The sequence below is a fragment of the Benincasa hispida genome, chromosome 9, assembly GCF_027475165.1.
Source record: "Benincasa hispida cultivar pf3 chromosome 9, pf3_genome.v1.1, whole genome shotgun sequence".
NCBI lineage: Eukaryota > Viridiplantae > Streptophyta > Magnoliopsida > Cucurbitales > Cucurbitaceae > Benincasa > Benincasa hispida.
The window spans coordinates 15,512,966-15,657,144 of record NC_143486.1 but is presented as its reverse complement, the minus strand read 5'-3'; the positions used below and the strand labels follow the sequence as shown (position 1 = coordinate 15,657,144).

General features: G+C 36.5%; 6 protein-coding genes and 1 long non-coding RNA gene across 8 annotated transcripts; 4 read left to right on the top strand and 3 right to left on the bottom strand.

Moving 5' to 3' along the window:
* The first annotated feature begins 15,311 nt into the window (after positions 1-15,311).
* On the top strand, positions 15,312-19,781 carry LOC120087012 (F-box family protein with WD40/YVTN repeat doamin). Its single transcript, XM_039043853.2, has 9 exons — positions 15,312-15,772; positions 15,902-16,111; positions 16,568-16,622; positions 16,863-16,961; positions 17,213-17,316; positions 17,745-17,834; positions 18,204-18,343; positions 18,777-18,861; positions 19,261-19,781. Exons 1-9 carry the CDS (start codon positions 15,615-15,617, stop codon positions 19,619-19,621), a joined length of 1,302 nt encoding a protein of 433 aa, XP_038899781.1. The 5' UTR covers positions 15,312-15,614; the 3' UTR covers positions 19,622-19,781.
* Positions 19,782-31,035: 11,254 nt separating this feature from the next.
* LOC120085125 (Acyl-CoA N-acyltransferases (NAT) superfamily protein) lies at positions 31,036-32,041 on the top strand. The gene has a single exon (XM_039040988.2). The coding sequence runs from the start codon at positions 31,212-31,214 to the stop codon at positions 31,872-31,874; it is 663 nt and encodes a 220-aa protein (XP_038896916.1). The 5' UTR covers positions 31,036-31,211; the 3' UTR covers positions 31,875-32,041.
* A 1,705-nt stretch (positions 32,042-33,746) lies between these two features.
* On the bottom strand, positions 33,747-36,231 carry LOC120085359 (2,3-bisphosphoglycerate-dependent phosphoglycerate mutase). Its single transcript, XM_039041303.2, has 3 exons — positions 36,040-36,231; positions 35,881-35,933; positions 33,747-34,093 (listed from the first exon to the last, which is right to left on the bottom strand). The coding sequence occupies exons 1-3, from the start codon at positions 36,128-36,130 to the stop codon at positions 33,950-33,952; spliced, it is 288 nt and encodes a 95-aa protein (XP_038897231.1). The 5' UTR covers positions 36,131-36,231; the 3' UTR covers positions 33,747-33,949.
* A 37,144-nt stretch (positions 36,232-73,375) lies between these two features.
* Positions 73,376-77,617, top strand: LOC120085614 (large ribosomal subunit protein uL1c-like). The gene is made up of 7 exons (XM_039041686.2): positions 73,376-73,994; positions 74,988-75,167; positions 75,397-75,451; positions 76,200-76,327; positions 76,716-76,799; positions 76,917-77,042; positions 77,132-77,617. The coding sequence occupies exons 1-7, from the start codon at positions 73,635-73,637 to the stop codon at positions 77,270-77,272; spliced, it is 1,074 nt and encodes a 357-aa protein (XP_038897614.1). The 5' UTR covers positions 73,376-73,634; the 3' UTR covers positions 77,273-77,617.
* Positions 77,618-77,695: 78 nt separating this feature from the next.
* On the bottom strand, positions 77,696-109,068 carry SMC5 (structural maintenance of chromosomes 5). 2 transcript variants are annotated; one of them, XM_039041685.2, is made up of 30 exons: positions 108,654-109,068; positions 99,175-99,352; positions 98,921-99,074; positions 98,302-98,375; positions 98,022-98,171; positions 97,622-97,726; positions 97,387-97,532; positions 90,334-90,445; positions 90,103-90,258; positions 89,276-89,397; positions 89,050-89,194; positions 88,845-88,910; positions 85,336-85,464; positions 85,168-85,266; positions 84,854-85,019; positions 84,615-84,760; positions 84,393-84,456; positions 84,200-84,324; positions 83,973-84,050; positions 83,690-83,762; positions 83,185-83,288; positions 81,691-81,807; positions 81,463-81,540; positions 80,188-80,287; positions 80,039-80,093; positions 79,208-79,256; positions 79,038-79,125; positions 78,889-78,961; positions 78,106-78,209; positions 77,696-78,021 (listed from the first exon to the last, which is right to left on the bottom strand). In XM_039041685.2, exons 1-30 carry the CDS (start codon positions 108,695-108,697, stop codon positions 77,960-77,962), a joined length of 3,162 nt encoding a protein of 1,053 aa, XP_038897613.1. In that variant the 5' UTR covers positions 108,698-109,068; the 3' UTR covers positions 77,696-77,959. The 2 variants fall into 2 exon arrangements, with proteins under 2 accessions (XP_038897613.1, XP_090173560.1); XM_090317434.1 differs by lacking the exon at positions 77,696-78,021 and having other exon boundaries at positions 78,038-78,209.
* A 3,082-nt stretch (positions 109,069-112,150) lies between these two features.
* LOC120086790 (uncharacterized) lies at positions 112,151-122,002 on the top strand. Its single transcript, XR_005484327.2, has 2 exons — positions 112,151-112,433; positions 121,791-122,002. It is a non-coding gene; the product is annotated as an uncharacterized LOC120086790 (long non-coding RNA).
* Positions 122,003-126,320: 4,318 nt separating this feature from the next.
* LOC120087316 (putative disease resistance protein RGA1) lies at positions 126,321-130,406 on the bottom strand. The gene is given in 4 exon segments (XM_039044288.2): positions 126,321-126,572; positions 126,899-126,983; positions 127,566-129,485; positions 129,488-130,406. Coding segments are annotated over 4 exon segments (2,808 nt in total). The 5' UTR covers positions 130,287-130,406; the 3' UTR covers positions 126,321-126,568.
* Positions 130,407-144,179: the final 13,773 nt, after the last annotated feature.

Sequence of the window (144,179 nt, the reverse complement as noted above, 5' to 3'; positions counted from 1 at the left end):
CGATGCTTGAGTTGCTATGCGATAGCACTACACGATCGTTTACCTCTATGCAGCAGCTAAACGATGCGTCGAGTTTCTAAGCGATAGCACTACACGATCGCTTACCTTTGTGCAGCAGTTGGGCGATGCGTTGAATGCTATGCGATGGCATTAAGCAATTGTTTACCTTTTGTGTGCGCTAAACGATCGGCTTCATGCATTAGACGATGGAGCTAAACAATCGTGTAGTAAATTGTTCATGCTAAACGATGGACTTGTGCGATAGTGTAAGACACTAAGTGTTCGTGTAGCTTCCTTCGACACTAGATGATAACACTATGCGATAGAAGGAAAACACTACACGATTGTGTAGCATTTACAAAAGGATCAGGAAAAATGCAAGACGATGATCGTTATTGCTAAACGATGAGACTTAGCAAGATGTTGAACATGTGTGAGGGCTACCGGTTCGATCGGTTCTCTTGTAGTCTGGTCTGGTTTAGCTTCGAATGGTTCTTGGTTGGTTTAATTCAGACTTGGCTGGTCCAGTTCAGACGGTTCGGGTTCGGTTCAAGCTACTTGAGTTCGTTTTGGAGCAGTTCGAGCAGTCCGGGAGTGGTTCGGAAGCTGTTTTTTAATAATTAGGTTTTGTTTGCTTGTTTTTTTTGCCAAAACTAAAAACCATATCAGTCTATGTTTAATTATTTATGCATTTGATGTATGTTATAATTAAATAAATCTTGTATGTGCATATAGTATGCCAATTAGATTTAAAATCCCATCATAAGAAGCATGTTTCATGCATTGAAAGTATGTTATAATTGTTATAATATATAGTATGCATGTTAGGGTTTCTTGTATTTAATATAAATGTTATATTAAAAGTTGAATGTCTCATGTATTTTATGGATGTATAGCATGTCTAAAGTTTTATAAGTTTTTATAAAATTGGGTTAGACATTTAAAATCCATAAACAACAGCTACATACTCACGTAGGTTGACCACCTGTTTTAATTGTTAAAACTTATAAAACCTAGGTTACAAACTCAACCGATATATAATCATATTTATGGCTGGGGGTACTTAAGTTGACGATTTATGGAACACCTCCTATCTGGGGATTATGGCCGAATTATTGAGCGTTGATAACTAATTTTATGAGCATACGTAAGTGATGTGAGGTAATAAAATGGTTTATCACCTAGACATCATAGTTAAAATCCAATTATAAGAGTTATACTTAGATAAACCACATAGACTTAGGGGTTGTTTTATTAGCGGAAAAGAACCTAAGTATAAATCTACCCAAAATAGAACACTTCAGTGGGAGATTAACAATATATTTGATATATAGTTATTAGCTCTCACGTCCTCAAGAGTTCACACCGTGAGATCTATGCTCGGCTTTTTATCGATTTTACCTCGACTACTCCATATGGAAAGTGTTTGCATGGGTCAATAACAAGGTGAATGAGGGAAGTGGTTTATAGTAAGTTGGGGAAGGAAATGGTCAACATTGTCCTACGGTCTCCTCTATTGGTTTGAACCGTGAGATTCCTATGTTGCGCTTGTTGTCGTTTTTATGCGGCACTAGATAGTCGTTAACCACGGTGATCCCTACGGAGGGTTGTAACATAGGATTCGGAACAACCCAGGCTTCAATAAAACGAATAGGGTCTTATAGTTCCGTCTTGGTTGTTGTCTTCTATTTCGGAGGCAAATTCATACCATCCTATAGGATCTGAAAATGGTGGGTCACACTTACAAGAATTACTAAGTTGTTAGTAAAGATCTTAACCAAAAACGATAACTAAACAACTATAGGAATAAGAGTTATTCAGGGGATAGTGTTTGGTCAAAATTGTTTGTTTTAGTGAAGGAGTATCTAACTACCCCATGGTAGCCTATATTCTAACTCACTAAAATATCGTTGCAAATAAATAATGGTTATGGGTACATTATTATTTTTTGCTAGAACTTGATTTTGGATTTAGTTATAATTTACAACTTAGAATTTGTTTGGATTTTATCAACATGTCAAATTCTTCTGTAATACTCATTTTCGATGTACATAACAGTAAAATCAAATCAACAAACAAATTACTAGCAGTTGATTATACCAAAAGAGTTTTAACAGGGGATCGTCCTCTATCTCCCAACTCATCTGAAATTATGAATTATGTAGATGAGAATGCTGAATTCGAACAACAAGATAAATATGATTTACTTGTTATCCAAGCATGTTTAGTGGAAAACGATAAAATCTAGATAATTGATTTAGGTGCCGCTAATCATGTATGTACTATCTCACAGGAAACAAGTTACTAGAGACAGTTGACAGAAAGTGAAACAATTTTTGAGATAGGGACCGGGGAGATTGTTTCAGCCAAAGCAGTGGGAGATATGAAGTTACTTATAGGAGATAAACACATTTGTTTGAAAAATGTATATTTCCTTCTATGAAAAGGAATCTAATGTCTGTCTCCTATTTCCTAGAACAAAATTATAAAGTTTATTTCGAAAATGGTGAAGTATTCATCAATATACGAAATAAATAGATTTGCTCTACAAAATTAGAAAATAACTTGTACATGTTAAAACCAACTGAGGTCAAAGCTGTGTTGAACATAGAGATGTTTAAAACTGTTGAGACTCATAAGAAAAGGAAGATTTCTCCAAATGCCTATCTTTGGCACTTGAGACTGGGTCACATAAATCTCAACAAGATTGAGAGATTGGTTAAGAACGGTCTTCTAAATAAGTTGGAAGACAGTTCATTACTACTATGTGAGTCTTTTCTTGAGGGTAAAATAAAAAAGAAATCTTTTTCTGGAAAAGGTCTTAGAGCCAAAGAAGCCCTAGAGCTCATTCACTCAGACCTTTGTGGGCCTCTAAATGTTATAGCAAGAACAGGGATGAATATTTCATCAGTTTTATAGATGATTATTCCAGGTATGGGCATGTTTACCTAATGCACCAAAAGTCTGAAACTTTTGAAAAGTTCAAAGAGTATAAGGATGAGTTTGAAAACCAATTAGGTAAAAAGATTAAAATGCTTCGATCGGATCGAGGTGGTGAGTATATGGACATAGAATTCCAAAACTATTTGATAAAACATGGAATTCAGTCTCAACTCACAATCCCTAGCACACCTCTGCAGATGGGTGTGGCAGAGAGGAGAAACAGAACCTTGTTGGACATGGTTCGTTCCATAATGAGTTACGCAGTTGAGACTACGGTGTATATTTTGAACATGGTTCCCTCGAAAAGTGTTTCTAAAACACCTTACGAGCTCTGGAGAAGATGTAAAGGAAATCTATATTACTTTAGAAGTTGGGGTTGTCCAGCACATGTGTTGGTGCAAAATCCTAAAAAGTTGGTACACCGTTCAAAAGTGTGTCTATTTGTAGGCTACCCAAAGGAAATAAGAGGTGGGCTCTTTTATGATCCTCAGGAAGATCAAGTATTTGATCGAGTAGGTTCTTCAACAAGAGTTGTTGATAGAGGGATCCGTCAACAAGAGTTGTTGATGAAACTAATACTCCACATTCTTCTTAAGAGTTGGGAATGCCTCGTCTTAGTGGGAAGGTTGTACAACAGCCTGACCGATACATGGGTTTAGCTGAAACTCAAATCATCATACTAGATGATGGTTTAAAGGATCCATTGTCTTTTAATCAAGCAATGAATGATGTGGATAAAGACAATTGGCTTAAAGCCGTGGACCTTGAAATGGAATCTATATATTTCAATTCTATCTGAGATCTTGTAGATCAACCAGAAGGGGTAAAACCCATCGGTTGCAAATGGATCTACAAGAGAATATGAGACCAAGCTGGTAAGGTACATACCTACAAAGCTAGACATGTGGCAAAAAGGTTTACCCAAAGAGAGGGGTTAGATTTTGAAGAAACCTTCTCTCTAGTTGCCATGATAAAGTCTATTAGAATACTCTTGTCCATAGCCACATTTTATGATTATGAAATACGAAAAATGGATGTCAAGACAACTTTTCTGAACGGTTATCTTGAAGATAGTATCTATGTGTCTCAACCAGAAGGGTTTATGCAGTAGGGTCAAGAGCAAAAAGTTTGAAAGCTTAATCGATCCATTTATGGATTAAAATAAGCTTGTAGACACTGGAATATGAGTCTTGACGCTACGATCAAATCTTATGGCTTTGAATAAAATGTTGACGAACCCTGTGTATACAAGAAAATCGTCAACAAAATGGTCATTTTTCTAGTGTTGTATGTTGATGATATTCTGCTCATTGGGAATGAGGTAGAATATCTAGTTGACATTAAGAGATGGTTGGATTCACAATTCCAAATGAAATATTTAGGAGAAGCACAGTATGTCCTTGGAATCCAAATAGTTCGGAATCGCGAAAACAGAACATTAACATTATCTCAAGCATCTTATATAGACAAGATGTTGTCTAGGTATAAAATGCAAAATTCCAAGAAAGGATCTTTACCTTTCAGGTATGGAATCCACTTGTCTAAGGAACAGAGTCATAAGACGTCTCAAGAGGTTGAGGAGATGAATCGAATTCCATATGCATCTGCAGTTGAAAGTTTGATGTATGCAATATTGTGTACTCGTCCCGATATATGCTATGCTGTAGGAATTGTCAGCAGATTTCAGTCCAATCTTGGTCATGACCATTGGATTGTTGTTAAACACATTCTCAAGTATCTGCGGAGAACGAGAGATTAGGTGCTCGTGTATGGTCCTAAGGATCTGATCCTTACTGGATACACTAATTCTGACTTTCAAACCGATATTGATTCGAGGAAATCAACTTCAGGGCCAGTATTTGCTCTTAACGAAGGAGCAGTGGTGTGGAGGACCTTTAAGCAGAGTTGTATTGCAGACTCCAAAATGGAAGTTGAGTATGTTGCAGCAAGTGAAGCAACAAAAGAAGCAGTATGGCTTAGAAAGTTCCTGACAGATCTAGAAGTAGTTCCTAATATGCACCTGCCTGTCACTCTCTGTTGTGACAACAGTGGAGCAGTTGCAAATTCAAAAGAACCACGAAGCCATAAAAGGGAAAAACATATCGAACAAAAGTACCATCTCATCAGGTAGATTGGACAGTTGTATTTACAAGCATCTTTGAAGGGTCATCGTACTCATGATTGGTTATATCCGATGGACACAGAAATATATCTGTGGTAAGAAGAGTTCAAATGTTGGTCTTTAGTGGAATGTTTAGCAGTTAATGGATGGTGGATCTCGTGGCTAAAGAGTTAGTCAGCTATTCACGTACCGTTGGAGCTTTGAGCTACAGGTCCATAAGGTCCCCTAGGTAGCTTGGATAAAGTCGAGAATTAGTTTTTGGTTAGTTTGAAATGTTCAAATCGACAAGAGGGAGTTTGATTATATATGATATAATTGAACTGGTGAATTATATATGATATAATTGGCTAAATGTATGAGATACATTATTTTGGAGAAAATTAGATATAAATATGATTTATAACAATTGGAGGAGAAATTACTATAGTAGATATATGATATCAAACTATAGAGTAAGAATATAATATGATTATATTCATTTATTAATTAAATTGGTTAATTATGTGATAATTGGTCGAAATCTTCTCCTTGATCGTGGGTTAGTGGGAAATTCAGTATTAAGTTTTTGTAACCGAAGAATAAAATGAAAATTTGTTTCATTTTGCATGATTTTTTTTTAAATAGCAATCGGTTTGGAAACATTTTGATCGCCTAGTTGAGAGCCTATACGATAAAGCTTCATCGCTTAAACGATCGCACACCCGCGTCTAAACGATCGCACACTTTTCTCTAAATGATCGCTTAGCTTTCCTAAATGATTGCCTAGCATGCCGTGTTTTCTAAAGGATCGTTTACCTATTACTAGACGTTCGCTTAGTAAAACCTACATGATCGTGTAGCTTTCTCTAAACGATAAGCATCAGTTATACATAGCTTTCTCTACCACTTGCTTATCATCTACACGATCAGCCCGTTCCTCCGACCTCTACCAAATTCACAAAGACCACTCTTTGGATTCTCACTCCGAGAATATTAAGGGCTCTAAGTGGTGGTGTTGTCCCCGTTCCTTCTTGGTCGTGCTTGTTCGTGTTGCTGTCGTTCGTGTAGACGATCGTGCTGTCATTGCTGACTGTTTTGTTAGGTGATGGAGAATGTAGAGGTTCTTCCACTGTGTTGAGTTCGAAATTGAAGAGAGTCTTCAACTGGTATGTGAACTCAATCGTTTGTATTTTATTATCAGGTTCTAATATTCCAATTTCATTGATGCAACGAATTGCATATACATTCTTGGTGGGTGCATATCTGCTCTGTTTAATTGTTAAATTGTTGTGGATGTGCGGATTAATGGAGTTTTCTTGGATGTTAGCCTCAGTTTGATTTAATTCTTTTGGATTTTCGGTTGATTGTACATGCCCCTACGTTTTTTGACATTATTAGTCATTATCGAGTCTGTAATTCAAAGTTTGTTTGAGTCTTGGGTCAATCATGAAGAAGTTTGAAGCAAGGGTTATTGTTCTTCGAGGAAGAAGAAGATCAAGGGTTGATCGAGTCGTGTAGACAATGGGGTAAGCGATCATTGAGCATCGGGTCATGTAGACGATGGGATGCTCGGGTATCGTTTAACACGCGCGCGCACTAGACGATCGTTTAGCTCAGCAAGCTTCATCGCTTAGTAACTGACTAAACAATCATTTAGCAATGCACGATAAATCATTTACCTTTCGTCGCGTTAAGCGATCGCCTAGACTATCAGGCTTTGCAGCCTCGTTGTTGTCTAAACGATCATTTAGCTTTTGCGTCTATCGTCTAGTGTGTGTTGGGCGATCGTTTATCTTCAACGTTTACTAAATGATGGAGTTCTCCTGGCGGTTCAAGACCCAATTCGGCTGTGAACCAGTTTGTTCAATGGAAAATGTAATAGATAGGGTTATTTCATTCCCATTTTTTGTAAAGGCTCATCCCGATCCATTAATCCTTGATTTATTACATGCGATGTATGGTATTTATATGTCATATGGTATGCACATATAGTAAATTCCACCTTAGGTTATGTATTGGTCATGCATCATCTCTTAATTGTAATTGTTATAATGTAGAGAAGCATGATTTATGTAATAGCATGCTCATGCGTCATATAATATAAGAGTTATATTTATGCATGCATAAAAAGCATTGACATGCATCATCTTTATATTAAAATTGTTATAGTATAAGGGTGAATGGAAAGCATGTTTTCTTGGTTATTACGCATATATAAAAGTTATGTATAGTAATGATCGGACATTGCATGAAGCATGACACATAGGTTACTTTATAAGTGTTATAAACACCTAGTTGTGCTCGATGTATTTTAGTTGTTTCTTTTTAAAGTTAAAGAGAAATTGGAACTAAAAGCAATAAGAAAGACATGCATGCTCACTTAGGTTTAATTCATGGTTTTAAAATGTTTAAAACTTGGATGACATAGACCTAAGATCACGGTTCTAATATGATTAACAACCCTAAGGCTTTAATCTTTTAATTAGTTTAATAAGATTAAATTGACTAATAAAAGGTTAAAGTGTAGTAAATCTATCTATAAGGGACCTTTTGTCTAAGGTGGGTTATGTCTAGGCTGAGGTATTTAAGTTGACAGAAACATAACACCTCTACCTGGGAACTTACTTGTAAAGGTGAATTAGATAGATTTGATGCATGTATGCAAGTTAAGGACAGTCCATTAAAGTGTTTAAATATGACTACTTGAACTTGTTCATATTTCATAGACAAAAGTTGTTTAATGAACGGATTTAAAAAGACGACTTAGACTAAAATCAGTAGTCGGATTGTCTAAGTTAATGAACCCCTAGGTAGAACATTCAGAAGGAGGTAGTTGGGGCATGTGAAGATTCACTTAAACATTTCACGTTTCTCCTAAATAGTCCACACCGTGAGATTTACCCTTGACCTCGAGGTACCTTTGGCATGTCCCCTTAACAGATGGTGTTTGAGTAGGTCAATATCAAAGTGGATGGAGAGAGTGTTCATAGTAAGTGGGAGCGGGAAGTGCAATAGCATATCCCTCGGTCTCCCACGTTGGATTGAATAAAGTTACTATGCATCGCCTTGAGGCACCCTGGAAATGTCCCCCTAAAGGATGGCAGTTTTGCGCGTTTCTTTATTTGATATCCTGTAAGAGGATAAGGTAACTTAATCGCTTGTCCTAATCTGCTTTTTCCCTACGATGGGCTCATTAGGGCGGGACTCTAGCATCGAAAGCGAGGGGTCACACTTACGCAGAATTGTTAAAGGTTAACAGTTATGGAACGAATAAATGGTGGCTGTTAGGTTTAGTTCCAAGAGTTGGTTCTGCCTAATGGTTGAAAATGTCTCATCCCAGCGAAGGGGCATCTGATCACCCCACCGGTGACGTTTGTCCTGCCTCACTGGGGCATCATTGCAAAATAAAAGTCTTTCACTTAGGGTACTTGAAACTGTTTTGCAAAATTAATTGGTTAAACATGGTTTAGGAAAATCTAATAAAGTTTTGTTCGTATTTTAGCAACAATATTTTCAAAATGGCCATAACCACGTTATCTTAGCTTAGCGTCGAAAAATTAATTGGCGATAACTTCTCGACATGGAAACACATTATCACAATGATTCTTATCATCGAGGATCTCATGTTCGTCCTTATGGAGGTCTGTCCTTCTATTTCAGCTCCCAATGCTGCTCGAAATGTTTGGGAGGCATACGAGCAATAGACATGGGCGAATGAGAAGGCCCGAGCCCATGGTCTCAGCACGTGAGATCATGGAGTCCCTGCGAGGATGTTTGGACAAACGTCTGAAAGCTTATGCATGAGGCTCTTAAGTATATATTCAACTTCAAAATGGAAGAAGGCACCTCTTTTCGTGAACATGTGCTTAACATGATGGTCCATTTTAATATGGTGGAGTTGAATGGGTACCATCTATGAGGGTAGCCATGTTAGCATAATACTGCATTCTTTGCCGAAGAGCTCCTTACACTTTGTTAGTAATGTGATTCTTAACAAAGTGAAACATAACCTTACAACTCTCCTCAACAAGTTGCAGACCTACCAATCTTTAATGAAAAGTAAGGAGAGGAAGAAGAGTGAGGCAAATGTTGCTTCATCCTCGAGGACGTTCCATAGAGGTTTGACCTCAGGATCGAAGTCTACACCTTCTACTTGTAACTCTGTAAAGGGGAAGAAGAAGAAAGATGGTAAGGGAAAAGGGAAGGCGCCTACTAACCCAACGTCTGTCACCCCAAGAAGACGTTCACCACCGGTTGAAAAGGGAAAATGTTTCCACTGAAAGAGGAACTGTCCTCGTTGGATGAAAGAAAGGAAGGCCGCCAAGGCAGATAAAGGTAAATATGATTTACTTATACTTGAAACATACTTGAAACTTGTATAGTGGAGAATGATGATTCTGCCTAGATAATTGATTCGGGCGCCACTAATCACGTTTGTTCTTCTTTTCAGGGGATTACATCCTGGCGATAGTTGAAGGCTGGTGAGATGACGATGCGAGTAGGCACCGGGCATGTTGTCTCAGCTGTGGCAGTGGGAGGGCTCCAGTTAGCTTTACAAAATAGTTTTCTAGTTTTGAATGATGTATATATTGTTCCCAAACTTAAGAGAAACCTAATTTCTGTAAAGTGCTTGCTACAATGTAAATACATTGTTTCTTTTAATCTGGATAAAGCGCTTATTCATAAAGATGGTGTTACTATTTGTACAGCAAATCTGGAAAGTAATTTATATGTGCTAAAGTCGTTAGCCACTAATTCCCTCCATGACAAATAATTGTTTAAAACTGGCGTAACTCAATCAAAGCGTCGATGTATTTCTCCAAAAGAAAATTCCCATCTTTGGCATCTTCGTTTAGGGCACATCAATCTCAATAGGATTGAGAGATTGGTAAAGAATGAACTTCTAAGTGAGTTAGAATAAAATTCTTTACCAATGTGCGAATCTTGCCTTGAGGGTAAGATGACTAAACGACCTTTTACCGAAGAAGGTTATAGAGCCAAAGAGCCTCTTGAGTTAGTACATTCTGACCTTTTTGGTCCTATGAATGTGCGAGCTCGAGGTGGCTATGAGTATTTTATCAGTTTTACTGATGATTACTCTAGGTATGAGTATGTTTATCTTATGCAACGGAAGTCTGAATCCTTTGAAAAGTTTAAAGAATTCAAGGTTGAAGTTGAAAACACATTGGATAGATGGATTAAAACACTTCGATCGGATCGAGGTGGAGAGTTTTTGGACTCGGGATTCCAGGACTATTTGATAGAACATAGAATTGTTTCCCAACTCTCAGCACCGGGTATACCTCAGTAGAATGGTGTAGCAGAAATGAGAAATAGAACCTTGTTGGACATGGTTCATTCGATGATGAGTTATGCTTCCTTATCGTACTCGTTTTGGGATTTCGCAGTAGAGACTGCGATATACATACTCAAATGTGTTCCCTTCAAGAGTGTTGTGAGAACACCTTTGGGTTGTGGAACGGGCGTAAAGCTAGTTTGCGTCACTTCCGCATTTAGAGTTTCCTTGCACACGTGCTTAACACTAATCCCAAGAAATTGGAACCACGGTCTAGGTTATGCCTTTTTGTAGGCTATCCCAAAGGTACACAAGAGGGTTATTTTTATGATCTGTCGGAAAATAGGGTGTTTGTTTCCACAAACGCTACTTTCTTAGAGGAAGATCATATAAGGGAGCACAGTCCACAAAGTAAAGTTGTGTTGCGTGAGCTTTCCAATGAAACTACTGAAACTTCAACAAGAGTTGTTTAAGAGCCTGCTACATCAGCAAGAATTGTTGATGGGAGTTCATCTAGTAGGTCAGTTCCACTTCAAGAATTGAGGGAACCTCGACATAGTGGGAAAGTTGCGAACCCGTCCGTTCGCTATCTAGGTTTCATGAAAATCCTTGCTATAGTAACAGATGGCGACGTTGGGGATCCGTTGTCTTATCAGAAGGCAATGGAGGATGTTGATCGGGATGAATGGGTCAAAGCCATAGATCTCGAGATGGATTCGATGTACTTCAACTTAGTAGGGGATCTTATAGATCAACCTGATAAGGTAAGACCTATAGGTTATAAATGGATCTACAAGTGCAAACGAGGTGTTGATGGAAAGGTACAGACTTTTAAGGCTCGACTTGTGGCAAAGGGTTATACCCAGGTAAAGGGATTCGACTATGAGGAGACTTTTTTGCATGTTGTCATGTTAAAGTCGATTCGCATCCTTCTGTCTATTGTAGCTTATTATAACTATGAGATCTGACAAATGGATGTCAAGACGACCTTTCTGAATGGAAATCTTGAGGATACCATTTACATGGTGTAAGCTGAGGGATTCATAGCCCGAGGTCAAGAGCAAAATGTTTACAAGCTGAATCAGTCCATTTATAGGTTAAAACAAGCGTTTAGATCTTGAAATATATGGCTTGATTCTGCGATCAAGTCGTATGGCTTTGATCAGAACGTTGATGAACTTTGTGTCTACAAGAAGATCATCAATGCTTCAATAGTCTTCTTAGTGTTATATGTAGATGATATACTACTCATTGGAATGATGTAGTTCTACTCACTGCAGTTAAGAACTGGCTAGCGACCCAACTCCAAATGAAATATTTGGGAGAGGCTCAATTTGTTCTAGGTATATAAATCTTTTGGGATCATAAGAACAAAGTGCTAGCACTGTCTCAGGCATCGTACATTGACAAAATATTGCTCAAGTACTTGATGCAGAATCCCAAGAGGGGCCTACTGCCGTTCATGCGTGGAGTCACTTTGTCTAAGGACATGTGTCCTAAGATGCCTCGAAAGGTTGATGAAATGAGACGGGTCCCATATGCGTTTGTCGTTGGTAGTTTAATGTACGCAATACTCTGTACTCATCCAGACATCTACTACGTTGTGGGTATAGTCAGTAGGTATCAGTCTAACCCAGGCCAGGGTCACTAGACTGCAATTAAGAACATCCTCAAGTATCTTCGGAGAGTAAGGGACCTCATGCTCGTGTATGGATCTAGGGATTTGATCCTTACTGAACATACGAATTCTGACTTTTAGACTGATAAGGACTCTAACAAGTCCACATCAGGGTCAGTCTTTACTCTTGACAGAGGAGCTATAGTGTGGCGAAGCACTAAGCAGGGGTGCATCCTCGACTCCACTATGGAGGCGAAGTACGTAGCGACTTGCGAAGCTGCTAAGGAGGTCGTCTGACTCAGGAAGTTCTTGACAGAACTGGAAGTTATTCTAGATATGTCTAGACTTATTACCCTCTATTGTGATAATAGTGGGGCAGTGGAAAACTCCAAGGAGCCTAGGAGTCACAGGCGTGACAAACAAATAGAGCAGAAGTATCTTCTGATCTGCGAGATAGTGCATCGAGGGGACGTGATCATCACGAAGATTGCTTCGAAGCACAATGTTGCTGACCCATTTACGAATGCTCTCATGGCTACAGTGTTTGAGGGTCACCTTCAGAGCATGGGTCTACAAGATCGCCCACGGCTGGACTAGGGCAAGTGGAAGATTTTCTTATACTAGGCTTTTATGCCCTACTTTATTGTTTTATACTAGTTTCATGTACACCCCACTTCGCTTTAGGATAAGTGGGAGATTGTTGGGGTTGATGTCCTAAAGTCTCGTGTCCTGTAGTTTGTAAACAGTTTATACAAATGCTTGTGTTGTATAATATATGATATTTACTTCACATCTTGATTTTACTCAGTTATTTGTTTTATTTGCTTTACCACAAACCAATAAACATAAAATCCCTGGTTATCTATATATAACTTAAGCATGTATGTGGTGATATACAAGTGGATCATGTCTTGAATGATAACCGAAATGTTTTGTAGTATATAGATATAGGAGGGAAACCTTATCCTGGTAACGCTAGGGATGTGGCCCCTTTAGGGAATGGTCATAAGTGTTGTGACTTGTCACAGATGGTCTGCTCCTAATCATTCGTGTAGGGGACATGCGAGCGGAGGCGTCCTATACAAAGAGTTTATATAAAACCTGACCACGAAGTGTTAACGTCTCACTATATAACAGTGTTCATGGCAGAATCTTCACTTCACTAGAATGACCATAGGTAACATGACCTCAATCCTGAGTGAGTTGGGAACTCCTGCCATTGAGGGCGGTCTTTTGATTTGCATGGGTGCGAATGGCCAGGTCGCCGACTGAAACCTACCATTTTGGGGACTCATCTGATTTGGGAGCTAGGAACTCAGCTACACAAGATGGAATTCACTCCTTCCCCAAGGTAGGAGCAAGTAGATAGATAACTCCCTTAAGGGTTGATTCCAGGGCTTAAAAGATATGGTGCCACATACTTTCTCTTGGCCCGAGATGTGTTCACACATAGTTGAACTATGTTGTATTGTTCATTAAAGGAATCAGTGGTACTTAAGAAGTGATATGTAACTACATGAGCAAAATGGTAAATTGGCCCAACTGTACTTATGAGCATTTATGAAGGGTCATCGTACTCATGATTGGTTATATCTGATGGACACAGAAATATATCTGTGGTAAGAAAAGTTCAGTTGTTGGTCTTCAGTGGAATGTCGGGCAGTTAACGGATGGTGGATCTCGTGGCTAGAGAGTTTAGTCAGTTATTCACGTACCATTGGAGCTTCGAGCCACAGGTCCATAAGGTCTTTTAGGTAGCTTGGATAAAGTCGAAAATCAGCTTTTGGGTCAGTTTGAAATGTTCAAATTGACAATAGGGAGTTTGATTATATATGATATAATTGGCTAAATGTATGAGATACATTATTTTGGAGGGAATTAGATATAAATATTAATCAAATTGGTTAATTATGTGATAATTGGTCGAAATCTTCTCCTTGATCGTGCATTAGTGGGAAATTTAATATTCGGTTATTGTAACCGAAGAATAAAATGAAAATTTATTTAATTTTGTAAAAGTTTTTTTAAAAAATAGAAATTGGTGTGAAAACGTTTTGATCGCTTAGCTGAGAGCCTATATGATAGAGCTTCATCGCTTAAATGATCGCACACCCGCGTCTAAACAACTGCACGCTTTTCTCTAAACAATCGCTTAGCTTTCCTAAACGATCACCTAACGTTCCGTGTTTTTTAAACGATCGTTTACCTATTACTAAACGATCGCTTAGTAAAACCTATATGATGGTGTAGCTTTCTCTAAACAATAAGCATAAGCTATACGATAGCTTTCTCTCCTACTCTCTTATCGTTTACACGATCAGCCCGTTCCTCCGACCTCTACCAAATTCGACAAAGACCACTCTTTGGATTCTCACTCCGAGAATACAAGGGCTCTAAGTGGTGGTGTCGTCCCCGCTTCTGCTTGGTCGTGCTTATTCGTGTTGTTGCCATTCGTGTAGACGATCGTGCTGCCGTAGCCAACTGTTTTGCTGGGCGATAGAGAACGTAGATGTTCTTCCGTTGCGTTGCGTTCGAAATTGAAAAGAGTCTTCAACTGGTATGTGAACTCAATCCCTTGTATTTTATTTATCAAAGCATGCCGTTAATTAGTGTAAATTGCATAACTGTTTGATAGAATGTGTGTGGGGTAATTTTGGTCACAATAAAATCGGAAAGATCCGAACGCGCTCATGGATGCTCTTCATTAAGAGTTCCTTGAGAAACAACATTTTCAAATAAGAATCACATTCCTAATCTAAAAATTTTAAAATTTAATAAACTAGTAGTAAGATAAACAAGAAACAAAAGGAGTAACAAAAAAAATCTTGTCATTTCTCTAGAAATTTGAATGTGTGAGATTTCGGTAATGTAAATAAACGACTCAGACCCTCACTTTGAAACTAAAATTTCTTAATAAACAAAATAAAGCGCATAATCCACTTCAAGAACTAGCTTATGAGACTTCTATTAAGAACATCAACATCAAGTTGCCAAAGACAAAGATATGATTGAAGAAATCAAACTCTAGGTATCTCAACTGATGCAAAATTGTATAACATTTCAGTATGCTAGTCAATACAATATCACTACAATAATACAACATACTTAATCATCCAGAGAACACATACAATTCAAGAACGCAATTAAGATAATTATAATGCTAACCCACAACAAATAAACCCAACAAGTAGAATTTTACTTACTTAAAAGAAAGTCGAATTGTTCTTAGCAAAAACATCCTTAAAATTGAATCTAATCAATCTAAATAAAGTCCAAATTACAAAAATAGATTACACAAGGGTTAAAGACCATGGCTCTCAACTTCTGCATGATCAAAATATAAAAATAAGTGATAGATGTGAGATGAACAAAGTTAATGAAAGAAAGATTTGTGTATTGAGAGAGAAATTCTTGTAAATCACTCGCCTTTGTACTTGCTAAATAAAATTAATTTCATCATTGTTTTGCATTTTTTTTTAATTTTTTAAATAAATCTAAACTTTTCACGGCAAATGGGCCTTCAAGCACTCGTCCATCAGCAGATCCAAAGCCCACACAGATTCTCATCCAAGTAGCCACCGGCCTTCTTCTGCATACGTCTGCGTTTTGCTTCAATTCGTCTCCGTCCGTGAAACGGCTGACGGGATTCGCCGGCGATGACTCCTCCACCGGCTGCCGAGAGGTCCTCGACGAGAAGACGGAGTGATATTGATGCAAAACCAGTTCACTCCCTAAGCTACGACATCCTGTGCATAATTTTCTCGTTCCTTGACCTTTTCGACTTGGTTCGATGCTCAGTTGTTTGTAAATCCTGGTATTCTTTTTCATTTTCTATCTCTGAGAAAAAGAGAGAACAAAAGCGTAGTGAATTTCTTTGATGTATTTGAAGTTTCTTTTTCCTGTTAATTTGATATCTCTAACAAAATTTTGAATGTGCTTGAAGGAATTATGCTATTTATAAGTCCGAGATATTGAGAACGTTTTGCTCGAGATATCAGAAGCAGGAGATGAACACCGCTAGTACTTCCGAAGTATCATTTTCTTTGGAGAAACCATTGCTGGAATGTTTAGAGGAAATAGCGATGGAACGACACAAGTTGGCCTTGAAGGAAGGTCGCATAAGAGTTTCTCAATGGATTGGCCATTCAGTGAGGTAACTTTGGCAAGATGGACATTGGTCATTTCTAAGATGTTATTTATGAATTACAAACTGCTTGTGTTCATTAGACGTACTTGTTATGGAGCATCTGAAGTTAGGAGTTTGATTGCTGAAGTATCAGATAAGATCGTTTCCTTATTTTACTGTCCTGTGTTTTCTTATCTACAGCTGAGGATTCTTTATCCTCAGACATCTTATTGTATGTCAAATTTTCTAATCAACATAATTTCAGTGTTTCCCTTCAGTCAGAGATTAAAATACTTTGATAAGATGTTTCTCCATTGTTTTGTAGCTTTATCATTATTATTATTATTGTATGAATAGAAGCATAATTGGATTAGGATAAATGTTTTCACACTCTCACAAACATTTGCATCATTGTGTTTGTGTGTGTGTGCTCGCACGTGTGCACATTGCGTAATAACTCCTGTGACATGGATTTTTATATAGGGCTGAACAATGCCGAATGAAGATGGGCTTAATTCTTACAGGAGTGGGCGATAAAGTATAGCTTCTTGCTCTACTATTTGATAGAATTTGGTTGAATGCATTTCTTTGTCCCAGCCACCCAAAGAAAAAAAGGGATAAATGAATAAAGAAGCAAATGTGTTAGAGAGAGATTTGCTTCAAGTGTGTGGGTGATAGATATAGAGAGATGTACTTAGTTTGAACAATTCTGATATTAGCTTGTTGTGATGCCTCACCTGTCACTTGGTTCTACTAAAAGATGTTGCTACAATTCCAGGTTATGAGACTTTGGTCGCCAGAAAAATTTAGATGTCTAGAAGAATATTCAATTCCTGAGAAAGTGCCATTAGTTGACTTTGATTTTGATATGGGCAAGGTAATATCAACGTATCTCTTATAAATATGATGAAATTCTTACTTCTTGTTTAGAAAACTTTTGACAAGACATGGTACACTATAGGAAAAGGTGAGAGATCCTTCTATACATATATGCAATCCTTTCCTTTTTGTCTTTTGAATCTTAAATAATTCAGCACTTTTCTGGCTGGAATCATACACTTTATTCTTTTCCCAATAGAGAACTGATATTAGGTGAATGGAATCTAATTTTCCAATCCATTGTTCTAGATTGTTGGTTTGGTTGGCAGACAGTTGTGCATATGGAGTCGGAGTGGGAATAGGAGTATATTTCCTTCACGTGAATGTACTTTTGTGAAGGGTTTGTGTATGCGGTATGTGGCTTTAACTTTTTTATGTTAAAATCATTTAAGTTTCACTGAAGTATCATTGACATTTACAACAATTATGAACGTGTTTCGAATTTATCTTCTAGAAGATTTACTTTCTTTCCCTGAAATAAATATAAATAATTTACTGTTGAATAATGTAATTAAACAGACTTGAAGAGGATGAGATCCTCTCGCGAAAAGAAAACTCAGGCAATTACAAAAAAAAAAACTGTGCCATCTAATATATAGTAGAGGCATAAGAAACAGTAGCATCTAAAGATCTATATAATTATAATTTTATTTTTAGCCTTTTGCTTTTAGGAAATAAACTTATTCAATATTTTCTATTCCACAATCATTTATAGGCTTAAACTGCTTCTCAATTGATTTTCAATCGATTTTATTGGTGAGTCTTCCAATTCTGCTTCCAGTTACTTTGATGCAGAGGCTGTTGTGGGTTGTGAAGATGGAACAGCTCATGTATTTGACATGTACAGTAGGAGATGCTCTAGAATTATCAGGTAAAACGGGAGAAATATTTTTGATATTGCATCTTTCCTTCTGTTCTCTGGGCAGGGGCTACTAACAGACTAAGTTTAGGCAATGACTGAACCAGACAAAAGGAGCTATCATTAGAAGTTGAATTGGTGAAAATACTATGACTCGAAATTGATATTGATTACTTTTTCATTCTCCATGCACACAAACGCTGTTGCTGACATTTTCACATTAGAATGTTTAAATCTATATTTTATGTGAATCAAAGGTTAATGGAAAACTAATTTTGAGCATTTCTTATTGCGTGGGTAGTTTTATTTGAATTTCCTAAATGGTTGACATACCATGTTCTATTTTGGCTTCCATACCAATTTTGTTAATTTTCATTGCAGGATGCTTCCTGGGCCAGTGACATGCTTATGTGTGAGTGATGATCAGCTCATACTTGGTGGTTCTTTACTTGGAAACATTGGAGTATCGGGTCTTCGGTCTGATCAGCGGGTGGCAATGCTCAGATCAAGAAATACCGTAGGTTATATCTGATGCCTTCATTTCAGATTCTCCATGCATGTGGCAGTATTACTCTTGAACAATTCTCGTCTCTTTATCTCCTCGTTTTAAACTTTTGTGTGTCACAGACTTACTATATACAAAATATAACATGACAAATAGTCCTCTGAATTAGAGATAAGAATTGAAGCATTTCAGGCTTTGTAATTTAACATCTCGAGATCAGTCCCAAGTGGTTTACATTGCAGTTAGCTATTTTAGCATTCTTTTGAAGGCACTATCACATTTTGCTTTTCAATTGGATAACATCCATAGCTTTCCTTGTGGTTAATTCCCTTCATGTTAGCTGCAGGATGATTTGTGTAATAGGTTTCATCATGTGTAAAAACAATATTTCTTTTTGGATCAATTTGTGTTAAATGCAGTGTATGTTTTACTACAATCTCTCTTTGCAGGGATAAGGAGTTTGTGTTACAACGATTCTTCACATTTAGTGTTCGCGGGATCAACTGCCGGCCATGTCTATTGTTGGGACCTCAGGTAATTAAAAGGAACTTCAGATGTAACTTCAATTGCCCTGACCTATTTCAGTTTGCTGCTTGAACAATTAAAGGATAATGGATACAGAAAACAATTTTCTGCTGTGAACTTTGCAACTACGACGTTTTAATTGTTAATCCCATGGGGGTTAACTTAATGGTTGAATTTCCATTGCTGTTTGAATAGTGAAACAAAATGAAAATTCTTCTGAAATTGTGTATAAGAATTCCGGAGGTTCTTTACTTCTATCCTTCAATTATACTAAAGCGAAGAGAAGTTTTGATGCTACAATTCTTGCTGCCTAGGATATTCTTAATTTCAGATCATGTTATGTGTGGATTTACTACTTTAGTCGCTGTCATCAAATTATATACTCATTGAGTTCTGCACATTTCTCAGGATGATGAAATCCTTATGGGAATCCCGAGTGAGCCCAAACGTCGTATATTCTTTGCAACATCTCCAAAATGACAGGTCAAGTTTGGCTGTTGGTGGAATAGATGGCATTCTACGTATTTTAGATCAGAATACGGGCACAGTGCGGTCATGTTGTATTATGGATAGTAGATTGTTATCGACACATCAAAACAGTCTCGGAACTGTCGAAGAAAGGATAGGGAAAAGACTGTCAGATGAGACTCCTATTGATGCCATAAACAGAAGGAATAGACCTTCAATCACAAGCTTGGCCGTTGGAATGAACAAGATAGCCACAACGCACAATGATAAGTTCATTAGATTGTGGAAGTTTCAAAGTTAATTTTATTTCCTATGCTCTTTATTTAAACTGTACATATTTGCATATGGTTGTACTATGATTTATGATGAGTAATTTCAAATTGTGACTATATAGAACCTTTGCTTTCAGTTAAAATTTACATATTTCAACTCAATGGATGGGGATAAATTTTTGGAGTCAATGCAACTGCGAATTTCACTTTTATGAAAATTAAAAAAAAAAATGGTAGATTTGTTGAATATATGTAAATTGAAGCTATGTTTAGGGATAATTCATGGGTCATCCTATGCTTGTTTGAGTTAGTTTATGTAATTGATGGTTTAATAGTATTAATAATGTTTCATTTTAATTTTCTTTTTTCTTTCAAGTTCAAAGGGTTGAGGGTGGGAATTTTAACATCTAGCTACTAACTAGAGTTTAGGATGGCAAAACATTCATTTTAATTGATTTTCTTCCTATTAATCTCATTTCAATCGTTTCTCTAATTTTGAATGAAATTTCTTTTTATATATATACATACCTCGTCATAAATAACTATTTTACTCTTCTTTTTAAAATGTTAGTTTTTATTCTGATTAATTCTCAATTTAGTCTATATTGTATAATTTTTATAAGTCTTTCCCAATTTAACCATCGGTTTTTTTTCTTGTGACAATTTTTTAATATGAAAGTAGTGATGAAAAAGCCCAAATAAGTCTAGTTCAAGTGGCATGGTGCTTACAATATTAATCTTGAAATAAAAAATACAATTCATTCTCCTCGTTATAGAAAAAGAAAAGAAAGTAGACGTGACAAAGATTAATATCTAAAAAATTATGTCCGTGTTCAAAAAGTATCAATATTTAGTTTATTTTATTGACTTCTTAAGAAATTTAAACAGATTATTGACATTAAATTGATAGCCTTAATTATATATATATATATAATTGGTTGCTAGCAAGAGCCAATCATGATTTGGGCCTTCTGAATAAATTCATCGACATACAATTACGAAGACACATTCAAAGTCAGGGACCAGATCGGTAGGGTTGTCGTTTCGGGTTTCGCCGTTTTTAGGGTTGCGGTTCTCAAGGCTGCGTCTTCTTCCGAGGGTCGCCGTTTCGGGGCTTCGCCAAATCGGTAGGTCGTCGGCTTCGTCTTCTGACTTCGTTCCGACGATATTAAAAAGCTTCCTTTCCGCCTTCGTTTCGTTAGTAGTAAAGGAGAAGAATGGAGGCTTCGTTTCGTCAGTAGAGGCTTCGTTCGGTGTGTAGCGGAGGGTTACGGTCGTTCAGTAGCAGCAGAGGACGGTCGGTGAGGACAGTGGCTTCGTTAGCTGACGGTGTTGCTCTATGTAGTTTTGTTAATTGAGGACAGCGAGGACGGTGTGAGGTCAGTGAGGGGTACTTTAGATCTGTGGACGGTGAGATTAAACGGTGAGGTTAGATGGTGCGTAAGCGGTCACGTTTAAGATTGAAGGAGAAGAATGGAGGTCGAGTTGCTCGACATCCCCTTTGGCTGCTCTGACCAGAGATCGAATTGGGATTGGTGCTCGTTCTTTGGAGGTAAAGGGTTTTGGGATGTCTGACGATCGTTCTGAGGAGGGTGAAGGGTCAGGTACAATGAGTGTGGCCAAAGGAGGGTTGGGAGGGTTGATGGTGGATGATCCGGCGGCGGTTGAGGGGTTGATCTTGGAGTCTGAAGGTAACCGGGTTGAGAGGATAGAATAGGTTGGGAAGGGAGTTGGGCTAGTGGTTGGACAAAGGAGGTTGGGCTCGAGTGTTGGGGTCCAGGATGTGAGGGGTATGTCTGGAAGCCTTAAGGGTGTTGGGTACTCTGAAGGAAATCGGGTTGTGAGGGGTGTTGGGTCGAGTCTTGAGCGAGTTGGGGTAAGTAAACCTGTTGGGAGTGGGATGAGGTTGGGTGAAGGGAGTGGTTTGGTGTAGGAGGAACTAGGGATAGGTCTGAAAGGTGAAGGGGTTTTGGTGGGTGGGCCGCATGGTGCTGGGCCGAAGTTGGGAGCCTCGAGGGCTGTTTGGTGGACAAGCGGGGTTCTCGTGGGAGGGAGGAGTAGATCTTCAAAATCAGTTCAGCTGGGGGGTTTGGTTGAAAGTCAGACCAGTTGGAGGAGTGGTGCGGTTCAGTTGGGTCTGGTTCCGGTGTGAAAGGTGAAAGTTTGTGGGTGGCCCTTTTTGGGTCAAATTTGAGGGAAAATTTAGAGTTTATTCCTCCGTTAGTTGAAAATGACAAAGTTATTATTGAACCTTATGAGGAAATTATAGATGCGGGTGTGTGTTTGTGGGAGAAATCTTTAGTTGGTCAGTTTGTGGATGCCAAACTCCCGTATTCTGTTATTTGTCGCCTTTTTCAGAGAATTTGGGGATGCGTAGAGATGCCAACTATTACCTTATTGGAAAACGGGTTGATTATCTTTAAATTTCAGAAGGTCAAGTCATGGGATTGGATGCTGGAGAATGGTTCGTGACACTTTGGTGCTTATCTTATTACGATAGTGGTCTCCAGGTATTATTCCTGAATTGTTTTTTATTCTATTTCTATCTGGATTAAACTGGAGTAGTGTTGGCTAGTGTCGTGGGTAAACCGATCTCTTTTGATGTTGCAACAAGAGAGCGGAGGCGGTTATTGTATGCGAGGGTTTTTGTTCAGGTGGATGGGGATTCATTATTTCCCTCTTCAGTCACTGTTAGAATGCGGGGTCAGGAGTTTATTATTCTAGTAGTGTATGAGTGGAAACCCCGTAAGTGTGCTTGCTGTGGTTCCTTTGGGCATCTAGGGGCGATGTGTGAGAAACAAAGTGTGCCAAAGAGTCGAGAGTTATGTATTGTGGCAGTAAATGAGGGGTATCTAGGAGAGAATGGGGGACGTATGAGTGTGAAGAAGGGGCAGGATTTGGGTATTGATGGGAGAGAAGTTAGCCCAGTGGTTGGGAATAGAGGTGCGGGGAGTGATGACGAGTTTACTATGGTTAGTCGTCGTGGCTTGATAGAGAAGGTGTAGGGCATAGGGGAAGTAGTGGGTTACCGGGTTCTGCACCCTTGAGGAGTAGAGTAGTTTATAGATCCCCGGGAATTACGGGTTTTGTAAAGCACGTTAATGAACGTAATCAATTTGAAGTTTTGTGTGATGAAGGGGGAGACTCGCTGGTATTGGCTTTAGTGCAGGCAGATCTTGATCCGTTGTTAGTTATAGAGGGGATGTTCCGAAGTTTGGGCAAAAGCCCAGTGGGAGGTGTTAGGTATGATTTCTTGCAAGATTCATGATTTAGTGTTTCTGGAATGTCAGGAGTTTGAATGACCCTGTTAAGTGTAGGGTGGTGGCAGATTTCCTAGTTTCCTCTTCTGTTACCTTTTGCCTTTTTACTTGAGACGAAGGTTCGTCGCGAGAACTTTGATATGTTGGTGGGTAGGTTTGGTGATGCTTGGAGGTGTGTGTAGTTATAGTGGGAAGGGAGTTGGGAGGATCTGGGTGATGTGGCGAAAGAGTGTCTGATTTTTTTATAGATGTCAGTGGGAATTAGTTCATTTCTGAAATCTTGGTGGATATTGTATCTAGTGCTAAGATGTATATTGGTGTTGTGTATGCCTCTAATCACGTGAGCGAGAGGAAGAACTTTTGGTCTCAGTTGATTGATGTGTGTGCCTCGTGGTAGCTTCCTGGAGTTGTTATGGGGGATTTTAATGCTATTCGTAGTAGTTCGGAGGATTTTGGAGGTTACCCTAGCTTGAGGGAGATGGAGGAATTTAATGAAACGTTGTTAGAGGCAGATCTAGTTGAGTTGGCTGTGATAGCTAACTGGTTTACTTGGACTAGTAAAATTCAGGGTGATGGTATCTTGCGCCGGTTGGATTGCTGCTTGTGTAATGAGGCGTGGAAGCTAGCTTTTCCGTATTCGGAGGTTAGGGTTGCTCAGTGGGGGATTTCTGATCATAGTCCTTCTGGTTTCTACAGGGGGGACGAGGAGTAAGTCGTCGCCTAAGTTTCGTTATGTTTCTCATTGGGCGGAGACTGATGGTTTTATTGATACTATCAGGTCAGTGTGGAGAAGGTTTGAGGATGTGTCTCCCATAGTTAGCTTTGTGTGAAATTTGAAGGTAGTGAAAAGGGTTTTACGTGCTTCGTTTGGTAGGCATATCTCTGTGTTATTTGAGGAGGTGCGGGTGGTTAGGCAGGTTATGGAGGTTGCCCAGGCTGAGGTGGAGAGGGATCCTCACTCAGAATTAGTATGTGCAGAGGCGGCTCGTGCAACTGAGGTGTCTTGGTTAGTGGCTAGATTGGAGGAGGCGTCACTCCGACAGAAGGCCAGAGTGAGGTGGCTGGAGTTAGGTGATATGAACACAACATTCTTCCATCGCTGTGTTCGATCTCGTTGCAATTGTGGTGGTTTTTATTTACGATTATGGATGTTCGGGGGGACTCGCCAAACGATGCATGATAGAATGGCAGGGGGCGATTGAGTTCTTTCGAGGTAGTTTGGGGTCTCAGCCTGTGGGGTATAGGAATCTTACTGTCTGGATTAGGGATATTGTGCAGTTCAACTTGTCCGAGTAGGGGGTGGAGGCACTTGGTCGTCCAATGAGTCGGGATGAGATTCAGAAGGCCTTATTCTCGATGAAGTCTGGGAAGGCTCCTGGGCCCGATGGATTTTCGGTAGATTTTTACAGAGCTGCTCGGAGTGTGGTTGGGGATGATTTATGTGATGTTATGCTGAACTTTTTATTGTGCAGTTCAACTTTTTTTAGTCTTGTTACCTGCCTGGTGGAGTTAATTCTACTGTTTTTACTCTTATCCTAAAGAGACGGGGAGCTGAACGTATGAAGGAGTTTCATCCTATCTCTTGTTGCAATGTTGTGTACAAGTGTATCTCGAGGATCTTAGCTGAAAGATTGAGGTTGTGGTTGCCTTCTTTCATCAGTGGTAACCAGTCTGCGTTTGTTCCTGGTAGGTCAATTTTCGATAACATTTTATTGTGTCAGGAGCTTGTGGGGGGCTACAAGGAGGGCAGAGGGAATCCGCATTGTGTGTTGAAGGTAGACCTTCAAAAGGCGTACGATTCAGTCAATTGGGATTTTCTGTTTGGTGTATTGTTGGCTATAGGTACACCCCTTCAATTTGTTAGTTGGGTGAGAGCTTGTGTTACGTCACCTACGTTCTCTGTGATGATTAATGGTTCCCTTGAGGGATTTTTTCCTAGTAGAAAAGGGTTAAGGCAGGGGGATCCGTTGTCTCCCTTTTTGTTTGTGATGGTGATGGAGGTCTTGTCCAGGTTGTTGAACAAACCTTCTGTGTGGTTTAGGTTCCATGATCGGTGTGAGCGTGTCGGCCTGACTCATTTGGTTTTTGCAAACAATTTAATGATTTTCTATGTAGCTGAGAGAGATTCTTTAGAGTTTGTGAGGCAGGTCCTAGCGGATTTTGCAAGGTTGTCTGGATTAGTTGCAAATGTTGGGAAGAGTTCTATGTGTTGTTGCGGGTGTGAAATCTGGTAAGGTGGAGAAGTTGGCTGTGTTTATGGGGTTCTCTCTTGGTTCGCTGCCTGTTAGGTATTTGGGGTTACCATTATTGGCTGGTCAGCTGAGGGTTGTGGATTGTGCGCCTTTAATATAGAGGATTACAGCTCGTATTAGAAGCTGGGCGGCGCGATCCCTCTCTTTTGTTGGATTACAGCTTGTTAGGTCTATTTTACAATCCTTTCAGGTGTTTTGGTATAGTATCTTTTTGTTGTCTGCGTGTGTAACTCATGAGATTGATCTTCTGTTACGTAGTTATTTATGGAAAGGAAGTGCGGTGAGTCGTGGTGGTGCGCAGGTGGCATGGGATGATGTGCTTGCCATTGGGAGATGGGGGTTTGGGTGTGAAACATGTGGCTTCATGGAATCAGACTGCTATTATGAAGCTGCTTTAGCTTCTCTTAATTAAATCGAGATCATTATGGGTGGCGTGGGTGGAGGCGTATGTTTTGCGGGGGCGGTCTTTGTGGACTGTTCGAAGTGAGGTTAGGAGGTCTTGGTGCTTGAGGGCTATCTTGCACTGTAGAGATAGATTTAAGCATCTGGTTCATTTGATGGTCGACGATGGACGATCTTGTTTTGTTTGGTGGGATCCTTGGTTGCAGGGGGTGCAATTTTGGATTCATATGGGTCTACGGTGGTGGTTTATGATGCAGGGAGTAGTTTGGAGGTCAAGTTATCAGAGTTCTTAGATAGTGAAGGAGGTTGGAGATAGCCTATAGTATCTTGGGAGTTGCTTGAGATCTAGGGTTTTATTTAGACAGTGGGGCCTAGGGTGAGGGGGGAGGATTATTGGGTTTGGGAACCGGGTGCTAGTGGTCAGTTTTCTATCGGTAGTGCTTGGGAGAGTTTGCTTCCTCGTCATCCTAGGGTGTCTTGGGCTAGTATTTTGTGGCCAGGGGGTTGTATTTCATGCCACTCCTTCTGTGCATGGTTAGCTGTGAGGGACAGGTTGGGTACAGGATTGGTTGAGGAGCTGAGGTGTGTTGTCAAAGAGGGGTTGTCTTCTATGTGTAAAAGGTATAGAGTCTCGGGATTATTTATTTTTCGAGTGTGGGTTTAGGAGAGAGGTGTGATCTGATATGTTGCATCAGTTGGGTTCGTCACATCAGGTGGTAGGTTGGGATGTCGAGTTGAGTTGGTTGAGCCGAGTGGGGTCGGGTAAAGGGGTGCATAGTAAGTTGTTCTGTGTATTCTGATATGCTTCCATCTACTACATCTAGCAGGAACGTAATTGGCGACTGCATGGAGGTGGTTCGAGGTCGGTGTCTATTTTGTTTCACCTTATGGTCTCTACGGTTCATGCTCGTGTTGCTTTCTAGCGCATTGATCTTTTTGGTCTTATCTAGCATGTTACAGCTGCTTTTCTTTTTTTTGAACTTGTTGTTGCTCTCTGTTTTGCTATTATCTTTTGTTGTGGGGTTTTGGTCTCTCTTCTCTAGCTTTCTCCCTAGTGTTTGGGGGTTTTTTTTACGTTTATGTTTGGTTATGTTCAGGTTTTATCTTGTTGGTTTTGTGTGCGTTTTGTTGCCCTGTGTTTTGTTGCGTTGATGCCTTGATCCCGGGCTGTGGGATCCTCCTTGTTGTTGTATAATAATATCATCTATTCTAAAAAAAAAAAATGGTTACTAGAAAGATCAGTTTAAAATTCTGTTTCACTATGATATTGAATAAAGAAAAGGTCTAATATCACAAACTCTTTCAAAATAGAATAAAATAAAATATAAAAAAATTAAACTACAAATTTAGTTGCTATAATTTGAAGAAAGTAACAATTTAGTCTATATGATTTATAATTAGAATTTAGTCTCTATAATTTGATAATGTTTGCTCGGATAAGAACTATACTATTTAAGATGATTTTATTAGATTATAAGACTAAATTCCTAGTTCCAAAAAGGAAAATTGTAATAGGTAGTATATTTAGGGATAATAACCTAGTGTGTGACAACATTTTTAAAAAATTGCAAATATAGCAAAGTCTCTTGGCGATAGACTTTTATTAGCAATATGGTCTATCACTAATAGATTCCTATTAGTAAGATAGTCTATCAATGATAGACTATCTAAATTTTGCTCTATTTGTAATTTTTTTATATTATGTTATATTACTAATATTTTAGACATGATTGCTATATTTGTAACTGTTTCTTAAAAAAAATAAACAAGTGAATTCTAACTTTATTTTAAGAAAGTTTTAGAGATTTAGCCTATTTCACAAATACCCTATGTAATATATTTCATAACTAGATTTTGCCTAATTTTTAGACAAATACAACCTTAATACCCCCTCTCTCTCGTATTAAAGTTTTAAAATCTTACAATTTAATATTAATTAAAAATTCAATCGGAAATTCAATTAAATATATATATAAAAAAATCGTTTAATTAATACTGTATATCTTGTAATTAATGTGGGGTATTATTTAATGAATATTATTTTATTATTTCACTTATATGATATTTATCCCTTCAATTTAAGAATATTTTTGGTTAAGTTTTTTTTGCGTTTTGGATTGTTATTTAATAAATATTATTTTATTCTTTCACTTATATGATATTTATATACATATACACAATGTATATTTCAAATATATATAATGTCATTTTAAATATGTATGAGATTTATTCCAAATATATTTATAACAAATACAAATTGAGGTTTTATATAATAATATATATCTCATATTTTAGTGTTAGTCTCGTTTCTATCAAGATAGATATTCCACATACTTTGTTTTATATACACATGTATATTATACTAAGATAAATGGTGTCCTCCGATTATTTGAAATATATCTATATATATCTGAAATTGAAAACAAAATGTACAAATAAATCTTATATATATTAAGTGACTTTTATGTGCGAGTTATTAATGATTGTCAAGCGTGTGAATATGATATATTTTTTTTTTCATACGTGTCTTTTCTTAATTCTATTTTTTTATTATTATTATTTTTCAAAATGTGAAATTATATATATTTTTTTTCATATGAATATTGGAAAAGTCATTTAAGTAGTATGAATATGGTTTTATTTTTTTATTTTTTCAAATGTGTCTTTTCTTATTTCTATTTTTTCTTAATATCATTTTTCAAAATGTTTGAAATTCGTGGGGTGATATAGACATTTGGGCTAGATTTTTGTGCCATCCTATTAGACTATTCATGAAAAAAAAAAAAAAAAAAAAAAAGAGTTTAAGACAATTTTGTAATTAGACTTAATGGCCCAATTTAATAGCTTAATTATACTAATGGCATAAACTCACAATTTTTTCATAAATAGCCTAATGGGCTAATATTTTTATATAGACCCTGCTTATATGAGAGTTTCGAAAATTTAAATAAATAAATAATAATAATAATAATAATAATAATAATAAACCTAAATTTTTGTGTATCTCTCCATGCATAGCTAGGGTTTCGTATGCCCATTGACAATTTTATTCTTTTAAAAAAAGAAAATTATTGGACCCCTATTTCTTTCTCCTTTCTTCTTTCTCTCTCTTTGGCATGAGTCGTAAGTGGCTAGCGCGATGGTCAGTTCAGGTGAACGACAGCGGTGCAATGAATGGTCAGTTATGTTGGCGAGAAGAATCGACGGTGGCGTAATGGATGGTGAGAGATGAACAACGATGGTCGACATTGATGGAGGTTGCCGACGATGAACGACGGTGCTGTGGTAGGCAAATTTGGGCAGCGACACAGTGAATATGAGTGGCACAAGGTTCTGGTAGACCAACATATGCATATCTAATAGGTAAACGACATAATTGGGGATAGATCTGGCGTTGATGAGGCATTTGACAAAGGCATGTGCAAAACTAAAGCAAAGGTTGGGCAGGTCAGGTTTATTTGAAATAATCCATATATATTTGGGTTTATTTCAAATATATACAGGTTATTTCAAATACTTCAAATATATATGGTCGATCTAGTTTGAGGTTGAAAATATGGAGACGAAGGATCTGAATGTATTTGTATATTTTGTTTTCAACTTCAATTACAAATATATATAGATACGGCTGTAATACCGTCTACTATTGTTGTTTTAATATATATTGTTATTTAAATATAGTTAGTATGTGATATTCTACTATATGTTATAAATTCATACAATTTTTCCTATAATATATATCAAATATACACTTTAATATATGTATATATATTGTAGGGGAAAAGACTACTAACACATTTTAGAGCCCTAGCTTCAGAAAATGAACTCCATGATTTTTTTTCTTTTTAATAAATTGATCTAATTGTAGCATATAATATAGGCATATATTTGCAAAATAATTAAATATACATGAGTATATATGAAAAATTATACAAAATATATAGCTCAAAACAAACGAGACTAATTAATATAATATATTCCATTATTCTAACGTGTATTTAAAAATAAACATAAATCTAAACTATAGTATATATCTAAGAAGCATAGACATAAATACGAAAACGATACGATACGATACGTTAATTTCTAAAAAACTAAGATATGGATACGTTAAAGATACGTTTTATATATATATATATATATATATATATATAATATATATAATGTCTAATTAATTGTTATTATACTTCTTTTAAGTTATATTAAAATAGATTAAAAAAGAGAGTGAAAACTTGAAAAAAGGAAAGAAGTAGAAAGTTAAGATTGAAGAAGGAAGTTGAGAATGAAAGGGGTGTGAATCATGATTTAAATAGTGAGAGAGAAGAGAAGAATGAAGATTTAATTACATTTCGGGTTTTTTAATTTTTTTTATATGTTTTATCATTTTTAATTTATTTTATTTTGGATTGCTCAATTTAAGTGGACTTTTATGTTTGGAAGTGATTTTGAAAGGGTTGAAATCACTTTTATCATTTTCAAAATCACCACGAAACATGTTTAATTCTTCAAAATTAATTTTGATGATATGAAAATTACATTTAAAAGCGTAAAATTGAAAATTAAATTAATTTTAAGTAATTAAAAGTGTGTTTTCGAGTGATTTTAAAAATGAAAAAAAAAGAGAAGATTTTTGATGATTTTAAAATCACTCCTAAACATGCATTAAAATAAAATTGGTTGTTGGGTTGGGCTTATATTTGAAAAAAAAAATGATCCACGTATCCCCTTCACATATCTGGAAGCAGAAACGCGTATCTGAAAATTAAAAATCAGATACTTCAAATCATAGACATGTATCTACCATATATCTAGATGTATTTGTATCTGATACCGATTCTCTGCATAATTAGAAGTATATGTGCTTCCTAGGTATATATGAGATAATAAAGCAAAATATTAGCAAACTCAAAATAAACATTGGACTATAATAGACAAACTCAAATACGTTAGACCATCATATAAAAATTGCATTAGAATGACATACATATAAGACATCGGGGAAATACATTAGAAGTGCATATTGTACAAGAATACCTGAGATATATACCAAATAAACAATGAAATATATTACATAAAAATAAATAATACTCAAAATAAATAATGAAATACATAACATAATATCAAAAATCAAACATGAAGAAAACTCCAAATATGTGAAATGTGAAAAAAAAATATATTAAATACATTTTCTCTTCAATTAAAAATGAAAAAATTATATTAAAAGCAAATTTCTCTCCAATTAAAAATAAGAAAAAAAATCATATTAAATATATTTTCTCTTTCCATAATAAACATATTTTCTCTCAGGGTAATTTATATAAAAAAATGGATATAAATAAATGGAAAAAAGGGTAAATTGTTTAAAATTAATAATAAAAGTTCTTTGAAAAAAAATATAAAAAAATGGATATAAATAAATGGAAAAAAGGGTAAATTGTTTAAAATTAATAATAAAAGTTCTTTGAAAAAAAATTCAAATCATAAATGTGACGCAAAAATGAACTGTAAATGGATTCCTTGACTCATTGTTACAGTCTTGGGCCAAAATCCTCTCGGCCCAAAGAGCAAATACCCGAAACACCCTTGACAGCATTTCATTTTTTTCTTCCCGTGTGTGCGCCCTCTTCTTCATCGTCGATTTCAATCTCCACTGCTCCATCTTCAACCCTAACCCTAATTTTCCTCTCCGATCACTGAGCTCAGCCATGGTTTGCATACGCAAAGCAACCATAAACGACCTTCTAGCCATGCAGGCCTGCAACCTCTTTTGCCTCCCGGAGAATTATCAGATGAAATACTACTTCTACCATATTCTTTCCTGGCCTCAACTACTTTACGTCGCTGAAGATTACAACGGCCAGATCGTCGGCTACGTTTTGGCTAAAATGGAAGAAGAAAGCAACGAATGTCATGGCCATATTACCTCCCTTGCTGTGCTTCGTACTCATAGGAAGCTCGGTTTAGCTACTAAGCTCATGAACGCGGCTCAAAATGCCATGGAACAGGTTTATGGAGCGGAATATGTCTCCCTTCATGTGAGGAAAAGTAACAGGGCTGCTTTCAAGTTATATACCGAGACTTTAGGATATAAGATCCATGATATTGAGGCGAAGTATTACGCCGATGGTGAAGATGCTTATGATATGAGGAAGCAGCTTAAAGGGAAGCAAATTCATGGCGCTGGACATCACCATCACCACCATCATCACCATCACCACCATCACCACCACGGCCACGGCCACGGGCATCAGCATGGTGGTGGGTGTTGTTCTGGTGGTGATTCCGGGAGTGTTGCTGAGGCAAAAGCAGAGTCAAAGGGCAATGCTTCAAAATTGGATTCCTCAAAGGTTAATGAGAAAGCTGGATGAGGTGGGGGCTAATTTTTTTTTTCACTGGATAAATCGTATGTGGCTTGAATTTATAAATTCTGCATTGTGGATATTCAGTACTTGTTTGTTTACATACTTATCCGATGCAGTTGTTGATTAATACACTTGCTGAGAAACTACTTATATCCGATTCAGTTGTTGCTTAATTGGCTTCTATTGTTCTTTTAGAATGTATTGTGTTTGCCATCTTGATTACGTGATAACTGTATCTGGGTATTGTGCACCGTGATACTTATTTGAATTCTTATAAGCTACGGAATTATAGTTGTCTCTGGATTTTGGGTTGCCTTTTCCCTAATTCCATTAGGAATTTATTTATTATGTGGATGGTGTCAAACACTGTTGGACAAGTTAAGTCTTTAGCAAGTAGGATGAATCTTGATTCTTTTTAGCATACTGCGAATCAAGATGGTGGCAAACACTTCAATTGTTGAAGACGGTGGAGTGGCGAAGAGTGTTATGTGGTGGTTCTTTAAACTTCTATATATTTGTTCGAGTGCAACAAGGGATTTGGACATTCAATATCAAAGGTAAGGAAGTAAGGAAGTGGTGTTTTACTTCCAAGCTGTTCCGGTTGGCTTTAAACTTTTATACATTCAATATTAGGATAGAATGCATGTTCCTGATGAATTAGACTTCTGTTTCATTCGAGTTTTGTTATCTTCTTGTTGATTTTGTTGTCGATTGGAGGGAGTGGGAAAGCCCTTTTGTGCCTCTTCATACACCCTCTTAGGATTGAAGTTTTTTTGGATAATTGTTTCCACCATAAATCATATGTTGCTAGTTGCTACTTTTTGTTTGATGTTCAGTGGGTAGTTTAGAATTTGAGAAATGTGAAATCCAAATTTATTTAAACGAGTGGGTACTTGAAGATGTATGCGATTCAACGTACCTTTTTTTCTTCTCACCAAAGAAGAATATGGTTTTTGTGACAAGCACACAGATAAAATTTTGCACCATTCATCTTAGTATTGAATAATAAGATAGCTTTATGCAATCTTCCTTGTCCTCCCACCCATTTTCTCCCCCTTCCAAATCATTGAGTGATTCTTTGGGAGTTGTCTTGAAGTTCTTTCTCGTTCAACACAAAATATTTTGTCAAGATTTGTTACTGGATATTTTTGTGTTTCTTAAAAGATCACAAATGTGTGAACGATGATTTTAAGGAACTATATAAGTAACCTCATGAACCTTTTTTTTCTTTTTTCCGTTGTGGAGTTCAACACAACATTTGATGAGATTAAAGGGATTTGAACAGCTCAGGTTGCCTCATGAACTACTAAATAATCTCTAAAAAATTAGATTAGTTAATTGGTTTGACGCTTATAAAATGTGGACTGTTACAACTTACAAACGACTTGGTGAGATGATCATGATTTTGAAATTACTAAAATTCCCCGAAAACAAATGCTTAGTTGATTTTTTTTTTTTTTAACAATTTGGTCGAAAGAGATAAGTCACAGCGAGATAGTATATTAAAAAGTGTCAAAAGACCCCTTTTCAATGCTTAATTGATTTTCACAAAATTATTTGTTAAATCTCATGAAATATGCACATTACAGCAAATTAAAAGATTGGTCAAATATGAAAATCATATTCTCATGAAATATGTACTTTACAGCAAATTTAAAGTTTGATCAAATACGATTTTTTCTCTCTTTTTGGTTAAATTACAATTATGGAAGGAAGTTAAAATTTAGTTCCAATGGTTTCAAAGTTTGAGAATTGATTGAACCTGATAAATGGTACTTATTCAAACTATACAGGGTTGGAATTTAACTTAGCATATATACTAGTGACCAAATTTTTAATTTGATTTTTTTTTTTTGTCGACTTTTGCATAAGCTATTCTTACAAAAGTAAAAACAAAAATATTATATATAAATGTAGTAGTAACAGATTACTCCTAACAAAATTGAGAGTTGCTTTAGAACACGAACCCAATTCAAAATTTTCACCTTCTCAACAGGGTAGAAAAAAATGGATGAAAAAAGGAAAGGGAAAGAAATAACATCACAAATAATTTCACAATATTGTAACGTCTGAATCCCCCTCTACTCTTTCTCTTTCTTTTCTTTCTTTGCATTGCTATTACCAGTATCTGACGGAGTTTTCACAATACTCAGCTGCCCACCTTCCTTGTTCGCTAAAGTAGCCGCCTTCGTTTCGTTGCAGTAATTTATGAACTTGCTCACTTCCTGTTGTTTTTTTCCCAGAATGTCGAGATTATCAGTAATGGAGGAAAAGTTCATGAAATGTGAAAATTCTCCACAGGAAAGGGTAAAAGTAGTATAAATCTTGGGACTCCATTACATATGGAACAGGATGCATAATGGGTTCTATACAATTACTAAGACAACCTAATCTATTCAATTCCAAAAATAATAATAATAAATAAATAATCAAGAAGAATACACCAAAACATTATAGCATTGTACAAATACCAGAATAATTACCAACCATTCGATACTAATTTCGACCATAAAACAGGGAAAGAACTTTGATAAGAAATAAAACCTTCCATTAGCATGACTAGTTTGAAGAAAGGGAGACAAACCAAGGAGTTGCAAACGAGTCTTCTTTTTTTCTCTATTAAGAATTTATGCTCCCATATACTAGGAAATTTACCCTTCTTTTTGGAAGGAGCCTTACACAAAGAAAGATACAAGAGAAATTGAAGGTGAGCACAAACATCACAACAAGAACAATGTTTGGCATGCTTATACTCATAGATGCCGTCTTATAAATTTTAAAAAAAAAAAAAAACCCAAAGTTTAAGTTTGAAACTTTGACTAGTGTGCCGATATCAGATTAAAAAAAAAAAAAAAAACAAAAACGACCATGTGGCAGTTATTTTACCTTGGAATGATAGGTAAAACCCAGGGAGCATCTAAATATTTTTTAAAAACTAATTCATACCAAGGAAATTTCAAATGAATAAACAAAACCGACTCCATTCGGATCAAGAGCTTGATAAAAGCATTTATACTGTACGGAATCTCAGTCTACCAACCATCTCATTATTTAGAAATCAATTTTTCATTCAAACCCAAAAAAACTCCTCTCTTTGGCCTTGCACAATGTTTCTTAATTTCTTAGAACTTTTTCTGTCAAACGATATAGAGATCCTATAAATGCACAAAAAACCATTCCTACAAAAGCAGGAAACTGCCTCTCATCATTCAAGTAATCCTTCCATTAAGATGTAGTGCAGACAAAAATTGTTCGGATATATTTCTAAATAGATTTTTAAGGTGATAATTGCTACAGATACATATTCTTAGAGCCCAAAGTTCTTTTTCTTAAGAAACATGACTTTCATTAACAAGAGAAGGGAGGAAGTTGAGTAGTTCCCCTTCCTCTTTTGTAAATTACAATTTTTCATTTGCCAATAGAATTTTTACACCAATGACTACTCCAACACAATCAAAGAGAAGATACTAATCACGACCAATATTAAATGCCTGAATGCATATATACAGCAAACGTAGAAACACAAACGTCTAGCAGTCATGTTACAATTTCAAACAATGATGTCAAAGTGAAATTTGAAATTAACTGAGGACTATCAACTACCAAGTTCTGCCAAGAGAAGGGGACTTAAGAACCATGCACAAAATCCATTATCAGCAATGAAAAGGCAAAGGAAGTTCAGAACTGTTCTCAGCTAACCAAAACAATGGATGATTGAAATAGTTCACCCGAATTGCGAACTAGCAAAGCTATGCAACATTTACCGTACACACAACCCCTAACTATTTCGATATCTTAACTCCGGTTGCACCTTAATCCAAATTTTTCGAACAGTATTTAACAATAGATGGTCACTTCATCTAGTATAACACTACAGAAGCTAGAAAATCGCATTCGAAACATTAAAAATACGAACAATCGCAACAAGACAAGTTATCAGCATAAGTTTCTACTCTCATGATTACTAAATTCCATATAAATTACCGGACAAGCACGAAAAGAGAACACGTACCCGATCTGTTTCCATCTCTTTGGTGGTCTTTGATGGCTTCACAAATCTTTTCCCTGGAAAGAAAACGCCGAATGAATACGGAGGAGGAGAAATCGTAATATTTACGCGTAAATGCAGAATATGAAAGCGGGGAAGGGGGAAAAGAGAAGATAGAGATACCTTTACGAGTCTGGGGGATTTTGCCATGGCGATTGGGAGGAATGGTTTTCCTCTTCTGTTGACCTTTGAATAGGTTTGCTTTCTGAGTCATCTTCTTCCTCCGAAAATCTTCTGCAAAGTAGGATTAGGGTTTATGAGATAAACCTGCGCTCTTTCTTTTAGATGGTTTCTTCGAAAGGAGAGATATCTTTTTAAAAGTAAATGTTCAACTTTTATTCCTATAAACTTACGGGAATCCTGTGGGAAATTTGTACGGATCGGTCAAATTTTGAGATCCATTCGAAATTTACCTCATCTTTAAAGAACACTTGAAATTTGACATTCTAATGACGTCAGTCGCATGTGGAATATTTGTTTAGTCCCTAAAACGCCCAATCATTCCTCTCATTTTGGACTCCTTCCTCTCATACTTTCCTCTCGTTAAAACGTCCATAGCACGTGCTCGATCTGGATTCTCTGCATTCCTCTCGTTTTAGACGCCTTTCTCTCGTTCTTTATCAGACAGGTGTAAAAGCTTGAAACGAAATTTTTACATAATGCAAGATAATGTGATTTTTGTTCCTTTTTTTTTTTTTCTATAATTCTATTTTTTCTTTTACATGTAGTTATAATAACTAATCTTAAAATTGCTATAAAGGATTATTTTCCTGGATAGGCTATAAGTCTTTCATCTCACATTGGGATCGCAAATAAGATAATCAAAGGGAAACTTACAAAGAGGCAACTTCAAATGTTTAGGAGGATTGTATTTAGAAAATTTGTGAAAATGGACATAGTCTTCAATAGCCCGCTAGCCCACCATATTTTATTGAGGGAGGTGGAAAGTAGTGGGCCTGATTTCTGAGCTTTGACTTGGATGGGATGATCGTTGAATTTTTTAAGGAAGATTTCCTATTGGTGACGGGATTCTGACGGTCACCTACTAAACTGGTTCGTATGTTAAAGTGACAAAATCACTATGATTGAAATACTCCAATAATTTAATGGCAATGGAAGTGCATCTCACCAAATGTGAAGAACGTTATAAGGCGTTAAGAGTTTGAAAATGACTTAGAGGCAGTGAAAGTTAGTCCTGTGTATTATTATGAATTGGGGTTGATAGGAAAAAACAAGACAAAAAATAGTATTGATAAATCATTGTTGGATGACGTGGAGGACCTTGAATACTTCAACAACTTAAATTGGGGACATATTTTATGGAAGAGAACCTTCAATGGTCCAAAAAAAGCGTTAAAAGACAAGGTCAGCTTGTACAAGGAGAAAGTGAAAAAAAAAAAAAAAAATTATGTGCTGAAGTACAATCTGCCAGGATTTCCTTACGCGTTCCAAGTATCAATTCTTACATTTTATTTATCATAAATGTCTAATGAATTCTTATTATTTTCTAATAAACTAAAATGGTTTTATAGGTTTGGACATATAAGATTATAGTCACTATTGCTGGGAGAGCTATAGTTCGACTTAACAATAATGTAGTGCCTCGAAACTGTCTGAAACAACAAAACCTGCTACATAGGGTGAATAGGTTGATAGTTTGTTCTCTAACTGCAGCAATAGCATGTGAACATGGAATCTCCAAATACCGAAACTGTCTGCAATTACACTCAAATGTGTTAAGGCTAACAATACCGTTTAACCTACCATCTTTCACATGAAACCTGTAACAATCAATTGGATTGACTTGAATGTGTCAATGTGCTAATTGACCAAATATTCCATTGCTCATAATGTCATTGTTGTATCACACACCTTATGTGTTCCAGTAGTATTGTTATTGGTAGTTTCCTCGCTTCTCTCGTCACCGAATTGAAATACTAGGCATTATTGTTCGTCGTGTTATCATATCGACTCACATACTGCTAACATCATACCCACCGCTCGACACCCGCATCCTCCAAATATCTTCCAAGGCTACCATTCTTGAAGTCCAATATTTGGTCCCAGTATCTTTTAAACACGAACCCTTGATACGCTCTTGCTGCACTATCAAACAATTTGTTCACCTCTTCATCCTTGAAGTTTTTATTGATATTTCTCTTTAAGTAAGTCTGTGAAATGTTGTTGGGAATACAACATCAATTGCATTGGTGATAGTTTTTCGTCAGTCTGAAACAAATATAAGATTAGGGCATTCCCCAATTGCAGCTTTCAAATTCTTCATAAACCATTTCCATGATTGGTTGGTCCTATTATCGACAATAGCATATGGTAGAGGGTACATCCATTGCAACCAACCAATATTGTGCCTTTGTACTTTGATGTGTGTTGTTATGCGATGAAAGAATGGTGTAGAATGCGATGGTGGAATATACATTGTGCATGCAAGTTTTCTCAGCAAGATCCAAGTATAAATTCTACCGAGTTGCCTGGTAAGCCCAAGGTCGAACACAGGGACTAAGGAAAACAGTATGCGATGGTAATTTTAGATCACTTTGCGATAACAAATAAATCAAAAGGTTGGTTGGTATATTGTTTAAAGTATAAAGTCTATGTGGCAAAATTTGAGAAAAGAGTTAATAATACGAAAGATGCGATGATTATGTGGGGAACGGGTTGAAAAGGGATTTAGCTAACACTTTCTAGGATTGCGTTCATGTTACGTGATCATGCTACATACATACAACAACAAGTCATCTCTCAATGCAAATGCTACGGCTTCTAGTTTTAGAACGCATGCGATGTATGCGATGATGTCTATAGGACTTACATCTAAGCCTCTATTCTTGTCTATGCGATGACGAATGACACATAGATACACAAGGTGACCACATACTACCATAACCTATCTCTAGGGTGCATGCGATGCATGTTGGCAAACAAAGCTTATCTCTAAGTATCTATCTCTTGCTTATGCAAATCCAATCTTGCTCTCTCGAATCTAGATTCTAACCTAGCTCTCTCAAGTCTTAGGTTCTTTCTTTAGACTATCTCTCGAGTAGCTCTAAAGGGTGATGGGCGCAATATAAGACAAGATGATTGCATGCAATGAAGATCCTAGGTCATGTTAGCTAATTACTTCTCAACCCATTTAAAAGTTTAGTTACTCATGCGTATTGTACAGAGAGTGAACAGATGTAGAAATGCAAGTTTCATTCTATATATGAAATTGAAGTACAAAATGACAATGTGAAAGAAAGATAAAGAGCAAGGTAGCAATCTCTTGCTTCCCAAGGGTTTTACACTGTTCTTCTCTACTCTGCTCAAAAGATATTTTGCTCTCGCAAGAGTCGGTCCTCTCTCTATTTTCCACGCTCCCTGGCACTCTCTTGAGCTGACCAGGATGATCTTCCGGCGTCTTCTCCCTTTTCTCGCTTCCGCCTTTTAAGTATAAGAAAAGTAAGAACAAGGCTATTATTGTCTATATGGTGAACTCTCTAAACTGAGCGAACTCCTTCAATGAAGGTGACCTTTGGTATTTATAGAGCTTCAGAGTGAAGAACTTTTTCTCTCGAATGATTGCACTGATGGAATGTCATTAATTCTCTGTCTGATGCACTGAATATTTGTTGCCCAAAAGTTGAGTGTACTTGCTACAGTATATTGTTAACGGCTTGTCAACTTAATTCGGAATCGACCGTCATCAACTTTTTGTCCCATTGTGATTTATTAAGCTTTCACCCAGATGCGCCTACCTTGATGCGCCGGCTCTATGCGGCCATCTTCTTGAGCAGATTTTCGCGAGCGCAAATGATCGCATAGCCTTGCGATCGTGATCTTTTATGCGCTCGGATGTTAATTTCTTCGGATCGCATTTCCGCCTTGAGTCAACGCATTTCCTGCATAAAATACATAAGTTAGCTGTTTTAATGCGATGGACGCATGCGATCGCAATGTTGCAAATTTAATGCTTTTGGATGCAATATTATATATTTTTACCGTCGCAATCCTGCATTGTTTATAACTTTGTGCTGTAATAATGTGCATTTCTGCTCGTTATCACACCCCCAAATTTAAAACAATGTTTGTCCTCAAGCATAAGCTAAAGATTTTCTTTAGAAAGTCGACCATTTTCTTTTTTCCTAGATTTCTCAAGGTTTCCTTATCAAATCCTATGTACCAAAATCTCTTTAATTCTTATCTAGGTCTCGTTCTTGAAATATTTCTAAAATTAGGGACTGAAAGTTTAACCTTCAAAAAGACCTTACTAGTTTCCAGGGCATCGCATGATTTATTTCATAAAAAAAAATTTCCAACTGAGGTATTTTCAAATGATTTTTATCCTTGCGTATTTTAGACATATATTTTTTTTTCTATGACCTTGTGCTGATCCAAATGCCTAGCATTCTTTTTGGCTTGCTCCCACGTGTGTCATGTGGACATCCAACTACGAGCAAGGCGCTCTTTCTCAGTCTAAACTCATGCCCATTTGGCAGTGGAGTTGCGATCATTTTATTTATGCGTTGATCATGACTCCTACCTTTGTTTTGGCTTGCCCCCACGTGTGTCATGTGGATATCCAACTACGAGTAAGATCCGATCGCAATGTTATGATTTTATTTTAAAACCTAAAAATAGCAAGGTTGAAAATGAATACCACACCCCCAAATTTAAACGCAGCAATGTCCTCATTGCTGAAAGATTGAAAGAAGTCATGCGATGCTCTTAGGAAGTTTCGTAAAAAGTCAGTTTGAAAGAAAGCTAGCAGACCACTAACTTCTAGAAATATTTCATGAGATGACTGTCCTAAAATTAAGTCATGCGTTTCATCATTGAAATCATAATTGGCAAAGTGAAATAATGTGGTGATTTACTAAATTAATCAATGTTAAATGATTGCGCCGACTAAAGAGGATGCGATGATAAAATTTTCAAAGTTAAAATGCGATGCGGGAGCGCAAAATTTGGAATAGAAAAAGTCAAGGAAAGGTACAACCGCCAAATTTGCTCTGTCGCCCACATTGTGTGTGAACGCATCCTTCTTTGCGGCGAACTTCTCTCTTTGATTACGGTGGCAGAATAAGCTAGTTGCATCTTTCGTGTAGCTCCTTCGCAATCATTTACCTCGATCGTTGCAAAGAAAACATCGAGAGGGTCAACTAACAGACAGAGTTCTAAAATGGTTTACCACGACCGTTCAACACGATTGAGGTGCCATTTTTTTTATATAAATATAAATACAAAAAGACAAATATGTGATAACAGATAAAAGAAAGGTAACGAACATTCATGAATCATTGATAAGAAAAAGTGTATTCCAAAAGAATTGCGTCCCTGATGAGTTTGAGTTGCATAGTAATGCAGGAACTACTTATTTCAATATGGACTTTTTACGTCCACGATGGCTTTCTCTTCTTTTCTCGCTCTTCTGGGATCTTGATTGCCTTAATTTGGAGCTTTTTTCCGTTAACGTTCATCACAATCTCCCCCTTGTGCACATCAATTTGAGCGCGACTGGTCGAGAGGAATGGTCGTTCCAATATGATGGTTGCATCTTCGTCCGCTTTATAGTCCAGAATGATAAATTTTTCCGGCAAAATGAATTTTTCAATTGAGATTGCGCATCTTTTAACTCTCCCTTGGGATGTATTCGAGATCTATCCGCAAGTAGAAGAGTCTCCGTCGTGGGCTTGAGTTTGTCCATATTTAATCGTTTGAAGATTGATTACATTTATACTCGCCCCAAAATGCATAGTGCTTGACCAATGTAGACGTCTCCAATTGAGCAAGGTATCGTGAAGCTTCCTGGGTCGCACATTTTTGGTGGGATCATAGCATTTTGCGTTACTGCCACTGTAGCGATCTTTCGTTCATCATTCTGTTTCTTTTTCAATCTTTGCAGGAATGGTGGTAGTTGTACTTCTTCTATCTCGTGTTTTAGAGGTTTAAAAGTGGACGCACGTTCTGGGTTCATCTTCTCGGGCTCTTCTGAATCATATGTCAACGGGTCCTTGATTGTCACCGCATTCGAGTTGGTCATGATGGGTTCTTCTCCTACTTCCATTGTCATTTTTTAGCTTAGCAAAGAGACTGCTAAACATTATTCCTTTCCTGTACCCCCAGAGTTGCAAGGGAGCTTAGTTGAGCTCGGCAACGCTCCTTGCGATCTATTTTTTAGTTTACCCATGATCTGTCCTAGCTGAATTTCAAGATTTTGGATGGACGTCGCTTGATTCTAAAGCTATGATTCATTCTTCTCAATATACTGCTTTAGCAAGCTCTCTAAGGATGAAGATTGTGGTGCCTGCGAACTACTGGCTTGGTTATGTGTTTGACCGTTAGTTCGTGGGAAAAATCCTTGTGGCCCTTCCTTTTGCGCCATTGGTTGAAAATTGTTGGTTGATTTTTCCATGCGAAGTTAGGGTGGTTTCTCCACCCGGGGTTATACGTATAAGAGAAAGGGTTATTCTTTATAAAGCACACTAACTGCGGATTCCTTGGGCATTCTTCCATCGGATGTGCTTCTCCACATATGACACAACTCGTGGTTGTTTGAGCAATTGCGTTGAACTTCCCTTTTTGCGTTTCTGTGCCATTGATTGCGATGTCTTGTATTAGGTTCATCATCGCATTCATTTGGGTTTGTAGGGATGCAATGGCCCCACTGTTCATGTCACTATCTTTGATTCTCAATCGTTGATCGCTTTCTCTCAAGTCCTCATGATTTTTTGAAATGCGATCAAGTATAGTTTTCGCCTCGTCATGTCTTATCGAGCAGACCACCAGCTGTTGCCGCATTGGCCAGACTGCAGGGTTCAAACCGTGATAAAAGATTTCCATTTGAAGACAATCAGGTAAGCCATTGTGCGAACAATCTCGCACCAGTCTTTTAAACCTCGCCCAAGCATCACTGAGCGATTTGTCAATTTCCTGTTCAAAATTCGCAATTAACTTCCTTCTTTTTGCATTCTCTGTTGGAGGGAAGTATTTCTTCATGAACTTTTCCATTACTTGTTCCCATGATGTTATCTCCCCTGGTTCGGGAGAATAAGCTCATTTCCTTGCTTGATCGCATAAGGAAAATGGGAACAACGTTAGTCGAACCTCCTCAACGGAGATATTTGGGAATACAAAAGTGTTGTAGATTTCAATAAAACTCCGCAGATGGGCGTGCGAATCCTTACCATGCCTTCCACCAAACTGTCTGGCCGTTTGAATCATCTGCAACATAACCGGTTTCATTTCAAACCTCGATCCGTCCAGAGCTGGCCTCATGATTCCTGAGGAGAAATCATATAGGTTGGGCGATGCATAGTCCCAAATGGGTCTATTGCGGTCACTCGCCAAGAGGATGGGGTTGGCCATTATATTATTTGTGTTTACGGCCCTCTCTTTTGGTTATTCCACCATTCTTGGAGTTCTGTCTTGTTGTTGTTGCCGGTTGTTTCTCAGTCTTCGTCGGAATGTTCTTTCAATCTCTGGGTAGTAATTCGCCAGAGATTGAAAGCTGCAAAGAAAATCAGAAAAATTACCGTTAGCATAATGTATTGTCGTAGTCCCCGGCAACGGCGCCAAAAACTTGATGCGTGTTGTTATACGATGAAATAATGGTGTAGAATGCGATGGTGGAATATGCGTTGTGCATGCAAGTTTTCTCAACAAGATCCAAGTATAAATCCTACTGAGTTGCCTGGTAAGCCTAGGGTCGAACACAAGGATTAAGGAAAACAGTATGCGATGGTAAGTTTAGATCACTTTGCTGTAACAAATAAATCAAAAGGTTGGTTGGTATATTGTTTAAAGTATAAAGTCTATGCGGCAGAATTTAAGAAAAGAGTTAATAATACGAAATATGCGATGAGTATGCAGGGAACGGGTTGAGAAGGGATTTAGCTAACACTTCCTAGGATTGTGTTCATGTTATGCAATCATGCTACATACATACAACATCAAATCATCTCTCAATGAAAATGCTACGACTTCTAGTTTTAGAACACATGTGATTGATAGGTATGATATACGATGCATGTAGTGTTGATAGCCTACATTGTTGACATTATGAAGACAACAACGCATACATTGTTGATAGCATACATTGTTGTTTTGTTTTGCCACATTAATGCATATTAGTTGATGTATTGTTGATTGGTAGGTATGATATACGATGCATGCAGTGTGATAGTACTATGGTTTATGCGATGTTTACTAGAATTCGATAGTACACCCTATTATGCCACAAGTTTCCTTACGATGAAACCAAGTGTAATTCCATCGCAAGTTTCTCGCTATGATCCGAGGTCGAACATGGGGAAATACGGTACCGGTTTAATACGATGTTTTCATGATGTCATGCGACCGGTTTATCAATTCTTTGGATTGAGTGTGTATTATACAAAAGCGATAAAATTACAGGAAAGTAAAGTAAAGCAGTAAAAATACAGTAAACCTAAGCTAGCATTTGATACAGGCGCAATGTACAAGATGCTAAGAGTTGGGCTAGCAGTGAAATCTGTGCAAGGATGTGGATTGCGGTGGCAAGGCTTATGGTGAGAAAAGAAAAGAAAGAAAAGTATACAAATCATCGTAAGTTCTTAATGAAAGTAAAGAGACAAATATTGTTCCGCTCTTCTCATGGCGTACACCTCTCAGTGATCGACCGCATTTCCCACATGTCTGTGTAGAAACTAGAGTTAAACGCAATGAACGCAAGGTTGCTTCCATGTCTGGAAGTACTTTTCGCTTTAGTTAACGCACTCTTCTGACCTTCTCTCAATAGATCAGAGTGGCATCTTCACTTCTGCTCTCACAGGTGAAGATGTCGTCCAACATGCTTTAGCTAAACGCATTTAATGACTTTAATTTACATTAAGTTCTAGGATGTTTATAGCACTCATCGAAGGATTAAGAAGACATTGTGAAGACAGTGTATAATGGGTGAACGGTGAAAGACAAGAAATGGCATGTGATAATAATCATAACAACTAATATTTCTATTAACCGTTTGATACATGATGAATGAAAAATTAGATGAGAAAGATATGGAATACAAAGAAAAGGGTAGAGTAGAAACGATCAGTGCCAATGTCTTGGTCACTGATCGGTGGAGATCTGCTTGCCGATTGTGGTTGACAGGATGATAGGAAGAGCTTCCCTCCCGGGCTAGCTCTTCAGTAGCAGAATCCTTGAATGGAGCTTCGCTCGGGGATGGTGATTGATAGGCTCTGAGATTACACCTTTCGGCCTTATCTTTTCTTCTTCCCGGATTTATCTTTGAAGCACTCAGCTAAGCTCTCTTTTCTTTTGAATCTTGCAGCACTTTGTCCAGCACCAAATAGCATAAATTTTCATTGAATTTGCTGGGGTATTTATAGGCGCAGCTCCATTGACTCCGGCCAAGTGGTCTCCACATTTGGTTATGGAAGCTCCGAAGATGGAGGGATTTTATTCCTTCTGTTATACAATCCGACCATCAATTGTGCACAACCGTTAGCTGCACACGTGTCGTGATCTCCTGCACTTGCGCTGCTCATTTGCATCACTTGATCATTAGTCCGCATGCGACGTTTGTTTTTATAACCGCATGCGGTTGTCATGAGGTTCTGGATCGAATATCGCACTGCGCCGTTTCATCAATGAATGTCTGTGCGTTGACGTTCTATAGGCGCAATTGTGATATGGATGCGTTGATGAAATTCTCTTGAGCCTTGGGCACAAGTGGTGACTTTGGTTTTCCTGCAAAACAGAGCAAATATTCGTCATATTCTCCATCTTTTAGCGTTAGTGGATTTTCTTGCAAGCATTTAAAATTATTAACAAACTAAGTTAATTTTCCTACAATCAGCGCATAATACCTCACTTTTGGCCGTAATAACTAGATAAGGTGGCATAAATAACTTGTATTTCTATAAGTTATCAGCATGTGATGTATGCAATGATATCTACAGGACTTACATCTAAGCCTCTATTCTTGTCTATGCGATGACGAATGAAACACACATACACAAGGCGACCGCATACTACCATAACCTATCTCTAGGGTGCATGCGATGCATGTTGGAAAACAACGCTTATCTCTAAGTCTCTATCTCTTGCTTATGCAGATCTAATCTTGCTCTATCGAGTCTAGATTCTAACCTAGCTCTCTTAAGTCTTAGGTTCTTTCTTTAGACTCTCTCTCGAGTAGCTCTAAAGGGTGATGGGCGCAATATAAGACAAGATGATCGCATGCAATGAAGTTCCTAGGACATGTTAGCTAAGTACTTCTCAACCCATTCAAAAGTTTAGTTACTCATGCGTATTGTACAGAGAGTGAACAGATGTAGAAATGCAGCATTCTATATATGAAATTGAAGTACAGAATTACAATGTGAAAGAAAGATAAAGAGCTTAGTAGCAGTCTCTTACTTCCCAAGGCTTTTACACTGTTCTTCTCTACTCTGCTCAAAAGATATTCTTGCTCTCGTAAGAGTCGGCCCTCTCTCTATTTTCCACGCTCCCTGGCACTCTCTTGAGCTAACCAGGACGATCTTCCAACGTCTTCTCCCTTTTCTCGCTTCCACCTTCTAAGTATAAGAAAAGTAAGAACAAGGCTAACTATCGTCTATATGGTGAACTCTCTAAAATGGGCGAACTTCTTCAACGAAGGTGACCTTTGGTATTTATAGAGCTTTAGGGTGAAGAATTTTTTCTCTTAAATGATTGCACTGATGGGATGTCATTAATTCTCTGTCTGATGCACCGAATATTTGTCACCGAAAAGTTGAGTGTACTTTCTACAGTATGTCGTTAATGACTTGTCAACTTAATTCGGAATCGACCGTCATCAGCTTTCTATCCCATCGTGATTTATTAAGCTTTCAACCAGATGTGCCCACCTTGATGCGTCGGCTCTATGCGGCCACCTTCTTGAGCAGATTTTCGTGAGCGCAAATGATCGCATAGCCTTGCGGTCACAATCTCTTATGCGCTCGGATGTTAATTTCTTCGAATCGCATTTTCGCCTTGCGTCAATGCATTTTCTTGCATAAAATACATAAGCTAGTTGTTTTAATGCGATGGACGCATGCGATCGTAATGTTGCAAATTTAATGCTTTTGGACGTAATATTATATATTTTTACCATCGCAATCCTACATTATTTTATAACTTTGCACTGTAATAACGTGCCTTTTTGCCCGTTATCATACTTACCCTTCAAATGAGTGCCATCAACAATGATCACCGGACGGCAACTCTTTAACCCTCTTAAGCAAAGACCTAGTGTCATGAACATATATTTGAAGTATTGAGATTCTTCAAGTTCAATCTCAAAAACGGTCATTGGATTTTCAAACTTTAAAGCTTCCATATAAGCATGCAATAGGGTGTAAGATTCCTCGGGGGTACCCTTTGCAAGAGTAAAAGCAGTTTCTCTTGCACGCCATGCCTTGTCGTAACTTATGTTCACACCATATTTCTGTCGCAAATCTCAATAATATGGTATGGGGTTTCAGCACGACCAGCGCCGAACTTCTCTTTGGTTAGTTGGCCAATGAAAAACGCGTTAGCTTGCCTAGGGTCATGATTAAGGACTTGAATCGAGCATGTGCGGACAGCCGTATATTTATTGATCTTTAAAATGTCACAACCATTCATTCTAACTGCACGTACTGTCACACCCCTTCCTAGCCTTAGCCCCCAAGACTTAGAAGGGAGTATGAGGATACACCAGTAGTATTTCAAGTCAACATTTTAAATTAACATTTCCCTCCTGTATCTATTAAAGACAATAACACGTTTACAATGATCTATCTAACTTTCATACATATAGTTCAATTTCCTATATTCTTTTATCACATGATCCGAACCGTGCCCTGAGAATTTACCAAGTCTTGGTGTTTTGGTGGTTTATAGACTCTTTCCTGAACGCTCCGCTTGCTACCTGAGGGGGGAGGGGGGGATAGAAGAAAACATTTGGAAGAGTGTGAGCTACTAAGCCTAGTGAGTGGTGCTTTTAAAATAATAATCACTTTGCAAAACATATTTTTGGGAAGTCAATTACATAATCACAATTTCAGTATACTCTATGCATGATCGTGTGTAATTTCATACAATCATTACCTTCTAATTCCATGCTATACTTGCCATGTTCACATCATGTACATATTATCAATCATAACATCTTTTTATGGAAACTTTCCTATAACCCACTTTTCCCGCCAATGTGCACATCGATAATTCTTTTCCTGCTAGTCATGCTTAGGTAACTTGATTATATTTCTCACCGGTCATCATCGACTATTATTTCCCGCCAACCGAGGCCGACTATATTTTCCTGCCAAGTACACTTTTTAAGCATGCTAACTTATGTAGTCCGGGTATAATCTCAGTTTCCATAGAAACTTCACAAACAATATTATGGCAAGCAACATAACATCATAAGCATGCATTTTGCATTTACATATACATTTATCCACATATCAACGCATAAAACTAAGTAACCACTCGCCGTAAGCAAGTTTTTCTACTAAAATCACCTTGAGAATATCTTCCTGAGAATTCCTCCATATCAATGAAAAATTCCTCAATTAATACTTGTTATATCAATAAATAATGTTAAAATAGTCAAAATACTATTTTATAATCAAAGTACCAGCTTACCCTACTCCAATTTAGCCAAAATCCTAAAATTAGCCCCTTTAGAGGTTATTTGGGTTGTGGTAGGCAGCTGGGTGGTTGGCTGTGTGCAGGGTGGGCGTGTTGTGCCGCACAGGGGGCTGACGCGTTAGGTGTGTGTTGCATGGTGGCCTGTTGCGCTGGGTGTGATGCATCCCACGGTGGGGTTGTTGCGCTGGGCTAGCGTGCGGGATGCTTGAGCGAGGCGCGCTGATGGGCGGACGCAGCACTGCAAGGCGTGCGCGCAGGATGTTGGATGCATTGGCTGGCTGTGCGTTCGGGCTGGCTCAATGTTTCACCAACGCAACCTTTGTTTCTTTTGAACTCCATTTAACTTGGTAGCCTAATAACTCGAACGTAATACTCTAAATATGCTCTCAACATAAGATTTTGGTGATGGTATGAATAAATCCCTTTCACCCAACCCCTCTATTTATAGCCATTCCAAACTCACCCCCTTGTGACAACTCAACTCCCATTTGTCTCACTTTGGAGCTGCCAACACTTAGCCTACCCAGCCTAGCCTTGAGTTGTTCTCACCTCAACTTGCCAGCCAAAATTTCCTTTTTTGCATGAAATCTCCTTCACCCACCTCCTGCTTAGGGTGATAAGACCTCCATTGCATGAAATCTCATTTGTCCACCTCCTGCTAGAACTTTGTGTGAACCTTCTTTTGCCACCTAAATCACTTAAATACTTAAACATATTCCTCTACATAAATTGTTTAAGACTTATGATTGTATAACTCTTGACATCTTCCCTTGGAGTTTTTCCATCAATTAGCCTTACCTTTTGTCTTTAACGCATAGCAATTCAACCTTCTTTCATCAAAGTCCCACTTAGCCATCGCATGAGTCAGCCATCACCAACGCATAGAGTGGTCGCTCACCCTCGATGCATGGCTTGCTAGGTATGCTTGCTCGGCCTACTAAGCATGGACACACGGCGCTGACCATCGACGCATGGGTGTGCTGCCTAGGGGCTTGCACATTTGGCTACATATGCGCGCGTGGCCGCATGGGCGTGCCTCGCCTCATGCGTGTGCCTCGCCGCATGGGTGTGCGCTTGGCATAAGGCGTTGACGCATGGCTACTTGGCAGACTCGACAGCGCTTGATGCGTAGAATAGGCATCCGGCTTGTCCGCTCAACCATAGACAGGACGCTCGGCATACATGCTCGACGCATGGGCTGCACGCTTGGCCTCGGCACATGGCCTGTGCGCTTGGCCTCGACGCATTACCTGTGCGCTTGGCCTTGATGCATGGCCTGCGTGCCTACCATGCTCACTCGACACATGCCTCCAATGCATGCCCTGCTTGTGTTCGCATGCTCTTGCGTTTGTTGTATGCAAGCCCTTGGCCATTTTCAAGTCTTCTTGCTTCCATCCTCCATGCACTCTTGCGTTCAACATATTATATTGGTCTTTTGGTCACCTTTTTAATGTTTTTGCCCCAATATCCTTAGGATTTTTCTTCTCTATTTACCTCCCACTTTAGTGTTAGGGTCTTACAATCCTTACTTAGGATTTGTTCTTCTCTAATTAACCTTTCCACTTTAGATTTAGGGTCTTACACGTACTCCCCACTTACATGTCTCGTGGATACATCGAACACTATATAGTTTTTTATTTGATTTCTTAACCCGCAACTTGAAATTATTCTTTACAGCCAACATGACAACCTCATTTTTACATCATTCTTGCAAAAGAAGATTTTGCCTACCTCAATACAACTCTCTTCTACTACCTTGGTCCTCTAATACACATTACCAACAAAATGACCAAAGTCATTATGGAGAATCAAGGTCGGAGTTAGGACCAAACCACCCCATTCAGTAGTCAGAGTCACAACAATATCATCTAGAACATTATCGAAACCAGTGCCATTACAAATGTCTTCCATGGTCTCAATCATCTCGTTTACAATATTCTTATTCACAATGTTCTCATTGATAAAATTTTCATTACGGCCCCTCTTTCGCCCCAAATTATTCCAAACAATATCATTTACAACATTGTTGCAACTAACATCATTCCTAATGTCTTCCATGGTCCAATCAGTCTCATTCACAAAATTCTCATTATGGACCCTCTTTTGGCTGTAAGTATACAAATCTCAGGGATTCATGTTGTCATCTCCCATCGAGACCACTGATAGAAAAGTATCTGATTGATTATTAATATCACCTACATACATTGGTTCGCGTTCTGCCTTTATGTCATCGAATTCTGCCACTTGATGGATTTTCTCAACACTTATGAATATCGGCGGTCTGTTACGATCAAACTCCAAAAGTAGAAATTTAACATCATTTTCGTTCATAAAAAATACTTGAGGACATTCATAATCCAATTTATATTTCACTCTCATTATCAAGTTGAACTCTAAAAATTTAATTTTCGTAAGGTCAAACAATCGATCTCTCAATTCACTATACTTCAATGTCATAGGCTCTAGGATACCCTTCAATCATCCTCTGTTATAACATTGTTCCTTTTCATCCCATGACCCTCCATATCGAACAAACAACTGCTTCTCGTCCATCATTCAATAATACACAAACAAGTAAAATTAAAAATTTAGATTCTATTAAACTCTTGTTAGTAACTCTCGTTTCTTCCTCTCATTTCTTCCTATCGTTTCTTCTTCTCATTTCTTCCTCTCCTTTCTTTCTCTCGTTAACTATCGCTCTCATTCACTTTTCTTGTTTATATATCTGATACAATTTTTCCTTCCTCTCATTGGACTAGCCTCACTCTCATTTCTTCCTCCTGCCTATCTATAGCAGCATAATACCACCTCACAAACAAACCATTCCTATCACGACTCATACAATTTAAGTGAATGAGAAATAACACAGTGAATGTGTATACTTACTTGGAGTGTGAAATTGCTTGTATGTGTTGATTCAATAGTGATTATAACATTACAAATTCATATTTTTGGGAAACTTTGTTGTTGAATGTTATGAGTTTTTTTTAGAAAGAACCGATGGACAAACTCGAAATACCAATTTTGCGTTTTGTTATCTTAATGAAACTTAATGTGTACAACACTTTTCTTTAAATTGATTTGAAAGAATTGTAGGTTTGTCAGTTCTCTTTTTCGAAGTATTGGGAAATTCATACAACGACCATTAAGTACATGAAAATTGGTGGAAAATTGATATCTGGCAAAGAATGAGATGTAGAAAAAAGAGAAAAGAAGATGAAACAAGAGGAATGAGGAAGTCAGACTGAAAATTAAAATTTAAACGTTCAATTTCTATTCGATGAAGAATAAGAGGAAGGCACGAGAAAAAGGAGTCTAAAACGAGAGGAATGCACGAGAATCTGAGTTACATGCATGTTATAGGCGTTTCAACAAGAGGAAAGAGTTCAAATGAGAAAAATAATCAAGAATCTAGGATACGTACGTGACATCGAGCATTTTGGGGACTAAACAAACATTTCACACGTGATTAATGTCATCAGGAGGCAAATTTTCGAGTGTTTTTCAAAGGTGGGCCAAATTTTGAACGGGCCTCAAATTTTGGCCCACCCGTACAAATTTTGGGAAATTTGTATAGATGGGCCAAAATTTGAGACCCACTTGAAATTTGGCCCACCTTTAAAAAATGCTTGAAATTGGCCTCCTGATGACGTCAACCACGTGTGAAATGTCTTTTTAGACCAAAAAATGCTCGATAGCACACAACCCAGATTCTCATGCATTCCTCTCATTTTGGACTCATTCCACTCTTTTTTTCCTCTCATTCTTCATCTGACAGAAATCGACCATTTTAAATTTCAGTTTTCAATCTGACTCTTTCATGCCTCTCGCTTCATCTTCTTTCCTCTTCCTCAAATTTCTATATTTCTCTCTCGTGTCTTCTTCCACTCAGTAACTTGCATGCGTCTAATTCAGTCCATTAAACCTATACCATCGAACGCCAACAACATCATTAACTACGCAGTTGCTCCTTTCTCCATTTGTAAAGGCAATTACTCGCTTGCTTTTTTCTACACCTCCAAAATTTAAGGTAGCACTGGTACAAATTGTGGTTTAGGTTTTCACTTTCATTTGATTTATACAAATTTCAAATTTAGTTATTCTAAATGTAGTTTAATGAAGTACATGTTTTTTTTTGTCTACTAGCCAATAAAAAATCACACATTAATATACATGTAAATTAAAAAAAAGACTAATTATACAAAAAAAACGATATGAAGAAATGAGACAAACGAGTAAGATGAAATAAACGAGAGTACGTGGCGAAAGAAAGAAATGAGAAAATTATACGAGAAAAAAGAAGAAGAGCAAGAAACAAGATGAAAATTGAGAGGAAGAATCGGGAGAATGACAGAAGTCAAATCAGTTGTTTACTATAGCATGTGTTATAACAAGTTAAAATACAATGAAATCTTTCACTACGTAAAGATGTGATCTATTTGTACATTGGCTTCGGCTATATTGACGAGTGGCTCATTACATGTCTGTCAATTATGGCTGACACTGCCACCATGTTTGCATTTTTTTGGGGATCGACATTCTCCAGAGGACGAGATCCTCTATACCCCCCATTGACATATTCAAACAACCCTATAAATGGAAGGATCTTAACGTCATCATACGTTGGCAGTTTCTTCCATTTAGTCACATGGCCAAGGAGATATTGATTCTGGGTATGCAAGGACAAACGACTCAATAGAATAGAATCTGCTACATAGGGTGAATGGGTTGATATTCTACTCTCTAGTTGCAGCAATAACGTGCGAACATAGAATCTCCAAGCACTGGAATTGTCTACAACTGCACTCAAGTGTGTCAAGGCTAACAATATCATCTAACCCATCATCTTTCACATAGAACCTGTAACAATTGATTGGATTGACTTGGTATTGCCTGGCTTTCTCACACTTTAATGATATCATTTCCTCTGCATATTTTGAATGTGTCGATGTGCTAATTGACCAAATATTTTGCCACTCATAAAACCATTGTTGTATTAAACCCCAATTGTATTCCAATAGTGTTGTTATTGGCAACATCCTCGCTTTTTTCATCACCGAGTTGAAATAATCGACACTATTGTTCGTCATGCTATCATATTGATTTGCATATTGATAACATCGTGCCTACCGTTCAACACCCGCATCCTTCAAATATCTTCCAAGGTCACCATTCTTGAAGTCCAATATTTAGTCTCAATATCTTTTGAACGCGAACTAAGCTTTTTATTGTATTATCAAACAATTTGCTCTCACCGCCTCATCCTTAGAGTTTTAATTCATGTTCCTCCTTAAGTGGAAAGTACAAAGTCCGTGAAATGTTGTTGGGGATACAACATCAATTGCATTGGTGATAGCTTAGTGTTAATCTGGAATGAATACAAGATTAGGGCATTCCCCAATTGTAGCTTTTAAACTCGTCATAAATCACTTCCATGATCGGTCGGTCTCATTGTCGATGATAGCATATGCTAGAGAGTACATCTGGATATTATCATCCATTGCAACGCCAACCAACATTGTGTTAGGACTGGTGTCCTAATTCTCCCGGAGTCTCGAAGTTTGTAAACAGTTTGTACACATTGTTAATAATAAAATAAGTGTTATTTTATTTGCATTTACTCATATCCAATAAACTAAGATCCGTGGTTATTTCATGTAAACTTAAACATGTATGTGAGACATACAAGTGGATCATGCCTTAAGTAATAACCTAAATGGTCTGTAGTATAAAGATAAAGGAGGGATATCTTATCCTGGTGACACTATGAATATGACCCGCTTTGTAGATGTTTACAATTGTTCTAAACTGCTACAGATGGTCTGATCCGGACCATTCATATGGAGACATGCAAGCGGGGATGTCCTATACAAAGAGTTTGTATAAGACCAGACCACGAGATGATTAGTCTTTTTATATAATGCCATTGATAATTGAGACTTACATTTCACTAAAACGACCATAGGTGACATGACCTTAATCCTAAGTGTTTTAGGAACTCCTGCCTATGAAGGTAATCCTTTGATTAGTATGGGTGAGAGTGGCCAGATTGCCAACTCAACAAACCTACCTTTTTGGGGATTCTTCTGATTGGGGAGCTGGGAACTCAGTTAAACAAGATGAAATTCACTCCTTCCCCGAAGCAAGGGTAAGTAGATAAATTGCTCCTTTAAAGGTTGATTGTGAGTCTTGAACATAATGGCCACATCCTCTCTTAGAGAGAGGTCTCAATCATAGTAGGACTATGACTTATTGTTCAATAAAGGAATTTGTGGTACTTAAGGAGTTAGATGTAACTACAAAGGCAAAACGGTAAATTAGCCCAACTGTACTTACAAGCGATTTGTGAAGGGTTATCGTGCTGTTGATTGGTTATATGGAAACAAAAATATATCTATAGTGAGAAGAGTTCAACTGTCGATCTTTAGTGGAGTGTACGGCAGTTAACGGATGGTGGATCGCATGACTAAAGAGTTTAGTCAGTTATTCACGTACCGTTGGAGCTTCAAGCTACAGGTCCATAAGGTCCCCTTGGTAGCTCAATGGGTTCAAGTTGAGAATCATATTTTTGGTTACTTTGAGCTGTTCAAATTAACAAGAGGAAATTCAATTATATGTGATATAATTGGTGTGATGTATGAGATACATTATTTAGAAGAATTAATATAAATATAATTTATATTAAATACCATAAAATAGAAAAAGAACATGGTTTATATGTTTCATGAGATGAAATATTAAAACTATAGATTATAAATATAATATGATAAGTTGGTTTTCATATTTATTTATAATATATTAATTATATGATAATTAATTTTTTTTCTCTAATAATCGATTGAGTAGAAGGTTATTGGAAGTTTTATGGTAATCGTGAGATAAAACGAAAATTGTTTTCCTAATTTTAGTAGTTGCCTCATTCAGAAAGTGCTCATGGAAAAGGGCTATCAAATAAAATTATTTTATTATAGCCATCGAGAGACTACACGATCAACTGAGTGATTGCTTAAAGTTGACTATACGATAGTCATTCAACTGATCGTTGCTACACGATCGAGTAGCAAAGTCTATACGATAGGCTTGTATTTTCTAAATGATCAGGTATATCGTCTATGCAGTAGACAGTGTATCATCTCCCACTTACTCAATCGTATACTTCCAGTCTTCCTCAATCCAAGATCGTACAGAGCCCACAACTCCTGAATTCTCACATCGAGAATACCAAGGTAACACTTGCGGTAGTGTCTTTACTTTGTTCGTGAATCGAGTTGGACTCGATTGGGTTCAAGATGTTGGATGAACACCATCACACAGCGGAAGAAATCAAGATCCATAAGCACTCTAGTTCATTAATTTTGGTTGAAAAGAAACATGCTAAAAACAGAGTATAATGGGTTTCATGAACATACCTTGGCCGAACCAACGAAACCTCCATTTCCAGTTGCAAAATCCTCTGAATCCTTGTGTAGACCACCACAAGATCTTCTCTACTATCCTCTTGGTGCTCTAGATTGATTTATGGGACTCAAAATAGCTGGAATCAAAGGGAATATGGAGAAAGCTCATTGAACAGAACCCATTGAAGAACACCTTCTTCATCCGAATTTTTCAGAAAAAATTCAATCGGTTCCCATCCGCTTTGTTCATCCAATCTCTTCAATATATTGCAAACTATCATGCAAAGAGATGTGCTGCATGGGATGCAACTCATGCTTGGAGTAAAGCAAAGGAGTAGGTGGTGGGTTCCTTGTGAGCAAGTTGAAAAAGACTTGAAAAACCCATTTTTCAAGTTTTGTGTAATTTTCAATTGCCAAAAATCCATTTTGATCTTAAAATCATATTTTATTTCTAAAATAAAAATTTATTAATTTTACAAATTAATTTTCTAATAAAATTAATAAATAATTATTTAAACAATTTAAATAATTCTAATTAATTTAATATCTAATATTAAATTAATTTTTACACAAATTCATCTTCATATATTTAAATCGTATTTAAATATATTTTCTCCAATTCCGTTTGATTATAATTTGAACATTTCAAATTAACTTATTACGCTACTCTAAAGCTATCCATTTTCGAGCTAGTAGGGGGAACTTATAGACCTACAGATCATGGACTCCAACGATCCGAGATTAATCGGCTAAACTCATTAGATCGATCTAACCTCCCATTCGTTAACTAATGGATCACTCCACTAAAGTCTATAGTTGAACTCCCCTCACTGTAGATATATTAATCCACTCGATATAACCATGATTAGTAAGTTAACCTTTCACTGGTTGTTCGTAATAACGACTGGGTCAAATCTTTGTTTTACCCCCAAAATTACCTCTTGTTCCTTAAGTCCCCACTAATCCCCTAATGAACAATTGTTTTGTGATCCAATCGCAAAACTGAGTTCCTCTCATTTCAAATGAGAGGGCAGGATCCCTTGTTCAAGCCCTAGAATCAGCACTTAAGAGAACAATCTCTCTACTATCCCTAAAGCGATTAGGAGTGAATTTCCTCTTGCACCCTATGTCCCCAACTATCTATCCAGTCTCACCCCTAAAATGGCAGTCATATTGAGCCCGCGCTGTTGAGCCAACCCTCACCTATGCAAATCTAAGGGCAATCCCGAATAAACAGGAGTTCACAATTAGCTCATGATTAAGGTCAAGTTACCTAGGTATGAAATAGTCAGTCTTAAATAGTAAACAACATTATAAAGTAAAAGTGACTCATTTCGTGGTCCGATCTTGTACAAACTCTTTTGCACAAGGACCCCCCACTCCTCATGTCAAACATGAACGAATTAGGATCACTTCGTTTGTAGCACTTTACAACTTCTTGTAACAACTACAGAGCAGGTCGTATCTAATAGTGTTACCAGAATAAGGTACCCAATTTTATCCATGTAGTATAGATTATTTTGACTATTTATTCGAACCTAATCCACCTTTATGTCTCCACATAAAGTTTAAGTACTCATCCAATAGTCAAGGGACCTTTAGGTTTATTGGATTTCTATTCAAGCAATAGATCTATTTAATAACACCTTTATTGAATTTTTAGAATAAGCTCCATTGTTTACATACCATGAGTTTTAGGACATAAAACCCAATACGAGGAGCATCAAGTTGTTCATACTATTGGTGGTCCGTTCGTCGCGTTCGAGTGCTGTTGTTGTGGACGCATTGTAGATTGATCGAGGGATTCTTGAAGAATGGTTCTTCAAAGGTATGCATACTCTATCGCTTGAATCTCTTGTAGCATGCTGTAATTTCTATTTTTGTATGACCTGTTAGTTTCTGTTTTAGACTGTAATTATTTATAGTCAATCTGAATGGAATTTGGAACAATCCCTTTCGCTGCTCATGGAAGTTTTCTGGTTTGATTTCCTTCATATTGTGCCTTTGTACTTACCTTTCAAATGAGTACCATCAACAATGATCACTGGATGACAACTCTTAAACCCTTTTAAGCTAGGACCTAGTGTCATGAACATATATTTGAAGTATTGAGATTCTTCAAGTTCAATCTAAAAAACGATCCCGGGTTTTCAATCTTTAAATTTCACCATAAGCATGCAACAGGGAATAAAATTCCTTAGGGGTACCCCTTGCAAGAGCAAAAGTAGTTTCTCTTGTATGCCATGTCTTGTTGTAACTTATGTTGACACCATATTCCAGCCATATATCCTTGATAATATGGCACAGTTTTTCAGCACGACTAATGTTGAACTTCTCTTTGATTAGCTGGCCAATTACAGACGCATTAGCTTACCTAGGGTCATGATAAGGACTTCAATCGAGTATGTGCGGGCAACCGTATATTTGGTGATCTTGAAAATATCACAACCATCCATTCTAACTACATGTACGCTCCACTTACATGTCTCATAGATACTGATAGAGTAAACATACAAGCAGCGGAAGAAATTAGAATCAATAAACACTCTAATTACATTTAATTTGAGTTTTGAAGCATGCATATAAATTGTTATATAAAGTAGGGTTTCATAAGTATATTACCTTTGATGAAACTCTTCAAATTCTTGCTCCTCTTCACGAATTTGACCTCCAAGTGCACAATAAACCACCAAGAGGATCTTCTCTACTATCCTTTAACTCAGATTGTGTGATGGAAACACTGAATTGAGGTCAACTGGGTTGAGAAGGAAGAGGGTTTGGAGAGAATTTCAGAATCTCAGTTTTCAGCTTACATTAACTTTTTTCTATTCAAAATTCTGAAGTATTTAACCATGTAAATCATAACTTCAGCTCATTGACACCTCAAAGAGCTTAATTTAAGTGGGCTAGGTGTTCATTAAGAAGATAACCACTCAAACATTGGAAAAAAATTGGAAAACTCCACTAAAGGGGAATTTTCAATTTTTAATTTAATTTCAAATTATCGAAATTTTATTTTATTTTTATTTAATTTTCATCAAAATTAAATTTAATTGAAAATTTTAAAAGAAATTCTGAATTTTACAAAATTGAATTGAATTTATTTCATTTAAATAATTAATTAATTAATGATTTAATATCAATTATTAAATTAATTAAACACCTAATTTATACATGAACCCTATTCATGTAAATCAATACTTGAATATTTTAATATCTCCAGTTTATATTTTAATTTCGACAAATTTAAACATTTTAATTATATCGAATATAACTAATCAAACCCTAAATTGAATTTGAACTTTTCAAATTCAAAACCCTAATTTTGATTTTGAACATTTCAAATTCGCTCAATTCACTAATCAAAGGAGTAATTTTACGAGCTAGTAAAGGGACCTTATAAACCTACAGATCATGAGTTTCAACGATTTGAGATTAATTGGCTAAACACTTTAGACCGAATTAATCAATATTCGTTAACTACCAAAACACCCCACTATAGCTCGATAGTTGTACTTTCCTCACTGTAGATATATTTCTGCCACTTTAACCATAATCAGTAAGTCGACCCTTCACAAATTGTCGTATTTATAGCTAGGTTAAAATTACTGTTTTACTCCTATAAATACATCTTGCTCTTTAAGCTCTCACTGATCCTCTATTGAGAAATTGATTTATATGTTGGGATTTGTAACGACCCGAGTTTAGGAGGGGTACATGAATGAACCAATATCACATCCGAATGAGAGGGATCCTGAGGACATGAAAGTATGGTTAAGAAAGGCTTAAAAGAATTGAAAGTTACTACCCATGCCAACAAGGTGCACCTTCCTTTTTGGTGGCTCAATCGTAAGAACTCCAAAGTTAAGTATGCTTAGCTTGGAGCAGTCGTGACACGACCATAGAGACTAGTGTTTAGGGGGACTTGTCTAATCTGAGGGGCTTGAACGTAGTGGCCACAACTTCAGAAGAGAGGACTAAGTCATAGTAGAACTATGACTTATGTTCATTAGAGGGGCATAATGGTTATTGGCCCAACTAGAGTTTAGTCAGTTATTCACGCTCCGTTGGAGCTTTGAGCTACAGGTGCATAAGATCCAATGGTAGCTCAATGGAGGATTAATGTAAATGAGATTTACATTAAGTACCATGGAATAGAAAAAGTACTATGGTTTATATATTTCATCTCAAGGAAAATTTGTTTTCCTAATTTTAGTAAGTTTTGCCAAAGTTTTTGTCAAAATTGTTTTAGGGATTTTCTCTCTCGGAAAAGCATCTCACTGAAGCTGTCAAGTAAATATGGATTTACTAAGCGACAACATGAAAAAAGTAAACGATCGTGTAGTGTTTTTAGGTGACAGACATGCTGCTAAACGATGAGCTAAACGATCGCTTAGCTTTTGCTAAACAATTAGGCATCGGCCTATATGATAGGTTTCTGTCTTCTCCCATTTGCCTAATTGTGTACACGATTGTTGAATCCTCCATTCTCCTGCCTCAATTGAGTCTGCACAAAGCCCACCCTATGGATTCTCATGATGAGAATACCAAGGTAGCCTTCTTAGTGGTGTCATATTCAACTCGATGCCGTCGAGGTTCTATGGAGGCCGTTCGTGTTCTTGCTGGAGTGTTCGTGACCGAGGTGATCGCGGTGTTCATGCTGTGTGATGCATTATTTTATGATGTGAAATTGTGGAGGAAATGCGATGATGGAATTGTGTTAAGCACTCAAGTTTTCTCAGTGGAATCCAAGTGTAAACCCCACTGAGTTTCCTGGTAAGTCCAGGGTCAAACTCAGGAACTTGGGAAAAAAATTATGCGGTGGTAATTTTTAGGAAAAATTTGCAGTAACGGATAAATCAAATATTTGTTGGTTTGTTGATTGCGGTAATGAAAAATAAACAAATGCAGCGGAGTTCGAAAAGAGAGTTGACAAACGGAAAATGCGATGAGTATGCGGTGAACAGGTTGAGAAGCATTTCAGCTAACACTTCCTAGGATGCGTTCATGCTTTGTGATCATGCAACACACATACAATAGCAAACCACCTCTCGATGCGAATACTACGGCTTCTAATGCTAGAACGCATGCGATATATGTGATAAGTTTATAGGACCTACACATAAGCCACTATTCTTATTTATGCGATGACGAAATGACACACACATAAATAAGGCGACCACATAATATCATACCTATCTCTAGGGTGCATGCGATGCAGGTTGGTAGAAAGAGCTTATCTCTAAGTCCCTATCTCTTGTTTATGCAGTTCTAATCTTGCTCTCTCGAGTCTAGATTCTAACCTAGCTCTCTCGAGTCTTAGGTTCTTTCTTTAGACTCTGTCTCGAGTAGCTCTAAAGGGGTGTTGGGCACAGCATAAAACAAGATAATCGCAAGCAATGAAAGTCCTAGGTCATGTTAGCTTAGTTCTTCTCAACCCATTCGACTAGTTTAACTACTCATGCGTACTAAGAGAGTAAACAGATGTAGAATAAAAACTTTCATTTTATAAATATAAAGACGAAGTACAAAACAACAATGCAAGAATAGAATAAAGAGCCTGGTAGCAATCTCTTGCTTCCCAGGCTTTTACACTGTCTTTCTACTTGTGTTCAAAAGATAATCTCGCTCTTGCGAGAGTCGACCCGCTCTTTGCTTCTACGCCTCAGGGTTCTCTCTCGAGTTGCCCTTGGTGATCTCCGGCATCTCTACTCTTCTCTTGCTCTGCCTTAAAATAAAAAAAAAAAACTATGGACAAAGATGTGTTGAGCTAATGATCCGAACTTATGAATTTTCGAACCCCTTTTTTGAAGGATGCCTTTGGTATTTATAGTGCTTCTGGGGTGAAAGGCGACTTCTCTCTTATGATTGCACAGATGGGATGGATTTAATACCCTGACCGATGCGCCGAATATTTGTCACCAAAAAGCTGAGTGTACTTGTTATCGTTAACGGCTGTCAACTTAATTCGAATTCGACCGTCATCAGCTTTCTGTCCCATCGTGATTAATTATGCCTTTCACCCACATGCGCCCACCAAGTTGCAGCAATCCTTCTTCAGCAAAAGTTTGCGAACGCAATCACCACAAAGCCTTGCGATAATGCTGCGCTCGACCAATGATTTCCTATGATCAAAATTTCCTCTTTGCGTCGACGCATATTCTGCATAAAAATACAAAAATCAACTGTTCCTATGCAATGAACGCATACGACCGCAATGTAATAAACTTAATGCTTTTTGGACACAATCTAACACATTTTATCAACTCAAGCCAACATTATTTAAGAACTTAGCACTATGATAACGTGCATTTCTACCCGTTATCACTGTGGAGCGATCGTGTTGTTCGAGCGTTCAAGGTTGCTATGTTCGAGCATTCGTGAGCAAGGAGCGTGGAGACTGTAATTTGTAATATTCATTCATGATTGTAATTTGGAATGATCTATTCCGCTACTCATGGAAATCCTCGTGTTCGATTTTTTTCAATTGGTATCGGAGCCAGGTTATTCTGATATTCCAAATTACAAGTCTATTTTAATCTCCATTTTATAGTCGCGCTGGGTTTCTGCATTTGTATTTAATCGTTAAGTGCATTTGTGGTTGAGTAGATGAAGGTTTCTAGCTTACCTTCAATTAAAGCTGTTTGTAATTACAAAGTGTTAATTTGTAACCCTGTGTTTTTTAGGCATAATTAACATTGCAATCGAGTCTGTAATTCAAAGAGTTTGAGTTAGTCAAGTCGTTCGTGATGAAGTTTCGAAGCATGGAGATGCAGTTCTCAACGAAGAAGAAGACCAAGCGTTGGTCGTATCGTGTAGCCTAAGGTAAACGATCGTTGGGATTTAACTAAGTGATCATTTAAATTTTTCTAGACAATTGTGTAGTATTTACTAAATGATATAGCTAATGCTAAGCGATTGGGTAAATCGTTTACTCTATCACATAGCTTTGGTTGCCCGATCGCGTAGGCACTAGAGGTAGACGATCGTAGTGGGAACATATGATGCTCATCATTTAGTAAAAAGAGAGTGCTAGACGATCGTGTAGTTAGTAAGCTTTATTGCTTAGTTACTACCTACACGATCACACGTATACGATACGGAGGCGTTAGCTAAGCAATCGCTTAGGCAATGGTGCTTTGCAACATTGTAGACGTTTAGATGATCGCGGAAGGCGGGTGTTGTGCGGAGCGCGCTAAGCGATCGTGTACCTCAGGCTTCATCGCTTAGTAAAAGGTACATGATCATGTAGTAACAGCAAAACGATCGTTTAGATTTTTCTAAATGATCGTGTAGTAATTGCTAAATGATCGTTTAGCTCTGGGAGCATTGGTAAGTGATAGATGAAAGCATTTGTTTTATCGTGTAGACGATCGCAGGGAGTTTAGTACACGATGGTTGGAGACGCGATGTATTGCCCGAGCAGTTCAAGACCCAGTTCACCTGTTTGAACCGGAGACTTCTTATCTTTGTAATAGTTAGCTTTAATTTTTGTGGTTTTAAGGCAATTTTACCCGGTTCATCAACAATGGTTTATTATACATGTGATCTATGGTGCTTATATGCCAAAGTGTTTGACATATAGTTTAAAACCCACCTTAGGTTGTGCAGTTATTCATGCATCATGTATTATAATTGTTATAATCGAGCATGAAGATATTACTTGAAAGCATGCGAATGCATCATGAAATATAAGAGTTATATTTTGCATGAAGTGAGCATTATCATGCATCATCCTTTTATTATAAGTGTTATAGTCTAAGAGTGAATGGAAGCATATTGTGCTTGTTTCATTGCTGTTTTGTATAAGTGTTATATAAAAGAAGTAGCAATGAATGGACAATGCATTGAGCATGATACTTAGGCTGTTTATAAGCGTTTTGAATGCTTTTCATGTGTTAGCTTAGCATTGTGGTTGGTTTCCGTTTATAAGTGTTATAAAGGAAATTAGACCTAAAATCAATAAGAAAGAGTTGCATGCGAACTTAGGGTGAACCCAAGTTTTTAAAAGGGTTTTAAAATTTGTTTGAGATAGACCTAAGTTCAAGTGGTTCTAAAGAGTTTAGTAACCCAGATTAATCTTTAGAATCGGTTTAATAGGATTAAATTGGTTGGAATAAAAGACTAAATTTGTTGTAAATCTATCTATAAGGGACCTTTTATCTAAGGCAGGTTCTGGCTAAGCTGGAGTTCTTAAGTTGACAGAAACATAACACCCTTACCTGAGAACCTACCTGGAAAGGTGAATTAGATAGATTCTTAACAAGCATATGACGATGTGGTTAAAGATCCGTTTAAGAGTTTAATGGATGAAGATAAAAAAATTGTTTAACTATCCAAGGTAAACGTTACTCTTGGGCAAACCTAAAAGTCACTAAGTTAAAATCCTTAGCCGTGTTTTTTCTAAGTAAGCTAAACCCTAGGTTATAAAATACTCAGTGGGAGGAAGAGATGTATCTGATATGTCTATGATTCCACTCACGTTTCTCCCTGTATGTTCACACCGTGAGATTCATGCTTGGCTTCGTGGTGCCTTAGGAGCATACCCCTTCAAATGGTGTTTGCATGAGTCAATATCAAGGTGGACGGAGAGAGTGTTTATAGTAAGTGGGTGAAGGGTGTGTGTCAACATGTTCTATGGCCTCTGTCATTGGTTTACACTGTGAGATCATTCTATACTCCCTCATGGCGCCTTGGGAGCATCCCCCTTCGGATGGGTTTTGTGCAGTTGGTCAAGATCAAGGTGAACTCTAGAAATGGATAAGATCACTTTAGGTTTTTCCCCAATCATATGTTTTTCCCCTTCGGATTGGCTTTTCAGGGCGGACCTCTAGGGCCTAAAATGGCGGGTCACACTTACGGGAGATTGTTAAGTAAGTTAATAATCTCTTGGCCAAATCAATGATGATTAGTCGTTATAAGAGCAAGAGCTGTTATGGTATTAATGACTGGTTGAGAACTTCTTAATTCAGAGGAGGGATAACTGACCTCCCTTTGGCGACTTACGTCCTAAACCTTTGAAGTGTCATTGCGAAACTAGATGTCACACGTGGTTCATATTAGATTTCCTAAAACCTTATTAGATGTTGTTTTGTGTTACAATGGGTATTTGCTTAAAACCTAATGTAGGTTGACATGTGTTTTTCTTTTCAACAACTTGTTAGTATTTCCGTTTAAAGCTTTTAAAATGACATTATTTACAGTGGAAAGAATCGTGTGAATCTATTTCGTGACAAACGACCTCAATCCTACCACTCTCCAAAAAAGGAGACAAGATAGTAAATACGATTTATTGGTCTTGGAGATGTGTATGGTAGAGAATGATGATTCTTCCTGGATCCTTGTTTCAGGTACTACAATCATGTCAGTTCCTCTTACCAAGGATTCAGTTCCTAGAAAACGTTGCCACAGGGAGAGATGACTCTTCAAGTCAGTACTGGTGAGGTTGTTTCAGCTGTTGCTGTAGGCAGACTGAAGTTATTTTCAGACAAGAAACATTATCTATTACTCGATAATGTTTTTGTAGTTTCTCATATTAAGAGAAACTTAATCTCGGTTTCTTGTCTCATTGAACAAGGCTATACTTTCTCCTTTTCTGAGAATAAAGTGTTTATTTTCAAGAATAGAATGAAGATTGATTATGGTTCAATGGGGAATAACTTATATGTACTAAGGCCGTTAGTCATAAAAGCCTTGTTTAACATTGAAATGAGCTAAAAGACCAAAGGCATCCAAAGGAAAATGCCCATCTTTAGCATCTAAGGTTAGATCATATCAACCTCAATAGGATTGAGAAGTTTGTGAAAAGTGGACTTCTAAAGAGTTTTGAAGAAAACTCTTTGTCGATATGTGAATCATGCCTCGAAGGCAAGATGACCAAACGACCTTTTACTGGAAAAGGTTACAAAGCCAAGGAAGCCTTGGAGCTTATACATTCAGACCTCTGTGGTCCGATGAATGCGAGTTCTAGGTGGGTATGAATATTTCATCTCTTTCATAGATGATTATTCAAGGTTCGGGTATCTCTACCTAATGCAACGTAAGTCTAAAGCCCTTGATAAGTTCAAGAAGTATAAGGTTGAAGTTGAAAACTTGTTAGATAAGAAGATAAATACACTACGATCTGATCGTGGTGGAGAGTATATGGACCTCCAATTCCAGAACTATATGATAGAACATGGGATTGCATACCAACTCTCGACCCCAGGTACATCTTAGCATAATGGTGTATCAGAAAGGAGAAACAAAACCTTGTTGGACATGGTTTGGTCTATGATGAGTTATGGTCATCTTCCAAACTTGTTTTGGGGTTATGTAGTGTAGACGTCATGTTATATCCTGAACAACATTCCCTCGAAAAGTGTTTCCGAAACACCTTTTGAGTTATGAAGAGGCCATAAAGGTAGTTTACGCCACTTCAGGATTTGGGGTTGTCTGGCACATGTGCTAGCAACTAACCCAAAGAAGTTGGAACCACGTTTGAAGGTTTGAATCTTTGTAAGATACCCCAAGGAAACGAGAGGTGGATACTTCTATGATCTGAGTGGGAATAAAGTGTTTGTTTCTACAAATGTTATCTTTTTTGAAAAAGACCACATGAGGGATCATAAGCTATGGAGTAAGCTCGTTTTGCGTGAGATCTCTAGTGAGACTGAGACTGTTGAGGTTTCAACAAGAGTTGTTGAACAGGCCGACAGACCAACAAGAGTTGTTGAGGTCGAAACATCTAGTCAACCAGCTCAAGAGTTGAGACTGCCTCGACGTAGTGGGAGGGTTATGAACCTACCGGATCGCTACATGGGTTTAACTGAAACCCAAAACATCATTACGAATGATGGGGTCGAGGATCCGTTGTCTTTTAAGAAAGCAATGGAGGATGTTAACAAAGATGAATGAGTTAAGGCCCTAAACCAGGAAATGGAGTCTATGTACTTCAATAACGTCTGGGAGCTTGTTGATCCACCTGATGAGTTAAGACCTATTGAGTATAAGTGGATCTATAAGCAAAAGAGAGGTGTAGATGGAAAGTTTCAAACCTTTAAGGCTAGACTCGTGGCAAAGAGTTATACCAAGATTGAGGGAGTTGACTATGAGGAGACTTTCTCGCCTATTGCCATGCCAAAGTCTATCAAGATTCTCCTGTCCATGCCATATTTTATGATTATGAAATATGGCAAATGGACGTCAAGACTGCCTTTCTTAATGGTAATCTTGAGGAGACCATCTATATAACTCAAACAGGGGAGTTCAAAGTTCCAGATCAAGAGCAAAGAGTTTCCATGCATAATAGGTCCATTTATGGGCTGAAACAAGCATCTAGATCTTGGAACATTAGATTTGACACTGCTTTCAAGTAATTTGGCTTTGATCAGAACGTTGATGAGCTTTGTGTATACAAGAAGATCATCAACAACTCAGTAGCTTTCCTGGTACTGTATGTGGATGATATCCTACTCATTGGGAATGAGGTAGGGTATCTGACTGACATTAAGAAATGGCTAGCTGCCTAGTTCCTAATGAAAGATTTAGGTGAGGCACAATATGTTCTAGGGATCCAGATCATTCGGGATCGTAACAACAAACGGTTAGCCCTGTCTCAGGCATTGTACATTGATCAAATGTTGATCAGGTACAGGATGCAGAATTCCAAGAGCGGTTTGTTACCCTTCAGGCATGGAATCATTTTGTCTAAGGATCAATGTTCTAAGATATCTCAAGAGGTTGAGGAGATGAGATAGATTTTCTATGCTTCTGCTGCAGGGAGCTTGATGTATGCAATGTTGTGTACCAGACCTGACATTTGCTATGTAGTAGGGATTGTCAGTTGGTATTAGTCCAATCTAGAATTTGATCACTGGACGACGGTCCAGAAGATCCTCAAGTATCTTCGAAGAATGAGGGACTATATATATACTTGTGTATGGAGATAAGAATCTGATCCTTACAGGATACACGGACTCTGATTTTCAAACTGATGGAGATTCTCGCAAATTAACATTGGGGTCAGTTTTCACTCTGAATGGAAAGGTTGTAGTCTGGCAAAGCATCAAGCAAGAATGCATCACAGACTCTACTATGGAAGCTGAACATGTTGCCGCTTGTGAAGCAGCTAAAGAGGTTGTTTGGTTGAGGAAGTTCCTTTCAAATTTGGAAGTTGTTCCAAATATGAATTTGCCTATCACTCTTTATTTTGATAACAATGGGATGTGGAAAATTCGAAGGAGCCTCGAAGTCATCTTCAGTGTAAGCATATCAAACAGAAATAGCACCTGATCAGGGAGATTGTGCATCGCGGTGATGTGATAGTCACGAAGATCGCATCAGAGCACAATGCTGCTGATCTCTTTACAAAGGTCCTCATGGCTCTAAAGTATTCGAGGGCCACCTGAAGAGTATGGGTCTGCGAGACATGCGACATCTTGTCTAGGGCAAGTGGGAGATGATACTAGAGTATGCCCTAGTTTATTGTATATTGTACATTTTTATATTGTATTGTACATTAGTTTCCCGAGTCATTAGAACAAGTGGGAGATTGTTGGGATTGGTGTCCTAATTCTCCCGGAGTCTCGTTGTTTTGTAAAGATACACATTGTTTGATGAACAAAATAAACGTTATTTAATTCTGGCATTTACTCATATCCAATAAACAAAGCTCCATGGTTATCTTATGTGAACTTAAGCATGTATATGTGATATACAAGTAGATCATGCCTTAAGTGATAACCTAAATAGGTCTGTAGTATAAGGATTAAGATGGGATACTTGATCTTGGTGACATTACGGATACGACCCGCTTTGTAGAGGTTTGCAAGTGTTGTAAACTACTACATATGGTAAATCCTAACCATTCATGTGGAGACGTGCGAGTGGCGGTATCCTATACAAAGAGTTTGTATAAGACCCGGACCACGAGATGACTAGACTCTGTATATAACGTCGTTGATACTAGAGATTTACATTTCACCTAAACGACCATAGGTAACACGACCTCAATCCTGAGTGTTTTGGGAACTCCTACCTTTGAGGGCGGTTCTTTGATTAGTATGGGTGAGAGTGGCCAGATTGCCAACTCGACATGCCTACCTTCTTAGGGACTTGTCTGATCTGAGAGCTGGGAACTCAATCCACAAGATGGAATTCACTTCTTTCCCGCAGCAGGGATAAGTAGAGAGATTGCTCCCTTAAAGGCTGATTCTAGGACTTGAACATAGTGGCCACAACTTCTCTTTGGAAGAAAGGACTTAGTCATAGTAAGACTATGACTTATGTTCATTAGAGGGATCAGTGGGACTTAAGGAATTAGATGTAACTACAGGGGCATAACGGTTATTGGCCCAACTATACTTACGAGCGATCTGTGAAGGGTTTTCGTACTGCTGATTGGTTAAGATAGACACATAATATATTTGTGGTAAGGAGAATTCAGCTGTCGGTCTTTAGTGGAGTGCCTGGAAATTAACGGATGGTGGATCTCGTGACTAAAGAGTTTAGTTAGTTATTCACGTACTGTTGGAGCTTCGAGCTACAGGTTCATAAGGTCCTCTTGGTAGCTTAATGGATTCAGTTGAGGATTAGTGCTTGGTGTTGATTTGAAATGTTCAAATTGACGAGAGGTATTTTGATTATATATGATATAATTGGTATGATGTATGAGATACATCTAATGGAGAATAAATATAAATGAGATTTATATTAAATACTATGGAATAGAAAAAGAACTATGGTTTATATGTTTCATGAGATGAAATATCAAAACTATAGGTTATAAATATAGTATGATAAGTTGGTTATCTTTTATATTTATAATAATATTAGTTATTGGAATTAAATCTTTTTCTCTAATAACCAATTGAGTGGGAGGTTATTGGTGGTCCATGGTAACTGTGAGATAAAAGGAAAATTGTTTTCCTAATTTTAGTAAGTTTTACAAAAGTTTTTGTCAAAATTGTTTTGGAGATTTTCTCTCTCGGAAAAACATCTCACGGAAGCTATCAAGTAAATACGGATTTATTAAGTGACAACATGAAAAAAGGTAAACGATCGTGTAGTGTTTGTAGGTGATAGACACGCTGTTAAACGATAAGCTAAACGATCCTTAGCTTTTGCTAGACGGTTGCTTAGCTTTTGCTAAACGATTGGGCATCGACCTATACGATAGGTTTTTGTCTTCTCCCACTTGCCTAATCGTGTACACGATTGTTGAATACTCCATTCTTCTGCCTCAACTAAGTCTACACAGAGTCCACCCTCTAGATTCTCACACCAAGAATACCAAAATAGCCTTCTTGGTGGTGTCATACTCAACTCGACACCATCGAGGTTTTGTGGAGGCCATTCATGTTCTTGCTAGAGTGTTCGTGATCGAGGCGATCGCGAAGTTCCAGTGCGCATTGTTCGTGCTATGGAGCGATCATGTTGTTCGAGCGTTCGAGGTTGTTGTGTTTGAGCATTCGTGAGCAAGAAGTGTGGAGACGAGTCTACAAATGTTTGTAGAGATTTCTCCTTGTCATTTGTAGTTTTCATGTTGTAATTTCTGTATTGATTGCATAACTGTATGTTTTGTGTACAACTGTAATTTGTAATGTTCATACATGATTGTAATTTGGAATGATCTATCCCGCTGCTCATGGAAATCCTTGTGTTCGGTTTCCTTCATTATAATCCAACCAATAAACCATATCCCTCTCAGCCATGAGAGAGCAGGACCCTTTTGTTCAAAACTAGAATTCAATACTTAAGGAATAACCTATCTGCTAACCCTGAATCAGGTAGGAGCGAATTCTATCTTGCAAGACTATGTCCCCAACTATCTACCTAGTCTTATCCCTAAAATGGGAGGCTTATTGAACAGTGATGTTGAACTACTCTCACCTATGCAGATAAAAGAATAATCCTGAATAAATAGGAGGTCATAGTTAAATCAGGATTAAGTTTGAGTTACCTTAGGTCATCGAATTTGAAATAGTCAATTTTTTAATAGTAAACAGTCGTCATAAAGAAAAGTGACTATTTCGAGGTTTGGTCTTATGCAAATATCCTTTGCATATGATGCCTCCACGCACATGTCTCCACATGAATGATTTTGAGATCACATCATTTGTATCAGTATACAAAGTGGGCCACATCTAAATGTCGCCAGAATGAGGTACCCAATCTCATCCATATACTTATAGACCATTTTGGCTATATACTAAAAATTGATCCACATTTGTCTCTACATAAAGTTAAAGTATTCATATTATATCCATGGATTTGTTTATGATTTTTATAACAGAATGCAATATCAATAATATTTTATTGAATGAACAACTCAATAATACTTTTATTAATAAATAAAATATGCTTCTAATATTTACGAACTACGAGTTTTAGGACGTTCCCAACAAATACATCAGACACTATATAGTTTTTTGTTTGATTTCTAACCTACAACTTGAAATTATTCTCTATGGTGAACATTGACAACCTCATTTTCACATCGTTCTTGCAAAAGAAGATTTAGCCTACCTCAAATCCAATCTAGACGAAAACGATGGTTCCATGATCAGGTCTCCAGTTCTCATAATACTTGCAGATGGTCGAACTTTAGAAGGACCACTATCTTTTACTGCCTTAGTCCTCCGATGCACATTACCAACAAAATGACTAAAGTCATTATGGAGAATCGGGGGCGGAGTTAGATAAGAAATACCCCCTTCAGTAGCCAGAGTCATATGTAGAATATTTATGTTCACAAGGAATTACCACCTCTTTTGGAAATTGGAGTTAGAGACGACACATTTGTTGTATTCCCTACAATATCATCTAAAATATTATTGAAACCAGTGTCATTACAAATGTCTTCATGATCCCAATAGTCTTATTTATAACATTCTCGATCACAACATGCTCATTACGGCCCCTCTTTCGCCTAAAATTATTCCCAACAATATCATTTGCAACATTGTCACAACTAGTATCATTCCTAATGTCTTCAATGGTCCAATCAATCTTGTTCAAAATTCTCGTTAAGACCCCTTTTTTAGCCATGAGTATATGATGGTTCCAAAGCTTACATCGTTAACCTCAAACCTGATCAAAAGAAAATTTATAAAACTAAACTACTTATATTACTACAAAAACGTAGCAACGGTGGTAAGTTCGAGTCGATCTGCAGGAAAACATAATTTGTTTCGTTAAGCCAATTTCCTAATTAGAGCGATAAATGGGGGTTTTGGTGTGAAAGAGATAAATGTGTAAAACATAAAATGCAAAGGTAAATGTAATCTAGGATAGGGGTCTATCTGATTTCTAGAGCACAAGAGAGAATCATATGCAATTTCTATCATGGAAATTAATAATTAAACAAACATTCCATTCTATGCATGCACAACTACCAAATTGATGCGATTTAACTAGTCTCTACAAAGGTCGACAACTAATTAAATCAAAATCAATCAAGCATCCTAATTATCAACTAAGGATGGAAAGGCAATACCCTAATTAAACTATATGCTCTTAATTCTATTGGGTTCTTAACGATCATATAAAACTAAAAATAATTGCATTAAGAATGAGGATTCAATCATGTCGATTAATTATCAGGAAAGCCTTGTTCAATTAACCAACATATTCTTCAAACTAGATTAAACATGCATTAGTAAGATTCAAGACCAACCTATAAATCTAAGTATTCACATTTAATCCTATGCTACCAAGGTAAATTCAAGCATAGATGAACACAAGAAAATGTGTGAGCTCGAAATTAACTAGTAGGGATATGCAATTATGATAGGATCATCAGTCCAACACACAAATGAAAATCTAAATTGCATTAGAATGCAAAGAAGTCATATAGTTGAAGTGTTACGAAATCGACAATTAAAAAAAAACAAAAAACGTGGTTCACTAATGGTATGTTAGTTACGTCCACGGGCAGAGGGAGAACAGTATTATTAGAAAAAATGTTTTTAGAAAAATTACATCAAACGACGCCTCTAAGATTAGAGAATTTATATAGCGCACTACTCTAAACCCTAGGGTCATAATCGTAAATAACTACAAATAAATAAATATGCTAAATACGAATCCGTACTTGGTTGTTCGAAGCGCCAACAAACAAATTCAAGGGATTCCAACACACTATAATTATATTAAATTTCATTACAGTTTGGTAAATGTGGCCGAAAGTTGTGTTAATAATTTAACCATTAAACATCAAGTTAACCATGCTTATGAGTTAATGGGTTTAGTTGCACTTATTACACCTTAAAGCTTGATTGAGTGAAACAACAAAGGGTAGATTAGGCTCATAATTAGAAAATTAAAAGAAATGAAACAAAGAGGGAAAAATAAAAATACGTCAAACTCAACTGCCATAAAATATTATAAGTTCAATTGATCACATAATTTTTCTTTTTTTTTCTTTTTTTTCTTTTGGAGTAAAAATGAAATAGGATAGATAAAAGAGGATTGGCTGAGAGGGCCCACTTCCAACAAATTTCACCACCTTTTATTTTTCACTTTAATTTTGTTTTTCTAAACCCCAAAAATGACTGCATCAATACATCCACTCTTTCACTTCATTTCACTACTACCATTGCCAGAACCTCTCTTATCCCTTCCATTTTTATGTTGATAGACTGCCAGCAACTTCTTCTTCTTCTTCGATTGACAGACTGAGCTCTTTATTCCTCCATGGCAATGGCCACTTGTAATCCCACTGTGCACTCCTCTCTTACCATGGCTCATACTTCTTCAGTACACCCTCAAGACCTTTCTTCTCTTCGACCCATTGCTGTCTCTTCCACCGCCAATATCTTTTCTTTATGCCACCCCTTAATTCTGCAGCGCAGGGGAGGAAGGTCAATCAATTGGGTCGACCTTAATTTTAGGAGAGAATCTAGGGATCATTTGGTTGTGGCTGCTTTAGCTGCGGAAATTGAGGTGGCTGAGGTTGTGGAAGAAAATGGAGAAGAGGGAAATGGTGGATCAGCTACTTCAATTCTGCCCAAGATTAAGAGGGGAAAGGCTGCATTGCCTCTCAAAAGGGACAGAGTAAGCTTGAGCTTAAGTTCTTGTATTGCCTGTTTTCAATCTAGTTGACTGGCTTTTTGGATATGGTTTTAGAGTTTGATTGACGGGTTTTACTTCATTTTAGGTATTGCTTTGTTGTTACAGCTCCAGGGTTTTAATTTTAGAACTCGTTGCCTGTTTATGGAGATGGAGTATGTCTTAGGACTTTCCCTTTTGTTTTCCTGTCTACTTTCATCGTTTGTGGTGGTTTTTTGGAGTTATTCGTTCCCCCGGTCCTGCCCTCTCGTTTTTTTGTTTATTTTTGTTTTTGTTTTTTTTTGTTTTCAATGTTGGTCGAGCCAATCATTTGTGAGTGAGGCGCACAAGTATGCCTCCTGAAGGGTCATGTATGATGTCTCAAGAGATCAACTGTTTCAAATTGAAATAATTCCTGTAAGTGGAAGGATACTTCTTGTTGGGAGATTTTATTAGTGGTCTGTTCGGCCGGTTAGCTCTGCCTTCCCAGTAGAAAATTTTGTACATGCGTCCCTAGTTTGTTAGTCTTGTATTCATTGGTTCTTTCCCTTCTACTGTTACCATAGGGCTTACGTATATGTTTGTTTCAGTATTGGAATTCACTTAATTTTTATTCAACGTCTACTTAAAAGTTCTCTTGGATCGGTTTGTTCTCTTTCTAGTTTCATTATCTTCTAGAAGTAATGGTTCCTATCATGTCTATTTTTGATCAATAGCTTCATTAGTTGACTAGGAAAACTCTAGCAATCCGGCGGTCTAGTTCTGTTTCTTTGCTTTCTACCTTCCTTTGTAACATCAGCCCTTGCAGTTAGTTATCCATATTTTTTTAGAAGTTCTACTCTGAACCAGACTGTAGATTAAGAGAGAGGTCCATAAACGATACGTGCATTACTTTTAGTTCTTATTGTAAGCTGTATTCTCTTAAAATATGTCTTTTTCCCCTTCTTCTATGACTATTGGATCAGCTTTGACATGAAACTGTGTTCTAAAAATATGCAGACCCGGTCAAAGAGGTTCCTGGAAATTCAGAAACTAAGGGAAACCAAAATGGAGTATGACTTGAAAACAGCAATATCTTTGTTGAAACAAACGTCTATCACGAAATTCGTGGAAACTGCTGAAGCCCACTTCCGGTTAAACATCGATCCCAAATATAATGATCAACAACTGAGAGCAACAGTAAGTTTTATTGGTAATTGCATGATAATTGAACAATAAAGTTAAAGTTATAAGAAAACAAGGGTTCCATCTCAAAACCAATTGGCATTGAGAGGAGTAACTCATGTATCTTATAAAGATTGTGAGGTTCCTTGATTTTTTCAATGTAAAATCCTCAACAAAAGTCCAAGCTACTACTTGATTCTACGATATCTACATACTAAATCACCAATACTCATGTTTTTCATAGGTAAATTTGCCCAAGGGAACTGGACAGACAGTTAAGGTAGCTGTTCTTACTCAAGGTAATCACTAAATTTGACTTCAATGATATTTTCATTGGTTGGTTAGGATTCAGTGGTAGAAGTCACTAGTTTTCAATGAGTTCTGGTTCCATTTCTTTCGATGAGAGAGCATTGTGGAATGGATATTAACCCTTGATTCAACTAGTTATACGAACTTTTCTCGTCTCAGTGGAAGCTCAGTTTCCACCCAAAAAAGAAAAAAGAAAAAACTTTAGCAGGTATTATTGTCTTCAAAATGTTTGTCAATTAGATAGTATGTGGTGGAGAACCCTATATTTGAAAGGTGAGTTTGTTTGCGTGATTGAAAACGGCTCTGTTAGTGAGATTGCTTAAACTATCATGGCGTTATTTATATGAATGTCTCTTTATTATTTGTGAGCAAATATCCTACTGGTAAGGAGTGCAACCTGTGTGATACATGGTATTTGGAAGATGAAAATATTTAGTTGTTCTTTATTAAATCCTCATACAGCTTTGCAGTCATTGGTTAATACTGATAAGTTGGTTTTCTCCTTTGTTATCAGTTTTGCAATAATTTGAGTGAAGAGAACGAAATGAACACTAGGATATGGCTTTTTAACTAACTCTCTCTTACATGTATATATTTTAAATTTTTGCTATTTCTTCGTTTATATGTGCTCATGTGGATTCTCTCATATGTTCCTATCTCTCTAGTCAACTATAGATTTTCATTTTTCATTTTCTTTCACCCATTTGATACAATCTCATTGCTTTCTGAATAATATAGGTGAAAAATTCGACGAAGCAAAGAATGCAGGAGCAGATTTGGTTGGAGGTGAGGATTTGATAGAACAGATCAAAGGAGGTTTCATGGAATTTGATAAGTTGATTGCTTCACCAGATATGATGCCCAAGGTATGGTTCTATCTTTTTCCTGCTAAACATTATGACATAGCAATGAAGTATGTTTTTACATTTACTTTGAAATCACTTACCAAACACAATTCCAGTTTTCTTGTATGCAATGCAACTGATAATTTATTCTTCCATGCTTGTATGGAAATATTTTTGGCTACGTCTCGCACTATCTATGACTGAAATTAAGAAGATATGGTATTGTGTTCGTGTCCCAGATTAAAAGAGACCGAGTAGATTAAAGCCTATAGAAATTTAACTGATATAGATGTGAATAATTTTGGTGTTCACTTTTGAAGTTGTTGCTGATTTTGAGATATTTTAGTTAGTTGTGGCAACTATAAATGAAGAATTAATCTGTTAACCTCATTCTCTCTGTTTGTACCAGGTTGCTAGTCTAGGGAAGCTTCTAGGACCTCGAGGATTGATGCCGAATCCAAAAGCTGGCACTGTTACAACAAATATACCTCAGGTATAGATAAGAACCATCATTTGTATGCTTCAAAATTTGACAAAAAGATTGTACATAATTACACACATATTAGCCAAGGGGAAGATATAGATTGGTAATAGCTTTGTCCTGTTTCAGGCTATAGCAGAGTTCAAGCAGGGAAAAGTTGAATACAGAGCGGATAAAACCGGGATTGTTCACTTGCCTTTTGGAAAGGCAGACTTTTCTGAAGACGACCTCCTTGTGAACTTGCTTGCTGCAATAGTATGTTATTTCCTAATTCAAATTCTAAAAAATTCCATTGGTATCTAAATTTTTTTGACCATATTGATTTGTTCACATTAATCTAACAGAAATCAGTAGAAGTAAACAAGCCAACAGGCGCTAAAGGAGTATACTGGAAGAGTGCACATATATGCTCGTCGATGGGGCCTTCGATTCGATTAAACATAAGGGATATGCTTGATTACAAGATCCCATCATCAAATGCTTGAAGAATTAACTCTACACCTGTAAATGCCTTCTTCAATTTGTTTGATCTCAGCCCTCTTGAAAATACCTTTCGAGTCGTCTTCAGTGGCCAAAGATTTGGTTAAGATAGTATCAAAGTTGCTATGTGTCTGAAGAAAGAAGAGAGCTTGATGATTATCTTGGATTGAAGAGTAGTTGAAACTTGGAAACTGCATATTCATTTGTTATTGAAACTGATTCAAAGTAGCTCAGTTTTGCTGTGGTTATCAGTATCAATCATTTTCACCTCACCTGACTATTGTTTATTTAACATTTTTAGTTGAACTTTTTATTATTGAAAAAGATGGTGAATGATTGTTCTTGGGTAATTTGTAATGGAATACAAAGAGTTGTACACGGAGAAAAATTTTAAGTTAAATTACAAATTTAGTTCGTCGATAATACGATTTACAATAATAAAACATTAATTTACATTAATTTAGTTATTTAACATTGTTAGTGTACTAAAAAATATTGTTAGTTTTCATATGATAGAAAGCTCTACAGAAGGATTTATGAAGAAATGGTTCAACTATACAAAATGGAAGCACAAATTAAATCACAATCGTTTAGGGACTAGCAGCCATTTGATGTGAGAACATGGCAGCCTTCATAGAAAGAACTCTAATCGAACATTGCCATCCTCAACACGGCAATCCGCTGATCGACAATCAACATCGGCTTTCTCCTACGTAGTTCATCAACGTCCCCCAGCTATCTCCATTGCTCCATGCTGCAGTACAAAAATTTTACAAAGTGGATTGTCGATCATAAGCTATATTTCTCGAGAAACAATGCAAAGGGAAGAGAAGAAAACCTCTAGAGGGCTGCTCGATCCAAGGACCATTCATTATATTCAGTATACTACAGGCCTCACTATATTCCAGTTCTGGAAGTAACTTTGGAGTCAGTAGGAAACACCTGAAGAACATTATCATAAAGCTATTATGTTTGGTTCACTGCATATATTTAGGACTATAGATCCAGCTTGTTCCACATTCAGATGAGATTTATCAACTCAACTACTCACCTATGAAGCAATGTATTAATAGTTCGCAGAAAGGTCATTGGTTGAGAAAGGGATAGTAAATAGATTACAAGCCTACTATACACAACGTTATGAGAGAGAGGGACCTAGAAAGCAAATACACACACAAGGAGGCCTAGACAGCAATATGTAGACTTTTAAGTGTGTATGCATGTGGTTTGTTTGTTTTTCCTTTTTTTACAATAAATAAAAAGAACTAAAATCTGTTATATAGTCGAACAATTTAAAAAAATATTCTTTTAGTACAATGGTGGTAGGGGATTCGAAGCACAACATCTGATCATCAGCACATACTCATTTTAGGAATTTTAAAACTTCTTTAATTAGTTGAAAGAACTTTTAATATATTAAGTTGACTGTTCGATGCCCGGAGAAGACCCCCGAAGGAGCCGTTTCCAGTCTGTCCTCCGGCCTTTTACTATATTGAGAAAAATTATCCTGACATATGATGAGATTAGTTACCATACTAGGGCAACTAATTGTCACCACACAGCTTGCTCAACCAGAATCTAAAAAACCATGATGTCAGGTTAAAAGGTAATTGGTGCTCACTGTGGTGTATTGGTTTGGCTGGCAGCTCTCACCAATTGCTGGAACATCTTCCGTTCATTTATGGGATCCATTCCTACCAAAAGACAATAGGAACAATTACTCTACATAACTTGTTTGTGCCAGTAGACAATATTCGTATGGCTACTTACCTTGGTTTATCTCGTCAACTACTCTAAATGGGCAGTTGGTAAGGTCTTGAAGGGAAACAAGATACAGAATTGTTGAAACTGAACGTTCCTAGCAAATAAAAGATCAAAAGCATTATAAAACAGCTACCTAGATGTAATCAAGAAAAGAAGATTGCAATGAGCTGTAATACCCCTCCAGATTGATGATGTGCACTGAGAACCTGAAGCTGACCTGCTTGTCTGTTAATAACATTTCAAAGAAATGAAATAAATAAATAGACAATAGCATTGTCATAAATATGTAGAGACTGAACAGAGGAATTGAGCACAACAATAAACTGAAAAGACATAAATGCACAAAATTCTCAATTTTAGTATACAATTCCAAGCAATGAAGCCAGCGACCATTCCTAAGACACATGGAGTTATAGTGCCATGTACTAAACTTAAACACAAGTCTAAATCAAAAACCCCGTTTTATGTATCATTTTGGATTTTCCGGGAGGCTTTCTTGTCCAAAATGCGGGAAAATTTTCCTTTATTTATCTTCTCTTCAGGAATCAATATTGGATGCATTTCTTATCTATTATTTAACTTCTTGCCGCTTATGATAGGACATGCCAAACATTTGGAATAAGATGCTTCTTTTAGGTGAGACTGGGTGGATAGTAATGACATCCAATAATTTGGAAGTTCTTGACTTATGTATTGGAATACTAGACAAAAGAACGAATTTTGAGGTAGTCAGATTGGGTCATGTCTGAACCTAGAAATGAAGTGAAAAGTTAAATGGGTAAAACCACCAATACTTGAAAATCATTCAATAAGGATAAACAGTGAATTGTCTTGGTTAGTATTCCAGAGGTAACAATGATTTGAAATTATATCTTAATCAACCCATTGCAGTGAGATGACAGTCTCTATAATTCTCTACAATTCAATACGTTTGACCAAAAATAGTATTCAAGCACAAGAAATACATATATTTAGATCTTAAAGTGGGTGTCAAAAGCTATGCTCACCTGAACTTCACTTTGATAAGTATTCCAAATTGATCAAAGTCCATATCATGCTCATCTAAGAGAAAAAAAAAAACCCATCGCAAGGAAATTAAGAACAAGAAAAAAGACACCTCCCAGAAGTAAATATTCAGATTGCAAAAATTCAGTACCCAATAACACTTCTCCAGCAACAGCCATCTCTTGAAAATTGCGACTGAAAGTTTCATTTATCTGAGAAACAAGTTTTCTTAACGTTGGGAGCCAATTTCCCTGCAAATAATATTTTGTCTTAATACGATGATAATTCTTAAATATTTTTTTTTAAAAAAAAAATGAAAACAAGTCTTTTCAATTAAAATAATGAAATGAGTCTAATGCTTAGAGTACAAATGAGGAAAGAAAACAAGAATTCCAAAAATATAAAACTTACTAGAACATAAAGTGAATACAAGACTAATAAAAAAATCAACAACAAAGAAGAGGATTAAAAAGCATCGGGAAACACACATTATCAAAGGTTTTTTTTTTTTTTTTTAAAAAAAAAGAAAATAAATAAATAAATAAAAGGAAAAAAGAAACAACCGCTTTCATTAAGAAAAAATACAAAGGGTTTCCAACTAATTAAAGATATTGCCAAGGGAATAATTACAAAAAGTCCTTGAAACCGAAGCTCAAAGAGAGTCCTGAAACCTCACCAAAGACTAAACCTCACTAAGGTATCTCTCCATACCACGAAACATACTGTTGTTCCTCTCTCCCCAAAGATCCCATGACAAAGTGCCCACCCCGCAAACCAAACAAAATGACCTTCCTCTTTGAAAGGCATATGGAGGAGGGACTCCCTTATCAACTAAAATCCCTTTGACAAGCAAGTGCAAAACCAGACTCCGGAAAGAAGCCATGTTACTTGCTAAACCAAACATGCTAGAAATCATGGGTAATATGACCATAGGAAGTAATAGCCCCAGAAACACACACTCGCTGCCACTTCCTCCCTTTGGATGATTAGTGGTTCCTCAATGGGCTGTTTGGGGTATGTAATAGAATGAGTTTGTAATATAATGTAATCCAAAACCCATATTTGGATTGAACGTATTAAACTTGATTTGTAATACTAAACTCATTCCATTCTCACAGTATTCAACCCAACCCTCTTTCCCACCATTTTCAAGCTTCATGATCTTATTTCCGTTCTGCCCTTGATTTATCACTCATTCCAACACTCTTCTAATTCTCAATAATCCTGATTGCATTCTAGCTCCCCAAACAGCCCCTAAGTGTCACTTTGCTCAAACAGAAGGAAGAAAAAGAGGTTCTATGGCAAGATGTACAAAAAGTTGGAAAATGGCACCAATATATTTGTTCGTTTAAACACGGAAGAAAACATATAGTCCAAACATGTATGGCATGGACTTGGCTACAAAGTGAAGTGATTAATAGAATACCTTCAGCTCATCAACTTCAGCCATACACTTCCTTAGTTCATGTTTATCAGCTTCTAGTTTCTGTGAAAGGGTGTTTATCTGTAATATAACAGCATAAGCATACCAAACATGCATAAGCAACCAAAAAATTGGTAATAATATGCATAACCTCCCTTTTGAAATTTCATACATCAAGGAAATTCTGATGGAATGTTTCTTATATATTAAAAAAAAGATGCATAACCTTACCTGACACTGACGATGTTCGTATTCCTGAAGCACGTTATGGTTTAGGAATAGAATGGAATTAGCTTGAGAAATATTATCTTGAATAGTGGCCTCCAATTCCTCAATTGTAGTAGGCATCTATGCAAAAAATAAAATAGATCATTCTCAAGATAGTATTTCTAGTACGAACTAATCAATTAAGGCTAGCAACATTCAACATTCTCGCACAGTTCTGAATTCGCAATGGAGGAAATGGAAAGAAAAAAAGTTTTCAAGATAATGTTTTTAGCACAAACTAATCAAGTAAGCCTAGCCTCATTCCAACAATCTTGCACAGTTCTTAGTTTGCAATAGAGGAAATGGAAGGAAAAAAATTTTCTAGTTCGAACTACTCAAGTAAGGTTAGCCCCATTCCAACATTCTTGCACAATTCTGAGTTTGCAATAGAGGAAATGGAAGGAAAAAAAGTTTCCAAGATAATGTTTTCAGTACAAACTAATCAAGTGAGCCTAGCCCCATCCCAACAATCTTGCACAGTTCTGAGTTTGCTATAGAGGAAATGGAAGGAAAAAAGGTTTGAGGGACCGAAGTGAATTCAAACATCTGATAGACAACGATTATTAACATTTACAAAAGAAAGCGTGCAAAGGGTGGGGATCAATATTTTGAAAGTCAGCTTAATTCTTTCAAGGTGACACAACCTTAGCTTTTAATTCTTCCAAGGTGACACAATCTTAGCTTAATTCTTCCAAGGTGACACAACCTTCAAACTTCTTTGAAAAAAGTGATGAATCGTGTGGTATTAATTAATTATTTGGAAAGGACTTATTCCATTTCTTTGAGGAATCTGGATTTTATTTAATAGAAGTATGTCAAGGTGGACTGGTGAAAGAAGCTATGAAAACCATATCATGGTATACAGGGGGTCTAGGGGATTATAGCGAAGGATTAGCACCATAGAAATTTTAATCCAAGCCTGCCCTACCCTCCAACCCGCAAACACATATCATACCAACATTCCTCGCCTGGAATAAGATGAGTGTTCAAGGATATTATCATTCTAGAACACTACACAATGTGATGCCTTGTCACTTCTTTTCTTTATTAATTAATTTATTTACTTTATAGAACGGAGCTTTCACTGAGAAAAAAAAAAAAAGAAGACAGAATATGGGTGCGAAAAAATAAAGGCCACAAAAGAGAGCCAAACTACATCAAACTGCTTTGTAAGATCATGTCACTGAAGCCCAAAGATAAAAATTCCTTGTCACTTTTTTTATAACTTTTACGGTTCTGTTTCTTTATTCATTCCATATCTTCACAGACAATCTAACTACAAATGAAAAAAAAACCATACATATATAAAACCATGCATATATAGAATTAGTTAAAAGCTCAAAGGTTATCTATTACAGCACAACTTTGGCTGCAATAAACCATGGCTCATCAGTTATCACCCAAACCACTGCAAGCCAAAGAACAATTATGTTTCAACTAATTATAAATCAGGAAAACCTCAAGAAATTCCTTCTCAAGGTCAGGTGTGATCACAGCAATAGATTCTGCATGCTTCTTGGCAGCTAAAAGTTGCTGTCGATAGTCCTCAACTTCCTTCTTGCCTGGAAAAAAAGGTTTAGCAATTAACAAAAACAAAGATTGCTGAAATGAAGAGAGACAAAAAAGGAGGCAAAGTTATGTGCTAAATCTTTCGTGCATTTGAAAAGAACCAAATGGAATGGTAAAGCAACAAACAGTTTGAAAATAACCAAACGAAAAGGAAAAGCACTTCAATGAAAGATTGAAGATAAAACCATTTCGAATATAACGTTTTTTAATAGAAAACCATTTCTAATGTTGAAGCTATTTCTTGCATTGCCCACAAGTAATTTATATGACATATAGTACGACAATCAAAATATATGCAGTTTATATATAGAAACATCCAAAAGATCATTTCTATGAATCTTTTAGATATTATGACAGCCTGAAAGAAAGTAGCTGAAACTTGGGCACAACTCACAGTATTCGAACTGCACTGACGCTTGCAGTGCAACCTTTTCATGCTGCTTCAGATTTACCTCCAGTTCTCTGATCTAAAGATATAATCATACAAACTGTAGATATTAGGGCAGCAATAAAAGCAATCCAGAAGAACAAAATAATCTGGAAACCGAACACTTGCAGTGTCGATAGAATCCCATTAAAAAAATAAAAAGTAAAATGGAAACAGAAGTTCACTTGGATTCCTTAGCATGCTTTGTTGTAATCAAATATAATTTCAACAACTTCACCCTCCAAATTACCTTTGCTTCAATTTCAATGGAAGACATATGGTTCTTAGTCAAGCTCTGTCTATAGGAAACGACTTCAAGGAGCAAATGCTGTCAATGAAAAAAAATCAGGTTTAAATGTATATAGAACTGCCTTCATAAACAAACTTTGATTCTTTGAACCCTTGCATGCTAACTCCAAACAATGATGAGAAAGATATAAACACAAATATAAAAAGATTCAAAATGTGAGACTTCACCTTAATTTCAATTACACAATGGAACCTTTGAATGTTAAATTTTGCAGCTTGGTCGACAAGCTTGGCCACAACAGTATCCAGGTCATCCTCCCGCTCCATAGATTCTAATTTCTTTTTCCTTTGATCTAGATTACCAAAAGAACATTCATTGATAAAATGAACAGTCAAAATACATTAACCCATTAATACTTACCAATGCGATTTTCCATTTCACGTCGTTTTCTCTTCTCATGTTGCACATTATTTAAAATATCCTCCTGCAAAATTTTAGAATGAATTTGTATTATTCACGAGAAAGTAGATCTAAACCCCAATTTCAAATGATTAAAAACTTGAGGAGCAGACACAAGGTAGGTCATTATATCACCCAGTTTCAATGACAAGAAACTGACATATTTTATTATTTTGGACTTACCCGATGTTTGCGAAGTTTAGCTTCTTCATCCTCTATCAATCTTAGCTCATTCTGACATGATTTACAATTTTCTTCTAAGGCAGAAACAGATTCTTCTAGCTCATTTTTCCTGGAGCGAAGCCCATCAATTTCTCCCGCATCCAAATCTAAAAGGAAAATAATAGGGTAATCAAATTCATGTAATTCAAAGCTTTCAAAGATTCTAATAAGATTTCAAGGAAAGTTCTTTATATTTATACTGCACAAAAGAAGACGCGAGCGATCAACTGGTTCCACACTTCCAGACATATGACCACCGTATCTGGAGCGAGACCATCGATAATGATTATCTGGAGTCCAAAAATCTAAAATTCCCAATTTTGAGACCTCATCTGCCTTTTGATCAGTTACCTTTGAACCAATATACTGAAAGAGATAAAAAAAAAAAAAAACATTTCTAAAGTAAGTGAAAAGGAAAAGTGTTTCTTACAAGCTTCCACCAGATACCATAAAGCTGGATTTCAGATTTAATAATAAAATTAACATCACATTAGATAGAGCTTTGAAAGCATACTGAATGTTCCAAACCAAACTGCATGGTCAAAACCTCCTTTACAGCTGCAGGAGCATCGAAAATTTGGTCTAGCCGAGAATATATGCCAAATGCACGAACCTATTCATTGAATATACTTCATTATTAGAAACTAGTACAAACTCCAATTATCACTTCATTGACACTTACCTCTTCAGACAACTCAAAATGCTGATTTGTGCGCCTTTCGTCTCCCACATAGTTTAAGACAGGAACACCAAATGAGCCCAGGTTTTTTACCATAATGTCACGATCATCAGAATCTTGGGTTATGAAGGACTGTAAATCAAGCAATTGCCACCACGATTAAGAAAAAACAGAAGATCATGAAGGAACAATCGAGCATAGCTTGAATCATAAATCCTGAAGTTATCTCATCCCTTAATTGATGCTGTTGTGTAACAAAAGAGGTTATATTCTATTATATAAATTTGTTATATCACTGATTGACCAAAAAGCCTAAGTTGATGGGTTATGGCAAATTTAATTATATCAACACTTTAACTCTCCCCACACTTGTGGGCTTGAAAAAACCCAACAAGTGGAAATCAATATTAGTTGGAGAGGAAATGACATTACAAGAGTTTGCACATAGGACCTCCTACTCTAGTACCATGTTAAATTACTGATTGACCCAAAAGCTTATGCTAATGTAAATTTAATTGTATCAACCCTTTTAACAAAAATTATTTGTTTATTTCATTGAAGATAAAAAAAATATACAATATACAGAAGAGAGGCTGAGGGGAGGCTTAACCCAAGCTAAGGAAGGTACAAAAAAGACAAGATAAGTTGTAGTTACAAACATAAATGTTACGTTTACTGAGTAGCAGCCATAGAAGTTATCTGATCCCACAAAAAGGATGGATTTTTCCTCATCAACAAAAGCATTTCTTTTTTCTTTTGACAAGAGACAGAAGATCCTTCATGAAGAACAAAGTGGCTAAAGGAGGAACAACCTAAAGGGAAAAGGAAACTCTAGAATTACTGGGCCAAGTAGAAGAAAACGCATTTTTCTTGGCTTCTAGATGATACTTTATATCGAAAAAGGAAAATAAAAGAAGATAAGAAAATAAAAGGAAGTACTTTGCCTCCTTTTGCAATCCAAGCAAACCAATTAATTTTTCAATCCTTTACCCATTGGTCCTGGCTAGATTTCCTATCTTCTCCTTTCCTCTTGTAAATTTTATGTTTAGAGAACTTTGTCTACATTAAATAAAATTTTTAAAAAGGGTCATTTACATAAGAAAAAGAAAGAAATAGAACACCAATTCTAAGTATATTTCAACATGCAAGAGGACCAGTGCATTTGAGATCGAGAAAGGTGAGGATTTGAGCTGCAATTAGTAAAAGTCCATTTGAAGAGGAATTGAGATGGGTCCCTTTAAACAATGGAACAATACCCTACTCCTCTAATAGTTTTGAAGGTTTAATCAAGAAAGAAGTCCCTTTAGAGTTTGGGGAAGGCCAATAGCTTCTAGTTTGTTGAAGTTCTACAAGGGACTCAAGGGTAGGTTCCTTTAAACAATAGAGCAATGCCCTTCTCTTGAAATGACTTTGAAGGTTTACTCAGGCCCTTCGAAGAAGGATCACATATATGAAATTAACTGATGTGATTGGTCCTCTCACTCCGTAAAGACAAAAAGGGTAAAAGACTAACTCTGGTTAGATATAGCAGAAAAAGAAGGTTCCTTCTTACTAGATTCTTTGAACTCTAAAGTCTCCAACAACCAGAGAATTTGTTTTTAGGGAGGACGCTTGGACTGATAAGATTCTCTTGCTAAGTTCTTCCCTAATTTAATCTATCTTTCCTCAACAAAAATACTTTTATTGTGGATTGTAGAACAAAAAACATCAGGACTGGGTGCTGGCTTAAGAAGAGGGCTAACTTTCCAGAAAAAATAAATAAATAAATAAAATAAAGAATTGGGAAGTTAGGTGGGCCTTACAGCTAGCATTGACATTCTGCAGGTGGAAGAGAGGCACACAGGGTAAGTTGGCATCTTGAATCATATATGTTCTCTTCCAAGTCTAACTTCGTCATATATTAAAACTTCTCCCGTGCTGAAAAAAATTTAGTTAAGCTGTTTGGAGAGAGAAAATTTCGAAGAAAAAAAAAAGAAAGATGAAGGTTTTTCTCTGATCTCTTGCTCCCAGAAGTATTAACTCCCATGAGAAAATTTACAGAAAGTTTGTTTTTGGGCCTTTCCAGTGTGCTGCTTGTATCTCAAGGAAGAAAGGTCTTTGGATCACATGTACTCTTCACGATCCTTTTGCTCTCAGGGAATGGTTTTCATTTTGAATTAATTTGGTAGTGCAATCTATCTTCCCAAGTTAGTGAATGATTGAGTTTTGGGAGGTGTTCAAAGGCTGGAATTTCAAAGGCATTGCTAAAATATTATGGAATTGTGTGACTGGAGCTCTTCACTGAGATTTTTCAAAGGAGAGAAACTGCAGAATTTTTTAAGACAGGGGAGTCCCTTTTGATTTTTTGTGTAGTAGTAGTATATAGCTCATCTTCTTAGTGATGTTATAATCCTACGAAAACATTTTCAGCTACACCTTGTCCATGATCCTTTATGGTAGAAAGACTTTTATTTCATAGTTTCTTTGGGAAGGGCTCTGTCAACCCTTTTGCCTTCAAGGTTGTTCAGCTTTGATATTTCTCTATAATATCTCTATTGCTCTTAAAATAATAATAATAACAAAAAAAATGTTGAAGTACATTTGAAAATTGAAAGCAAAAATTACCTTAGAAGAGATCTTGATACAACCACCATGGATTGACCTAATTGCCGACTAGGGTCAATGAAAATATGAAATGACTAAGAGCGAATGGGTTCAAGCCACAATGACCACTTATCTAAGATTTAATATCTTAACAACTAAATGTGGTAGGGTCAAATGATTGTCCAACGAGAATAGTCAATGTGTGTGTAGACTAGCCTGAATAGGTCCTTGATATAGTCTCTCTGTTTAGCATATCTAGAAGTTGTGTTCCTTTTTGCTTTTTGAGTTCCTCATTCTTCTTTGGCACCTACAGTAGAGACCAGGTATTTGGCCTGGTTTTTTTTAACCTTAACTTATGGGGGCATCAATATGCGTAAATGTTACGTGGTGATCATTTCATATGCAAAGCTTGTGTGATTTGGCCTTCACCTGTCGCCAAAAATGTGGTTGTAGAAGATTTGGATGGAGAATAACTTTAGAACTTTTAGAAGCTTAGTGAGTTAATTAACTTCGTTGTGGAACTCTTTCACGGCCGTTTGATAATTACAACTCTTGATTTAGTGCCAGTTAGAGTAATTTCTATGCCCCCTCTTTAAGTAAGTTGATTGATAGGTTATATCCCCTACTGTACTTGGTACTTTTAATGGTTCAAGGAAAAGTTTGGTACCCATACCTAATGATAATAACATTAACAAACGTAATTTATTTTTATAGAAACAACTACTTTCATTGAGATAAAAATGAAAAAATATAAGGACGTACAAAAAATCCAAGCCCACAGGAACAAACCTCACTAGATAAAGGGTTTCCAACTAAGTAAGATATTACCTAGTGAATAATTACAAAAATTCTTCGAAACCCAACCCCAAAAAGAAACATGGAACCTCACCAAGGACAAAAAAACATTAATAAACGTAATAATTGAGTACCTTCCATACATATGATGGAATATGACCTTCTAAGTAGTCAGCATGAATCCGATTTGACACATTAACCTAAGATTGTAAACAGAACAAAAATGAGGGGGAAAGGTATCAAGTAGTAAGTAAAAAGGGGAAAAAAAGAAAGGATAATAATAATAATAATAATAATAATATTATTATTAAAAATATTTCTATGTATTAACATATGAACCTCTAGCAACACTGGACCATACACCTCCTTCTTGAACTCATGGCGATGTTCTTGAAGCCAGTGATAAGCTTCAAAAATCTTCTCTGTTCCAGAATTTCTCAATGCCTGTAGTAGTTTTGTATTAGTATTCTCCATATCCTTTAACCTGAAAGAGGTACTTAAACTGTAAGATGATAAATCACCAAAGAGAGCTGATTGGACAACTGATGAATATTCTGATATGTACCTATCCAAGCATTGCCTCAAAGTATTTCTTTTTTGGGAAATATTTTTCTCAATCTCTGACTTCATAAGTCTCTTCTGACTTGCAGAAACTTCCAGCTCCAAAATTTGAGCACGCAACCTTTCCTGGTGAAATATGATTAAAGTAACAGAGAGAAACCCACGAACTTTATAACAACCATATAAAAGTTATTTTGAAGTTTGCTGTTCTGGTTTGTTTAGGCCTGTGCTTCTTTTTCGTTCCCTTTTGGGAACTTGTATCCTTGAACGATTATCTTCTCATAAATCAATGAAAAGAAATTCCTATTGGAAAAAAAAAAAAAGGAACAGATACGAGGCGAAAAAGTCATCGAGAAATCTTTACTACAATTTTTTATCCAACACGTATAGAGAAATTATACATCCAGAACAAACTCTGTGATTATCTTATGAGAAATAACAAAAAATTCAAACCTTTTTTTTTTAAAGAAACAATTCCATGGATAAATGAAAAATCCAAAGGATGTACAAAAGGCCGTATGATAGACAATACAAAAGATTAGTCCAATTAGCAACAAGAAAATCTAAACTATGATCTTTAAGAGGTCAATATGCTTAACACCCAAAAAAAAAAGCATTAAAGATAGAGCATTCCACAATATCCTTGGGAGATTTTGATTTGTTGTTGAAAATAACAAAAAATCAAACCTTCAAAATTGCCATTTCAACAATTCCTCTTTTGACAAGACAAACTTATTATTATTATAATTATTTTTAGGTAAAAAAAGCAAACATTTTATTATAATTTGAAAACTACAATTAGAAAGAAATAAATATAGAAATTTAGCTTACAATCTCATCCTTGGGATGTTCGTAAGGAGGCAAATTCTGAAGTTCGAGTTCAGCAGCTTCAAGTTCCTCGTTAGCTCGTAAGATTCTTTGTTGACGAGATTCTTCTTGTTTCCTCAAGTCTTCCATTTCTTTCAATTTTCCTTGCACTTGTACCCCCTACCACCAATGCAAACATGTTTGAAAAACCCAAAGACATAGGAGAGATTATAAAAGCCACAAACTTTAACATACCAAACGGTTTTCAGTTTCCTGAAGTTCCATCCTTTTCTTGTGATTATCATTAATAAGAGTGCTATACTTTTTCATTTTAGCATCCAACTTTGCCTTCTCCATTTTTTGTGTCCTGAAATAGCCAATTGAAAAATAAACCACTAGCATAGAAGACGACGGAAATAACAAGGAAAGATTTCTAAATCTCATTTCTACCACCCCTAAATTTATGGTCCCTTTGTTAATGCAAATCTGGAAAGGCGATGTTCTCAAAAAAAGGTAAAATATTTCCTACTCTCTTGCGCACAGAAGAATCAATACTCATAAGAGGCTCCGAAAGGAGATTCTCCAATCAGTATGCCTCCCTCTTTACTACCTCTAAAAGATTTCAGCAGAAAGATGGTATTTTCTAAGAAATCTGTGGGGCTCACTCTGTTGTTGCATCCCTATGTGTATCAGGACTGGTTGAAGCTCTTTCTGGTAGGTGGTTTAAAAATAAGGCCAGAAAAAGTAGAAAAACAGACAAAGTGAGAACCAAACTTCCTCACAATAACCTCGTGCCACAAAGCGTTTAGTTCCAATAAAAAAACAACATGACCATTTAAAGGGGAAAAAAAAAAGGAAAAAAAAAAAAAATCCTCATTGTGAAGTGAAGCTGAGTATAGGAAAAAATAAAATTTCTTTTCTTTATTGAGTGATTGAGAAAGGCTCAATATACACAAGAAGATTATCGATCAATGTACTGAAATTAAGCTATCAATCTAAACTTATACGAAAAGAAAAATAATTACAATATACAAGGAAATAATTTGAATTAATCCTCTAATTTACAGCTGCATAATTTAGCTTGATTTCCTACACTCCCCTCGAGCCGAATGCAAGCCGAATGGTATATGCTAGTCATTCTAAGCTTGGAAACTAGTCCACCAAGGCTTATGCAAGCCCTTAGTTAATATGTCTACAACTTGTTGGGAAGGCACGTATCTCAAATTGATAATATTTGTCTCAATCTTCTCACTGATAAAATGGCAATCTATCTCAACATGCTTTATTCTATCATATGATGTATTGGATTCCTTGCAATGGCTATGGCAGATTGATTATCACACAGTATTTCTATAGTACCTTCAACCTCAACTTTGAGCTTAGTGAGAAGACATTTTAGCAAAATTCCTTCACAAATTCCATGGGCTAATGATTGCTTTAGCACTACTTCAAGCTACAACTTGTTGCTTCTTACTGCGCCAAGTAACTAAGTTTCCCCATACATAAGAGCAATATCCTGATGTCGACTTACGATCAATACGGGATCCAACCTAATTCGCATCAGTATAAATTCCTAAGGATCTAGTCATGGCCTTTCTGAGCATGAGGCCCATTCCAGGATCGTTTTTGAGATATCTCAATATCCTATACACAGCTTCCATATGCTCCTTAGAAGGTTTCTCCAAAAATTGACTTACTACGCCAACAAAAAAGCTAATATCTGGTCAGGTGTGAGTCAAGTATATTAACTTTCCCACCAACTGTTGATACTTGCCTCGATCAACTGGTTCATCTTCGGGATTAACTCCAAGTTTTGAATTTGCATCCATAGGTGTATAAGCCAGTCTACAACCACTCATCTCAGTCTCCTTTAAGAGATCTAAAGTGTATTTTCGTTGAGTGACAGAAATACCTTTGTTGGATCTTACTACTTCCATCCTTAGGAAGTACCTTAGATGTCCAAAGTCTTTGATCTCAAATTTCTTTGACAGGAGTTGTTTCAGTCGAGTTATTTCATTGGAAACATTTCCGTTATGAATTATATCATCAACATATACTATTTACACAGTGATCTTACTTGGGGAGAAATGTTTGATGAACAAAGTGTGATCAAATTGACACTATGTATAGCCATCTTGTTTCAACACAGTTGTAAACTTTTCAAACCAGGCTCTAGGTGGTTGTTTTAGTCCATAAAGAGACTTCTTGAGTTTACATACATTTCCTCTAGTGTATCTATCTTCAAATCCTGGGTGTATATTCATGTATACTTCTACTAGATCACTATTTAAAAATGCATTCTTTACATCAAGTTGAAATAATTACCAATTTCTAGATTTGCAGCAATAGAAAGAAGTATCTGAATAGTGTTTAACTTGCCGACTGGAGCAAAAGTTTCTTGATAGTCAATCTCATAAGCTTGGGTGAGTCTTTTAGTCACAAGGCAAGCCTTGAATCTCTCTATACTGCCATCTGGTTTATGTTTAGTCGAAAAAATCTACTTACATCCAACTGTGGATTTACTTGGGGACAAATCTATAATTACCCACGTCCCATTTTTCTCAAGGGCTTGCAACTCCTTGGTTTTTGTAATGCTTCCTAAATAGTGTTTGGAGTTTGTACTTGATCTAGTAATGTCACAAATGTACTAAAAAGTGGTGACAGATTAGTATAAGATAAGTGGTACTAAATAGGATGTTGAGTACATGAGCGAACACCTTTTCTTAGAGCAATGGGTCTGTCCATGTCATCTTCTAACGTCTCATGTAGTATTTCAGAGACACTTGGATTTTGGTTTAGATCTTGGCTTTGCTGAACTTGTGTAGATTGTATATCATTTCTCTTAAGTTGTCTTGCTCGTTGTGACTAAACTTGCAACTCAGACTCAGAGGTAGATATGGGAGTTGGCTCAAAAGAAGGTACAAGAGCATTTTCAGAAGATGAAGTGAAAGGGAAGTCAGGAATACGGTCCCAATTCTATGGTTCAAGATCATAATGCTCGCCTTGAATCGCAGAATTGGGAAAATAGGATTGGTTTTCAAAGAATGTGACATCCATGGTGTGAAGAATGGGTGAGTTGGAGGATGATAACATTTGTACCCTTTCTTGTTTGGAGAGTACCTGAGAAATATGTATTTCATAGATCTTGCATCAAGTTTACTACGATGTTGGGAATATATATGGACAAACGCAATACACCCGAATATTTTTAAATGATAGAGGAGACACAAGATGAGATGTAGGATATAATGTAAGTAAACTGTGTAATGGTGTGTTGAACTTCAAAATTCGGGAGGGCAACCAATTTATGAGATAGGTAGCCATGAAGACAGCTTCACCCCAAAAGGTTTTTGGAACCTGTGAAGTGAGCATTAGGGATCGGGCTACATCGAGGAGGTGGTGATTTTTGCATTCAACAACACCATTTTGTTGGGATGTGTCAACACAAGAACTTCTATACCATGAGATTGAAGATAGGGACCCATAATAGAGTTGAAAAAATCACGAGCACTGTCTGTCTTAAGGACTTTGATATTGGTTTGAAATTGGGTTTAGATCATTTTATGAAAGATTGTGAATAGATGGCTAGTCTTAAATTTATCTTTCATAAGGAATGTTGTGTGATCACCAACAAAAAAAAGGAACCAACGTGCCCCATTGATATTTTTTACCCTTGAAGGTCCCCAAATGTCTCCATGGATAAGAGAAAATGGTTAAGATGGACAGTTAGTATGAGTTGAAAAAGGAGCACGTGTATGTTTGGAGAGTGGACAGATTTCACACGGGAAAAACTGACTTTTTTTATCAAGAAATAAACTAGGGAACAAACGCTTAAGGTAGACAAAGTTGGGATGACCAAGACGATAGTGCAACATCATGACAAGATTATTTTTATTTAAAGACTCAGAAACAGACGCAAACATATTATTAGATTGAGCTACAAGTTTACTGCATTCCATTGGTGGTGGAAGACTCATTGCTTTGAGGAGATACAATCCAACACATAATTCAGCATTGCCAATCATCTTCCCCGATTCCAATTCCTGAAAAATACAGGAGTTGGCAAGGAATTTAGTTTCACAATTCAAGTCTTTATTCAACTTGCTCATTGACAACAAATCATACTCCAAATTTGGCACAAACAAAACTGGCAAGAGTTATTGTGTTTGAAATTTGAATACTTTCGATCCCAGTTACTTTGGCAGATGTACCATCAACAATTCAAAGGTTACGCATACGGAGAGAGAAAAAGATGAAAAATAAAGATATATCATCTATCATATGATCTGACGCTCTAGAATCCACTATCCATTCGGATGGATGACTTTGAGTATGGAGAGCAAGGGGCTTTTGGTTACCTTGTTGCCCATTCCCAGTACCACTTACTGAAGGTTGATTTGTTTTTATTCAGCAATTGATGAAGCATGTCCAACAAATCTTTGGTAAGTGGTTGTTGATTTGTAGTGTCAGAGATAGCAACATTGCCCTGGGTTCATGATCTCTCTTTACGGCATTTGGCTTCCAATTTGCTAGTTTTCTATGTAACTTCCAACATGTGTCTTTGATATGTCCCATTTATGACAATGGTCGCACCATAGTCGTCCTTTATGCTGTCGATATCACCTCGAGCAACAAGAACGATTGGATCATGTGGACGATCTTTTTGGGAAATAAGAGCAGATCCCGTTGGAGTAAGTGGATGTTCAGTAGTTGATCCATCATTACTTGCTTTCAACTCCCTTCTCTACAGACTTCAGCAAAAACTTCTCAAAGACTAGGTAATGGCTTAGTATCGAGGATTTGACCATGAACTTCATCCAGAGATTTATTAAGACCTATAAGGAACTTGAAAATTCTTTTCATCTCCACAATTTTTCAAAAAAGAGTACCATCAATGGAACATTTTCATTCATGAGTTTCAAATAAATCCAACTATTGCCAATAGTGAGACAAAGTGGTATAGTAAGTTGTAATGGATAAGTCACCTTGCTTGAGATCTTGAAGAGTAGTTTCAATCTGAAAAAGTTCAACAATGTTCTCCTGGTTTGAGAAAGTGTCTCGAGCAACATCTCTAATTTCTTTAGCGGTTGAATATCTCTAATTTCTTTAGCGGTTGAATATAGGAGAAAATTCTCTCCAATCTCAGTAGTCATGGAGTCGATTAACCAACTCATAACTTAATTGTTTTTAGCTCTCCATACTCAAAATTTAGGATCTTTGGATTGACGTGAAGTTGCCTTGCCCGTAACATAGTCTTCTCGTCCACGACCATATATGAACATCATCACAAATTGGGACCATTGGAGATAATTAAGGCCTTTGAATTTGTGACATGTTATTTAAGTATTGTTGCTTTTGGTGAAGGGAACTTGAGATTCTGCTCCTGAAAACAAATTAGTTTATAAACAATGATGGTGGTGGTGGCAGCGGAGGTGTCGGAGTTGTGGTACGGTGGAGGCTGCGTCAAAGATAATAATGACAGCGGCGATGAAGACTTTAGACGACGGCGGCTAAAGAGTGAATGAAAACCCAGAACAACAAATAGAGTGAAGATCTCGTGAAGGCTGCGACGGTGAGAACTTTAGACATACAAGGAGGCCGACTTCGTGCGAGCAGGTGGCAGCGACTTCATGCGAGGCGATGGCAACTTTGGGCACAGCGATGGTGATGCGAAATGCTGAGCTTGAAATCCAGAGGACAAAGTTGCAGGCCTACGATTTTCGAAGAGGTTGGGGTTTTGGTGATGCTCGACGACGATGATGCTTGTTTTTTGAATCAGCTAGGGTTTTCCAGCAATTTTTTCTTCATCTGAATGTAGATTTCCGACAATGGCGACTAGGTTTTGGCGACGGCTAGGATTTCAGAGAGAGATAGATTTTTTTCCCCCTAAAACTTCACAGCTCTGATACCATGAAGTTGAGTATAAGAAAAGATAATTTTTCTCTTATTCATTGAGTGATTGAGAAAGGCTCAATATATACAAGAAGATTATCAATCAATGTGCTGAAATTAGCAATCAATCTAAACTTGTACGGAAAGAAAAACAATTACAATATACAAGGAAATAATTTGAATTAATTCTCTAATTTACAACAGCATAATTTAGCTTGATCTCCTACATGAAGTCTAAGATTGTCCATGCCCAACCCTTCAAGGTGAACAAGTCTTGGTACCACCTCTATACTAATCAAATGAGGACCTCAACCCTCCTCAACACTCTTGTCCCTTGCACAACTTTTTTTTTCCTTGATCAAGAGAAAAACTTTTCGTTGATGAAATGAAAAGAGTCTAAGATTTCCCTTTTTTGTATGGCTTTGCTCCATTAATATATCTCATTTTTTGTTACTTATTTTTATTATAGAAACAATTAATTTCATTGAGAAAGAACGAAAGAATAAAAGGACATTAAAAAAAACTAGTCCACCAAAAAACCCTTCAAAAAACAAGACTCTAGTTACGAATAATGTTGTCTAGTGAATAATTTCACAAAAAATTTCGAGAATGAAGCCCAAAGAGAGACATGAAACTTAACCAAAGCCTAGAGATCGCTAGGATCCCTTTCCAAACCCCTAAACACCTCGTTATTTCTCTCCCCCAAATATCCCATTATAGAGCACAAATTCTAGAGAGCTATAAAAACACCTCTTCCCAAACAAAGCCAGATTGAGGAGGATCTCTCTTATTGAGTCTCTTATGCTACTCTGACAAGCATGGACAAAACCAAACTCTCGAAAGATATGATCCCAACAGAACTTGAGAACTCACAACTCCATAGAAGGTGATCCAGGTCTTCCTCCGCCTTTTGACAAATAATATAATAGAAAGGTCCCACTAACAGAGATCCTGGGTGTTCATATGGCCAAGTAAGACTTGCCAAATAAAGAACTTGACTTTCTTGGGAATAATAATCACGTGTAGTATTATTCCTAAGAATGATTTAAAGGAGTCAACTATAGTTGCATGTATTATTTTCCTAATAATCACACAGTATCACCTTTGTTTCCCATAAAATAATCACAAGTCTGCGTGCTTAAACCTATCCAACATAAAAGAAGTGATCTAATCCACAACAATAACTTTTATTTCATTAAAACGGCTTATATGGTAAAAACAACCGGCACAAGATGCAATAATTTGTCAAGAAATCTGTCCCCATTTGATGCAAAACAAAAACATTTGCAAGAACTAAAGTAACAAGGACTAAAAATAAAATTATAGATTAATGATTAGATTTTTCAATGGTTACCCGAAACTCTTGATCTTATAAGAAAAAAGGATTATCAAAATAGTTAAACCAAGTGATCATACTCAATGGGCTCCTTTAGATCATTCAAAGTGTTAGCAGCATCATCTAACTTCTTTTTGGCCTCCTTTTCCTTTCCCTTCACTTCCATGTATTCAGCCTTTTTCATGTCATATTTTAGCCATGGGAGTTTCTTTTTCATGGACTCAACCTATAAATGTCAGCACACAGATATCTATGGTCATCAGTTACGGAAGCACAAATATAAAAGGTAAAAGGTAATGCAGAAAAGATATAAACCTTTTTTAAAAGTTCATCTCTTTGACGAACACGCTCAACATCTTTCTCTTGCTCAACATTTAATGCCTTCAATTGATCTAGGGTGTCACCATTTTTCTCAACAGCCTAACATCAAAAGAACAGCAAGTTGCAAAAAGATACATGAAGGTTTTGCTTCTTGTTCACAATATATATATATATATATATATATATTTGTGTGCGAGCGCGTATATATAATAAGGAAAAAAAAAAGATAATGAAGGTTCTTCTATTCTTTCTCCTTCTCTTTAGTTTAAAAAACATAATAAAAATATCACATGGAATGAAATGCGACAAAAATTTTGTAAAACAAAAGCAGACAAAAAGGATTAGGAACAAACAGAGATAAGTCCCAAAAAATGTACGTAAGTACTAAACTTACTCTTTCTATACTTTTTATGCCATGGCTTTTATCAACAAGTGCACGATGTAGGATAGGAAGTTGAGGATCACCAACTGCCTTTTCAGTCTCTTCTAAAAGTTGCACAGGAGTTAATTTGGCAAACTCACAAACCCTGTCCTGAGGTAAAAACTGAATGCCTCTCCCACAAGAGAACGGGAAAATAAATCAGAACAGAACAATTAAATTCACAGGAATTATACACACATGCACACACAAACACACATATATCTCAGATAAAAGTTGGCGAAATTTTACTCACTTGAGTCAAATTATTAACTTGAATGTTAAACCTCTGAATGATTCCAGCTACATCTTTTTTTGGCACAACTTTTCCTGAAGATGGTCAAGTACAAGTAAGAACAACTTTTTTGAAGTAAAAACAATTTGACTAGTCACCCCTTCAAGAAAGGAATATAAATTAAACTTTCCGAAGGTATATAGTTTTTTCTTAGACAAATGTCTCGTGGAAGAGTGGGTGTGTAAAAGAAAAACTTCCACTTGAGAGAAATCTATATTTCTAGAAATGCTGACAAAGAAATATCCTTGAGGAAGAGAACAATTAAGTATAAAGCAATTTGGGGGCCATATCATGTGAAACACTGAGCAGAAAATGTAAGGGATTTTCAATGCAAGAAAAAGACTTTTAACTCGTGCTCCTTTGTATAAAGATATCTTTATATAGGGAAATAAATAGATAAAAAGAACCGAGCATGACATGTTCACGGACAAAAGAACGTGGTGTTTCCAGCTGTAGCTGAAGTCCACCTAAGCTTACCATGTAATGATATTTATAGACTCGCTACTATCTTGGCTCATAACATTAATGAACTTATCAGTTAGAAAGGTTGAAGATATGGACCATATACAAGATATTTTACCATTGAACAACCACTCAGATTTGTTATGTGTGTCCATTTTACGTGTAATTGTAATCTTTTCCTCTTTAGTATACCCTCTCAAGGTTATTCTAACATAACCAGACTCCTCCCCACGCTTCACGTATGCTCCAACACTGGTTGCCCTTCCAAGGAGCTGCAAAAGAAAGGTTCCAACCAATCTATACAAGAAAACGAGCTAGAAAAAAGACTTCCTCCAGGAAAGTATCAGGCCTATTAGTCAACATTTAACCAACCTGAGGCTCACCACCAAGGCCAAGGGCAATGGCACATACAATGGAGCTTTTACCAGATCCGTTAGGCCCAATTACAAGGTTTAGACGTGATCCTGGTTTACATTTCAAGTGGTTAAAGGTCATAAAGTTATGAAGCTCAATCTCAATTATACTTCCAGGCATATAATCATCTTCCCCCCTGAAGAACAAGAAAGGGTAAAGTATTCAGTATGATGTAAAACAAAAGTAATATAAAAATTGCACATAAATTTATTTCAACCCTAAATCTACACAAGAAAAATGAACATAAATAAAATTGCAACATTAACTCAGTAAAACTTCTAATTTCACAAATAATAGTTATCACCTATAGAAATGCCTACGCATTAAAGAAGGTATAAAATAAAGCATTTATTATGAGTTTTCCCTCTCGTCCTAGTCCAGTTTCAACATTTTGAAGTAATTTACTCCTGAATCTAAGGACCCCTCAGTGTTGGAAACTTCAATAAGAGGAACTTGGTCCTTTTAATGGGATTGGAAACTCTTAAAGAACTTGTAAATTCAAGCAACTTCTTTGTTGAGAAATGTTGGTATTAGGAGATTCGAAGGTGGAAAACTGATTTTAGAAGAAATCAAAAATCAGAAATCTTAAGGACCTAGAGTCTAGTGAGTGGGCCAGCTTATCAAATCTATTCCAGGATGTTGTCCTCAACCAAGATCCTAACTCGAAAAGATGGAAGTCAGATAGCAGTGCAGTTGTGAGTCTTTTTCTTGTACAACCCTTTGAATCATGATGTATAAAATTCTAGGACTCTTTGAGGGTGTTCGGGGTAAGGAGTGGAATAGTGAGGAGTAAGGAGTTATGAAGTCTAGGGAGTTGTGAATTCTTGGGGTTCAAAGTAGAAGGAGTTGATAAGGTACAAAATTGATGTTTTTAAGTAGCGGGATCTTTTATTAAAATGCTCTCTCCTCTCTCCTCCCCTTTCAAGCCCTCCGACGTCCACCTTCCCTTTCCGATCACCCTCACTTAACCCCATCCTTTCCTCTCCGGCCAGCCCTCCCTTCTATCCTTCTCTCCACCTTCCCTTTTCGATCATCCTCACTAAGCCCCTGTCCTCTCCTCTCAGGCCAGCCCCCCTTCTCTCCTTGTCTTCTCTTTCCCTGTTAACCTCTTCTCTGCCTCTCGAGCCTTTTCACCATTGTTTACAACATAATGGAACTAAAGAGTTGTCATATCTCAAACCATTTCTTCTGTATGTGGTGAGAGAAAAACGGCTTCTGGTTGGAAGATTTGAAGCGAGGTCAGAAAACTCTCCTTTCTTCGTTTGCAGCGCTTTGGCTGAATGATGGTCTTGGTAGACTTTTGAATGGACCAACTTTCGAATTCTTCCTCCTAAAGGAAAGAGTTGATCAGGGTTTCATCCGGTTAGCAAAGTTTCAAAGCAAGAATCAGTGGTACATTGAATGTGCAGTCTGGCCATCTTCAGGAGGCAGAACAAACATCCATATCCCTTATGGTGATGGTGAGACAGGGTGGCAGGAATTCAAGGAAATGGTGAGCTCATCTATCTCAGACCCCACATCAAAAGAACACCAAGTCCAGAAAGCACTCGGGTCTCGACCTCATTCCTCTACTCCGAGCAAGAGAAAACAAAGCAAGCCCTGTTTCTGGGTTAAAAAGGATTTTGAAGTCCTACAAGAAGACTTTCACCAACTATGGCTAGTGTCAAGGCTTTTTGTCCACAACGAATGGAAGGAAATAGCACGAGTCTTGGAAGATTCCTTCAGCTCCAATATCATTCTAAATCCCCTGCACGCAGATATGGCTTTAATCAGAGTTGAGCAAGGGGACCTAGCTAACTTGATTGATTCCTAGGGAAAGTGGCAACAAATAGGTCCCTTCCACCTTTTATTCGAAAAATGGAACTCGAAAAAACATGGTAGATCAACAGTCATGAAAGGTTTTGGGGGGTGGTTGAGCATTAAAAATCTCCCTCTCGATTTTTGGAGCCGAAATACCTTTGAAGCCATCGGAGCATACTTTGGCAGTGAAAGCATAGCGGTTGAGACCTTAATCTCAATAACTGTCAAAAAGCCAAAATCAAAGTTAAAAGGAATTTATGTGGTTACATCCTGGCGACTATTGAAGTCAAGCATGAAAGACTTGGCAGTATTTTCCCAAATTTTGGTGATATTCATTGTTTAGACCCCCCTGTTTTTAATTCTAGTGAAATTTCTATTGACAATTTTTCAAATCCTTCAGACTTATTTCGTTTAAATCAAGTTTTGAAGGATGAAGGTGTCGATCCCCTGGTTTTACATACAAAATGGTCTTTTTTAGCTTCTTCTCACTCGATTCCAGGCTACTCGAGGGACCCAAGAGTTCCATTAGAAAATGTTTTTCAGCCGGCAGACCAATCGGAGCGATTACTCCAGCCAAATAGATCCGATGAAAGGGAAAGGACAACAAAAGTTAAATGCCAAGGAAGTGGAAACGTCTCAGAGGTAGATGAAGAGTCGTCTTTAATGAAGAAAGAGAAGATCCCAGTCAGTCAATTTTTAAATAAAGGCGCCTCCAACATTTTAAATAAAAATGAAGAAGAAGGGGAAAGGTCACGACTTTATATCAGCCCTTCTGCCGACCTTCCTATTCCCCAAAAAGCATTTATTACGCAAGAATCATCTGAAAAGGAGCAGGGTAGAGAAACGTGTGACTCAGATTTTTTGTCTTCCTCTAAATCAGGAGAATCTGAAAAGTTCCCAAAGAAAGGACAGGTCAGTAGTCTACAAAGGGATCCGCAGAGAGGCCCCTGCCTTACTTTAACATCAGAAAATCCTAGCTGGCAATCAGGGAATGCCTCTGGCTGCTCTTCTTCACGCCAAAATCAACCAATCGCTCGGGATCATTTCTCCAAATTCTTCATCCGGAGAAAAACTTCTTTCAACAATAAATGGACAGGCATTCATGACATATCCTTAAAGGCAGCAAGGGTGGCTCTGGACTCTCCCATTCCAATACAGAACGACAGCAATCCGGACTTGCTAGAGGTTAGTTGCACAAAAATTCAAATCCCCTCTCTGACCTCAAACAAAGCCTCCCCCATCCCACGTTCCTTACAGTTTAATCACACCAGATTCACCATCCCGGAATCAATTTGCACCTTCATAAGGGGATTACCCTGCTCCCCTCCTAACCCAAAAAGTTCAGAAGCTTTGGAGTTGGACTCACCCTTTGGAGTTGGACTCACCCTTTAGTACAAGTAGTGCAAAACTGGAATTTTGCCCTGTCGCTGCTCAAGTTGAAAGACTTCAAGACTTTACCCTCGGTCTCGACCTACAAACTTTATTTTCCTTTGAAGAGAGGGATTTCCTTTCAGAGCATCACACTCCTTGTTCCCCACCAGCACAGTTGCCAGAAATTCCAGAAATTCTAGACCACTTAACATCCATTGTTAAGGATTGTGGCTTCACCTTGGCCTGAGGTTCCCTTCTCCTGCCAGCCTCCTACCCTATACTTAATGAAGATACTCTCCTGGAATACAAGGGGTCTTAAAGACTTAAACAAAAGAATTTCACTCAAAAGGTTACTCAAAATTCTACATTCGAACTTAGTACTTATACAGGAATCAAAGAAGGAAAATTTTGATGCTGCCTTCATCAAATCAATTTGGAGTTCTAAGGAAATTGGTTGGGAATCAATGGAATCCTTTGGCAAGTCTGGTGGCCTGTTAACAATGTGGGATAGTAGCAAAATTGAAGTAATTGAATCTCTCAAAGGAGGTTATTCCCTGTCGGTCAAATGTCGTATCCTACGCAAAAAAATATGCTGGGTCACTAATGTTTATGGACCAATTGATTATAAGGAGAGAAGATATGTATGGCCTGAACTTTCTGTCATTTCAGGTTACTGCCTTGAAGCTTGGTGCCTAGGAGGGGATTTTAACATAACCCGTTGGAGTCATGAACGATCACCTATTGGAAGATATACCAAAGGCATGAAACTCTTCAACAATTTCATTGATTCAGCCAGCCTACTAGAAATTCCTCTATCAAATAGGAAATATACATGGTCCAGAGGAGAAAATTCCATCTCTAAATCTCTGCTGGACAGATTCTTTATCAATAAGGAATGGGATGAACTGTTTACCAACTCAAGGGTGGTTCATCAGGTTCGTCTCCTTTCTGACCACTTTCCATTACTCTTAAGTGCAGGCTCTATTAGCTGGGGCCCCTCTCCCTTCAGATTTTGTAATAGCTGGCTATCAAATAAAGAGTGTGTCATCTCCATCGAAAACTCATGGAAAAACAGCAATATAAAAGGATGGCCAGGTTATGTCATCAATGCAAACTTAAGGCTGGTCAAAGAAGCATTAAAAAAATGGTCAGTTGAATACCAAAAAGCTCAAAACAGAGAAGAGATGGCCTTGTCAAAGGAAATAGCTTCAAAAGAAGCTCAAATTGATTCACTGGGCTGGGATTCTGTGATGGCAGCCAACATCTCCAAGTTAAAAACAAAATTACTGAGCATTTATAGGCTAAAAGGAAGAGATCTAGAAATGTAAGCTAAATTGGATGAAATTGGGGGATGAAAACTCTAGTTTTTTTCATCGGTTTTTGGCAGCAAGGAAAAGGAAGAATCAGATCAATGAGCTCCTCAATGACCAAGGGGTGCCTACAAACTCTTCCAAAGAAGTTGAAGGAATTATTCTAAGCTTTTATGACTCCCTCTACTCAAAATCCCCAGGTATCTGGTACCTACCAGCCTCCTTAAGTTGGCCCCAAGTCACTAAGTCCAGAATGCTTCTCTCATTGCAAAGTTCAGGGAAGCTGAAATTGTTTTGGCCATCAAATCTTTGGAAAAAAATAAAGCCCCCGGACCAGATGGCTTTACTACAAAGTTTCTCTTGAGATTTTGGTCTTTGATCAAGGATAAGCTCATCTTGCTCTTCGAAGACTTTCACTCTAGTGGCAAATTGAATGCTTGTGTTAGAGAAAATTTCATTTGCCTCATCCAAAAGAAAGAAGATGCAGTTTCCATAAAGGATTTCAGGCCAATCAGCCTTACTACCCTAACTTACAAAGTAGTGGCAAAGGTTCTTGCTGAAAGATTGAAAAAAGTAATGAACTCCATCATTGGCCCATCTCAGAATGCTTTTATTGAAGGAAGACAGATTCTCGATGCAGTCTTGATTGCTAATGAAGTGGTGGAAGAATATAGAGCGAAACAGATGAAGGGTTGGATTCTCAAGCTTGATATGGAGAAAGCTTTTGACCGGGTGGATTGGTCCTTTTTAGAAAAGATCTTAATAGCAAAAAATTTTGACTCCAATTGGATCTCATGGATTTTGGGCTGTATTCAAGACCCTAAATATTCAATTATCATCAATGGAAGGCCTCGAGGTCGCATTTTTGCTTCATGAGGCATTAGACAAGGTGATCCATTGTCCCCTTTCCTCTTTATCTTATTAAGTGAGGTTCTCGGTTCTATCATTGAAAAGTTGTATGTATGTTAATGGAGTGTATGAGGGCTTTATGGTTGGAAAGGAGATGATTCATGTTCCATTGCTCCAATTTGCTGATGACACCCTCATATTTTGTAAATATGACAACAAAATGCTTCTAAAACTGAAAGAGGTAATCAGTCTTTTCGAATGGTGTTCTGGTCAAAAGGTTAACTGGGAAAAGTCAGCCCTCAACGGAGTTAATATAGAAGAAAGGGATTTGTCCTACATGGCTGGACTCCTTAATTGCAAGGCTGAAACTCTCCCCCTCACTTATCTTGGTTTTCCCCTTGGAGGATATCCTAAGCAATACTCCTTTTGGCAGCCCGTGATTGAAAAGGTTCACCGGAAACTAGATAAATGGAAACGGTTCAATCTCTCAAGGGGGGGCAGGGCAACTCTCTGTTCCTCAGTTCTTTCCAACCTCCCAACGTACTACATGTCTATTTTTTCAATGCCGGATTCAGTGGTCTCTTCCCTAGAAAGATTAATCCAAAATTTTTTTTGTGAAGGCCATAAAGGAAGTAAAATCAATCACCTGGCTAAATGGAGCTTAGTTTCTCAGTCTCACCTTAATGGAGGTCTCGATTTGGGAGGCCTTAAAGTCAAAAACACGGCCTTGCTAGCCAAATGGGGCTAGCGGTACATGATGGAAGGGAACTCCTATTGGCGGAAGATTATTGCCAGCATCCATGGCAAGGGTCTCTTTGATTGGCATTCTTCAGGGAAATATGGGAATAGCTTGCGAAGCCCGTGGATAAATATCTCTAAAAGCTGGTCCAAATTGGAAGTTTTAGCTCTTTTTGTTGTTGGTGAAGGAAATAGAGTCAGCTTTTGGTCCGACCCTTGGCTTTTCCCTTCTGTCTTGTCCTCTCAATTTCCCTCTTTATTTAAGATCTCCTTACTGCCAAGGGGCTCTGTAGCTGATCACTAGGATCATTCCCTACACTCTTGGTCCATCACTTTCCGTCGATTGTTAAAAGATGAGGAGATTGATCATTTTCAAGCCTTGCTGCTTGCATTATCAAAAAAGTCAGTATCATCCAACCCAGACAGCCACTATTGGTCCTTGGAAGCCTCAGGTTCATTCACAGTTAAGTCCCTCACAGCCCACCTCTCCTCGAAGAGCCCATTGGAGATCTCCCTGTTTAAAGCTCTTTGGAAATCCAAAAGTCCAAGGAGAGTTAATATTCAGATATGGATTATGCTCTTTGGCCTGTTAAACTGCTCCATGGTTCTACAAAGAAAATTACACTCAGTCACCTTGCTGCCTTCAGTTTGCCTCCTATGCAATTCGGCAAGTGAAGACTTACAGCACCTTTCCTTCTCATGCACTTTTGTGGAAAAGTGCTGGTGGTCTTTGTTTGACATGTTCAACTTCGTTGGGGTCTTCAGTGATAGCTTCAAAAGCAACCTAACTTATATCCTCTTAAGTCCCTCTCTTACAAAGAAGCCACGGTTGCTTTGGACTAACATGGTCAAGGTCATTCTGTCAGATATTTGGTTTGAAAGGAATCAGAGAATTTTCCATGATGTTTGGAAAAATTGGGAGTTTCGTTTTAATTCAGCTAAAAGAAACGCTTCAGCTTGGTGCTCCTTGACCAAAGAATTCGAAGACTTCTCAATTCAAGACATATTTTTAAATTGGCAGGCTTTTATCTTCCCAGCACCTTAATTTATTGTCTTTTAGCCGATTTTCTGCCTTCTCCTTGTTGTTGTTCTCTCACTACTTGTCAAGCAGGCCCGGGTTATCCCTTATCTGTTTTGTTTTTGTTTTGCTTTTGTTTAATCTCTATACACTTTGTATAAATCTCTTGTACTTTGGAGCATTAGTCTCTTTTTATATATTTATAATAAAGAGGCTCGTATCCTTTTCAAAAAAAAAAAAGTAGCGGGACTCACGAACTCCTTGGGCCAAACAATGAGTGGAGTTCATAACTCCCACTTTCCAACTCCTACTTTCAAACTCCTTGGGCCAAACATGCCCTTTGTGATTATCTTAACTCATATTCTTTGGTTTTTTTAAAGGTCAGTTTAGCTAAACTAAGTCTTAGTTAACTTATGTTATTTAGACTAACCTTTGTAATCTTACCCCTTTCCCTCAAGCCTATATGAAAAAGACACAGTTTGCCAAAAAGAATGATGGAAGATTGCTTGAGGAAATGCCAATCTCCCTCAAGAATGATTTGGAAGATCCAAAACAGAAAACATAATAACAATGAGTAGAGAAAATCCCTAAAGCTAACATGTTCGAGTGGCTCAGGATGAAAGCTAGTGACACGCTTTAGCACATGGAAATTGAACGAGAAATGGTGTTTCTAGCCTTCTAACTAGGAGAGAAAGCTCTACAAGCTTCCCCTCCTGCACGTAATAAGAAAATAACCAAATCAGTCAAATTTAGAATGACTTCATGAAGTCCTTCTTTAAGAGTTAAACTTCCATTGGTGTCCATATTTCAAGGATTTGGAAATTTTAGTTCAAATTTTGTTCATGGGTGAAGGATGAAAGCATCACTTGTTTTTCTTCCCCTTTCCTTCTAGAATGCTTTCATAGCCAAGGTCCAAAGCGAAGAAATTTTTTAGGTTCTGACCCTCCCAAATCTACTCATTGATATACAGGTTTAGGATGCCCACTACGTTATGGAGAGTTCATTGTGACACTAAATGCCCTGAATTTATCAAGATTCCATCCAAAAGAATTTTCTACTTGTTTATATGCCGTCTAGCAAAATCTTCATTTAAAGATTTTTGTAAGATGAGATCCATACAAAACTTATATTGACATCAAATACAAAGGAGTTCTTTACACCAGAGAGGTCATAATGGTTAAGAATTTCATGAAAGGGCCTAGTTCCAAGTCCCCATGATCCTACCAAAACTGAAAGTGACACGCCAACACCAAGACCCCTCCAGTGTTTTAAACCTTCAAAAGTTATGAGGGTCAATGAACCAACTAAGACGAACAAAATATTTGGTAACGATAACAATGAGCATAAAAGAATCAACTAAGACAAGATGTTTAGCATTGTTCTTTTCTGGATAGAAGATGTACACCATTTCTTTGAACTAACAGCTCCTCTTCTTAGTTTTTGTTAGAGAGTGTAGCTAAATTTAGCAACTTTATTTATTTATTATTATTATATTTTTTATATCCGTAAGTGTCTGGGCTAGCTTACGTGCACCTCAACTAATCTCACGGGACAACCCGTCTAACCTTACAAAATTTGGGTGTCAAGGAAACCCATAGAATATTAAATCGTAGGCAGCCACTATGGGTTGAACCCATGACCCTTGGCCCTTTGGCATTCTTTTGATATTCCCACTACCACTAGACCAACCCATGATGGTTCAATATTTAGCCACTTTTTCAAATAGTATAACAACGTACGATAAGTTGTCCGGCATATGGTCCTCTTCGTTATCTCTTTCATATGTCTACTTTCAGCAGTAACTTCTACTTAATGGCAAGCTCATCGCTCAAGCTAATTATCATGAGCAAGAGCAACACTGAATAGATCATTTCTACTTTCTGGTTTTTTCTTCCTTGCCTCTGTTATTCTGTTCGTCTATTCTATAAAGTTGATATTAAACATTAAAAAAAAAAAAAAAAAAAGGATACAACTAATAATTCCATAAACAAACAGGAGTATGCGTAGGGAAAATTCTGACTCGTTTTGAAATGACAGGAAACGGAGGACCACGAAAATAACCAAAATCAATGTGAAGAAGCTGAACTTCATTCTCCAAGACCACGAGAAGAAATGTAAAGCGAGGTGATTGAAGCTCAAACAAACAAAAATACTGGAATCCTTAACTTCCTGTTTTCCATACACTTTCTCGACTCCCAAACATATGTCAAAGAACTACGCAAGCAAAACCCTAGTTCTAACACCAATATCACACTAGAGTAAAAGAAACAACATACGAAGATAAAGCGGAATGGAAGAAAAATGCAAATATTTCAACAGTGGGCCAACAATTGAGTGATGGTGATACGGACCTCGTAATCCTAGGGCGCTTAGCGCGATGCTCGGATTCCGCCATAGCATAAAGGTTGTCGAGCTTTGAAGATATGGAATTTCAACGATCCCGTTTGGTGATCAGTGAGAGTTAGGGTTTCAGTGAGGAACCTGGAAAAGAACAGTGGGGAAAATGGCGCGAACCATAAATCGAACCGTTAAATGCAATTTTTCTTGGATTTATTTTTCTTCTAAACTTGCCCCTTGTTTAAAATTTTATTATTAGGCTAAATTAGGGAAAATACTCCATTAATTCGAGAGACACTAGTGATATCTTAAATGTGTTATTTTGCCCAGCTGAGGTCAAATTACGAAAATGTCTCTGAGGCAGGTGCGCATGGCATTGGACGCCAAAGACCAAAAGGCATAGCAGACGAAAGTGTCGCGCAATGCCATAGCGTTGCGACGCCTACACAATTTCTATAAATATCTCCTTAGCCGCCTAGGTAAAGTTGTATTTGAACTCCAACCTCATTTTAGATTTTTCTTCTACTTTTCATTATGTAATTCTTATTTTGGTTTAATCTTTTAGCATCAATTAGACTCAAATGTAGTAGTAAAACTAATAGAATCATTAAATCAACCAAGATGTATGTGATAAAGGAATGAACACTTACTTGATGATTTAATGATGAATATGAACACTAGTCCCATTATCGTATGTTCTCCAATTCGAGTGTGTTATTCTTTTGGAATAAAAAATCACGCAGAGATTGAGAGAAGGCGCAATAACATGAGAGAAGAATTGTCTACCACCTATATATAGGCAACTGCTCACATTTCGAACAACTATCCACTCACCACTAACTTAGGTAACTATCCACATTTTTGGTAACTACCAACTCGTCCACTACATGGATAACTACATGAGATTAGTTTTTAAAAACACTAAATAATAGAAAAACACCTATATTTTTCAAACTTCACACAACACCATTCCAACTTATAAATTTTACAGTATAGGACGGAGAGATTTACATCCAATAATTGTCTCTTTAATACTACACTAATCATCATCATGTGTACAATAATAATAATCATCAATTACTTAAACTATATGAATCAATATTATAAATCAAACTTATTTCTAATATAACCTTCGCCATTAGAAGAACATTAAACATGATTTGTGGTTAAAATAAGTCCTTTCTTGCTTAGGGTTCGAATGGAAACCCATTGGATTTGATTGTGAGAACTTGTTTTACTAAATTGTTTGTTGATTTTTTGTGGTTCTTGAATGAAATTTAATTTCTATGCTTTGAATTCGTGAATGATTTCGTCAATCTTTGTATTTTCATTGTTCTAGAGAATTAACATATGATATGTGACATATAACCGTGCGTTAATCATTAAGTATCAAAGATCAAAAGTGTTACAAAGAGGAACTGCTTGATAATTTGTGCATCCTCCAAGATAAATAACTCATCCACCTAGCTCGCATTCCAAACTTCGTCAATATCAAGCCACTACCTTGCCTTAAGTGTTTGAGCCACTAGAGATTGGTCCTTATTTATGATTTTCTAGGAATTCTTTGCAAGCCTGACTTGGTTAAAAGGGTGTACATCCCTAAAGCTCATATCACCTATGTCCTTTGGAGTAGTCTTTGCCAACTAACCTAACATATCTTTTAGCCTTTTCCAAAGCTTCCTCACAAAAGATCTGCCATAATTTGATTCAACTCATTACAAGTTGTCAAAGGAAGTTTAAAGCAGCTGAGGAGATAAGTAGGGATAGCATGAGCCATCGCCTTCATTAATACTCACTACAAGTTTTCAACACAACTCTCTCTTAGATCCAACCAGTTGGGTGTTTTCTATGGTGGAATTTTCTGGAAGTAGCTCCAAAGTCCAACCTTTTGTTTGAATGATAGATGAACTAAGATCCTCCACCTTCTTCTCTAGAGGCCACATGAGACCCCGTCCTCGAGCTCAGGGGTCCTTCAAAGTCAATTCTAAAGCATTTGTTGGAAGCGATGATGTGGGTGGTCTGGGAGTGTGGTTGCGGGGTTCTGATGGTGAAACTTTAATGGTTATGGAGAAGACTAGTCTTTCATCGGTTCAGTGGAGCTTGCTGAGGCTATGGCTCTCTTCGAAGGCACCTCTAAGACCATTGAGGCAGGTATTGATCCCCTTTGGACTAAGACTGACTCCTTCGTTCTACTTATATATTACTGGTTGATTCTCTGCTATAATTCTAGAGTACATAATAGAGATTTTCTTAGGTAGACCTTCGACTCGAAATTCTAGACCTTTTGACAAACTTTTTTATTAGGTGCTAATATACTCATGAAAAGTTGTGGGAAAAGATTTTACATCTAAAATGTATCACGTCTTTTCGCTATGAAATTATCATTGCCGCCTACACATTCTAAATTTTCAAATAAAATACTACTCTTGGTGAATACTATATTTTTGCTGGAGAAGTGTGTAGTTAAGCTTTGGATGATAGCCATTGATAGTTTGTTGACATGGAGCTTTCGAGCATGTATAGATGGTGTGTTGTGTATTGTTTATTGTATTTGCCAAAAACATAAATTATTTGGTATCATAACGAGATTGTTGTCTGATTCTACTGTATTTGGTTGTCGATAAAATTAGAGAAAAAGATGTTTAAAGGCATAACTTGATTTTTTTTTAAATATTTAAATTTCAAATTTGTGACAACTCAAGTTGCATGAAATTCTAAGGCCTCTTTGGTAAAGAATTCAGACTATGTTTCATGTTTTCAGATTTAGTGATTTCAAAAAATATGTGTTTGGCAGCCAACTCGAATTTTGTTTAAAACTATTTTCAAATTCAGTGATCTAAATAGTGCAAATTCTTACAAACAACATTTTAATGTTTTCATTGTATCTAGATTTTGGATTTTAAATTTTAAAATTCAAAATTATATTAAACAAAGATAAAAATATTTAGAAATACAATATATCATGTTATAAACTCAATTCATTTCTTTAGAAAATATAATAGGTATCATGTGAAGTAGTTTATATAACATTACAAAATAATAATTATAAATAAATTTTTTAAACATAAATCATATTAATAAATTAATTCATAATAGTTTATTGTCAACCAAATATTAGTGGATAACTAGAATTAGTTTTATATAGTATCAAACTCAAATTCATTTTAAACAAACTATTTAAATTATAATTTAATTTATGAACTTGCTACCTGACAGTTCAATTTTCCCTAATTCACTTAATATTTATTTTTTTTTAAAATAACATTAAAATCTTTACAAACTCATTAATTATTCATTTACTTTGCTCAAATTTATAATTTAGAAAAATAGTTATAACATCGTTTTTTTATATAAATTATAATCAATTTCATAATGTACTTCCATTCTATAACTTTTTTGAAGCACGTACATTCTATAACTTATTAAACCTAAAAAAAAAAAAAAAAAAAAATCCACGCTATTTGGATAAAAACTTATTTTTAACCTTTATGTAGAAGTTTAGGTTTTAATTGGATAAATTTTTATATATAAATTAATTGGATAGAAATTGAATTGCTAGTCGAAGTCCTCTCTATATCATCGGTAAATCTCTCAACAACCGCAAGACCGCGTATTCCAATCCTTGGTCGACTAGTCGGATACCGATCTTCCTGTTTGGCACTCACCACTGCCTTGAACCCGTCTATTCAAGATTTCTCCAAAGAAGGAAATTGAAATAGCACAAAATGGAGAAGTCGAAAAGTAAGAGGATTAGTATGAACATAAATGGGAGTCTTCTACCGCATATTCTTGAGGTAATATTCTCCAAACTCTCAATCGTGTATTTTTCGGTCTTCAGGCTCGTTTGTAAATCTTGGAATGATTTGATTTTAATCATGCTTTGACTTGTAAAATCATATCAAGTACTTTCTTTTTATCGTGTGGTATATTCAAGAGCTACTGTGTCAACTTTAACTCAGAAAAACATTTGGAGGGTTAAGTTATATTGCCTCAATTTCTTTTCATAACATTGATTTATCGTTTACCCTAACTAACAATTCCTGCAATGGACTGTTGCTTATTTTCAAATCTAACAATAAGGTGCACAATACTTATGCTGGCATATTTAATCCGATGATGAAAGAGTTCGTTAAACTTCCTAGAGGCAACAATTCATTTGGAGAAAATGAATATTGTTATGCTCTTAGACAGGTAGCTTATCATTACGAATTCGATTTTTTTCCTAAGACTAAGTGTTGCAAAGTAGTGTGAGCTTTCCCTGACAGGGAAAAGAAATTTCCACTTTGGAAATTTTCACATTTGGTACTGGAACTAGAACTAACCAATGGAAATGTGTCGATTCCGTGCCTTTTAGTATTCATGATGTGGGTGCCTACTATAATGAAGCTCTCTATTGGATTGGTATGAAATAAAAGGGGGTGCATAATGTGACCTATTCATATGTTGTTTGGATGTTGAAAACGAGAAAATCATGACAATAATTTCTCTTTCAAAAGTTGGCTCTATTATCCAAGTGCCAATTTAAGCATTTAATGACATTGCTTATGCAACGTTTCAAGTACCCATGTTATAAGATTGAACTGTGGAGTATGATGCAAAGTAATGGAAAGATTCATGGTTAAGAGATTTGGTATTATTAACTTGCCAAAAGATTGGGTATTGCGTGATAGATGTATTCGGAAAACTCTAATTTTGAATAAAAAAGAATCTCTCCCAAAATAAGGGTGGTGGATGATCTTATTTACAAAAGGAATTAGTTACAAAATGTTCAACTAACTATCATAACAACTAACAACAAACAATTAGCTAACTCCTATCCTTTTAGCTGGTTTTAAAAAGGGTCCTCTCGGTCTTACACCAATCCACCCCTCCCAAAATCAAACTCGTCCTCAAATGAGCTAAGAAACTAAACGAAATTCATCTAGTGCATAATATGATTTCAAATCAACAATATTAAAGACAGAGTTGATATGTAGATCTTCCAATAACTCAATTCGATAAGCATTGGTACCATATTTTGCTATTACTTTACATGGTCCAAGCTATCTATCTTTCAATTTATTATAAGTTCCAGTAGAAAATCGGCTTTTGTGTAAATGAACCATTAGAAGATCTCCTTTTTCAAACGTTACTTCTCTTCTTAACTTATCCTGGGCTTCTTTGTATGATAATTTCTTTCTAAGTGATTTTGGACTTGTTTTTGTAGTTCTCGTATTCTTACCACCATATTTTTAGCTTCAATACTTACATCCACAAATGATGGTAAGTTGGCAAGGTCAAATGTGAGTCTTGGAACTCGAGTATATAGTACTTCAAACAAACATCTTTCGGTTGACCTGTTCTTCAATTGTTGAAGATAAACTCGGCTTGTGCAAGGGTTAAGTCCCATTGTTTAGGTCTTGAGCCACTTAAACAACATATAAGACTTTGCAATATTCTGTTGGTTACCTCCGTTTGACCGTCTATTTGTGGATGAGAAGTACTAAATTTCAATGTAGTGTCAAACTTCTACCATAGAATATGCCAAAAATGGCTAAGGAACTTGACATCTCTGTTTGATACGATGGATTTAGGCATTCCATGAAGTCTAAAAACTTCTCTAAAGAAGAGGTTAGCAATGTAGTGAAGGAACTCTTGAACTAGAAGACCAGTGAGTAAAAGCGGATCATTCCAAACTCCATTATGAAAGAACTTAAACATTTACATTCTAACAGAAAAGATTATGCATTAAGAATAAATTACAGCATGCTTCTTAAATTAAATACAAAGGATCGAGTGATAATACCTTTGAAGAACCCTTTCTTCACGCATTTCCCTCGATCAAACTCGAACGCTTCGAACAGCACGAACGCAACGAGCAACTGGAAAATCCTCGATCACTAATGAGTATAACTCAATCCTCGAACAGAATAAGACACCACCACAAGATTACTTTGGTATTCTCGGTGTGAGAATCTAAGAGTTTGTGGGCTCTGTATGATTTTGGATAGAGTGATGGAGGAAGAAAACGATTGAGTAGACAATTGAGTGTTGGACAGAAAGATCGTTTAACAAATGGAAGTCTATCACATAGACTTGATGCTCGATCATGTAGAAACGTGTACTGTCGTATAGTAACTTGATGCTCGATTGTTTAGGCTCTGTAAAACTATCGAGTAATAAAACTCCTTTTACTTGATAGTGAATTCTGTGAGAGAGTTCGACCGAATCATTTGAAAAACAATTTTTTTCTTTTTATCTCACAGTTACCATAAACCATGTATAACCACCCACCAAGGTCGGTTATTTAGAAAGAAATATTAATTATCATATAGCTAAAAATTATAAATAAATACAATAACTAACTTATCTTATTATATTTATAACCTATAGTTTTAATATCGAATCATATGCAACATAGCCTCATCACCTTCTAACTCTAGATTTTGAGAGGAAGTAGAAGCTTCATGATCATTTTGAGGTTCCACCTCAAATATTGTGCTACTAGTCTTTGTCACTGTAGAAGATGGTTTTTCTGATAACATAAACATTTTATTTTCTCTGAAAACCACATTTCTACTATCCACACACCTCTTTTCACACAAGGTGTCCACATACTATCATATTCTATTTCTAGGGTGCATGCGATGCATAATAGCAAACAGAACTTATGTCTAAGTTTCTATCTCTTGCTTATGCAATTCTAATCTGGCTCTCTCAAGCTTAGATTCTAATCTGACTCTCTCAAGTCTAGATTCTTTCTTTAGACTACTCTCTCAAGTATCTCTAAAGGGTGAATGACGCATATATAAGACAAGATGATTAAATAAAGTGAAGATCTTAGGTCATGCTAGCTAAGTACTTCTCACCCCATTCAGAAATTTAGCTACTCAAGCAAAATATGGAGAGATTGAATAGATGTTGAGATGAGAATTCCATTTACTATGAATAAAGTGCAGAATACAAAACAACAATGGAAAGTAGGGATAAGAAGCCCAGTAGCAATGTCTTGCTTCCCGTGGCTTTTACACTATCTTTTCACTCCAACTCTGCCCAAAAGAATATCCTTACTTTCGCAAGCGTCGGCCCTCTCTCTGTTTATAGCATTTCCCAGCAGTCTTTCGAGCTATCTAGAATGATCTCTCGACGTCTTCTTCTCTTCACTCAACTCTGCCTTCTAAGTATAAGAATAACTACAGACTAACAGTTATCTAATTTGTATATGATCTATCTTCTGTATAGCGAACTCCTCATCGATGGTGGCCTTCAGTATTTATAGAGCTAAAGGTGAAAAAGCTTTTCCCTATAATAATTGCAATGATGAGTGGTCATTAAATCTTCTGTTCTGATGCGCCGATTAATGATCACCAAAAAGTTGAGTGTACTTGCTATAGTGTGTCGTTAACAACTTGTCAACTAAATTCAGATTCGACCGTCATCAGCTTTCCATCTGATGCGTGTTGTTATGCGATGAAATAATGGAGTAAAATGCGATGGTGGAATATGCGTTGTGCATGCAAGTTTTCTCAGCAAGACCCAAGTATAAATCCTATTGAGTTTTCTGGTGAGTCTAGGGTCGAACACAGAGACTAAGGAAACAATATGCGATGGTAATTTTTTATTACTTTGCGGTAGCAAATCAAACGACGTGTTGGTTGGTTGGTTGTTTAAGGTAAAAAAAAAAGCTATGCAACGGATTTGAGAAAAGAGTTAATAACACGAAAGATGTGATGAGTATGCGGAGGAATGGGTTGAGAAGGGATTTAGCTAACACTTCCTAAGATTGCGTTCATGTTATGTGATCCTATTACATACATACAACAACAAGTCATCTCTCAATGCAAATGTTATGGCTTCTAGTTTTAGAACGCATGCGATGATGTCTATAGGACCTATGTTTAAGCCTCTATTCTTGTCTATGCGATGACAAATGACACACATACACAAGGCGACCACATACTACCATAACCTATCTCTAGAGTACATGCGATGCATGTTGGCAAACAAAGCTTATCTCTAAATCTCTATCTCTTGCTTATGCAGATCTAATCTTACTCTCTCGAGTCTAGACTCTAACCTAGCTCTCTCAAGTCTTAGGTTCTTTCTTTAGACTCCCTCTCTAATAGCTCTAAAGGGTGATGAGCGCAACATAAGACAAGATGATCGCATGCAATGAAGATCCTAGGTCATGTTAGCTAAGTACTTTTCAACCCATTCGACAGTTTTAGCTACTCATGCGTATTTTAAAGAGAGTGAACAGATGTAGAAATACAAGTTCCATTCTATATATGAAATCAAAATACAGAATGACAATGTGAAAGAAAGATAAAGAGTCTGGTAGCAATTTCTTGCTTCCCAAGACTTTTACACTGTTATTCTCTACTCTACTCAAAAGATATTCTTGCTCTCGTAAGAGTCGGCCCGCTCTCTGTTTTCCATGCTCCCTGGCACTCTCTCGAGCTGATCAGGATGATCTTCCGGCGTCTTTTCCCTTTTCTCGCTTTCACCTTCTAAGTATAAGAAAACCAAGAACAAGAATAACGAGTCTATATGGTGAACTCTAAAACTGGGCGAACTGGGCGAACTCCTTCAACGAAGGTGACCTTTGGTATTTATAGAGCTTCAGGGGGAAGAACTTTTTCTCTTGAATGATTGCATTGATGGGATGTCATTAATTCTCTGTCTGATACGCCGAATATTTGTCAACAAAAAGTTCGAGTGTACTTGCTACAGTATGTCATAACGACTTGTCAACTTAATTCGGAATCGACCGTCATCAACTTTCTGTCCCATCGTGATTTATTAAGCTTTCACCCAGATGCGCCCACCTTGATATGCCGACTCTATGCGGCCACCTTCTTAAGCAGATTTTCGCAAGCCCAAATGATCGCATAGCCTTGCGGTCGCAAAAATTTTTCGGATCGCATTTTCACTTTGCGCCAACGCATTTTTTGCACAAAATACATAAGTTAGTTTTTTTAATGCGATGGACGCATGCATCGCAATGTTGTGAACTTAATGCTTTTTAACACAATATTGTATATTTTTATCTTCGCAATCCTGCATTGTTCGATAACTTTACGCTGTAATAACGTGCATTTCTGCCCGTTATCACCGTCCCATCATGATTTATTAAGTTTTCACCTTGATGCACCGTCTTTATGCGGCCACCTTCATGAGTAACTTCTCGAGCGCATATGATCGCATGACTTTGCAGTCGCAATCTTTCAATGTGTGCGGACACCGAATTCCTTGGATCACAATTTTACTTGCGCCAACGCATTTTTCCTGCACAAAATAAGTAAGTTAGCTACTTTTATTCGATGGGCATATGCGATCGCAATATTCTCAGTTTACCACTTTTGGACATGATTTTATATGTTTTTACCGTCGCATTCCCTCACTGTTTTACTCATTTACACTGTAATAATGTGCATTTCTACCCGTTATCAGATACCACAACCTAAAGCCCTTTACTCTCAGTGTAAAGTCTAAGAACATGCACTTTACAACCCTTGGTTTCAACTTCCCTTGGCTTTGGTGCACATAGCCTACACAACCAAACACTTTCAAGTGTTCCAACTTAGGTAGCTGCCCTGTCCACCTCTCTTCAAGAGTCTTCAGCTCTATGGATTGATGTGGGCATCTATTAATTGTGTATATTATGTAGGAGATAGCTTCAACCCAATATTTTTTAGGCAATAAGGCATTGGATAGCTAACATCTTACTATTTCTAACATTGTTCACTATTTTCAGCATTGTTCTATTCAACCTTTCAGCTACTCCATTTCGTTGAGGTGTGTATCTCACGGTTTTATGCCTTACTATGCAATGCTCCCTGCAAAACAAGTTGAATTTCTCACCACAAAACTCTAAACCATTATCAGTCCTCAAATGTTTAATTTGTTTAGAGGTATGCTTCTCAATCAAGATCTTCCATTCTTTAAATCTACTAAACACTTCATCTTTGGATTTTAAAAAGTAAACTCAACTCTTCCTTGAGTAATCATCTACAAATGAAAGAAAGTATCTTGCTCCACTTAAAGATGGAGAGTGAGCTGGGCCCTACAAGTCTGAATGCACATATTCAAGGATTTCCTTTGAAGTGTGTTGTCCTTTGGGGAATTGCTGTCATGTTGTTTTGCCTTAATATGCAATGTTAACAGAATTTAAGGTTGTCTTTAACGCCCCTTGGAAGAATCCCCTATTTAGAAAGCACTTGCAGCCCCCTCACACTGATATGAGAAAGCCTTTTGTGCCACAACTCATCTTCAGTAGGTTCATCATCAGTTACCAATAATGCCGAGTGTGCCATTTGCACATCCCTGATGACATATAAACCATTTACCTTGGTTGTGTTGAGATAAAATTGAAAATTTGAAAAAACAAAACACAAAAATGGAAAAACTTGGTTTTCCATTATCTATCTCCTAGTTGCTTAAACAAAAGCCATCAACTTTTGCCTTGTGTTACTTCAAACATGAACTGCAACTCATGAAACTCCCTTCCTTGCATGATGATATGTAATATATTGAAGAATTTGGATTGAAATTCGGGCATGCAATCAAGAGAGAATTTTAGAGAAAATTCGTGTTGAAGAAGGAGTTCTTCAACCAGATTGTTGCTATGAGCTATTCTCCTTCATCCCTTGATTCAGGCTTGTTTTGAGTCCCACAACTCAATCTAGAGCACCAAGAGAATAGTGGGAAAGATCTTAAGGTGGTCTGTAACAAGATTTGAAGAAGATTGCTACTGGAGAACAAGCTTTGAAAGAAGTTCTACAAGAGATATGTTATTAAACTCACTTGTATTCTGCAAGAGCATGTTTTATATTTGCCAAAATTAATGAATTAGAGTGTTTAAATAATCCTTGTTGCTTCCGCTGTTTCCGATACATTCCTACAGGTTGCCATCAAAACTACTTTAGAATCCTCAATAATTTTAAAAGTGCCTCCCACACCTCTATACTCACAGCCTATGGCATCGAGCATCCCCAAAGATAGGAGTTTTCTCTTCAAAGTAGGAATATGCCTCATGTTCCTAATCAATTTCACTGAACCATCCTGCATTTTCAAGGACACAGACCCTATTCTAACAGCTCTACAAGTGTTATTGTTTCCCATATGGATCAACCCACCATCTTACTTCTTATAAGTGCAAAACCATCCCTTGGATGGTGTCATGTGGACTGAGCAGCCAGAATCTAACACCCAATCTTGAATCTCCATAGTATTCTGGTCTTTACCTTCTTCAGTAGCATCTAATGCATCTAAATAGACTAGGGAATTCTCTCTTATAGCAGCCTCGGTCTGTTTACCCCTCTTGTTCTGTTTGTTCAATTTTCTCTTCAAGACATAACAGTTCTTTTTCATGTGTCCCATTTTGTGACAAAAATGGTACTTTATCTTGGACTTATCTGCATTGTTTTGTTCCCCTTTTCATTATTCTTCTTCTTCCTTTTGAGAATAAACCTTCACCTCCTTATTGATCCTTCTTACTCATTTGCAACTTAAGTTATTTGACTCTCACAGCTGATATGATAGCTTTTGTGGTAATTCTTTCTCTACCGTATTTCATTGCAGTCTTCACATCTTTGAAAGATTCTGGTAGAGAATTTAGTAGTATGAACGCCTCATTCTCTTCCTTAATATTATCTCTGATTGATCTGAATTTAGAAGATAGTCTCTTGAACTCATTTAGATTATCCGTGAGGGACTTTACTGCATCCATCTTGTAGGTGAAGAATCTTTCCCTCAAGAAAGCTTTGTTGGGCAAGTCTTTGTTGAGATATATCTCATTCAATTTATTCCACAGGGCATAGGCAATAGACTAATCTATAATTCACTATCAATGACATTTAGGACAATGGTTCCATACGCGTTTGCCTCAATTGTCTCTTTGTCCACCTTAGAGAGCATTTCAGGGCACTTTGCAAGGTCCGTAATGGTCAAGAGAGCCTTCTGCTGCCCCAAGACTGCTTTAATCTTTACTTTCCATAGTTCAAAAGCTATCTTACCATCAAACTTCTCAATCTCATATCTGGTAGTTGCCATTCTTGATCTTCAAAACTAACTATTATGAATCAAGAATTCAAATCTTAAAGTTGTCTTTAACTGCTCACTGTGCTCTGATACCATTTGTTGTTCCAGATGACAATATCTTCACATTCACAATCACAAAACACCAATCACAATCACAAAACACTCAGATGTAATGGTCAATAACAATTCAAGAGTCAGGGGAGGTAGTATGTTGAGGCTTGAAAATCTTCTATCATTTACCAAATGACAACTCGATCGTGTAGACGAAGCACTAAGAAACTAAACAATAGTTCAATTATGTAAACGATTGGATGAAGCGCTAGACGATCGTGTGAACGATAGTTAAGTGGAGCTAGACGATCGTGTAGACGACAGTTAAGGAGTTAAACGATTGTATAGACAATTGGACGCGAAGCTAAATAATTGAGTACATGATGCGATAGGAACTTGCTAAAATGAAAATTTGAAGATATCTCCTCTTCTGAAGGAGACAACTAAATAAGAGAACTACCTGAAGTAGCAGAGTGGTTAATTCCAAGCAACAATTTATGGATGCCTTGGACGATTTTATATGCCTTCATTAGTATGATAGACTAGAGGGTGGTTGATGTGTCAGGTGATCTTTCAATGACTACCGTGTTCACTGCAGCTAGGAGCTTTGTTATTCTATTTGCTGTTTGGTCTTTACATTTGCATTCTTATAGTCGGCATTTGATTTAGCGTAAAAGCTTGTCCTTGAGTGAACCTTAATCGATTGGTCCAGAGGTCGGCAAGGACTATGTAATCAATAAAAGAGAGGGAGTGACTTTAAGTCAGGGTGACCGCTTACCAAGAATTTAATCTCTTATAAGTTATAATTACAAACCAACGCTTCCCAGTTATGGTAGTAATAGGTGACGATCGTGTAAATGATACTTTAGTAAATTCTAAACGATCGTAGAGTTAGAAAGGAAAGACACAAGAGTTTAAGTGGTTCGACCAAAGGCCTACGTCCATTGTACAAATCAGAAGGTTCTCTTTTATTACTCTTCAAAGTATTACAGAATGAATGCCTTACTCTCTCGATTTCTTATTCACTCTTACTCTTCTTATTACATTAATCTCACATTCGTTTTCCTTTATATATGTAGGCACAATGGTCAACAATGAAGCTCTAGTGGTTACAACATATAACAGAAAGATGTCGACAACGGTTCAACTTCCAGCTGCGCTGTTCTTCTTGATTTCGAGTCTTTCTGTAACATGTTTGAAGCCAAAATAATGGAAATATTGAGGCAAAAGCCCAAAGACTAAACATGCCTTCTTTAATAACTATTTCATTAAACTTCTTGGATGGGTTGAACCACTTGCCTACTGTTCCAAAATTATCTCCTCTTTGTGAAATCTAATAGGAAATAACAAAGCTAAAAAAATAAAATACTAACAAAACATAGCACCGACAAATTTGATGTGGAAAAAATCGCCCAAATTGAGAAGTAAAAAACTATGTCATGACAAGCAAATATTTTTTTCCATCAATTTGGATTTTCAATTCCTTTTCCCACGTATCCATTTGAAGAGACGAGTTATAAATCTTTTGAGTTGCGGACTCTATTATCTTGTGGATAATAATTTTCACATCAAATTCTTTAGGAATACACAACCATAACCTCAATTGAAATTGATTACTAAACATCCTATATGGCTGTAAATAGATTGAGCAAGGGCAATTTTTCGTAGCGTTGAAGAGAATAGCTTCAACCATAGATGAAAAATGAGGAAGATTTCGAAGGAAGGGATCTGAGAGTCAAGTAGCAAAACAAGTGGGAAGTGAGTTTGGGACAAGAGTTAAGATTAGGTAAATTTGGGATACAAAAGTCTGGGTCGATAAAGCAAAAGGTGACTAGCAACTATATACTATATTGATATATATTTCACTTTCAATATCAACCAACCATATAAAATTGGTGTATTTAATTTTTAAAGAAGGTGAGTTAAGCATTACCTTATCACAAAGTAACTCCAGCTGAGTCCTTCATCAGCTTACCTCATATAAGAAAAACAGAATTTATTAAAAGGATGTTAACAACTGAAAATAAGTAACTACTCTTTATCTTGTAGATTTCTTATAAATGTTCAGAGAGAAGAAAAAAATAGCGAGAGAGTTCATTTTGTGAAGAATTTGTAAAGATCTGGAAACACCTTAAAATCACTTGAATAAAGAAAGAAACTCATACCTTTTAAAGTGGATGTAGGTCTATTAGACCAAACCACTATAACCATTGTGTTGATCTTTTTCTTCTCTTTACATTTTTCGTACTGCATGTTAAAGATTTTTATCTTCTTCTTCGATTTCATCATAAAACCCCAAGAACATATAAGAGAGAAAGAAGAACGAGAGAGTTAGACCTTAGAGAGAGAGAACAAAATCTGAAATGATTGAACATATGAGGTAAGTGTGAATTTTTATCCTTCAGAGTAGTTCAACTACATGGCTTAATTTGCTTCATACATGGCACCTACCACCATTTTTTTGGGTCGAATTTGTTGTTGAATATCTCAATGGGCCTATCTTTGAAGTTCAACTTATTATAACTATTGGAATGCCTTGAATTTGTTTGTTGTCGCTTCAAACAACAAGTATGGGGGTTTCACGGTAGTTATTTATGATTATGACCATATGACTTAGAGTAGTGTGCTATAAAAACTCTCTAACCTTTAGAGGCGTTGGTTTTGGTGTATTCAGAAAACATTCTCCCTAATAATACTGTTCTCCCTCTGCCCCGTAGACGTAGCTAACACGCCATTAGTGAACCACGTATATCTGTATGTTGATACTTTTTACGTTTTTTATTTTTTAATTATCGATTATTTAATAATAACTGAATGGTCCATTGCTTTTAACATAATTTAATTTTGAAGAATGTAGCCTAGGATATATAGTCGTCTCAGTTTGCTATATATAATTTTGAGTAATTAAAGTAGGAAAAGAAAGTAATGTAGAAAACTATTGCATCTCATAGACACCTTTATTTTTTAATTTATTATTATTATTTTTTTAATTTGAAGGAACTATTGACATCTCAGACTTGTTTCCACTATCAATGACTTCTTAATTTTGTAGGTTACCATACACAAACTTTGTCATTATCACCTTAGAGAGGGAAAAAACTGCAAAATAGCAAGCAACTTAACTATGAATAAGATAAAAAAGGGCTACTTTACATTATTATTATTATTATTATTATTATTATTATTATTATTATTATTATTATTATTATTATTATTATTATTATTATTTGTTTGTTTGTTTATTCGGAAAAGAAGTGTACCATGAGCCCAAGTGGTAGAAATTAGTAGAGAGGGAGAGGGAGAGGGAGAGGGAGAGGGAGAGAGCATATAAAAAAGAAACGTTTTTAAAATTCCTTAACAATTATGAAAACGTTTTTTAAATATATATAAAAAAACAGAAAATTGAATTGGGAATCAAAACATACTTATTTTAAAAAATTAAAAACTAAAAATCTTATAGAATAATCGTAATGTGTTTTGTTTTTATATTACAAGCATATATAAATATTAAAAATTAAAAGGAAAATGGTTATTCAACAACAAAGCTTAAAAAACTTGGTTTTATTTTACTACCCATTCAAATATTTCTCCAACAAGGAAGAAATGAAAGTTCAAATTCGAGAAAACAAAGTTTTTTTTTTTTTTAAAAAAAACAAATAGAACCTTTAATAATATATGCATTAAGATGGCTCATGCTTTTAAAGACAGGAAGCTTTCATTATTGAGTTGAGTAAGTTTTGCATCTAAACAATGACTAAATATTTTTTTTCGGAGAGGATCCAAAGGTCAACAATAATTAAAAAAACGAGAGAAATTATTTTAAATGGTAAAACTATTAAAAATATTTACAAGATATAGCAAAATTTTAGAACTATCAAATGATAGACGTTGATAGACACTGATAAACTTCTATCCGTATATATAAATGGCACTAATAGACACTAATAGAAATCTATCAGTGTTCATCAGACAAAGTAAAGTCTTTAAAAGTGGTAACCAAATAATTGCTGCATCCATTCACGTTGCTTTGGAATAATCTCATTGAAATAAAATTAAAAAAAAAAAACAAATACCATTTTGGTCTTTATACCATGAAGTTTCTTCAATTTAGTCCATATATTTTCAATTGTCTGATTTTAGTCTCTGTACTTCTAATAAATCTTAAATTTGTCAAAGTTAATTTTATTAAAATTATTAAATAATAATAATAAATTTCAGGTAAGAAAATAAAACATGTGAATATATTTTTGAAAAATTGAAAAAAATCAACAACAAACTAAATAGATTAAATTTAAGATTTATTAAAAGTACGGAGATTAAAATTGAACGATAAAAAATATAAAGATTAAAATTAAACAAACCTCAAAGTATGGGGATCAAAATATAATTTAACTCAATGTGTTTGAGAATTAAAAAGAAAAGAAAATAAATGAAATGAAAAGTCTTGGGATATGCACTCAAATAATAATGTTCTATTACCGCTTTGTGATATGCTATTATTTTGTTTCTCTTTTTTTTTTTTAAAGGTAAATTAAAATTGAAAAAGAAAAAGATAGTGGCATGATGTGATGCCAAAGTGATTGAAAAAAAGACACATCGAATATAAGCTCTCTTAATTTTTTTCAACGTGAGATCTTTGATAAGTAATACCTCTATTTAGTCAATATATGCAGATTTCTTCAAATGTCAGTTTTACAAAATGAACAACTAGAGTTAATACGTGAACAATTCTAAAAAAATCTATAAAAAAATCTAAATACATTCACTTATGAAAATATAGGGATATAATTGATATAATTCTAATTCTCACACAAGATATTTCTAAACGAAATGTAATTCAGGGTAAAAAATTAATAGAAGAAAGCTGTTAGACATTGATTTAAATTAATCATTAATTGGAATAAATTATTCCAACTCCGAATTAGGTGAAAGATTAATAGAAAGAAAGAAGAAAACATTTCTTTTTTTTAAATCCACCTGAAAATCATTGATCTCTCTTTTTGTCAGACACATTTTATTTTTCTATGGTCCTCCAAAAATCGCACACCAAACTCCTTGTATAAAAGTTAAAAAAGTAAGGAGGGCGAGGAAGGATTTTTTATTTTTTATTTTTACTTTTCCTGGAGCATTTCGGTAATATTGCTTTGTGGAGCCCTAAAAAAGTTCAAAAAGTTGGAAAAAGACTAGAAAAAGTTATATATATATATATATATATATATATATATATATATATATAGAAAATGTGTTAATTTTAAAAGGCCAAAAACTTTGTAGGTTAGAAATAATAATTTTCCAAATTTATTTTTCTTTGCTTGAATTGGATTGCGTTGGCTAGGTTAGAAACGAGAAAAAATTGTTATATAAGCTAATTTAGCTTGATAAGATGTTGGGCCTAAGTCTATAAGACAACTCATCAAGCTAGCATGTCCTTACATAAAAGAACCCCTTTATCTATGTAGTTGACAACAAGTCGAAACATACTACTATAAGAATAGGACCTCACTCCTGAAACAAGGTATGTAATCTAATTGTGTTCAACTCAACACCACTTTTCTCTCAATACTTACTTAAATGATTGGAGTATATTGAACAAAGAAAAGACATTGGTATTGACTATGATGAAAATTTGATATATATATATGCAAATTATGTATTGTATACACACAATTTTCAGATAGAATAAGCAAGAAATAGCAATTAAACAAGTAGAATAAAGTAATTAGTGTTTAAAAACAATAAGAAATGCAAAAAAAGGAACGATGAGAAGCAAGGCTAAAGGAGAGAAGAGAAAAACACGATGAGCGTAGAACATTCTGTTATTCATTTCCTTTCCAACATGAAGTTCACTTTAAGAAACTTACCTGCAATTGTAAACATTACATTATTTTCATTATTTGTTGTTTATTTTATATATTTTTCACACATATATATATGATAGAATTAGATTCAGAAATAAAATTATATATCTAATAAACAGTAAAAAAAGAATTTGAGTCACAGATCTTTTAGTAACTTATAGATTCTATATGTGAGATCAATTGAACCATGTTTGTTTTGTCAAATTCCATTAATACATAAAAGCATATAAACTAAATAATTTGAAAGAAATATAATAATAATATTAATAATAATAACAAAAGCATTAGAAAAATATGGTCAATAGTTTTGGGATTCAGAATGTTCATACCCACAAAAGAAGGAACCTATGTTAGTTATGCAAGCTCTCATTTTCCACTTTTCTTCACTCTCATCATCTGAATCATCTGAATCATCTGATAATAAAACAGTAAACATTATTAATTATATGAATAAAAAGATAATATAATTAAATATGGAGATTAAATTACTAATTTCTTACTTAGTTATATACTTTTACTTATAATTTCAAAATCTGTACCAAGTTTTGAAAAAAAAAAATAATTCTTAAAAACTTATTTTTGAAATTTAAAATTTCACTAAGAAAGATGAAAATCATCTTGAGAAAATCTACTTAATTTTAAAAATCAAATGGTGTATATGGAAATTTGTTTGATAAACATTATGATTTTATGTTTCTAAATATTAAGAAATATTTATAAAAATTAATGATTAAAATTTGAAATTCCAAATTAAGTTAATAATGAAGTCGTAAAACTTTGATTTAACATAATAAGATGCAACAATTTTATAAGTGAATGGAAATAAGATAACAATATAATAATAAGAGTGAAAGTGGCAACAAATATTTAGGATGTGCTTTTAAAAATATTAAAATTAAAAGAAAAATAAAATTGGAATTTTAATCAAAATAAAAATTCGTATGTGTCTGTATATATGAAGGATGAAATTAAAAGGGTAATTGTGAGAAGAAAGACCTGACAAATAAGGTCGTTCCTTATAAGAAAAGAAAGTAACATGGGAAATGTTAGGCCAATCCTCTCCCCCCTTCTTGCATCTCTCCTTAAGTTGAGGGCAGTCCCATATGCGAAGAGATTCCAAAGATTCGAGTTGTCGCATTTTCATGGACAGTGATTTTAATTCTGGACATTTCACAATTTTCAGAGCTATAAGAGAAGTGGTGCTGCCAATCCATTCGGACAAACTTATGAGAGATCCCAAGTTGATTAAAGATAGAATTTTGAGAGCCCGAAGGTAGCCGAACTGATTTACATGTTGCAATCTAGGACAATTTTTAATATCAATCATAGTTAAATACAACGAGGTGGACACCCAATTGGGTAATTCTACTCCACAATACCCTTTAATACTCAAGACTTCAACATTTGGATGTGGTTCTAAGCCTTCCAATATTGTTTCATCACTCTCAACTGCTTCACATTCATCATTCCCCAATTTCCATTCTAGTTTCAAACGCCGGTAATCTCTTCTGTCTTTAAGGTTTACTGAGTTGACTTCAAATGGAGTGGACCTCAACATCTCTAGACCTATGATTCTTAACCCATCTTCCATATAATAATTCAGCTTATTGAATTCCCTTAGCTTATTTAAATTTTTACAGTCCAACACAAATGAACTTAATGTTTGTAGATAACTCAAATTCTCTATCCCTCTTGGCGTATAGATTAATTTTATTGGATTAAAAAGAAGATGTCTGAGATTTACAAGATTGCTAAGATCCCTTGGAAACTTCTTCAGACGATAACAACCGGCTAGATTTAGTGTTTGCAAATTTTGCAATTCCGTGATGGAGTTTGGAATTGATTCCACATGCGAGCTAACAGTGAAATTTAGATATCGAAGATGTTTAAGCCTTTTTATAGACTTTGACACATTACGGATTTGTAATACTCGCAGACGTGGCAACATCAAAAATAGTTTGTCCAAAAAACTTTTTTCTGCTAGAGGCACCGGACCATATGGATAGAATAATAGAAGGAACGTTCTTAATCCTTTGGCTTCACGTAATTTAGATAGAACATTCTCCTCGTCTACGCATACTTCATAGTTAAATGAAATATGGCGAGTGTGTTTACTCACAACATATTCATCATCATCATCTCCATACACATATAATAATTTCTTTCCAGCTACCTCCCTTGCAAGATCACGCATCACATCATGCATAGAAACAATATCATCCGATGTACCATTCTCATCATGAATAGAACTTTCATAGAAAAACCTCCAACGTAATTCATTTATATAGTCCTTCCCAATATCCTCCATGGATTTTCCTCCATTTGATGATTTGATAAAACCTTGAGCCATCCATTGTCTAATCAATTCATTCGAATTAATTTTATATCCTTTGGGAAACAAGGATGTGTAGGCAAAACATTGCTTCAAATTTGGTGGCAAATAGTTATAGCTCAATTTTAATGTTGATATCACATTACGACCATTATTGTTTTGTTCTTGAGTAACATTTAAAAGTTCATTATCCTTGATGAGCATCCAGGCTTCCGTTGAAGTTGTTCCATATAATAAACTTCCTATGTGACTTATTACAAGAGGAATACCTCCACATTTCTTTGAAATTTCTTTTCCCAATCGTACCAAGTTTGGATCTATTGACTCTAATTCACTTTCTTTAAATGCCACTTGTTTAAACAACCTCCAAGAATGGTCCTCAGGTAAGTCTTTCAAAGAAACTATTTCAATGTCTGGAACTACTTTATGACTATCACGCTTTGTGATCAAAATCTTACTCCCTCTTGCACCAACCATTAACAAGCTTTTCAAATTCTCCCATTCATTTTTGTTTTCACTCCATACATCATCCATAACTAACAAATACTTATTTCCTTCTATCACTTTTTGAAGCTTTTTTTTAAAGCTTCCAGTCCTTCTACCTCAGCTTTCTTTTCTGTTGCCGATTCTATTATCTTTTTCAATATTGTACTCCTATCGAATTGATTAGAAACCCAAATCCAAATTCTTGGATTAAAACAATCTTTAACTTCTTTGTCATCGTAGAGAGCTCTAGCCAAGGTTGTCTTGCCTATTCCACCCATTCCAACAATGGCAATGAATGAAACATTAGCTTTTACATTCATATCATCCTCTGCCAGTAAAAGGTTTTTTATGTAGCTCATATCATCATCCCTTCCAATCACTTTCACCTCTTCTAAAGAAGATTCAGTTTCCCGTCTCTTTCCAAATGGATGAGATAAAGCACTTGACATCATCGGTTCAACATTTATATTCAAACGAAACTTATCTTTTTCTTGGGAAATAACATCTAGCCTCTCATTAATTTTCTTGAGTTGACGTGTCATCCTATAGTTAAATGCAAGTTGGTTAGAATTGGAGAAGAAGATTCTAACCTGTTTTGCATTTTTGCCTCTTGTCATCACTTCTCGACGGCGAGACTCGGTAGCGACTTCATCAAGCACATCCTCCGCATCATAAAAAGCTTGGCCCAACTTTTCAAGCCAATCCGTCAAAGAATGTTCACCTTTCAATTCACGCTCCTGTGCATCACAAAGTACAGCCTTAATGGCTGAAACATTGGTCTTGAGTTTGTCGAGATCATCGTCGAATTCCCGTAGCATTCCAAGGCGTTGTAATGCTTGAGAGCCTAGTAGATTCAAGATCTCCCCACCAACACTGGAAAGAACTCCTTCGAGGGCCATGGTTTATGGTTTTTCAGATGATCTTTAATGGAAGGCAACAAGCAACAGATATTATTATATTGCTTGTGATAATTTCCCAATACTCATACACTTTATATATAGTGATAAAATAGAAGAATATTTGTTGGGGAACAATATATATGTATATATATCACCAAACCTTTTCCTTTCAAATTCTCTATACTTTACTTCTCTCTCCTTTTCAAGCAAAATCACATTCACGTTGCTTGTGGCCATTCCCCTTTTTTTTTTGTCTCTTGTGTCCCTCTCAATTTAAACAAATAAATTATCCTTTTTTATTTTTGCACACCAAACTCCTTACATAAAAGTTAAAAAAGTAAGGAGGGCCAAGAAGGATTTTTTATTTTTGCTTTTCCTGGAGAAAAGAAACTGGTATTTATATATATATGCAAACTATGTCTTGTATACACACAACTTTAAGATAGAACAAGAAATAACAATTAAACAAGTAGAATAAAGTAATTAGTGTTTAAAAATAATAAGAAAGACAAAAAAAAAAAAAAAAAAAAGAATGATAAGAATCAAGGCTAAAGGAGAGAAGAGAAAAGCACGATGAGCGTAGAACATTCTATTATTTATCTCCTTCACAACATGAAGTTCACTTTAAGAAACTTACCTGCAATTGCAAACATTACATTATTTTTATTATTTGTTGTTCATTTTATATATTTTTCACACATATATAAATGATAGAATTAGATTCAGAAATAAAATTATACATCTAGTAAAGAGTGACAAAAGAATTTGAGTCACAGACCTTTTAATAACTTATGGATTCTACATGTGAGATCAATTAAATCATGTTTATTTTGTCAAATTCAATCCATATATAAAAGCATATAAACTAAATTAGTTGAAAGAAATATAATAATAATATTAATACTAATAACCAAAGCATTAGAAAAATATATTCAATAGTTTTGGGGTTTAGAATGTTCATACCCACAAAAGAAGGAACCTATGTTTGGTTATGCAAGCTTTCATTTTCCTATTTTCTTCACACACATTATCTTCGTCATCTCACAATCAAGCAGTAAGCATTATTAATTATATGAATAAAAAGATAATATAGTTAAATACCGGATTAAATTACTAATTTCTTAGTTACATACTTTTGTTATAATTTCAAAATCTGTACCAAGTTAAAAAAAAAAAAAGTTCTTAAAAACATATTTTTGGAATTTGAAATTTTACTAAGAAAGAAGAAAATCATCTTAAGGAAATCTACTTAATTTTAAAAACCAAATGGGGGTATATGGAAATTTGTTTGATAAACATTATGATTTTATGTTTCTAAATATTAAGAAATATTTGTAAAAATTAATGATTAAAATTTGAAATTCCAAATTAAGTTGATCATGAAGTCGCAAAACTTTGGTTTAACATAATAAGATGCAACAATTTTGTAAGTGAATGGAAATAAGATAACAATATAATAATAAGAGTGAAAGTGGCAACAAATATTTAGGATGTGCTTTTAAAAATATTGGAATAGGGAATAGAATGTGGAATGGCATGTAATTGATTAAAATTAAAAGAAAAATAGAATTAGAATTTTAATCAAAATGAAAATATGTATGTGTTTGTGTATATATGAAGGATGAAATTAAAAGGGAGATTGTGAGAAGAAAGACTTGAAAAATAAGGCCGTTCCTCGTAAGAAAAGAAAGTAATATGGGAAATGTTAGGCCAATCCTCTCCTCCCTCCTTACATCTCTCCTCAAGTTGAGGGCAGTTCCATATGTGAAGAGACTCCAAAGATTTGAGTTGTCACATTTCCTTAGACAATGATTTTAATTCCTGACATTTTGCAATATCCAGAGCTCTAAGAGAAGTGGTGCTGCCAATCCATTCCGATAAACTCATGAGAGATACCAAGTTGATTAAAGATAGAATTTTGAGAGCTCGAAGGTGGCAAAACTTATTTACATGTTGCAATCTATGACAATTTTTAATATGAATTATAGTTAAGTACAACGAGGTGGACACCCAGTTGGGTAATTCTACTCCACAATACCTGTTAATACTCAAGTATTCAACATTTGGACATGGTTCTAAGCCTTTCGATATTGTTTCATCACTCTCAACTTCTTCACATTCATCATTTCCCAATTTCCATTCTAGTTCCAAACATCGACAACTTCTTCTATCTTTAAGGTTTACTGAGTTGACTTCAAATGGAGTGGACCTCAAATTCTCTAGGCCTATGATTCTTAACCCATCTTCCATATTATAATTCAGCTCATTGAATTCCCTTAGCTTATTTAAATTTTTACAGTCCAGCATAAATGAACTTAATGTTTGTAGATAACTCAAATTCTCTATCCCTTCCGGCATATGGATTATTCGAATGGATCAAAAAGAAGATGTCTAAGATTTACAAGATTGCTAAGATCCCTTGGCAACTCCTTCAGGCGTTAATAACCGGCTAGATTTAGTGTTTGCAAATTTTGCAATTCCGTAATGGAGTTTGGAACTGATTCCACATGCAAGCTAATAGTGAAATTTAGATATCGAAGATGTTTAAGCCTTTTTATAGACTTTAACACATTACGGATTTGTAATACTCGCAAACGTGGAAACATCGAAAATAGTTTGTCCAAAAAAACTTTTTCTGCTAGAGGCACCGGACCATATGGATAGAATAATAAAAGCAACGTTCTTAATCCTTGGGCTTCACGTAATTTGGATAGAACACCCTCCTAGTATACACATGATACCTTGTAGAAATACAAGTTATTTATGTCACCTTATCTAGATATTGTGGCCAAAATTGAGTGATTATGCGTCAATTGTATGAAAATCAACTTAGTTTGACAATAATTTCAAATGTTTGCAATAAAGCCCACTAACGCCAAAAGATGGAGAATACGCCAAAAATTTATTCTGATTTGCAGAAAGACTGTGAAACTCAGATTTCTATTTTCCTTACTTAAGCAAGTGATAAAAGGAATTAACTAGGGGAAAGTAAAATTCTAAGTTAAAGGGAAGGAAATTTCTAAGTATTTAATAGATTTTTTTTGAATAATTTAAATTGAGCTTTAATTGGTAAAATTGTAGTGAAATTTGTATAATAAATAGGTTGATGGGGAAGTTGGTATGGATTGGTGAAAGAAGGAATGGGGATTTGAAAAGAGAAATATAGAAATTAAGTCTGGAAAATTTGGGGAAAATCGGCTAAGTGTGGAAAAATTAGGTGAATTGAGGAGTTGAGAAAATGTGGAATTTATGTGAAAAATATATGGGAATTAAGTTTGGAAAAATTTGGGAAAATATGGCTATGTATGAAAATTAGGTGTCTTATTAAGAGAAATTCTTAAACCCTAAGAAATTATGTTGGATGCGTTTGGGAATAACACATTGAGCCAAAATGAGATCAGCTTACGTTGATAATGGGAGAAATAAACATTTGGCCATGCAGCCAAGTAGGTGCTGTTAACCCCACGGGAAATTTGAATGCTATAAATAGAGATTTGGGATTTCATTTTCAAATCATACCAAAATCATAAATTTCGTAAAAGAGAGTAGAGGGCAGTGAGGGTTGAGAAGAATGTGTCAATTTTGGATGAGGATATCTTCCAATATACACGTGCATTTTGAGTGATTCTAAAGCTATTGGAAAGCTCTAAAAGTCTAGTTTTCAGAGTGGGGCTGCTGGAGGAAAAAGCTCAAAGGAACTGGGCTGGAGGTTGAGAAGAAAGTAGAAGGGTCTGACTGTCAGATCAGTCTGAGCCAGTCTTGAAGAGTTTGAGATTCTGGCCAAACCACGAGAAATTTTGAGCTCAAAGTTTAGGGTAAGATTTCTAAGACATTTTAGAATAAGTTTGTAAAAGGAATTATTTTCAAATAAGGTTTGGAACTATGAGTAATCTAAGTTGTAAGTTGAATCTGGATTCTAGGGGTGAAAAAGAAAACCGAGGAGCTACTAGAGTGAAAAGTTCCTAAGAATTTGAGGTGAGTGGCTAAAACGTTTTCGAACTAAAACGTTTTTAAACTGTTTTGATTACAACATTTATAGAAAGCATGTTTGCGTAAATAATTCTCATGCCTACTAGTTTTATAAAGTGGTTTCCAAGAAAGTTTGAATTGGGGTTGAACACATGCATATTGTTGAAAAACGTATTGAATTTATCCAGCATGTGTTACCATCTTTAAAGCCATGCTGTATATGTGTTATACTTTACATGCTTTAAAGAGAAAAGTTATTTATAAATAGTTTTGGTAAAATGTGATGTCGAAGTACAAGGAGAAGGCATCCACCCAACTAGATACTGAAGTATAAGGAGAAGGTATCTATTGGTACTGAAGTACATTGGAGAAGGTACCAAGCCAATAGAATACTAAAGTACGTTGGAGAAGGTATCCTAATAGCTCGATACTGAAGTATAAGGAGAAGGTATCTGAGCAATAGTACCTAATGTGGCCACAGGGGATTAAAGTCAGAGATAGAGCAAAAGGGTTCTCTCTAGACTAGCAGTTGGTGTTGGGGTTATTTTACCCATTATAAAGTACTTTGATTTGAGAAATGATTTTACTGTTTTATGCTTAAAACAACTTTATATATTTTACGCTTGGAAAATGTTTATGCTGCATTAAATTATATTTCAAATAAAACTATTTTCTGAAATTATGCACGAGAATTTACTATGTTTTCTCGGTCACTCACTAGGCGTAAGCTCACCCTGTTTTCAAATGTTTTTGTCCCCCCCCCCCCGGTAGCGGTCAAATCTGATAGCTCAGCATCTGCTCTGCCACTAAAGGGTGAAAAGACTTGTAACCGTTTGCTAGGTGGTTACTGTTAATATTGTACACATGTTACTGTTGTTCATGTAGGGACTATGGTTTGTGGGTTTTTAGGACTTGTAAATCTAGTGTTGTAATGACTCTAAACATATTAAGTTTCTAAGCTAATAAATTGTGGGCCTAAAGACGTCCCGTTGCATATAATTTATATTTGGTATCAAAGTTATTCCGCAAGAGTTAGTAGGCAGTAAGTGTCAGCCCAAGGATTGATAACTGCTGCAGTCACGCCCTTCTTTAGGCTAAAAAGGTAGTCTGGGACAGGGTGTAATAGCTTGGTACCAGAGCATAGGTATACGTAAAACCTGAGAGGAGGTTAAGTATAAAGTCTAAGTTGATACTAGCTTGATACTAGAGCAAAGGTTATACATAAACTTGGGAAAGGTTTGAGCTAGTTTAGTATTAAAGCATAGGACTTTGGGTGAAAGAGCGAGTTCATGCATTAGATTAAAGTCCCATAGATAAGTCCCTAACATGTGTACTTAATAATTAGGCAAATATGCTAAAGAAAAGTGGCAGACTGAGCAGACAGATTGAGAAGAGGAATATTGACCCTACCAACGGAGGTCCTGAGGTCTCGTCAGACTTAGATCCGAAGGGAAAAAGAGTTAGGGACTTAGTAAAATAGGAGGCAACTTCTGAAAACGAGTCTAGTACACCAAAAGTAGGTGTAGATCCTCCATCTAAGGATCGAGTGTTCGATAGAATTACTCAAAGGTTAGCGACGAGTGTAGGATCAATCCAAAATGATCCAGAAAATAAGTTCGGCATCGAGAGGCTGAAAGCTTTAGAAGTCACGACGTTCGATGGAACCATAGATCCATTAGATGCTGAAATCTGGTTGGATTTGATTGAAAAGTGTTTTAAAGTTATGAGATGCCCTGAAGACCGTAAGGTCGAGTTAGCGGCATTCTTGCTGCAAAAAGGGGCTGAGAAGTGGTGGAAAGTGATAGAGGCTAGAAGGGGTAGTTTAGAAACTATGACTTGGTCTAAGTTCAGAAAAGTATTTGAGGATAAATACTACCCTAGTTCTTTTAGAGAAGCGAAGAGGGAGGAATTCCTTAGGCTAACTCAGGGAGTGATGACGGTTGCTAAGTATGAGCAAAAATTTACTGAGTTATCTCAGTATGCCCTTCCGATCATCACAAAAGAGAAGAAGAGGTGTAGGAGATATGAGAGTGGCCTATGAAGAAAAATACGTACACCTGTTACCTCTATATCTAATTAAGTGAATTTCACTCAGTTAGTTGAGACCGCTATCCGAGTAGAGCGGAGTGTAGCGAAGGAGGATGAATTCCAACTAGGAGAAGGACAGTTTAGAGTGCCATGAGAAACAAGAAGTAAGAAATTTAGACCCTCGTTCTCTGGACAGTCGGGTATAAGGAGCTTTGGAGGCATGAGCCAACAAAGTTTTAGTCGAAAGAAGTCTAGACCTGTAGCTAGACCAAGTGGTGGGTCAGTATCAGGTCGTGCTAGTGAGTCGGTAGCTAGTACGGGGAGGAAACCGCTGTGTGTAAATTGTGGTAAACCTCATACAGGGGTATGCTACGGTAATAGGAATGTGTGTTTCCAGTGCGGACAAGCTGGGCATTTCAGGGGAGATTGTCCTCAGCTAAGTCGCGGAACAGAAAATAAACAAAGAGAAGTGACACAAATGGTGAACCAACCTAGAATGACCGGAATTAGAGGTGAAGGGTTCGGTGTAGCTAAATAGAAAGGGATAGTTAGACGACCATAACAACAGTAGCAGCAGCAGGGTAGAGTATATGCTATGACACACCAGGAAGCGGAAAAAGCTCCAGATGTCATAACTGGTATGATAACTTTATGTAAATAATCCGCTTATGCATTGTTTGATCCTGGTGCTACTCACTCATTCATATCTAGTATGTGTGCATTACAGGTGAAAAGTTTTAGAATTCTGGCGCCGCATAATCCCTCATTGGGGCATTCGATTACCAGCAAGCAAAATAGGTCTTGCACAAGTAACTCCTCCCTCAGGTATTCAGCATTTGCCATATTCTCTTCAGCCATATTCCTCACCCAAAAATTGCGGTCCTGATGAACTCGTCGCGAAAGATTCACTGGATCCCTGAGTCCGCGTAGACTCCCCAGATTACTCTAGAATGCCTACCTGTCAGACTGTCCTGCATAAATCATGAAAATATTCAAACATTAAATCGTTGACCAGTTATTTCCCCGGCAACGGCGCCAAAAACTTGGTGACGTGAAATTTGTTCCTAAGCTACAAGCCTTAAACTTGTTCGCACATAAACTTATTGTTGTAATTTTGGAACATGTAACCTTGTTGACTTAAAGATAAGCTATACAGTGCATGTAAGGTACAAGTTCCTATTATGCGATACTACTATGACCTATGCGATATTTACTTAAAATGCCGTAGTATGCCCTGTTGTGTCCCAAGTTTCGTTATGATGAAACCAAGTGTAATTCCATTGCAAGTTTCTCGGTATGGTTCGAGGTCGAACACGGGGAAATACGGTACCGGTTTAATGCGGTGTTTTCATGTTGTTATGCGACCGATTTATCAATTCGTTGGTTTTGAGTGTGTAATATACAAAAGCGATAAAATAGCAGTAAAGTAAAATAAAGCAGTAAAAATACAGTAAACCTAAGCTAGATGTATTTGATACAGGCGCAATGTACAAGATGCTAAGAGTTGGGCTAGCTGTGAAGTCTGTGCAAGGACATGGATTGCGGTGGCAAGGCTTGTGGTGAGAAAAGAAAAGAAAGACAAGTATACAAATTATCGCAAGTTCTTAATGAAAGTAAAGAGACGAATACTGTTCCGCTCTTCTCATGGCATACACCTCTCAGTGATCGGTCGCGTTTCTCACATGTCTGTGTAGAAACTGGAGTTAAACGTAATGAACGCAAGGTTGCTTCCATGTCTGGAAGTACTTCTCGCCTTAGATAACGCACTCTTCTGACCTTCTCTCGATAGATCAGAATGACATCTTCACTTCTGCTCTCACAGGTGAAGATGTCATCCAACATGCTTTAGCTAAACGTATTTAGTAACTTTAATTTACATTAAGTTCTAGGATGTTTATAGTACTCATCGAAAGATTAAGAAAACATGATGAAGACAGTGTATATGAGGGGAACAGTGAAAGATGATAGAATACGGAATATGGTTATAATCAAAACAACTTATATTCCTAATAATTGTTTGATACATGATGAATGAATACATAGACGATAAAGACATGGAATATAGAGAAAGGGTAGAGTAGAGATGATCAGTGCCAATGTCTTGATCACTGATCAGTGGAGATCTGCTTGCCGGTTATGGTTGACAATATGGTAGGAAAAGCTCCCCTCTCAAGCTGGCTTTCTGGTAGCAGAGTTCTTGGACAGAACTTCGCTCGGGAATAGTGATTTATAGCTCTGAGATTACACCTTTCGGCCTTATCTCTTCTTCTTCTTCCCGGATCTAACGTTAAAACACTCAGCTAAGCTCTCTTCTCTTTTGAATCCTGCAACACTTTGTCCAGCACCAAATAGCATATCTTTTCATTAAATTCGCTGGGGTATTTATAGGCAGAATAACTTTGACTCCAGCCAAGTGGTCCCACATTTAGTTATGGAAATTCCAAAGATGGAGGTATTTTATTCCTTCCGTTTTGCAATCAGACCATCAATTGTGCATCTTCTACACTTGTGCTGCTCATTCGTATCACTCGATCGTTGGTCCGCATGCGGCGTTGGTTTTTATAACTGCATGCGGTTGTCATGAAAAATAGGATCGACTATCGCCATACGCCATTTCTTCAGTGATTGTTTTGTACATTGACATTCTATGGGTGCAATGGTGATAGGGATGCGTTGATGAAATTCTATCGAGCCTTGGTCGCAAGTGGTGACTTTGATTTTCCTGCAAAACAGAACAAATGTTCTCCATATTCTCCATCTTTTGGCGTTAGTGGGTTTTCTTGCAAGCATTTGGAATTATTAAAAAACTAAGCTAATTTTCATACAATCGGCACATAATTCTTCAGTTTTGGCCGCAAATATCTAGATAAGGTGGCATAAATAACTTGTATTTCTACAAGTTATCACTGAGCTCACTGAAATGAGAAGGCTCTTTGCCCAGCAGTAAGAACTTATCAATCAACAACAACTTTTCTTCAACCAACGGTTCGAGGTTGTTATGGAGCGCATCGATGACATTCAAGGCAGTGCTGCTATTTCAAGAGAAGCACTAATCAACAACCAGCGCAATTCACATCGCATATTCCAACACCAGTGCCTGATAGCGGAACGAAATCAAGAGTACTTCATTTTTCTCACCGATTATCTGCATGGTCCGATGGTGCCTCCCCACTTAAGGCAGCAATTTTTATTTGAAGATGGCTCAGCCTCAACACCTCAACTGCCGCCGTAAGATCCTCCAGCTCCACCAACTTAATCCTTTTCTTTCTTTCAATTAATTTTTTATTCTTTTATGTGTCATTCTTTTGAATACTTTGTATAATATTTATCTTGTAACTTAACAAATTCTTTTGAGTCATGTACAGGCATCAATATCAATATAATTTTTGTGATCATTTGTAAATATTCGCAAACTTTATTAATCTTCAATAGAATTTCAAGTACATAATTACTTCAATTTTTTGTCTTAGCCTCTTTCTTTATCTTCCTTTATTAATTTATGCTTTCTTTTTACTCTTGTATTTTTACGATCTTCATTGCGTTGCTATGATGTATTATATGTGAAACTTAATAACATTTCCTATACTTAGTAAATTATGACTAACACTTAGTTAACTCTTAGTTTAGCAGTACTTTACCGCTCAAACCTTCTTTTTGAAATTTTCTTCTAAGTGTTTGTCTAGTCTATCCAAACAACGCAATGAGGACCTTGCTCATCTTTAAATTTGGGGGTAGGGAAGGTCTGAGTAGTTGAACTCAAGAGTATGTAGTGCTAAAAGAAAATGCGTCTATTGTTAAGCATTTTTTATTAAAAAAAATAGTGAATAAAGTTCATGCAAAACTCCAATGTTAGCGCAAGGGAATCAAAAAAATAAAATAAAATAAACTGTTCCCAACCTTATAAGAGTTTAAGTTGTGAAAGAAGCCTGCTCGTAGTTGGATGTTCGTATAACACCAATAGAAGCAAGCCAAAACGAAGGTGGGTTACCAGGAACAACGCAGCATAGAAATAAAAGAAAGAAAAAAAAGAGCAAGGGACAACTCCTTTGAGTAACATGAGTTAAGTTGAAATTGACACACCACTGTAGTTGAATATTCGCATGAAACCTGTGGGAACAAGCTAAAACGATTAATGTAACCATGACCAACTGTCCCTAAATGAATAAATAACGCAAAACTTTTGTTCACATCATATAGATACATCGAGTTGTTTTTGACAAAGAAGAGATGAACATTCTACTTTGAAAATTAGAAAAGTGTCCTTGAGCAGGGTTTTGTTATGTAAAAGAATAAAGTAGGGCTTGCTGAGAGGTAGCAAGGATAGAAAGAATTTGCAATGTTCGGAAATGTGCCTAAGGGGTTGCATTCGAAGAAACCAATATTTTCGCAAAAATATAGGGTAGGATTGAAGCATGATTTCTTTGGTAGTAGTATCGCATAAATATCACATAAATATCGCATAAACTGTAGTAGTATCACATAAATAGGGCTTGTGACACAGCAGGGCATACTACCTAATCATCATAAATATCGCATAAACTGTAGTAGTATTGCATTGCACGAGCATCGCAATTCATATTCATATTTGTCTACATGCTTAAAGGTATAAAAATAGCGTTACAACGTCATATGCAATGAGTTTGCATAAGATCGGACCAAGAAATAAGTCACTTTTACTTTATAATATTGTTTACTGTATAAGACTGACTATTTCACTTAGATTACCTAGGTAACTTGATCTTAATTCCGTGCTAACTATGAACTTCTGTTTATTTGGGATTACCCTTAGATTTTCATAGATGAGAGTTGGCTTAACAGCGCCAGCTCAATAAGACTCCCATTTCAGGGGTAAGACCTAATAGATAGTTGGGGACATAGAGTGCAGGTGGTTCATGCCTACGCGATTTAGGGTTAGGAGAAAGGTTGTTCTCTCAAGTACAAGGGGCCCCACCCTTTCATTGGGTTGAGAGAGTTTGGTTTAGTGATTGGATCAAAAACCAGTTGTTTATTAGAGGATCAATAGGAACTTGAGGAATAAGACGCAATCTCGGGGGTAAAACAGATATTTGACCCAGCCGTTATTAGGAACAACTTGTGAAGGGTCGACTTGCTGATTATGGTTAAATCATGTGGATATAATATATCTACAGTGAAGGGAGTGCAATTATGAACTTTAGTGGAGTGACTCATTAGTTAACGAATAGGGATTAATCTGGTTTAATGAGTTTAGCCAATTAATCTCGGATCGTTGGTGCTCATGATCTGTAGGTCCGCGAGGTCCCCCTACTAGCTCATGATGGACTAGCTCCAGATAACGTGATAAATTAATTTGAAACATTCAAATTAGAATTAAGGGAATTAGTAATTATATGAGATATAATTACATGTTTAATTTGAGAATTAAATGGAGGAGAATTTATATTTCAATATGATTAAAATATATAAAGATGGATGTGTGTAAAAATTAATTTAATATTTGATATTAAATTAATTAAGTTTTATTTAAAAATTAATTTATGAAACTAATTTTATTTTTCAGTTTTTAAAGTCAAAATGGTTTTTAAAAATCAAAATTTGAAAAACTTGGTTTTCCATTATTTATCTTCTATTTGCTCACACAAAAGCCATCAACTTTGCCTCGTGTTACTCCAAACATGAGCTGCAACTCATGAAACTCTCTTCCTTGCATGATGATCTGTAATATATTAAAGATTTTGGACTGAAATTCGGGCATGCAATCAAGAGAGAATTTTAGAGAAAATTCGTGTTGAAGAAGGAGTTCTTCAACCAGATTGCTGTTGTGAGCTATTCTCCTTCATCCCTTGATTCAAGCTTTTTTTTAGTCACACAACTCAATCTAGAGCACCAATGGGGAAGATCTTGAGGTGGTCTGTAATAAGATTTGGAAAAGATTGCAGCTGGAGAACAAGCTTTGAAGATGTTCTACAAGAGGTATGTCATGAAACTCATAGGTTTTCTGCAAGAGCATGCTTTATATTTTTCAAAAATTAATGAATTAGAGTGCTTAAATGATCCTTGGTTCTTCCGCTGTTGCTGATACATTCCTACAGGTTGCCACCAAAACTACTTTAGAATCCTTAATAATTTTTAAAGTTCCTCCCACACCTCTATACTTATAGCCTATGGCATCGAACATCCCCAAAGATAGGAGATTTCTCTCCAAAGTAGGAACACACATTCCTAATCAGTTTCACTAAACCATCCTACATTTTCAAGGACACAGACCCTATTCTAATAGCTCTGCAAGTGTTATTGTTTCCCATATGGATCAACCCACCATCTCACTTCTTCTAAGTGCAAAACCATCCCTTGGATGGTGTCATGTGGATTGAGCAGCCAGAATTTAACACCCAATCTTGAATCTCCATAGTATTCTGGTCTCCACCTTCTTCGGTAGCATCTAATGTAACGATCACAAAACACCATTCACAATCACAAAACACTCAGATGTAACGATCAATAACAATTCAAGAGTCAGAGGAGGTAGTATGTTGAGGCTTGAAAATCTTCTATCATTTACCAAATGGCAGCTCGATCGTGTAGACGAAACATCAAGAACTAAACGATAGTTCAATTATGTAAACAATTGGATGAAGCACTGACGATCATGTGAATGATAGTTAAGTGGAGCTAGACGATCATGTAGACGACAACTGAGGAGTTAAACGATTGTATAGACAATTGGACGCGGAGCTAAATAATCGAGTACATGATGCGATAGGAACTACACGATCGTGTAAACGATATTTTAGTAAATTCTAAACGATCGTAGAGTTAGAAAGGAAAGATACAAGAGTTTAAGTGGTTCGGCCGAAGGCCTACGTCCACTGTACAAATCGGGGGGGTTCTCTTTTATTACTCTTCAAAGTATTACAGAATGAATGCTTTGCTCTCTCGATTTCTTATTCACTCTTACTCTTCTTATTACATTAATCTCACATTCGTTTTCCTTTATATATGTAGGCGCAATGGTCAACGATGAAGCTCTAGTGGTTACAACATATAACAGAAAGATGTTGACAACGATTCAACTTCTAGCTGCGATGTTCTTCTTGATTTCGAGTCCTTCTGTAACATGTTTGAAGCCGACATAATGGAAATATTGAGGCAAAAACCAAAAGACTAGATATGCCTTCTTTAATAACTAGTTCATTGAACTTCTTGGATGGGTTGAATCACTTGCCTACTATTCCAAAATTATCTCCTCTTTGTGAATATCTAATAGGAATTAAGAAAGATAATAAGAAAAATAATAACAAACGCATAATACCAACAAATTTGATGTGGATAAAACCGCCCAAAATTGAGAAGTAAAAAACTACGTCATGACAAGCAAATATTTCTTTCCATCAATTTGGATTTTTCAGTTCCTTTTCCATTGTATCCATTTGAAGAGACGAGTTATAAATCTTTTGAGTTGCGGACTCTATTATCTTGTAGATAATAATTTTCACATCAAGTTCTTTAGAAACACACAACCATAACCTCAATTGAAATTGATTACTAGACATCCCATTATGGCTATAAATAGATTGAGCAAGGGCAGTTTTTCGTAGTGTTGAAGAGAATAGCTTGAACCATAGCTGAAAAAGGAGGAAGATTTTGGAGGAAGGGATTTAAAGAATCAAGTAGCAAAACAAGTGTGAGGAAGTGAGATTGGGACAAGAGTTAAGATTAGGTAAGTTTGGGATACAAAAGTCTTGGTTGATAATGCAAAAGGTGACTAGCAACTACATACTATATTGATATATATTTCACCTCAACCAACCATATATAATTGGCGTATTTAATTTTTAAAGAAGGTGAGTTAAGCATTATCTTATCACAAAGTAACTCCAGTTGAGTCCTTCTCCAGCTTACCTCATATAAGAAAAA

Coding starts and splice junctions, on each gene's coding strand:
- LOC120085359 (XM_039041303.2), bottom strand. CDS start 36,130: ATGACTCAGAAAGCAAACCTATTCAAAGGTCAACAGAAGAGGAAAACC. Junction 35,934..36,039: donor AATCCCCCAGACTCGTAAAG/GTATCTCTATCT, acceptor TTTTCTTTCCAG/GGAAAAGATTTGTGAAGCCA. Junction 34,094..35,880: donor AAGAGATGGAAACAGATCGG/GTACGTGTTCTC, acceptor AAAAAACAACAG/GAAGTGAGCAAGTTCATAAA.
- SMC5 (XM_090317434.1), bottom strand. CDS start 108,697: ATGGCGGAATCCGAGCATCGCGCTAAGCGCCCTAGGATTACGAG. Junction 99,353..108,653: donor AAGCGCCCTAGGATTACGAG/GTCCGTATCACC, acceptor CTTGTTCTTCAG/GGGGGAAGATGATTATATGC. Junction 98,376..98,920: donor ATCTGAGTGGTTGTTCAATG/GTAAAATATCTT, acceptor GACCATCTTCAG/GAAAAGTTGTGCCAAAAAAA.
- LOC120087012 (XM_039043853.2), top strand. CDS start 15,615: ATGACTCCTCCACCGGCTGCCGAGAGGTCCTCGACGAGAAGACGGAGT. Junction 16,962..17,212: donor TTGATTTTGATATGGGCAAG/GTAATATCAACG, acceptor CCATTGTTCTAG/ATTGTTGGTTTGGTTGGCAG. Junction 18,344..18,776: donor CAGATCAAGAAATACCGTAG/GTTATATCTGAT, acceptor CTCTCTTTGCAG/GGATAAGGAGTTTGTGTTAC.
- LOC120085614 (XM_039041686.2), top strand. CDS start 73,635: ATGGCAATGGCCACTTGTAATCCCACTGTGCACTCCTCTCTTACCATG. Junction 75,168..75,396: donor ATCAACAACTGAGAGCAACA/GTAAGTTTTATT, acceptor TGTTTTTCATAG/GTAAATTTGCCCAAGGGAAC. Junction 76,800..76,916: donor TTACAACAAATATACCTCAG/GTATAGATAAGA, acceptor GTCCTGTTTCAG/GCTATAGCAGAGTTCAAGCA.
- LOC120085125 (XM_039040988.2), top strand. CDS start 31,212: ATGGTTTGCATACGCAAAGCAACCATAAACGACCTTCTAGCCATGCAG.